Here is a 144,179-nt window from a genome sequence, read left to right as displayed (position 1 = left end):
TTCGCTCATTCATTCATTCATTCATTCATTTTCTCCCTCCTCCTCCCTCCCTCTCTCCAATACATGCTCACTGGAAAGAGCATCAGGCATATTTGAAAACAGCAGGAGAAAACTAGGAAGATGTTGTATAATCCGACTGTGGCTAGGTTCAAGGGTCCACGGAAAGTCTGAAGGGCCAGAAGCACTCTTGGCCCAGTAACTCACAAAACCAACCAGCCAACTCTTCCACAAACAAAACCCCAAAATGAGGAGAACATTTGGGAAAATAATCTACATTGTAAAGTACATAGATAATTGAGGCAAAAAAAAAACACACCAGAAATCGCAGATAAAATTGGAGGAGGCAAACAAAAACATATATGACAGAAAGCAACAGGCCATTTTTTAATGGTACACACACACACACACACACACACACACACACACACACACACACACAATGCAAGAGCTCATTGAGAGAGAGAGAGAGAGAGAGAGAGAGAGAGAGAGATCTAACCCACCTCTCCTTCCTAAAAGTTCAGGAAAACTAATTTTGCATAAAAATGAGCAACAAAAAAGAATCAACCTCATGCAAAAATATTGTAAGAAAAAAGAAACTAGAAGTTGAATAATTCTCTAGAAATAAAAAATAATAATCATGCCAGAAAAGACATGACCGTGATAACTATAACCTAATATTTCAAGATATAGTAAAGAAAATTAAGAAAATCATAGAAGATACGAAAGTAGAGCATAAATCATAATTTAAAAAACTCAGGGAAGAATTAAAAACAAAAGAAAAATATCATTTCCAAAAAGAAGACCCAAAGAACATGAAGACCAAGGAACTGAAAGAGTGAATAAGCATAAAAGATACTACCTTAAAAGAAACAGATCAAAAAAGAGAAAAAGAGATAAAGAACGCAAAAGAATAAAAATGAAAAAGAATATCAGAGAAAGTGACAAATACAGAAAATAGTGTCAAAAAAAAAAAAATCTCACAAACATATAATAGGAGTTCCTGAAGAAGAAAATCAAATCAATGGAACAGAATAAATGTGAAAAACTACAATTCCATAAAACTTCATTGAAAAAAATTACATATTGAAAGGATACATTGTATCACAGAATGACCAATATAGCTAGACATATTCTAGTAAAATACTGGATAAAGAAGAAAATATCCTTTGGCTCAATAAAGCTGGGGTGGGGGGAGGGAAGAAAATATCCTTTGGTCGTAGGCAAAAAGACCAAGTTATTTACAAGGGAAAGGAAATCAGATTTATCATCAGTTTTCAACACTTTATGCCGAGAAACAATAAAATACTATATTTAAGATACTCAAGGACAGAAAATATTTGCCAAGATTTTCATATCTGGCCAAACTGACTTTCAGGTGAACTACAGAAAAGCTGTTAGGGACACCTAAGAACTCAAGGAATATTATTCTCCTGAGTCCTTCCAGATAAACCTATTAAAGAATAAACTTTAGACCACCCAAACAACTGGTGAGACATCTATGTAAGAACTGTATTAACTATGTATGAACTATATATTTACTTAAAGAACTAAGACTAAATGATAGTTATAAGGGAGAGAATATAGCAATCAAATTCCGCATGTTCTAGCAATGTAGATCCAGTAAAACTATCAAAAAATGGGAAAGTCCGAAAAAAGGAGAATAAGCTTGCTGATTAACTGGGAATAAAAGGATATTACTTCAAATCAAATGCTGGGGAAGAAGGAATGGAATGGGGGAGAGGAATGGGGAAATGGAAAAAGTTATCTGGCTAATTTTAATACTGCTTACATTGGAAGCCAACAGACAAAAATCAAAGTACAAGTGGATTAAGATATTGTATAAAAATATCGAACTTTTAAAATTAGCTTGTTTTACTGCAGAACCATATTTTACTGAATTATAAAAGAAAAATTTTAAAGCAGCCCTTAAAAACTGAAAATCAAATGAAACAAAGCAACCTACATATGTATCCAAGTGGGGGGTTAACTACACACAGAGGAACTAGTTCAAGTGACTCTAAAGCCCAGTAATTTATTCATCTCTAATAGTCACAATTGTCAGTGGTAGTGTTGGTATTATTTTTAGACTATTATGTGTATAATGTGGGATAAAGAAAATTAGCTTTTATAACTTTCATGTAAAATTCTATTTTATCCTATCATATCCATGAGGACCAGAATTCTCAGCATAGAAAAAAATGAAAGAGAATTAGAATAACACACTATTTAAAAAACAAACAAAAAGAGGTTAAGTAAGAATCCTTTAGTACTGAATTAGAATTGGAAGTACTACTACCGTGTTTCTCTGAAAATAAGACCTAGCGGGACCATCAGCTCTAATGCGTCTTTTGGAGCAAAAATTAATATATAAGACCCGATCTTATTTTACTATAAGACTGGGTATAATATAATATAATATAATATAATATAATACTGGGTCTTATATTAATTTTTGATCCAAAAGACACATTAGAGCTGATTGGCGAAGTCTTATTTTTGGGGAAACACGGTAAGAATTCAGGACGTATTTTATCTTTTAAAAATCATATTTCCTAGTTCTATCCACTAAAATAGCCTTGAAACAAGGACCAACACAGTAGCAAAGAGCACCCTTAATGAACAGATTTCCCCACCAAGAGGAATCACGGATCCTTGGGAAAATAACACTAAAAAAAGAGAGATAATTAGATAAGATGTGATTCCTGGTAAAAGAACACAGCATTATTTATAAATAAGTCGTGGGGTGTTGGAATAACCTAGATCTCCCAACTCAACTACCGATCTACAGGAAAATCCAGACTTAGGAAAATTCTACAGGACAAATGATGTAGTTTCTTCCACAAAAAACTGCAGGGGGTAAGGGACACTTCAAATTAAAAGAGACTTTTAAAATATATCAACCAATCCAACATGATTCAAACAAAATGAAAAAAATTCAGAATATTCATAAGGAATTAGAAATTTGGTTATTTAATATTAAGCACTTTCCGTTAATTATTGTATGTGACATGGTTCTATAGGTTGCATGGTTATACTAATGTTTTTCAAAAGACCCTACCTGTTAGTGATACCTAATGGAATATTTGTGAAAATGTCCTCAAGCTCTGGACCTGTGTTGGGAAACCCCAGAAAAGCATCTGCCTACAAGTGAAATTAAATAATAACTGCAATATGGCAATATCAGGGTGTAATGATGAGCAGAGGAGGGGGGAAGAAAGGGGAGGGACACACACTAGAATGGGGCTAATTTATTTATTTAATACCTAATCAATTTATTTAGCAATGTACAATAGCAAAAGACAAAGGCAATTAATAGAATATGCTAATGTCAGAAAGTAAAGGTGGTTAAGACTAAACTATATACATTGATAACAATGTCATGTCAAATGAATATACATACATATAAGTTTAAGAGATCCCAACATATGTTTACTATTGATCAAAAATCACTTGGCTAAATATACAAATAACACCAGTAAGGAGTACCCAAAAGCAGTAACAAGCTCTACAGGATAGTGACTATTACAGTAGATGTCAAAAGCTCACCAAACTGGGGGAGAACAGCACTGGGAAAGTCATAAATCAAAACCTTGCCAAGGCTGCAGCTGAGAGAAACTCAGGCATCTCCCACACCGCTGCTTGTTAGTTCCCAAGAATGCTGCTGCTGTTGTTGTCGTTGTTAGAAGTCAAGGCGTCTTCTGATGTTGTAAGATGCAAGCTTCATACAAGTTTTCAAGATGCTAACAAGTTCTCAAGAAGGCTAACCATGGGGAACCACACTGGAGAGGCCGGGAACCAGCCAGCCCTTACCAGGTCCGCGGATGGAAGTTAGAATGATGAAAAATCACCAATGACAAATGACGAAATAATAATTACACTGCCAACTGAGGTCTGTCTTATATATTTTCTCAGATGTATCTTAGAGCCAAGTTCTTGTTCCTTCCTCCCCCTCTGGGAATGGCCAGTTCCGGGAGGGTCCGGCAGTTACTGATATGAATGCTGTCCATCCGGCCAAAGGGCCAATTTATCCAGATAAGCAACAAGGCCTGGCAACGTGCCTGTCACGTCATCCTGATATAACTTAGCTACTTCTTCACTTCATCTGCTGATGTGGGCGAAACAGACAGAAAGCAACATCGTCTGGTATCTCCCCTACTCAGGAGGATGAGACCAAAGGGGGAATTCTCTCACCCCCACCATAGAAATTTTTTAACCCTAAGCTAACTATCACCTCACAGCACAGACAGAACAGTAGCTTCATCTCACATCTCTTCTGCTCGGGAGAATGAGACCAAAGGGGGAATTTTCTCAACCCCTGATCACAGCACAGAAAAAACCTCACATGCAGGAACAGATAAAAGCTAACAGACAAAAGCTCACATCAACCAATGAAGGCAAATTATCTTCAACATCTACCCTACATAGGGGTAACCAATTAGGGTTTGAATCATCTGATCATCTGTATCTGATTTTAAAAGAGGGATTCAAATTCCCTTTAACAACTCTGACCTTCGCCGTTAGATCCCCATATCCCCAAATACATACACCAACTTTCCCTTCATTCCTTCCTTATATTCCTCCCATTATCAAAGTTCCTTTTAAGCAAAAACTATAACATCAAAGATAGAAAAAACTCAGGCCATCATGGTAATTTATTTTAAAAAAATAAAAAGTTCTCTGAGTTAATGATGAATCCTGAAGTATTTATAAGTGAAATTACATGTTGAGATTTGCTTTAAAATACTCTAGGGGAAAAAAGAGAGAGGAGGAAGATGACGGAAAAAAATTTCTCAAAATGTTGTAATTTTTTAATCTAGTTGATAGATACATAGGGGTTCGTTATATAAATCTATTTTGGGGGTCTTTTGGAAACTCTCCATAATACAAGGGTTTTTTAAAGTAAGAAACCAAAATTATGGCCTGAGAATTTTCCTTCTCCTTCTGCCTCTGGCCCAAATGTAATGACTGTAAAACAGATTAAAGGGAAGTGCTTAAATTATACACAAGGGAAACAGAATCTAAGAAAATAGTGTTCTAAATCTAGGCACTAAAATCTGGAAGAATCAGATCCAAGACATAAAGCCCCCTACAAGAGTGGGACTACCTTCCAAGAGAAACAAAGCATACAACTCTTCTCTTCTGGAGTGCTTGGATACAGATCTTTAGGCAGGGCACACATAAAATGGACAGATAGACGGATAGGCGGATGGATGGATGGATGGATGGATGGATGGATGGATGAATGGATGGATAAGATGAAAGGACGGATGGACTGATAGATGATCTAGTAACTGACAAACCCTCTTAAAAAAAAACACTACTACAGAAAGAGGGAGTAGCCATTAACAACAGCAGGGACAAAAAGGGCGCCCTGATGCTCTGGCCAGTGAAGATGTGCGCACTATCTCTGATGCCAGGGACACGACTTCTAAGATCCAATCTGAAGCAAGCCCTTATTGAAAATAAAGGGCAAACAGATCGTTAACCAATCTGGGGTCATGTAACTTCTCTGATATCATTTGTATAAATAAAGAATAGCTAAATGCCTGTTAACGGTGTGAGGCAAGAAGTCCAAGGAGACAGAAACAGACACTAAGGACCAAGCTTGGAGCACCTGAGCTGTAATCTATTGATCAATGAACACAGAAATGGAAAGGGGGCTTTCAGCCCCTGCACCAGAACTGCCTTGGCAAGAAATTACATCTTTGGGGGCAGCTGGATGATTTCACAGCTTCCCATTCTGAGATCAGTTCATAGGAGGTTAAATGCAGGTAATGAAATTATCTAACAAGGACGGCACTACAGCTGTCTGAAAACAATTTTTTCTCAATTTCCATAGAACAAACTGGAGCAAGACTTCATGTAGTATTTCAAAGACCACGTAACACTCAGCTGGGAGGCATACTTCACCAACAGCACATTTGGTGATCAAACTTACATGGATATAACTTTTTAAACTAGAACAAAATTCTTCAAAAGGACTTTTTCCCAGTCCTCTTCTCATGAAAAAAATAATTATTTAATATCAGAACTGCAAGGGACCTAAGAAATAATTTAATTCAGTCCTTACAGATGTGGAAACACATTCTTGCAGAGCCAAAGAGGAAAAGCCATAGAGCAAGTTATTGACTGAGTTAAATCTAAAGTTAGATCCTGTTCCTCCAAAATCCATTATTTTGGAGAATTGGAGTACTTTTGCATTCAGCTTCTGATTTTTCCTACTGAGATGAAGACAAGCTGAAGTGAAACCTTTAAAGTTTATCTTAGTGTTTGCAGTTAACTCTTTTTGTTATCATTTCCCCTCAGTGCATCCCTGTTCTCTCTGTAGGTGGTCATGTAGATGGCATGAGCCAAAGAAACTTTCTCGATGCCTACACCTTACTTAATATCCTAAGGGTAGGGTGACCATACAATTTATCATCCAACCTGGGACATCTTATTATCATACTTAATACTTTGTCTACAGTAAGTGCCTAATAAATATTTGCTGAAAATGAATAAAACTAATTTTTGAACAATTTTATTACATATATAACAATATTACTACTTTGAACAATAACCGAGATGTTGCCGGAGGCTCACAGGAATGTCCCTTGGAGCAGCGGTGACCAGGTTCTTGTCTCCTCACAAGAAAGAATCCAAGAGTGAGACAGGTGCAGGAAACACCTGGGAGTTTACTGAAATGAAAGTACACACTTGAGGGGGAAGTGAGGGTGAACTCAGAGACTGAGCCGCTCAGAGGAAGTCCTGACCTGGGGTATTTATACCTCGCTGGGGGCAGGATTTGGTAATGTCCCATTGACATGGCTCTTCAGTTTCCTCCCAGTAGGTAGGATCCTTGGCTCCTCCAGCAATGTCCTGGCATCAGATGCATGCTGGGAGTCGTAGTAACCACAATGTAAATAAGATTACAATGACATTAGAAGTAGCTAAAGGTCAGGGCCCCCCAAGGGGATTAGCCCTGCTGGATGAAACCGGTTCTTGTTCTTCTCCAACTGCAGGTGCCTGATACAGTCACTTGCTACTTGTGTAACCAGCGAGTTGCCTCATGACATATCCTGGAAGGGGTGGTCAATTTCCTACACTACTTATCCTGCCTCAACGATAGCTCCATTTACTAACACCTACAATGACTCAGACACTATGCTCCATACTTCATATACTACCTTGTCTTTACTAATGCCTATTTACCTAAAACCTAAGAACTAGTCTATGTATCATTAAATGTCTTATTTCATTAGCATATAAATCCCTATAGAAAAGTATTAGAAATTTCATAGTTGGGTACTTGAATAGCATGGTTATCTAGCCATAATTTTTAAAGGAACTTTGCTTCCATCCCAGGGTTTTTCACTGCACACTAATCCCTTTAATATACGTGTATGTATGTCTTAAATAACTTATTAGCCCCTTCTCTTGTCCCCTGCTCTCAGTTGAGTATTCATAGCTTCATTCAAATTATATTTATAATGCTCTTCTATGCATTCTAGAGTTTTGTTTTGTTTTTAATCTGTGTTATGTTTGTGATCTGTGCTTAGAGTATTGAAATTCCCATCACTGGCAAATAGGATAACTGCTATTAGTAACAATAGACAAGAAACAATATTGAGTTTTAGTCTATGTGTGAGTTATTAAATGAGTGACACATGTAATGATGCCTGCAAAAACTGATGACTGTAACAATTTACATTGATTATTGTAAGATTATGTACGGAGACTAGAATAGTAAATCATGGTGCTGTATTATATAAGACTCAAGTTACTGAAAGATAAAACAGAGAGGAGAAAATGGATAGTGATCGTTACCTGGTAGGTTTTTATCTAATTATAGGGAAAACGTTTAAAACAAACTTGTTGGAAATCTGCTGGGAATTCATTTATCCCCCATTCAAACCAAGATACCTCCCAAGGATGGGAGGAAAAATAGCGTAAAAACAATCATCTCCATCATTTTATGGCATTATAAAGTCCAAACACACACACACACACACACATACACACACACACACTTGCACGCACCCAAGGCTTACAGCAACGTAATTTTTAAAAAGAACATATTGTGACAAAGGGGAAAACAATTTTGCTAGGATCCTGGAAGAAAGTAAATCCTGCCTTTACACCAGTAAAATGTTTCTTTACTTCTCTTCAGATAATCTGCTGGTTTGTATTTTAAAATCATGGGTACACCAATCTAAACCTGCAAATATTATGTTTCTTTTTCCGTATTCCTGCAAAGACAAAAATCTACCTGTGGATGCCTTAATTTTTTCTATTTATTTGTTGTTGGCCCAAAAATTAAATGAAGGAAAAAGGTATTTAGCAAATAGTGTATAATGTTTTAAACAACTAACGTGAAGAGTAGATAACATTAGTGCAATGTAAATCAATTACAGAAAACAATTAGAGCACCAAAAATCAACAAAATTAAAAATAAAAAAACAATGAATTTCATTTTGTCTATCTAATTAAAAAGAGTAAAATAAACAATTAAGGCCCAGGAATATAACTAATTTTTGCCAAGGCTATCATAATTGGATACTCTCATCTATTTTTAGTAGAAGAATAAAGTGATATAATCTTTCTAGGGGCAATGTGTCAATATATATTAAATGCCTTAAAATATTGTTATTTATTAATAGAATAATTCCAATTAGGAAGTTATCTTAAGGAAATAATCCGAATGATACACAAGAATTCATGTACAAATATAAGCACAGAACTTTATAAGTTGGAAAGAACCTAAATGTCTAACAATACAATTATACTTAAATAACTCATGATGCAATGTCATGTTACAGTCTCTCCTCACAAAATGTTGTTGTTCTACCTGTGTAGGCCACAGCTCAAGGGATAAGCTAAAATAAGCTTCTGGGGAGAGAAACCAAGTGACAGAAGGCAAAAAATAACATCTTATGAAGGCCAGTTGAAGAAAGGCCTCAGGGGACTTTTTAGCTGGAAAAGGGACCCTAAAAGAGAGGCTTCACATATTGGAAAGTTTAGAAGAGGGGTCTCCGAACTTTTTGATCATATTTTAACAGATCAAATATACATTACTGATTTAGAACACTAACGCATTAACGCATTAACAATACACAAAATAGAAATCAAAACGACAGATCATCGCATTCATCCTGCTGGGATGCTTGCACCTCACTTTGAGAAAAATTAGAAAGAAACTTAAGTACTTTGTTCTATATTGCTGTGGAGAGTAGAACTAGAACCAACAGGTGAAAACCAAAGGAAAATAAGGTTTGAGCTCAGTTTAAGGAAAATCTACCAAGTAAAGCTGTTCAATAAAAATGAAATGGATGCCTTATGTGGTAATGAGCTCAGCCTGCAGGATGAAGTCATAAAAAGATAGGGGTAATGGAAGGAGGTTGGTTCTACAAGCCATTCCACCTCTGAGGGCACGTTAGACACCACCCCACCCTCCATGTTGGAAGGCATTTAGTAATAGAAATACGTAGCATTTGTGCATCCTGGTAGGTTTTGGAACAATTAGCTGACATTTTTGATAGTATAAACGCCATATGCACAATAAAATGAAATAAAAATTCTCAAATTTCTAAGAAGAGAGCAGAAACTTCAAGACGTCTATCATATACAATACAGTTTAATATGTGTGTACCTCATTTTAAGAAAAGTCGATATTTACATACCAAACTTAATAAATTAAGGACAGCAGGACTCTTCATAATACTTTGACAATGAATATGTATAAAGTAATATGCATGTCTGAAAAAAAATGTGTAAAGGTAGATATGGCTATTTCTTGGTTTACAAGTGACTTTTATATTATTCTTTATGCTTTTCGATGGTTCCAAAACATTCTACAATAAATACATATTACTTATGTTATCAAGAAAAATAATAAGTTTTAAGAAATAAAATTTAAACTATATGGTCAAAGAAGGGTAATTAGGAACTTCAAAAATGCAAATTTTTAAAAATTTATTGGGGTGACAATTGTTAGTAAAATTACATAGATTTCAGGTGTACAATTCTGTATTACATCATCTATAAATCCCATTGTGTGTTCACCACCCAGAGTCAGTTCTCCTTTCATCACCATATATTTGATCCCCCTTACCCTCATCTCCCACCCCCCACCCCCCTTACCCTCTGGTAACCATTAAACTATTGTCTGTGTCTATGAGTTTTTGTTTCTCATTTGTTCCCATCCCCTCCCCTCCATTTCCCCTCTCCCTCCCTCTCCCCCTCCCCCTCCCCCCTCTCCCTCTTCCCCTCTCCCCTTCCCCCTCCTCCTGCCCCCTCTCCCTCTCCCTCTCTCTCCCTCTCATTAACATCAAGTCTGAAGGTAGGGTGTCCAGGAATGTGGCATCACATTGTCATCAAAGTCTCAGACTCATATTTTTCTACTCCACAATTGTTAGCATTGGCATGCAGCTTCCATTCTCAAGTTTCCCTCATGTTCATAAGACAGCTGCTGGAACTCCAGCCTTCACATCTACTATCTAGACAGGAATAGGAAGATGAGACGAGTAAAAGACAACTTCCAGTTGTCATTCCTGGACGTCCCCTCCAACAACTTCCACTTACAGCTCATGGCCACTCCTAGTTGACAGGAGGCTGAGAAAATACAGCTTTTTGCTGCCTCAAATAAAATTGGGATTCTTTTTATAAGAAAGAGAAGACAATGAATATTGAGTAGGAAATTGGCATTCACCACCACAGAAGTCAACAAATCTGGGTTTAAATCCCGGCTCTACCACACTAACTATGTGACCATAGGCAAATTACTTGGACATTCTGACCTCAGTAAAAATTCTTCACCAGTAAAAATAGTTTAAAAATAACCACTTCATAAAGTTGTTTAGGGGTGTAAATGAGCTAAAGTATGTAAAAGTAGCTGTCATACAGTAGATGTTCAACAAATGAAAGGTTCCAGTCATTCCTATCTTTCCTCTACTGAAAGTACCCCGTGGGTATTCTGCAATGGGGAAAGATAGTAATAGTGAAATGTTTAAAACAGACTATGTTCTTGACACATTTTTCCCTTAAAAAAATAAGTTCCTACTTAGATTACAGACTTCAAAATACCAAAGATAACTAAATCATCAAATTCACAATTTATAAAATCATTATTTCTCTTCTAGTCACTGAGCTTGTATATATTCCTTGGATCTTCATTTGTTATCAGAAAAAAACAAAAAAAGAACAGAAATCTCATTTCAGAACACCACAGTTGCAACTGCTGTTCTTTTTGACAGATAGGACCAATTAGGAAGGGAGAAGAAATGGCTTATTTTCATGAAAATGTTGCCTTGTTGTTTACTGATACCATAGAAAGTGATAGCACATAAATGAGCTATCTAAGAGAAATGTTACAAGCAAATTACATACAGAAAGGCAGGATGATGCTGGATTTCTGGACCAAAAACATCCATTCTGGAAAAAAAAAAAAAAACAGAGGTGAAAGAATTTACAGTTCTCAATAAGAATCAAGGCTTTTATTCTTTACCTAAGGGAATACACTTAGCTAAGAGAGATTCTTAAATTGTAAATAAAACCCAGGTTCCAATTTTTTACACTAAAAGACTAGCTTTCTTTTGTCAAATACTGTAGTTCATCAGAATACTCAAGAAACCAATTTCTGAGTGGTAGATTTTGGCAAGTTCTAAATTTAATGCATGGAGGAACTTCATAAGTAAATATGAATGCCCAATATATATAAGACAGAAGCATTTAATAATCTCCAGCTTTGTCCCATATGGGGCTACCCAGGGCTGTTTTCATTATGGGAAATCAAGCTATGACAAACAAAACCCATGGGAAACAAAATGTTTTTCTCCCCCCTTGGAGACTGGCAAGTCACCAGGGGAGGCAGACTAAATAAATTCTGTATTTGCATATTGCTGTCAGGGACTACACTGAGTAAATAAAACAGACGTGACTTTCTTGAAAAATCCCATACTCTGTATATGAAAATTCACACTGGCACATATTTTAAAGTTGATGTCAGAGGAGACTCAGAGGCCCTCTCAGCATATCCTTTAGAGACTGCTCCTAGCAACCCAAAAGTGAGGCAGAGTGGGGCTGTGCAGAGAGCCTGTGACTACAATCCTAGGAGAACTGGGTTCTTGACTAGCTATGCCATTAACTGTTGTGTCACCTTGGACAAGTCTCTTAAGCTTTTTGGATCAGAAGTTCTTCAGAGTCCCTTCCAACTCCAACATGGTGAGTTTGTGTGTATCCCAGATTTATCACAAGAGAGGGTAGAGGCCTCTTGAGGCAAGAGCTCGGGGAAGTGAAATGTCTATTCAAGGGGCAGTGAACGAACCAGATCATCTGAGGAAGTATTCCGTATGGGTAGGAATGGGAGAAAATGTCCAAAAGGAAAGTTTGCCAGATCGCAAAGGCCTTGAATGCCACCACACCTTTTAAAACACTCTGACACTTACTTAACATTAGCAGTATATTAAAGCCTCAAATGTCCCCAGTTATAAAGGACCAACATGGACATTTGAGATTCATATGCATTCCCCAAATCTCAACTATCTAATAATTACTTCAACCTCTCACACCTTTCATCAGAGCAGTTAAACAATGACAAAATTTCCCCTTCCCTTTCCCAGACTTTGGGGAACAGTAAAATAGCCACAATTTGAAGTATAAAAGCAAAGAACCGCTGGCCAATTTCAGGAACACTTTCCTATCATCACTACCTACCCTGCATACGCAACGCAGCCCTCACTGTCTGCCAAGCTGTTATGGTTACTGTGGGCCCATGTTGCAAGCCAGGCAATTGTACAAATTCCAGCTCTGGATTCAAATCCAAACTCCTACATTTCATAGCTCCGTGACCTTGAATAAGACACTTGAATTCCCTGAGCCTGTTTCTTTGTCTATTAAATGAGATTTCATTCATTCACTCAACAAGTATTGATTAAATGCCTGTATATATGAGGTACAGTTCTAGATGCTGAGGGTAGAACAGTGAAAAATACAAGGTCCTTATGCTCAGACAGTTTATAGGTATTATAATGGGGAGACAGGCAATAAAAAAGTAAACAAATAAATAATTCAGGCTATAAAGTAAACAAAACAGAGTAAAATAATAGAGACTAAGAGAGGGCAACAGAGGACGGATGGTGAGAGGAGGTATTTCTTAAAGAGGGGACACTTGAATGAAGAGCTAAACGTCAAGACACAGCAATTCAAAGAACAGGGAGCAACGCATCTCAGGCAGAAAGCAGAGCAAGTGCAAAGGCTGTGGGGCAGTTACAAGCTAGGTGTGTCGGGAGGAACCAAAATAAGGCCACCGTTTTAAGATTATCAGGTCTACTCTTTTCCCTCTGTTCCAGTGGAATTATTATGCTTAGCCTTGAAGCTATGGTCCCTTAAAACTACTTGAGAAGGAAGTCTCAGAAAGACAGGACTAAAGTGTTCTCTCTTACCACACAGCTGCAATACAAGGAGGCTCTGTTCTATAACAAAAGGCTATACAGTGTGCTCTATTTGAGTAGCACTACCGTGTACTGTTAAATGTGTGAACTCTGGAGCCAGACTGCCTGGGTTCAAATGCTAACCCTACCACTTACTAGACGGGTGATTTGAGGCAGATTACTTAACCTTTCTATACCTCAATTTAACATCTGTAAAATGATGAGACTAACAGTATCTAACTCATGAGTTATTGGAATGACTAATAAGAGTTAATAAACATAAAGATATTAAAACAGTGCCTGGCACATAGTATAAGTAATATATGTTACTTGTTGTTATTTGTATAATTACTATGTTTAATAAGGTGTTACACTGAGAACATTCACAAAATATCCAACTTACTCTGCTATCTACTTTGCGGACATTTGAAAAAACATAATATTGTTCTTTTTCTGTTATTATGAAAGTGTCATTCGTAAAACCATAAAAAATAAGTTAATTGTTGCTTTGTCCAGTGAAAGTAACCTATAAGTTCTCCATTTCTGATTGTTTCATTTAATAATTTATTGCCCTTGTAATATTTGAATTATCTATTTTCTGAAAAGTATAATAATTGAGTTCTTTGTTAAACAAGAACAACTTTGGAATGTCCTTTTTCTTCCCTTTGTCATTAAAGGTTGTAATAAATCTTTAGACTTTGTTGGATTCTCTATTACCGTGTTTCCCCAAAAATAAGACCTAGCCGGACAATCAGCTCTAATGCGTCTTTTGGAGCAAAAATTAATATAAGATCCGATCTTATACTATATATGACCGGGTATTATATTATATTATATTAGACCGGGTATTATATTATATTATTATATTATATTATTATATTATACCTGGTCTTATAGTAAAATAAGACCAGATCTTATAGTAACTTTTGCTCCAAAGACACAATAGAGCTGATTGTCGGACTAGGTCTTGTTTTCAGGGAAACACAGTAAAAGAGCTTGTCTCATTTAAATCAAGACTGATAAGCAAGGAACAGGTTGTTTAAGACCTTGTAGGTCATGGTATAAAGAGTTGCCACTTTATAGAATGTATACCAGAAAGTTCTTGAAGGGTTTTAAGAATTAGAATGACATAATCTTATAGACATTTTTTTTAGAAATTCATGATGGCTACTGTGTGGAGAGAGACAAGAATCCAAGTAGGGAGATCAGCAGGTCACATAAGAAATTACTGGGCTTGGATTAGGGTAGTAACAGTATAGACACCAAGAAGTGGACTGAAATTAGACATATTTTGGAAGCAGAGCCAAGGAGACTGGTCGATGGAGTAAAGGAACAAGAGAATAACACTACTTAAACTCAGAGTTATAAGGATTAAATAAACTCACATTTTAAATGGCTTAACATTATGTTTGTCTTTGTTCAACAAATGGTGGCTGCCATTATTTTATTTTGTATCTTTACAGAGCTAAGCACTGTACTTTATATATTAAGTGTCTAATAAATGGTTGTTTAAAAATGAACCCTTAAATCACTTCATCTTTTTAAAGAAGGTTCTATTTCTACTGAAGACTACTTAACACTTGATAAACTATCTTTCTCATCTTGGTACTGACTCAAATAATACACATGCTTTCAAATAGTACTTTTAAGTGTTAACTATTAAAAACCATGATTCATTCATTTCCTCCACAATTTGAGGCCCATGGAGAAATTAAAGAATGAAAACCATATATGACACACAGAAGACAAATGGCTAAATGGCAGAAATAGGCCCTTCCTTATCAGTAATTACTTTAAATATAAAGGGATTTAACTCTTCGATTAAAAGGCAGAGATTGGCAGAATGGACTTAAAAACATGATCCATCTATATACTGTCTGTTATTGACTTATTTTAGATACAAAGACACAAAAAGTTGAAAGTAAAAGGATGGAAAACTGTATGCCATGCAAACAGTAACCAAGAGAGAGCAGGAGTGGCTGGCTATACTAACGTCAGACAAAATAGACTTTAACTGTTGTTGGAATGCAGACTGGTGCAGCCACTACGGAAGGCAGTGTGCGGGTTCCTCAAAAAATTAAGAACAGAATTACTATATGATTTAGCAATCCCTCTCCTGGGTATATGCCCCAAAAATCTGAAAACACTTATCCATATAGATACATGTGCTCCGATGTTCATTGCAGTTTTATTCATAGTGGCCAAGACATGGAAACAACCAAAGTGCCCTTCCATAGATGATTGGATAAAGAAGATGTGGTATATATACACCATGGAATACTAGTCTGCCATAAAAAAAGATGAAATAGTGCCATTTGTGACAACATGTATGGATCTTGAGATTACGCTAAGTGAAACAAGTCAGAAAAAGTCAAGAACCATATGACTTCACTGATATGTGGGATATAAAACTGAAAGCAACAAGGAACAATACAAAGAAAGAAACAAAAACTCATAGACACAGACAAATAGTTTGGCAGTTACCAGAGGGTAAGGGGGCAAGGAAGTGGCAGAAGAGAGTAAATGGAGTCAAATACTCAGTATATGGTGATAGAAGGAGAACTGACTCTGGGTGGTGAACACACAATGTGATATATAGATGACGTATTACAGAATTGTACACTTGAAACCTATGTATTTTTACTAACCATTGTCACCCCAATAAATTTTAATTTAAAAAAATAGGAAGTCAAAAAAAAAAAAAGAACAAATTTGAACAGTCTTTTCAACAAATACGTCTGAGAAAACTGAATATCCACATGCAAAAGAATGAAGTTGAATTCTTACCTATCACCATATACAAAAATCAACCCAAGACGGATCAAGAACCTAAACGTACGACTTAAAACAATAAAATTTTTGGAAGAAAACAGGATGAAAGTTTCACAGCACTGGACTTGACTGTGATTTCTGTGATATGACACCAAAGGCACAAGCAACCAAAGGAAAAAGGACAAAATGGACTTCATGATAATTTTAAAATTTTGTATGTCAAGAGATACTATCCACGGTGTAAAAAAAAAGCAACTCACAGAATGGGAGAAAATATTTGCAAATCATTTATCTGAAAAGGGATTAATATCCAAAATATATAGACAACTCCTAAAACTCAACAACAGAAAAACACAGAACCTGATTCAAAAATGGGCAAAGGACTTACAGACACATTTTTTCAAAGAAGATATATGAATGGCCAATAAGCACATGAAAAGATGCTCAACATCACCAATCAGTAAGGAAATGCAAATCAAAACTACAAAACCTACATACCCATTAGGATAGCTAATATCAAAACAAAAAACAAACAAACAAACAAAAAAAAAACAAGTGTTGGCAAGGATGTGGAGAGATTGGAACCCTTGCACACTGCTAGGGGGAATGTAAAATGGAATGGCCACTGTGGAAAACAGTATGCAGGTTCCTCAAAAAATGAAACATAGAATTACCACATGACTCAGCAATTCCATTTCTGGGTCTATACCCAGAAGAACTTAAAGCAGAGTCTCCAACAGATATTTGTGCAACTGTGTTCATAGTAGCATTATTCACAATAGCTAAAAGATGGAAGCAATCCAAGTGTGCATGGACAGATAAATGGATAAGCAAAATGTGGTTCTGCTTACAATAGAATATTATTTGCTTACAATAGAATATTATTCAGCCTTAAAAATAAAGGAAATTCTGAACTATGCTTCAACATGGATGAACGTTGAGAACATTATACTAAGTAAAATAAGCCAATCACAAAATGATAAATACTATGTGATTCCACCTATATGTGATACTTAGAGTAGTCAAAATCATCAAGACACAAAGTATAATGGTGATTTCCAGGAGCTGGGGGAAGGGAGAATGGGGAGTTATTGCTTAACAGGTATAGAGTTTCAGATTTACAAGATGAAAAGGGTTGTAGGGATGATGGTGGTGATGGCTGCACAACAACGTCAATATATTTAATACCACTGAACTGTGCACTTAAAAGTGGTAAGAGTTTACAACATTGATATTAGAATAATATAGCATACAAGGGCACAAAAGGTGGGTCAACCAATGGACTTCCCATCCTGAATTCAAAATGGTCTGATGTTTGATTCTTGTTTCTACCCTCTCTGGTTAGTAATTAGAGAATCAACGAGTGTTTGTAGCAGAAGGGACCATAGAAATCATTCTATCTCCTTGTTTTTTTCTAATGAAGATCTGAGATTCCAAGAAGAGATTTTCCCAAAATTACATGTCTAGTAAGGACTAGGGCTGGCACCACCACCAAGATCTTCAGACTCTCTGTGGGTATGTGCATTTTTTTCTTCCTGGGCTCACATCTCTTTTTTTTCTCTCTTGTTCTCACTCCCATTTAGTTATAAAAGATGATGGCCCATAGAGGGTTCCAATCTGCTGAGGAAATCACACTGTAGTGAGCCCCTCTGAGGAAAGGCTGTGCAGGTGTCCAGGCAGAGCGAGGGGAAAGCTACATCTTCCTCTCAGCCCTCAGCAAGCTCCATTCCCCTCCAGTGAACTTTAATTGAAGTTTTCATGCATGAACAAAAAGCTAGAAACAGGAGAGGGCTGACTAAATGGCTTTTGAAGGAAAAAATAAAAGGTTGTCAGGACCTATAAACCATGTTGGTTTGAAGATGTCCAAGAAAAAGAAGACTTTAGAAGGACAGAGAGAAGGGGAAAAGAGAAGAAACGGGAAAGGAGAGGAAAGGAAAGGAAAGGGGCAAGTAGCCAGACGTATCACATTGGGAATGTTTGAAAACCAGCTGGGAACTGGCTAATAACAGAGGAAGTAAACATTTGGGAAGTTTCCATCAGAAAGTATTATTTTATTCATTCATCTAACAAATATGTTCTGAATGCCTACTATGTGTATAACACTCTAGTAAACCTATGGGGAGGTACTCAAAACATTAGAATGCAGTAATGAGTCATCAGAAGCTTGTTATCTAGTTGGAGGGGGAGATACCTGATTAAACAAACACACAGGAAGTGCTTACCACATGGCTGGCACAGTGCTAGGTGTTAGGTACTACAGAGACAAACAAGAGCCCCTGCCCTCACAGAATTTGCATTCTAGAGCACTGTTGCCCAACAGAAATATGAGAACCACAAATACAAGCCAGAAATGTAATTTTAAACTCTCCAGCAATAACATTTAAAAAGGTAAAAAGAAAAAAAAAGGTAAAATTAATTTTAGCAACACATTTTATTTAGACCAATCTATCTAAAATATTGTCACTTAAACATGTAATTAATATAAAAATACATTAACTGAGACATTTTACATTTGACATTCTTTTTTTTTTCATGCTAAGCCTGAAACCCAATGTTTATTTTACACCAACAGCACATCTCAATTCATTCTAGCCACGTTTCAGGTGCTCAAAAGCCACATGTGGTTAGTAGCTACCTTCTAGAAGAATACTTCTCACATTTCTGATAAAGCTAAATCACACACATCTCTTAAGTTTCTGACATGTATCTTCCCTGCTCCCACTTCCCCCCAGTCAAGAAGGAATTCCCTCTGCATTTTCGCCTCTCCCTTTCTAGCCCCATCCACTTAGTAATCTTTACTTTGCTGGCTAGAGCAAGGACCAGAAGTTCCATGCTTTTCCAAGGAACACGTGACCTTCTTCATCTGTAAGGTCTGATAAGCAGCTACCAGTCCCCCACCCACAACTGCACACACGTACAACACCTATTTGAGAATCACCATTAAATCTAAAGGGCATAGAACTATAAAATAAGATAGTGTTATTATTATAAAAAGTAAATAGAAAAAAGGCAAAATAGGTAAGCTATTGCACAAAGCAGTGCATGATTATATAGCAAATGTTGAGCTGGTATTGAGAAATGTTGTACAGGCTACAGCAGTCAAACAAATCTTTATTGAGGGAATGGGACTTGAACTGTGCCTTGAAAGATGAATAATGAACATTAAAATAAAATTTAAAATACTTTGCCTTTGTCATATAAAACAGGAATTTGAAAACTTGGGCAAACCATAACTTAAGATGAATTTGTAAAATTCTGAGGAGACTGTGTACCCAGTCCTAGAGTAAGTTTTGGGGAAAGGGATAGGAACATTTTGTTCCTCCTATAAAAACAGGGATGGAGGTGGGGGAAGTCAATTAAGGGACATGCTCAAGCGAAAAACAACTTTTGTTTTTTTACAACTGCCAGTTTTAAAAGAAAACAGAGACACTGGAAAAGTACTTTTTAATCTTTAAACATTTAAAATTGTATATAGCCACAGAAGGATAACTGAAAAATTGGTCAAGAAAACCTAACATTAATTAGATTTTAATCAATAATATAACAATTGTGATTTTTTAAAACCCCAGCCCCAGATTATAACCAATTAGAGAAGACAGAAAGGAGAGGGAAACATGGCAGAGAAAGGCAAAATGCCTTACTCTCTCATTGCCAACCCTGGCTATCCCTGTAAGGTTCCAAGCACACCGGCCAAAAGGCTTTGCCAATATGACTGGACAAATACTTGTCTGCATCCACCGCTGATGGACAAGGCTAACTCCTTCAACTCCAAATGACGCTCCAGGTTTCTTCCTTAGTCTTCACCTCCTGGCAAACCAATTTAGAGCAAGAAATAGCCTTTCTAAGGATATTTCCCTTAGGTGAATGCAACAGTATTGTCTGATCAACGGATTGTGTTTTTAAAGTTATATCTAATAAAAGTATACCTTAACTAACAACTTTCAATACTCAAAATGGGATAGTGGTAAAGAGTACAGACTCGGGCATTATAGTGCCAGGGTCTGAATCCCCACTCTGATGATCTTGGACAAGTTACTGCTTCACCTCTCAGAGCTTCATTTCTCCAGGTATAAAATCACAGTAATAATATTACCTCATAAGCTTCCTTCCACAGGCCTTCGCCCCGAAGGCCTTAAACGACACAATAGACATAAATTCCTTATTACAGGGCCTGCACCTAGTAAATAGTCAATGTAATTTTATTATCATTATTTTCTCACTGACATGGTGACCTCCACTGTGGAGAGAGACATATCAGGCAATCTCAGCCTAATGATCTAAAACATTTGATTTGTTCTCCAACCCCCTTTGTTCTGAGTCTATACTCAGAAAACATGGCTTTCTACTTAAGTCCATCTACAAGACAATGGGTTTCATTTATATATATGATAGCTCCTGGAGTAGTCATATTTCTAATTAATTGAAGATAAATCTTCTAATTTAAAAAAAAAAGTCAAAGAAAACCCGTGCTATATTTATTACATGTTACCAACAGCACTCACAGGACAGAGCGCTAATCATTCTAACACACTGCAAGTGGGAAGGTAAACTGTAAATTAGCAGCACATTTGGAAAGCAATTTAATGAGATGTTTCAAAAGCTTTAAAAAATACACTTGGACTCAGTAATTCCACTCCTGGATTGCAAGCAAGTAATCGAAGTCCCCAAAACTCTATAAGAACAGAGATGTTTGTAATAGCATTGTTTATCTGATGAGAAAATTAAATAACCTAAATATTTATCAGTAGAAAATTAACAGTAGTAATATCCTTTACTTAAATAGCATTTACTTTGTATTAGGCAATATTCAAAGAGTTTTTGAGGTACTTAAGTTGTCCAAAGTTATACAGACAGCTAAAAGGTGGTAGAACCAGAATTACAATACAAATAACCCATAGTTTGTGTTCTTAACCATTACACGATACTGCCCTCAGCAGAACGGAATTATGGTATATCCACACAATAGACTTTCAAATAGCCATTAAATAAGGTTTATGAAGGTTTATTAAGACTTTTAAAATGTTTGATTGTCATTAGAGAAATGCAAATAAAAACCACAATGAGATACCACCTCACCCCAGTCAAAATAGCTATCATCAATAAATCAACAAACAACAAATGGTGGCGAGGATGTGGAGAAAAGGGAACTCTTGTGCACTGTTGGTGGGATTGCAGATTGGTGCAGCCACTGTGGAAAACAGTATGGAGGTTTCTCAAAATTCTGAAAATGGAACTACCTGATGACCCAGCAATTCCACTCCTAGTTATCTATCCAGAGAAATCCAAAACTCTAAAGCAAAAAAAATGTATGCATCCCTATGTTTATTGCAGCACTATACACAATAGCCAAGACATGGAAACAACTGAAATGCCCATCGGTAGACGACTGGATTAAGAAACTGTGGTACATTTATACAATGGAGTATTACGCAGCCATAAAGAAGAAGGAAATCTTACCATTTGCAACAACATGGATGGACCTAGAGACCATTATGTTAAGTGAAATAAGTCAGACAGAGAAAGACAAATACCATATGATCTCACTTATATGTGGAATATATATACATATATATATACATATATATATGGTTACAAGAAGCGGAGTACAGCATTAGGAATAGAGACAGTGGGAATGTAATGGCTGTATGCGATGTCAGAGGGGTAGTAGATGGGGGTAGGGGGTTGTCACTGTGTGAGGGATATAAATGATAAATGTCTAACTAGTACATTGTTTGGTACACCTGAAACTAATTTAAAAATGTTTAAATTGTAATGTTAAATGAAAAAAAGCAATATACAATGATATATAAGCACACTCACAGTTATTATAATTATATAAAAAAGATAAGAAAAAAATCTGGATTTTAAACATGATTTTTCTTTTCTGTATCTTCCAAATTTTTTATAATACTGTATTTAAAATTTTATTTGAAACAGGAGACAACTGGAAAGTATAGCCATACTTCTACTGACAAGAGACTGGATCCCAATGATACACTTTGTTTTCAAAACTTTATTTTTTAAAAAAAAAAAACAAAAATACTAATAAGGTAGCAAGGTGAAGCAGATAAAGATTATAGCTTTGGAACTGAAAGACTTGGGCTGAAAAACCTGAAACATGCCACTTAACCTCTTTAAGGCAAAGTGGCCTCATCTAGAATGGGAATATAAACAAATCCTACAATTAGTGACAATCAAACAAAACGATTCAGGTGAAAATCAAACGGAAAGCAATTTGGTTATTATTTCCCAGCCTTGATCAAGATACTCCTTCTTGCCCTCCAGGTAAGCTGGGCTGCAAACCTCTTTCCTCTTCCCTCACGTGAGCCTGTTGTTACTTCTCCAGCCCAGTGGCCTCAGAACCCAGGAGATATCTCTCCCATATCCAGATAATCCCCCCGCCTGCCAACCCTGAGACGTGATCCATACCTCAGCCCAGCTGGGGCTGTATCCATATTCAACAGTATCATGGCGTCTTCCTTCTCAATCCCACCCACTGGCAACACAGTGCTGAGTGAACCAGAACTTCCCCGAGCCTCCTCTGCTTCCGGGCTGACTGAGATTAAAGGTGTATTATCTCTACTAGAATCAAAATATTTACGACGATGACAACAACAAAAAAGCAACTCAAATATGGTCACTTTGAAATTTACAAAGAAGCTGTATTCATTGTTTTGTTTTAAATTCAAATACATTTTTCCTACAGAAACTCAAATGGACAGTTAAGTCCTAGTTGATCCATGTTGCTAAAATTGTATATTACTGCAAAAAAAAAAGACTCCAACAAATACAAGACAGTTTAAATCTACAGAAGGTCTTCTTCACCAGTACTTTCTGGAAACAGATCGCTAACAGTCATGGCTGAGCCAGTCTATTCAAACTCATAAATAACTGGCAGCAGATCAAACACTGGTCTAAAGTAGTGAGAGATACACTAAAAAACATTTGGCCATAGAATGGCAGGATAAGAGCAACTACAATGAAAGCACATCTTCCTCGTGGGGTCTAAAATATCCTGGACTCCAACAGATCACCTTGGGCCTACAAAGGACACAAAGAACAACCCATCATTGTCCCTTCAGCAGTTGCTTACTTTCTCTGAGCTGTTTTGCACTAGTAAAATGTCAGGCTTGCCTCACAAGATGAGTATAAAGTAAGAAAGTATATATGAAAATGTTTTGTAAGTGTTGGTGGATTACCTGGCTGTAAATACTGCAACTGTTCCTTTCTTTGATCTCTATGGTGAAAAAGTAAAACTGAGAAGAGAAAGGAGTATAGGCTTGTACCATCAAAGTTCTTAACGACTTCACAGCTTTACCTATGCCCATCCCAGGTAACTTTTAAGGATGGGAAGAATACGGGTATCGAAAAATATAGAAAAAGCCAATTTACAATCAAACCTTCCCAGGTACCATGTTCTGCTTCGTAGCCTCAAGGACTGTGAAAACATTTTTCACTCTCTCAGGCTTCTGAAACACTGGTCAGGTAAGGGACCTTAGCAAACCCTTCCTCTCCTGTAGCCTGGTGTCCTATGAAAGGGAATTTATTCCCTTCAGAAGTAAAGTTCCTTTAAAATAATGCCAACCTAGGCTGGTGAAATTAGAACCCAAAGTTGGATCCAGATGGCAGATCCAATTTAAAATGCACTGTTTCCAAGAATCCAGCATCTAAATTTCTATGGGAGAATCAGGATTTTAGGAAATGTAGGTCAACTGTGAAGGCAGATAGGAAGTGTGGTAGGGGCACATCCAGAGCTCAGAACACCAGAAAACACGGTGTACAGTATCCAAGTGCTCAGGACTGACTATCTGGAAAGTCTGAGGGAGAGGCCAGGTACAGTCTGCTAGCTAAGATGAGAGATTCAAAGGAAATTTCCCAAAAATCCACCCGCAATTATGCCTGACTAACTCCTGCTTAACCCATGGGTTACCATCTTACACAGCTCTGCCTCCAGAAAGTGCCCCAACTCTGCAAATCGAGCTTCTTTAACCTTGGCTTAAATAGCGTTTATTCCCCTAAACATGTCTCACTTATCACACTGCAGTATGGTTTGTTTAATCACTTTCTAGTTTAGGGGCCTTCAAAGACTTTTTAAAAAATACGGGCCTCTGAATACTTATGTTTCCATGTAGGGTGAAGTAGTCTGATGCAGGTAAACATTACCTTTTAACAACAATTAAAATTTGGATACATTACAAAAATTATATATGTAAAGGTATCAAAGAGCTGTGAAGGCAGTGAGGAATATCAGGAACAAAACTGCAAAAACAGAGAACGGTTCAGAGGTGATCTAAGGATTGCGGGGGCATTGGCCATTTCCAGGCTCCAGCTTGCAGCTGAGATTGGGAATTGGGCCAAGCACAAAATACTGCCGTAGGACACAGAAACGAGCCAAGTTTGACAGTTGCTTGTGTTGGAGTGACAAGGTTGACGATTTTGAGAAGCCTCAAATACAAGGCCAGTTTTCCTCCTCAAGGTATTTGCTAAATTCTGAAGATAAGCCAAAACTTCTGAAAAGCAGAGTACAATTTCCTAGAGTCTATGGATACTTAGGAGACAAGGGCTGGCTGGCGGAAAGGGCCTTGAATACAGACAGCGAGAGGTGAAAACCCTGGAGGGAATGATGGATTCATACCACCTTTTTTCCCCCTCATGACATTTGCCAATATGGGCGCAGCTAGAAGCTGAGAATCCAGTCTTGTCAGAAGGCTGCTTCCAGAAAATAAAGTGAGTCCTCTTGGCAGTTGTCTTGGCAGTAACAGTAAGCTAGTAAACCAGCAGTCTTGGCAGATCAAAATTGGAGACGTAAAAGACCTCAATCCCACAGCCAGCCTCCTTCTCAAAAGATGTGTGATATTTCAAAGCTTCAAGGGCTGGAAGTCTAAGCAGCAAATCCAAATACCTCTGCAAAGCAGAATGAAAATTTCTGCGAGTCTTGGTTCTAAACAAACATGCTCTTAATAAAAAGCCATGAAGGCCCATGTTCTAGGAACAAGGAAAACAAAGGTGGACTAGATCTAACCAAAACTGCAAACCAGTCTTGACCTAAATAAGTTTGTAACTGAACTAAGGTGATCATACCCCATTCAATGTTCTTAGAAACTTACGTCTCTGGTGAAAGACACCATCATCTGAAACCTCTAAAGTTGTTGTTGTTGTTAGTGTGCGTGTATTTAATATAAAATATCTGACATTTCAACAAAGATTACTAGGTATATGAAGACAGAACCAACCCCTTGACTGATAACCAATAAAAGTAGGCCCATAGGTGATCCAGATATTGAAGTTGGCAAACAAGGACTTTAAATAATTCATATATTCTATAAAGAAAATAAAGGAAAAGATGGGCAAAACAGATGAAAAGATACAAAATTTTGACAGAGAAGTGGAATCTATATAAAAAATTAAATGCACATTCTAAAACTAAAAGATATGAAATTAAAAACTCAATGAATATATCTAAAAATACACTGACCTAGCAAAGAGACAGAAAGTAAACTCAAAGAGAAATCAATAGGAAAATATCTAAACTGAAGCACAAAAAGAAAAAGACTGCTGGGGAGGGTAGAGGAGAGTGAGAGAACATGAAGAGAGAGAGAATAAACAGAGCAGAGAGACATGTGGGACACAGTCAAAATCTAACATACGTATCATTAGAGTTCCAAAAGAAGAAGAACAAGAAAATGGGGCAAAAGCAATACTTGATGAGATGATGGAGGGTTTTCTAACACTGATCAAAGAGCCACGGGAATAAAAAGTTTGACTCCATTTCTGGCAACTTTCAAGCCCCACCCCACCCTTTTACAGTCTTGCCCCAAATCTGGGCAAGCTGATAAGAGAGCCTGCATGCTCCCGCTTTGGCACTGGCAGGGAGTCCCACCCACACAAGCCTTAGCCCACGTGTGGCTATTCTCACCCCATCCCTGCCCTCTTCCCATGATAAAGCTAAACCCAGTCTCTCCTCCTTGCTCTCTCAAGCCATTCTTGGATGCTTGGGAGCCTGCCCTCCTCTCCTCCAGAAAGCCTCATTGTGTGAATAATAAATCCTTTTCTAGCCCCTTGTTTCATATGTGGTAAAAATTAGTCTCAACATCTAAATGAAATCTTTGGTGGAGCGGGTTGATCCTGTCCCCCACAATTAGTGCTGTGAGAGGATATTAAGACGAGGACCACTGCACTGAGGGTCTTTCTTCCCCACCACAGCCTGCTAACTGGCCCTGCTGACTGCTGGCAAATGTACACTTGGAGCTGTGCTGTTTTGTGTTGCATTTGCTGATTCCTACTAAGCTTCTGTTAGAGATTTAACCGACCTAAGTTGGGGGTTTCAGTATTGGCATTTAGAGACAAGCTATGGGAGGGGGTCCCTCCTTAAAGTGGCCCTGGGTCATATATCTTGAACAGGACCTGTGTGTCTCCTGTTGAACTATGTGTCTCAACTCCAGCATAAGCCATGACTGACACAGGACTCAGAGAAATGACGCGTACTCTGTAACCAGTGGTTGTGTGTCTCAAGCAGGTGTTGGTCCCTGTTCTATAGAACATTTAGGGGAATGACTCATACACTGAGCAATACACTGGGCCCAAGTAACCACTCATGTGGAGGAAGAGTAACCACCATGTAGCGTGCCGCAGTCCAGCCACTCTCCTAAGAGTATGTGGCTCAGGGCACCCTATGCCTTAAATACCTCTACTCTGCTGCTGCCAGCTAGGCCTTGATCCTCCCCCAAAAAAAATTCCTGACCCTCAGGTTTATAGAGAAAAACCCCCAGGCACAGCCAAGGTGTTAATTTAAACTTGAGTTAAGCACAGATTCTTAGACCCAGACTACCAGTGCCAAGGGGGAGGCCCTTAAGCCTTAGGATACAGATTTGAGAATCTCTGGAAGAAGAAAGTTATAAACATGAGCAAAGTAGATAGCACTACCGCCCAAAAAAATATATCCAGTAAACGCATACATACATGGTGACAGAGGGAAGAAACAAAAATCTTGCACAGATGTTCGTAATTTAATCCAATTAGAAACCTAAAATTTACTAAAAGAATCTATACAATAAAAATTAAAGAGTGTGAATTGGGTTTTGTGCCCCTACAACGTAAGTTCCAAATTAACGTTAAACATGTATTGAAATACACCAACTGGCAAATCTCCGCGGCCTTAATTGATATGGAGGCTCAGTTATAGCAAGCAATCCCACTAAATTTAAAAAAGAGACCCTCTATACTCCTAGGGGAACTATGAAAAATAAACTGGAGGACAAAGGGACAAACAGGTACGCCTCCATCCCTGACACTGTCAAGGAATAACTATTGAGCCTCTCAGCACTCACAACGTTAAACAAGCCCAACATCTTTTAGGCCTTTCGGGATTCTGGAAGCAACATATTTTTCATTAACAAATACTACAAAAACTCATTTATGCTGTTAATCACAGATTGCCTCACTTTGAATGGAGCTTCCTATACAACATAAGACTCTAGAATCTGTCCAAATTCCAATACAAAAGAGGCTACTTCACTGTAAAGGTGTATTAGTTTTCTATTACTGCTGTAACAAATCACCACAGACTTGTGGTTTAAAAAACACAAATTTATTGCCTTACAATTCTGTAAATCAGAAGACCAACACAGTTCTCATTAAGCTAAAATCAAGCTGTCTTTGGGGCTACGTTCCTTTCTGAGCTCTCTGGGGAAGCATCCATTTACTTGCCTTTTGCAGCTTCTGGAGGCTGCCCACATTCTTGCACCTCTTCGACCACTGTTCCTGTTAGATCTCCCCGATTACAGCCAGGAAAGGTCCTTTACTTTTAAGGACACCTGTGATTAGACTGGACCTAGCCAGATAATCCAGGATAACCTCTGCATATCGATTAAGTCTTTAACTTAATTATATCTGCAGAGTCCCTTTTTGCCATGTAAGGTCACATAGTCACAAATTCCAGGGATTAGGACGTGGACATCTTTGGGGCCATTATCCTGCCAACAAGAGGCTTCAACAACTTCCTCTCATAGGTCCTAGAGCTCTGGACCACCCATAATAACTATCAATTGCCCACAGGTTTTTGATGTAAGAAACTGCTCTCAACCTCATGCTACGCTATGAGGGAGGCAATTATTGGCTCATTATTAGGCTGTCCTGGAAGCAGAGCCTCTTACAGATCTTGACCCCATACCCAGCTACTCATTATGCCTTGGGTCATGGAAGCAGCACCCACAAACTCAGCATGGCCACTGAGGCCTCCCTGCTAAAGCGGAAATAGGACCTACAAGATAGAACCAAACCTGGGCCCTCTGACCTATGTCACTTGCAAGAGAGAGTAAACTCACCTGTCCTCAATCCCTTGACAGATGCCATGGTGCTGCAGAAGGTCACTTATCTCCCAGGTGTGTGGGGCGCCTCTTGGGATCAACTGAGTAAACAGCAAAGGGAGTTTATGTAATTTACGTGGACAGCAGTACCAATGTCACACATGATGGGGTTCAATGGAGAAACACAGACAAAGATTCCCCTTTAGATAAGGAATGAATAAGAATGTTAACTAGAAATATTCAACAGTGCAAATGCAATAAAGCTAAATTAATTAACTAGTTTAAAAAGGCAAAAAAATTAAAAAGGAAGAAATAAAGTCATAGTCACCAAATGATTGTGATATACAAGGTGTAAAAAATTTTTCAGGTAAACTGTTAGAACTAAGTGAATTGAGCAAGGTGGCTGGATACAAAGTCAATATTTTAAAAATCAATTTTATCTTTCTATGCTAGCAATAAGCAAATAGCTTATGAAATTTTAAGAAAATACATACTTTAAATAGCACCAAAAATATTAAATACATAGGAATAAGTTTTTTGTAAAGACACGCAAGGCTTTCACCCTAAAATGGAGGGATATAACATATTCACAAATTGGAATCATTACAATGTTAAATTGTCAGTTCCCCCCAAATATATAGATTTAATGCAATCCTAATTAAAATGCTAGCCAGTTTTTTTTACATAATAGACAAGCTAATTCTAAAATTTATAGGAAAATACAAAGGACCAACAATAGCCAAGGCAATCTTGAAAAAGAATAAAATTGGAGAACTACCAGATAACAAGGCCTATTATTAAACTATGGAATTAAGACAATAATGTTGCAAGGATAAATAAAAACCTAATGTAACAACACCTGCCACAATGTGTATAAAAGTAGGAAAAACTGTGCTAAGTGAAAGGAGCCAGACACAGAAAGTAACATTCTATAATTCAATTTATATGAAACATCCAGAATTAATCCATAAAGTAAATCCATAGGGACAGAAATCTGTAGGGTGGTTGTCAGGAGTGGGGGTTAAAGGGAAAATGGGGTATATATGCTTAATGGATATGGGGTTTTATTTTGGAGTGATGAAAATGTTTTGGATCTAGACATGGTTAGTGTGTGCACAATGTTATAAACGCACTAAATGTCACTGGATTGTTCACTTTAAAATGATTAATTTTATATTATGTGAATTTCCCCTTAACTTTAAAATTTATGACAAATAGTTTTTTAATTTAATTTTATTTTTTATATTAGTTTCAGGTGTACAAAACAACATAATGATTAGAAATTTACACCCCTCATAAAGTGATAAGCCCCCCAAGTCTACTACCCCTCTGACCTTGTACATAGCTGTTACAACATCACTGACTATATATATTCCCTATGTTGTACTTTACATCCTGTGACATATATATATGATTCCAAAAATATGTATACACATTTTAAGAGATGTTATCTATGCTCAAGCAGTAGTTCGCCATAATCAGAAATGTCTCAACACTGATGATAACCACTTTGAGCACCTCTTGTAATTGAAGAAGTCAAACGTGACTTGTATTCATCTTTTGTTGTCGGTATATATTGAGTATTACAATTAATACAGTTTTTTCCTGGCTTAAAGTGTGTATACATTTTTTGGCACTCCTTACACACACACACACACACACACACACACACGAGTATATATTTAATTGTAGTTGACATTCAATATAATTCTACATCAGCTTCAAGTGTACAGCACAGTGGTCAGGCATGTACACAATCTCTGAAGTGATCCCCCTGATAAGTCCAGTACCCATATAGCGCTCTACATAATCTTTAAAACATTATTGATCATATTCCCCATACTGTATTTCACATCCCCGTGACTACCAATTTATGACAAATGATTTTGAACTACAAAGAGTAGCCATGACATAATACAAAAAGTGAATTGAATGCATAAAGAGTATTAAAAATTTGTTTTCCAATACTATTGGAACAGAATAGAAAGCCCAGAAAAATGCCCACACATATGTGACCACTTAATTCACGGGGAAAAAAAAAAGATGACAGTACAATCAAGAAAGTGAATTGGATATCTGCATGGAAATAAAAGTAACTCTGACCTCTCTCTAACACCTAAAAATCAGTTCCAGATAGATTGCAGATCTTAATGTGAAAAGTAAACTAAAAAGCTTTCAGGAAAAAAAAAGAAAATATCTCCATAATAAAAACACTCAACAAATTAGGAATATAAGGGAACTTCCACACCATGATAAAAGGCATCTACATAAAACCCACAGATAAAAATATTTGATGGGGATAATCTGGAAAAGCTTCAGATTATCCCCCTAAGATCAGAAACAAGACAAAGATGTCTGCTCTCACTACTTCTATTTAACATTTTATTGGAGGCTTTAACCCAACCAAAGCAATTAGGCAGGAAAAAGAATTTTAAAATGTCCAGATTAGAAAGGAATAAGTAAAATGACTTCTATTCACAAATTACATGATCTTATATATCTAATAGAAAATCCTAAGAAATTCACTAAAAAACAATTAGAACTAATAAACAAGTTCGGCAATGTTGCAGGATACAAGATCAGCACACTGAAAATAGATTGCATTTCTATACACTTGCAATGAACACCTAAAAATGAAATAAAGAAAAATTTCCATCTACCATAGCACTAACAAGAATAAACTACTTAGAAATAAATTTAACAAAAGAAGCGCAAGACTTATACACTGAAAACTACAAAACATTGTTGAAGGAAATTGTAGAAGCCCTAAATCAGTAGAAGAACATCCCCTGTTCTGATGTTCATGGATCAAAAAACTTAACATTGTTAAATTGGCAATACTCTAAACTGATCTACAGATTCAGTGCAATCCCTATCAAAATCCCAGCTGTCTTTTTTGTATTACTTGACAAGCCAGGGACCCAGAGTGGACAAAACAACCCTGAAAAAGAATAAAGTTGGAGGGCTGACAGACATCAAAACTTACTACAAAGCTACAACAAGCAAGAGACTGTGGTGCTAGCACAAAGACAAACATATAGACCAATAAACAGAACTGAGAGTCCAAAAACAAACCCTTACAAGTGTGGTCAACTGGTCTTCAACAGTGGTACCACGACCATTCAATGGGGAAAGAATAGTCTTTTCAATAAATATTGGGACAACTGGATAGCCACATGCAAAAGAGTGATGTTGGACTCTTACCTGACCCCATATGCAAAAACTAACTCAAAATGGGTCAAATACTTAAACATAAGAGCTAAAATTATAAAACTCTTACAAGAAAACATAGGTGGAGATCTTTGTAACCTTGGATTAGGCAAGGTTTCTTAGATATGACACTAAAAGCCCAAGTGACGAAAGAAAAAAATAGATAAATCAGATTTCATCAAAATAAAAAAGTCTTGTGCTTCAAAAGTAACCATCAAGAAAGTGAAAAAAACAACCCACAGAATGGGAAAAAATACTGCAAATCATGTATCAGGTAAGGAACTTGTATCCAGGATGTATAAAGAAATCTGACAACTCAACAGTAAAAACATGGGCAACTCAATTAAAAAGTGGTCAGAGAATATGAATAGCTATTTCTCCAAGGAATATGTACAGTTAGCCAATAAATCAGTCATTAAGGAAATGCAAATCAAAACTCCAGTGAAATACCACTAGGATGACTATAATAAAAAAAGACAGACAATAACAAGTGATGATGAAAAAACTGGAACCCCCAGACATTGCTGGTGGGATTGTAAAATGATTTACCTGCTTTGGAAAACAGTTTGGCAGTTCCTCAAAATATTAAGCAGAATTACCATAGGACCCAGTAATTCCACTCCTAGGTATATACCCAAGAGAATTAAAAACGTATATCCACATAAACACATAAAAACTTGTACACAAACATCCATAGCAGGATTACTCATAATAGCCCAAACTGAAAACAATCCAAATGCACATCAATTGATGAATGGATAAACAAAATATAGTGTATCCAATACAATGGAATATTATCTGGCCATAAGAAAGGATGCAGTACTGACACATGTTACAATATGAATGAACTTTGAAAACATGCTAAGTGAAAAAGCAAGACACAAAAGATCACATATTATATGATTTCACTTATATGAAATATCCATAACAGGCAAATTCATAGAGATGGAAAGTAGATTAATGGTTGCCAGAGGCTAGGAGTATAAGAAATGGATAGTAACTATTAACACGATGCGTACGGATCACGAGAATCTTCGTTTTTTTTCTGAGCCATGCGTTAAGGACGGATAACGAGAATTCTCGTTTTTACTGTTGACTCTTTTTACTTTGCACATTTTATTGAATTATTTGTGCTTCGTTAATAACAAAGGAAGCTGCTTTCTGCAGTATCACACCAGGAGGGATTACTAACATCATAGGTGAGTAAATCCTAAAAAATTCCACAGAAAAATAATAAATGACATAGAAGCATTTACGCTTTAAAGAGAAGAGTGCATTTTAATGTAGTTTCTTTTAAAAACCTGCCGGAACAGAGGGGTATGAGGGATTTAAACCCCGCCGTACGCAACGTGTTAATGGACACGGGTTTGTTGTTGGTTGGTGTCATGCAGGGTTTCAGCTCCAGCTTTCTGCACAAGAACGCAGGATATGTTGAGGCCAAAAAGGAACACCAACAGAGCCATAGATAGGGGATTCATACCACTATATTCTCGCTGGTGGCTGGGTTGGAGACACAGGAAACAGGATCCATACGATGAGCAATCCGCCGTCCGCTTCTCTGCCAACCAACCAACCCCAGCGTAGCCACGGCAGTTATATTAGTGGCTAATGGCTAACCGGTTACAGCTGATGGCCATCTACTACCCAAGCCAGCACCTTTCCACGTGAGGCCGAGTGCCTGGAAACTGCTCTCTGGGACTCTGTCCCCACAGCTAGTTGGTTGGTTGGTTGGTTGGTTGGTTGGTTGGTTGGTTGGTTGGTTGGTTGGTTGGTTTGGGAGGAGAAGGGTGACAAAAATGCTGTGAAACTGGGTAGTACTGACAGTTACACAACTCTGTGAATATACCAATGACCACTGAATTTTATACTTTAAAAGGATGAATTTTATGGTATGTGGATTATAATCTCAAACTGTTAACTTAAAAATGAAAAAAACACTTGAACAGGCACTTTCACAATAGAGTACATCTAAATGGTCAACACCTGAAAAGATACTGAACCTCATTAGTCATCAGGGACACAGGATTTTAAAGCATAATGAGATACTACTACACATTGACTGGAATGGCTAAAATGAAAAGGACAGAAAATACCAAGTGCTGATGAGAATATAGAACAAGGATCATCAAATTAGTACCCACCACTTATTTTTGTAAATAAAATTTTATTGGAATGCAGCTATTAATTTATTATCATGGCTTCTTTCAGGCTACAATAACAGAGCTGAGTATCTGCAACAAGCCATTATGGTCTAAGCCTGAAATATTTACTATCAGGCTCTTTAACATCAAGGGCCCCCAACCCTTGATGTAGAACTTAAAAATGAAAAACTGGGAATGTAAACTAGAACTGGGAATGTAAATTGGTACAACCACTCTTGAAAACTATTAGGCAATATCTACTAAAACTGAACGTTTATACATACCATATACTCTGTGTATTAGTTTCCTATGGCTGCCGTCACAAATTACCATAGACTTGATGGCTTAAAACAACAGAAATTTATTCTCTCACAGTTCTGGAGGCCAGAAGTCCAAAATCAAGGTGTTACTTACCATGACCATAAGGCTCAGAGTATTAAAAAGTTTCTTCTAAATTAAGCTGTCATTACAATTAGTATTAGTACCCAATTGAGCAAAACAGCATAAATACAATAAATTGTATATAAATATTAAATATAAGAAATCTTTCATTGTAACTGCATTTCTTAGTAAATATGGCTTTTATTTTATGAATCTCTGCATTTACTGATAGTATTAGTCAATGTACAAAATCAATCCCTTTCCTGTATTTTTAAACATAAACTGAGAAAGCTTTTTACATAAATAAGTAGATAGGAATAGTAACCATTTTGTGATGGCAACATCACATCACTCTTCCACCTCCTCCAGAGTTATATGCCAGAAATCCCACAGTGATCTATTATTAAAAATTACTTTAAATTATCTATCAATTAACAACTACATTAGGTCCTTCTTCAATTTTGTTGAAAGAAAGAACTGGAAACCACCTAAGTTGGAAAAAGATTAGGAATGGATGAAAAGTACACAAAGCAAACCAATTATATTGAACTATAGTTATCAAAATATTTTTAAATTAGTAATACAGTATTAAATGTTCCAATGTCAACGCATTGAACAAAAGATCAAGTGACAAGTCAAGTAACTGGGTTTCACAGTTATTTCACAGTAGTGAGTAAAAATATTTCTAAATGCCACAATGTGAATGTCAATATCTGTGAGTTCTATGGTGACAAAGACACAGGTACTTTAATACTACGTGATTTCTATTGATGACATAGTCATATGTACTGCTAATACTACTATGGTTTACAATTACTTTCATAATTGAAGATGCAAAAATTTACTTAGATGTTACACAAAATAAAGGTGTGATTTTCTTTCCATCCGACTTCACGGACCACCAGAATTCTAGGGATAAGAATTCCTGGTTTAATGGGAGGAAGGAAGGAATGATGAGAAAGAGACAAAGCAAGGGGAGGAGTGACAAGTGTGAGGGGACGAAGAAAGGAAGGAGGGCCTGTGGGAGGAATGGAACGAGGGCAAGCACAAGAATAAATGTACCTATATCTCTGGACTCAGGCTAAGCAAATAAGTTCTAAGATTCACGGCCAGAGCTATAGTTATTTCTCTGGTGATTTTACAGTAATATTTTATAACTAGGTTCTTCATTTTATAACTAGGTTCTTCAGAGGAGTCCTACCCACTAATCTCCTCCTCAGTTCCATAAAGGGTCACCTAGTTGCAGCCAGTGCAAGTCCAAATACAACCAGTATTTTCTGCAGTCTCCCAGAATAGTGAGTAAAACCTGATCCCTTGAGGGCCATACCCCCAATCTTGTGCTCTCAGTCCCCACTCCCTTAATTAGTAGGGAGTCCATACTTTCTGGGGATATTCCCCTCCCCCCCCCATTAGTCCCTCTAGGAGGCCTCACAAGGGGGCGGTGCTCACCTGCCTCTGAGCTCCACCTGCTGCTCTCCGCACCCAGCCCAGGGTCGCTCAACCCAGGGTCCCTCAGCCCATGGGGCTGGTTGGCCTCCTCTGTCCACCGCCCCTGGGGCTCTTCACCATTGCTGGCCGAGGGGGGTGGAGAATGCCCTCCTGGGTCCCTCTTCTTTGGAAGTAAGCTTTCCTGCGTTTCCCGACGTGGGTTTTCCCTTTTCCCTTCCGCCCCCTGCCCCTCCGCGGGGACAGGCCCGCGCCTGGCCTGGAGTCCCCTCTCCCAACCATGCCCGCGGGGCTCGGGCCAGCTCTTCTTCACCCGCAGGGATTTTCCTGTCAGGGGCTCCTGTCAGGCGCCCCCCAGTCTTCCACAGGCTCTGTCGGTTCCAGCCCAGTGTTCTGGGCCCCACAGAAAGACAAGCGCAGAGGCGCAACACGTGCTGGAGGGTCACTGACCGTTCCGGAAAGTTCCAGAACTTCTGGTGACACCTGGGAAGTTCCCCTGCGCAAACGTTCTTGGCCGGCAGGAGGCTCCTTGATGCCGTCAGTGGTGATGAAATCTCGCGAGGTTACTGGCTGTGAGGAAGCTCCTGACTGAGAGCCGCTTTCCTGCAAAAGCACTTCCTGGGCACTTCCGCTGCCTGCGAGTTCTCTGTAGGTTGTGCTTGGAATCGCCCCCACAGAGATACAAACAGGAAAGTAACTATAGCATTCCTTCCCTAACCCCCAATAGTAGGTTTCTAAAAGCTTCCAGAATTGGAAAATACCCTATTAGGAATTTTAAATCTTCTGTTCGTTTATGTAACAAACATGTTCCTGATGCCTACTGTGTGGTATGCACTGGGGATATAATGATGCGTAAGATAATCACAGTCCCTAAAATCACAGAATCCAAATTCTTGTCAAGGAGGTCAATAAACTGGCAATTATAGTATAATGGATAAGTTATATGTCAGGGGAAGAAAAAGAACTTACAGGAATATAGGGCAGAGGCTTCTGACCCAGACTTGGGGAATCATGTAAAGCTTCTTAGAGAAACTTCAAGACTGAGCTCTGAAGGGAGGGGTTTTCCAAGCCAAGAGAGTGGACAGAGGAAATTCCAGGCGGAGGCAATAGCATGTCACAAAACCTAAAGACAAGACAAAGCATAGTTCATGAAAGATAATGAAAAAAATTCAATTTGGCTGACTGCTGGGACAATGCAAGGAAGCAATTAAGAATATTGGCTCTGGAAGTCAATTATCTGGGTTGAATTCCTAGCTCTGTCACTTACCACCATTGAGAAACAAAGTGACGAAACAGAGAGAAGGCAGCTCATGAAGGACTTTGATAAGCCATGTTAAGGGATTTGTACTTTATCCTGAAAGCAATAGAGAGTTGTTGGAAACAAGGGATTGATGTAATCAGATTTCCGTTTTATAAATATCAATCTCTTCCCAGACAAAAGCTGAGGAAATTCATCATCACTAGACCTTTCTTACAAAAATTGCTAAAGGAAGTTATTCAAGCTGAAACAAAAGGACACTAATTAGTGATCAGAAAACCTATGAAAATTTAGAATTCACTAACAAAGGTAAATATATAGTCAAATCTTCAATACTCCAATACTGTAATGATGGTGTATAAACCCTTTGAAGTCTAGTGTAAAGGCTGAAAGACAAAAGTATTAAAAATAACTGTAGCTAAATATTCTCTTAATGGATACCCAATATTTAAAAAATGTAAATTGTGACATGAGCAACATAAAATATGTGTTAGAGGGGGACAACTTAAGTATGCAGAGCTTTTTTTATGCAATTGAAGTTAAGTTGTTATCAGCTTAAAATAGACTGTCATAAGATGTATTATGAAAGCCTCAATAATAACCACTGAGCAAAACCTATAGTAGATACACTAAAGATAAAGAGAAAAGAATCAAAGCATACAACTACAAAAAAAAATCACTAATTTACAAAGGAAGACAATAAGAGGAAGAAAGGAACAAAGGAACTACGAAACAAACAGAAACCAACAAAATGGCAATAGTAAGTCCTTATCTATAAATAATTATTCTAAATGTAAATGGATTAAATTCTTCAATCAAAAGACATAATGAGGCCGAATGGATTAAAAATAAACAAGGTCCAACTATATACTGCCTTCAAGAAACTCACTTTAGCTTTAAAAACAATCATAGGCTGAAAGTGAAAATATGGAAAAAAGATATTCCCTGCAAACAGAATCCAAAAGAGAGGAAGGAGAGCTATACTTATATCAGGCAAAAGTTGAAACAAGAAACAAAGAAGATCATTATATAATAATAAAAGAGTCAATTCATCAAGAGGTATAACAATTGTAAATATATATGCACCCAACATCAGAGTAACTAAATACATTATGCAATTATTAACAGATTTGAAGGGCAAAACAGTCAGCAATACAATAGCCAAACCCATAGAATGTACACCACCAAGAGTGAACCCTAATATAAACTATGGACTTTGGGTGATTATGATGTGTCAATGTATGATGTGTTCATCAGCTGCAACAAATATAACACTCTGGTAGGGGATATTGATAATGGATATTGACTCTGGTAGGGGATATTGCATATGTGAGTTAGAGGGTTTTATGGAAAATCTCTGTACCTTCCTCTCAGTTTTTCTGAGAACCTAAAATTGCTCTGAAAAATAAAGTCAATTTTTAAAAGTGAAATTTTAACCATGATCAATCTCTGCATTGTAAAGAATGGAGAAACAAAATAAGATGGGACTCAGGGGAAATAGAGTTGAAGAAACCAAGGCCATCAGAAATGAACCAAGGACATTTCTTATGGATATGTTTTCATTTCTTCTAATAAAACGGTTAAAGTGGTTAATGTTAACATTCACGTATGTGAATAATAGTGATCTGGTGATCTGTCCAAATAATTTCAATGTATCATCCCATGCTTGCTAAAAACCTTTTAGTTTTGACAAGATGCATGGAAATTTGTTTGGCTTGATTACAGATAATCCGCAAACTAATAAAATGTTGTCCATGTTGGTTCCTGCATCCAAATATGTCTTTCTGATTTTGTAACACAGGCTTGTCACCACTTGGTCCCACAGGTTCACAGAGACTGAGTCCCTTGGATGCTCAATACAAAAGGCCTTAGACAGGTTTTGTTTAGTCTGTTTGACTTAGCTGAACAGGTATTTCTCAATCCTCTCTCCAAAATACAGGGTTATATAGGTCTTGTTTCAGCCCATGATAAATAAGTTGATGCTAAGTCACATGCTCCCAACTCCTCTTACACCAGCCCAATTCCTTGCCTCCTGGTGGTCCAGAAAGCAAGTCCTTGCCTTACTTCCTCTTAGCTTCCTTTGCCTCTCCCAAGACTATATTATAAAAAGCTCAGATCTTATTCCACCATATTTTACCTCCTGTTTTTGTTCCTGTCCCCCTTCCTAAATTGTCTCTTTTCCTCATGATCCTCAAAAGGAATGACTTAAGATCACACATCCTCAAATATGGAAGCAAATACTCATTAACTAGAATTTCTCATAAAGGAAAGTAGCGTATAACTATCTAAGTAATTAATCCACTGCCTGTCCTCTCAGCAGATGAACATCAGGCAGCCAGAAGGCCTGGCTGCTAGCTTTGTCTCTTCTGTTGACTTCTCGGACGCTGGGCAAATCACACCACTGAGATTCAAATCCTGGCCCTACCACTTCTTTGCTGATTAACCTTGGGCAAATTAAACTTAGCCTGTTTGTATTTTAGTTTCCCTACTTGTAAGGGGTAGATAGTCCTATCTCATAAGGTTGTTGTGAGGAATAAATGAGTTAACACGAGTAAAACACTGAACAGGATCAAGAATATGGTGAGAACTTAATATGTGTTAGTTATTATTTCATGAAAGGCACTAAGAATATAGGAATGAGTGAGACAGAAAAGATCCTTGTTCTCCTGGAATTTATATCTTAATAGGGGGAAAAGATAATAAACGAGTAAATAAAGATAATTACAGATTGTGAAAATGCTATAAACAGGATGATGGAGTGGGGATGGACCTTTAGGTAACATGGTTATGGAAGGAAGAAAGATGAGAGGGAATCAATAATACAAGGAGCTGGTGGAATAAACAGCAAATGCAAAGACTGTGAGGCTGGGAGATCTTGGAGCGTTCTAGAAACAGCAAGAAGGCCAGTATGGCTGAAGATTGGTGAGCTCAGGGGTGAGTGGTAGAAGCCAAGACAGGCAAAAGCCAGATTCAGCAGAATAATGCAGGCCCTGCCAAAAGGTTAAATTTATTCTTAACACCATGGGAATTCTTTGGAGGATTTTAATCAGGAGAATAACATCAGCTCTATGTTTTAAGAGAACCCTTGCTAGATCTCTGTGTAATGTATAACCCAAGGGCAACCTGCCCAGCTAACAAAATTTTAGCACTGCCCAGGAACTCAAAGGTCATCTCCAAAGTCCCTCCCACCTCCAACAATCAGTGGTTCTATGCTGAAATTGAAAGAAGAGACCTTTGATTTCTTTGATTTCTCAGCAACACAATCCAAGTATTTGAGAGTTTCATTATTCCTCTTTCCCTCTGTGCCATTGGTATTGAATGGTTGAGTTGTGTCAAATAAATGCTTTTAATTGTTTTTGCTTCTTGCCTCCAAATTTCCAACAATTTTTCACTAATGAAGTGTCCAAAACTAAAAAAAGCATCTCAGGTGCTATCTCACTAGGGCCAAACAGAAAGAGCCATTATCTCCTTGCTTTGTGACAAGAGGCCAGTGTCATATTTTTCTAGTAATATTATGCAACAGACATATATCTAATTTGCCATTTAGCATCACCCATGGGCCTCTTACAGCCATTACTACTTTCCAGGTGTTGCCCTCCCCGTGAAAAATTTTCTTTCCAATTATTTTTCCCCAGATGCCTCTACTTGAAATTTTTCCAAGTTGAGTGTCATTCTCTTTTCCATACTGCTAATGTTTTATATAATTTCTTTGGCTTTCCTGGTGTTTGCCGCATATCCTCTTTTGGGGTCATCTGCAAATTTCATTAACATGTTTGTGGACAGGATATAGCTGGACGAGAGTTGTTGAGGGATCCATCTTCTGTTCCTTTATTAGTTAGGAGCTGGTTCTAAAAATGGAGAGGGAACCCTTTCAGCAAAAGTAGAAATTACCCCTGCTTTTTTCTGACACACACACACATCCACATGTGCATGCGTGCACTCATACACACTTTAAAATGTTCTCAATTCTCTGAAACTCCTTCTTAAAAAAACAAAACCAAAACTCCTTGCCATGATATAGAACAAAACCTCTATCTCAGGGATCCCTAACATAAGGATCATGGACATGATGCCATTGGGGTTCCCACGATCCTCTGTAATTGAATTCACAAGATATTCACATTATTGTGTCCTTGAGTACATGCACAGATTTCTAGAGGAAAGGCCCACAGCTTTCATAAGAAATTCCCAAGAGTGCACAAATCCAAAAAAGATTAAGAACCGCTCTCTTATATTATTGTTTCTCAAAAAGTGAGCCAACAGTCAGCTGAATTGGAATCACAGGAGACACTTGCTAAAATGCAGATTCTTGGGTCCTATTCCAGATCCACAGAATCAAAATAGAAATAGGAATGTGCATTTTTAAATTAAATGTAAATTATTTTTAAATAGGAAATGTATGTCAATTGTACAAAATTTAAAAGATCAGAAAAGAACAGTTTTTTGGCTACCAGTTTCTCATCAGAGAGGCAAGCCCTGGTGCCAGTTTCTTATGTATTCTTCTAGAATCTGATTTTTAAAAAAAAATCAAACCTCCCTGGTGATTTTTATGCATAATAAAATTTGAGAATTATTGCTCTATGAAGAAAAAAATGAATACAGGCCTGCACTAAAGACGGTCTTACTCAGATCGATTTTCCCCCTGACCATCTGGGAACCGGATTACCCTGAAAAACAGCACTCAAGTCAAGCATATATGAATAACTTTTCATTTTTTCCATTTCCTCTCAGTAAAGAAAACATCTTCAATATTTTTTTCTGTTTGGCTGGAGGTTATCACCTCTGCTTCCAGCTCTTTGTGACCCAGTCCCGTTCCCCACACTGGTTCCGGTGTTGAATAAACTGATTAACTGGTGATCAAAGTGGGATTGACCTGACAGCCTGGGTGCTGGGGGGATTAATCATTTTTCAAAAAAACTCTTAACCTTTCTCGGGGGTAAAAAAAACCCCTCCCTGTCCTAGGCAGAAGCGTCTCTTACTAAGTGAAATACCTACATCTCAGAAATGTTCTGCACACAATTAATGGTTTATTGTAGACATTAACGCGTCCAGACTGCTTTACCCCTGCTTCCTGGGAAGCTCCCTCTCCATGCTGCTGTCTAAGCAGGGTCCAGGGCTTCAAGCAGACTAAAGCGTGGGTTAGTGTTTTCAGATATGAAGCATGGTTGAATATATGTCCCATAAAAGAGCAGATGTACTTTAAATACCAGCCCAACACTTTAGCCTCATTTCCGCCCCATCTCACACCTGAAAGGCTAACAAATATGTGAAGAGATGCTCAAAGTCCTTAGAAATCAGAGACACCCGAATGTTTAAAAATCACATAGTACTTCACCTCATCAGCTTGGCCAAATTTGGAAAGTTAATAGTAGTAATTGTAGGCTAGGATGTAAGAAAACAGGAAACTTCAAGCATTGCCGGTGGAGAGTAACCTGTCTGTACGGAGCGAAATTAAATATATGTGACCCAACAGTCCCACAGGGGGTGCATCCCAGAAGAATCTCCCTCAGGTCCAATCAGGAATGGTCAAGGACTTCAGTGTGGTTCTGTGGTAGTGGGAAGTTAATGGCAACCTAAGTGTCCATCTGTAAGGGAATGGATGAAAATAACGTTGTGGCTATCCCCCGAGGAAGACCACCAAGCATTTAGAAACATCAAACCAAGTGTACATTCATCAACATGAACAGATTTTAAAAACATAGTGTTGAGTGAAAATGAAACAGAACAAGTTTTATAGTACTTTTTATGAAAATTAAAAGCACATATGTAGACAGAAAGTATACCAGCGGTTGCTAGAAGCTGAGCCAAGGGATGGAGAGTGACTGCTAATGGGTACATTCTTTCTTTTGGGGGTGATGAAAATATTCTGGAATTAGATAGTGATGCACAATGCTATTAATATACTAAAAACCACTGAATTGTATAGTGCAAAGGGGTGAATTTTATGTTATGTGAATCATATCTCAATAAAAGAAAAAACACACACAAACCAATACTCTAGACTTTACAAGGATACTTAGACGTAAGGACATATCAAAATATTGGAGTGGCTGCCTGAATGGGGAGGGGACGGGACTGGGGATTAGGATGGGGAGGAGGCCTTTTCACAGCCCATGAACTGAGGGACATGATCAACTCAATCCTCTGTGCCTGTGGTAAAACCAACAAATAAACAACAACAAGAATAACAGAGGTGAGGAAAGGAAAATACGTTTATAGTAAATAGTTTTAATGAGGGAAAATACACTACAAGGAGGAATGAAAGGAAACAGAATATTACAATTATAGAAATGTTAGAAGGGTAACTCTGTAGAACGATGTATGGACATTGGGCAAAAGCATGACAGATAGCTATAGTGTAGGGGAGGGTAGTGGCAGTGCTTCTGCCATTGGTTGTATGACCTTGGCCACCAAGGTACTCAATCTCTCTGTAGCTTAGTTTCCTCATGTAAAATGGAAATAATAATACCTACTCCCAAATGTTCTTATAAGAATTAAATGACTTACTTTGTGCCTAATACATAATAGTAAACCTTATATAAGGTTTACCTGGTATTATTATTTTCCTAACTTTTTGAAGTGAAGACTCTGGACTTAGATTGTATATCCAACTAGGCCCCACTACCCATTCACGATGTCACTTTCACAAAGTTACCCAAGCCTCAGTTTTCTCATCTAGTCTGAGGATTAAAAGGGATAATGTACTTGGCACATAGTAAGCACTCAACAAATGTTAATGGATTATATTATTAGGAATATTATTAATACATTGGTATAGTTTTAAAAGTAGTACAAAAAAAGAATAGAAGGCACAAAATATACCATTTTACTCAAGTTATTCCTAAGGTAACAATTCTTCCATTTTCATTAAATTTCATTTTTGGATGTAGTCTTCCCAGATCTTCCTCTCTAGATGCATGCCACTATGAACATCTCCCTTATAGATGTAATTAATGAATTAGGTAGGTCCATCTCTGTCATCCTCAATAGAAACTAAGATCCATTAAGACAAGGACAGTATCTGTCTATGCCCAGTATGTAGCACAGGGCCTGGCACGTTGTTGACTAACAAATATTTGTTGAATCAATGAGCAATTAATGAAAAAAAAACATTGTAACATATATGTTCTGAAATAGCATAATCATGAGATTAGAGGCAAGTATCATTTCCTCCATCTGTTTGAGAAGTGAGGAATGGCCCATTTGGTAAACTAGGAGACAGTCAACATTCAGGTTCTGGGCATCTGTTTTTGGCAGCTCTTCCTTACGAGCATCACACTGCCTGAACGTGTTTCCAGGAATCCTTTCAGTTATTGGAGAACTCTGGAAACCCAGTACTTTTCCAGAACCTCCTGTTCAGCAAAGGAAAAGTACTCAGTCTCTCTAGATTATCTTCAGCCAGTGTACATTAGCCCTTACCCACTGACTTATGAAAAGGTAGGGACCTTAAAACTGTCTTTCATGTCACAGATGAGGAAATGGGCCCTGAAAAGTGGACTGATTTTCCTAAGCCTCATACTTGTTAATAACAGAGCTGGTACAACTGGAAATAAGATCATTCTTACAGTTCTCTCTCTCTCTCTCTCTCTCTCTCTCTCTCTCTCTCTCTCTCCCCCCCCCTCAATATTATACATATATATGTAATAGTGAAGGTCACTAAAAAATATGTTTATGAAAGAATTTTTTATTACATTAGGGAAAATGCTCTTGATATGTTAAGTGACAAAAGCCAACTATAATTATATGTATAATATGTATTTAATTATAAAATATACAAATATATGAAGACATGTGTGTGTAATTTTCAGGTATCTATCTATGTAGAAAATAAAAAAAAAATAAGTAGGCCATAATAGTAACAGTGTTTATCTCAGATTGGTGTGGTTATAGTCATTTTTACTTATGCTTTTCTGCATTAAAAATTATCTTCAATGAGCATGTAATACTTTATAATCAGAAATTTCGATTTTAAAATTCCTGATCTAATATTTTTGAAAGGTTTTATTTATTTTGGTCCTGGTCAGCACTGCAGGGTGAGTGAGCATCAACCTAGAGTCCAAAGAAATTTCACCAGTCATTTAATCTGATCTGTAAAAATGGTAATAATTATATCTACTTCACAGGGCTATTTGTGTGAATAAAATAATAAATATGAAATTCCTTTGTAACTCTAAAACTTGAGAAAGGTGTTAGGTGGTATTATAATGATGATAAAGTCCTATAGCCTGAAAGAGGTGGGAGAACCCTTAGGATAACAGGTAACTTTGTGTTAGGAAGCTTTAGATTGGGAGAGAACAGAGATCTTAAGTATCAGGGAAAAGTAAGACAGTTTTGTTTGTTTGTTTGTTTGTTTCCCAACACTTAAGAGAAACAATCACATGCCTGACCCCACTTCTCCCTTTTCCATATACTTCCAATAAATGCCTCAATGTTCCCTCTTCAGATTAAATCTTCCATCTCACTCTCTTAAGCAGTCTATGCAAGAAACAGCTTGTAATAGACAGGATCTGGTGTATTTTAAGGCAATGTCAGGTTTGTTTCACATTGTGAAAAAGCAGCCTATGTAGGAATGTGACCAGCAGCCTACTAAGGCCTGTCTAATGCCAAACCAGAAAGGGGCTATTTCCATTCTGGATGATAAGAGTATGTTATGAAAAGAAGGTAACTTTTTGCTGGGATCATTTATATTTTATCCTTTGAGCTTTATCCTTTGCAAGGCTTTCTCAGTCGATATCTTTGGGGTCTCACACATTCTATGGAAAATAATATTTTGCACACAGCAATGATTTTTTTGAATTTGTCAGAAGTGCCAAAGGCAGTATGCCAAATTATTGCTATTCTTATTTTTAAAAAGTAATGCAGACCTATGGTAAATTTACCCAAGAGAAATGAAAATGTATGCTCACACAAAAACCTGCACATGAACATTTATAGCTGCTTTATTCATAATTGCCAAGAACTGTAAATAATTCAAATGTCTTTTAACTGGTAAATAGATCAACAAGCTGTGATACATCCATATAATGGGATACCACCCAGTCATAAAAAAGAATGAACTATTGATAAACACAACATGGATGACCCTCAAATGCACTAGGCTAACTAAGTAAGGGAAGCCGGATCCAAAAGGCTATATATTGTATTGTTCCATTTCTATAACATTTTGGAAAATGAAAGCTATAGGGAAGAACAACTCAATAGCTGCCAGAGAAGAGATAAGGGAAGAGAAGAGACAGCAAGAGAGAGTATTGGGGGGTGATGACACTATTCTTGATTGTGATGGTTACATGAATATGCATTTGTCAAAACTTATAGAATAGCACTATACCAAAATGTGAATTTTAAATATATAAATTTTAAAAATAAATGCATAAAAGTAAAAATAGGCCCATGGTAAATTCAAATAATACAAGGAATTCAATAAAAAGTCTCCCTCCCAAATCTTTGTGGTGATAGAATGATAGTTCTGTATTTTGAGTGCAGTGGTGGTTACATAAATCTACACATGTGATAAAATGACATAGAACTATACACACACTTTATACCAATGTCAATTTCCTGCTTTCTGTATTGTGCTATAGTTAAGATGTAACCACTGGGGGGAAACTTGGTAAAGGGTACTGGGATCTCTATTATCTTTGCAACTTACAGTGTGTGTGTGAGTGTGAGTGTGTGTGTGTGTGTGTGTGTGTGTGTGTGTGTGTTTAAGTATCTCTCAACCAAGCTTCCAGACTCTAGTCCTGCTCTCCAGAGATGAACACTATTACAAATTTATTTCATACGCTCTGCATATGAAATTGAATATCTCATATATGTATGTGTACATATAAATTCATACATACTTTTAACATAAAAAGTAGCATATTATACACATTGTTCTGCACCTTACTGTTTTTCAACTAACTCTTACTTTGGATATTTTTCCGTATCACAAACACATGGATCCACGTCATTCTTTTTTACTGCTGCATAGTATTCCATCACAGTGGTATAATGATTTATTTCAAGTTTCTTACTGGTGGACAGTTGGGTCTTAACAAGGAATTGAATTTAAGTAATTTAGAAATTTTTAAAACATGAAAGGTCAGCTGGAGGTGAGACTAAACAAAAGTTTTCACAGGTTCAAGACTTGCCTCCAGAATGTCATTTGACCGGAAGGGGAACGCCAGAGGCTAGAGAGGCAAAACGATGGGAAATTTCCTCGGCCAATGGGGAAGCGGTGGGGCGGTCAGAGAACTACTGCCGGGTAGGAGTTCGCTGAAGGGCGCCTTACTGCTGGAGTCGGAGGTCATACTCCAAGCCGAGCTTTCCCCAGGCTGCAGCTCTGACATACCGAAGTGCGTCAGGGTTATGCACGACGCAGTGATGAGTGGCCATCTCCAGCCTCCGGCAGGGATCCACTCCCCAGGCAGATTCTGAATGCCCACCGGCTCCAGCCCGCACGCGTAGGGGGCGTACACGTGGTGACCTGCCTGGGGCCAGTTCCCTGCTCCGGCTCCTCCTCCTTCCAGCTCTTGCTCTGCTTTCTGCAGTATCACGTGCAGCCGTGCCGGGTGCAGGATGGCGGCGGCTGCAGCAGCGGTGGGCGTCAGGCTCCGGGACTGCTGCAGCAGGGGCGCTGTGCTCCTGCTCTTCTTCTCCCTGTCCCCTAGGCCACCGGCCGCTGCCGCCTGGCTGCTGGGCCTGCGGCCCGAGGACACCGCTGGAGGCCGCGTGTCCCTGGAGGGGGGCACCCTGCGCGCGGCAGAAGGCACCAGCTTCCTCCTGCGGGTGTATTTCCAGCCCGGGCCCGCGGCGCCTGAGGCGCCGGTACCTGCACCCACTCTTTCAACGGGGGTGAACGGCACCGGCGACTGGGCTCCGCGGCTTGTGTTTATCGAGGAGCCCCCAGGCGGGAGCGGCTTGGCGCCCAGCGCTGTCCCTACGCGTCCCCCAGGGCCACAGCGCTGCCGAGAGCAGAGCGACTGGGCATCCGACGTGGAGGTCCTGGGGCCCCTGCGCCCCGGAGGCGTGGCAGGCTCGGCTCTAGTCCAGGTGCGGGTGCGGGAGCTGCGCAAGGGGGAGGCAGAGCGGGGCAGCGCGGGCCGTGGCGGGAAGCTGTTCTCGCTGTGCGCCTGGGACGGGCGCGCCTGGCACCACCACGGCGCCGCCGGCGGCTTCCTGCTGCGCGTCCGCCCGCGGTTGTACGGCCCCGGTGGGGGCCTGTTACCCCCGGTGTGGCTGCGGGCGCTGGGGGCGTTTCTGTTGCTCGCCCTGTCTGCCCTGTTCAGCGGCCTGCGCCTGAGCCTGCTCTCGCTGGACCCGGTGGAGTTACGGGTGCTGCGGAACAGCGGCTCGGCCGCCGAGCAGGAGCAGGCGCGCCGCGTACAGGCCGTGCGCGGCAGGGGGACACATCTGCTCTGCACCCTGCTCCTGGGCCAAGCCGGAGCCAACGCGGCCCTGGCTGGCTGGCTGTACACCTCGCTGCCGCCGAGCGTCGGGGATCCGGGGGAAGACTACGGCGAGGCAGGGATTCACTTTCCGTGGCTGCCGGCGCTCGTGTGCACCAGCGCCGTGTTCCTGGGCGCCGAGATCTGCCCCTATTCAGTGTGTTCTCGGCACGGGCTCGCCATCGCCTCGCACAGCGTTTGCCTGACCCGGCTCCTGATGGCAGCCGCCTTCCCCCTGTGCTACCCGCTGGGCCGCCTGCTGGACTGGGCTCTGCGCCAAGAGATCAGCACCTTCTACACGCGGGAGAAGCTGCTGGAGACGCTGCGGGCGGCAGACCCCTACGGCGACCTGGTGAAAGAGGAACTCAACATCATCCAGGGCGCCCTGGAGCTGCGCACCAAAGTGGTGGAGGAGGTGCTGACCCCCCTCGGAGATTGCTTCATGCTGCGCTCTGATGCCGTGCTCGACTTCTCCACCGTCTCTGAGATCCTGCGCAGTGGCTACACTCGCATCCCCGTGTACGAGGGCGACCAGCGGCACAATATTGTGGATATTCTGTTTGTCAAGGACTTGGCCTTCGTGGACCCCGACGACTGCACCCCACTCCTCACCGTCACCCGCTTCTACAACCGGCCCCTGCACTGTGTCTTCAATGATACCCGGCTGGACACCGTGCTGGAAGAGTTTAAAAAGGGTGAGCAATGGTCTATCTCCTCCCTCAACTACCCCCTTCAAAAATATTACCCTTTCATAACATATGAGGCTTCAGGCACCCAAAGCAACTCTCTAGAATCTAGAATCTAATTTGTGTGGTTTTTATGGTACCAGTAACTCAAGGTAGACCCCACTTCTTGACTCCCTGGCTCTTTTCATTTCACTTCTCCCTACCTTCCTGACAGCTGACTGAGCCCCGGTCCTCTTTCCCTTGACTTGGCTCACAAGATGCCTCATATTCCTCATTCATTCCATTCCAGTATTTTTTCAGGGTCTACCAATGGCCAGTTATTGTGCAAGATGGAGTCTGGAGATAGTCCTTGGAAGTTATTGCGGGAGAAACCTCTCCTCACGCATTATGGGAGAAGTCTATTGGAGAAGTCGCTACAGGTTCCCATAACAAGTAGCCTTTGTTTTAAACTCCTCCCAGGGTTGGAAGCTCTCTATTTCCAGGGTAAACTCACTCCATTGCTGGACAGCTCCAGCTGCTGACAATGTCTTTCTCACATAGAGCAGAAATTTATTTCTCCGGAGCTTCTCTCTGGGTCTTAGTTCTGCGCTTTGAATCACGTAGAGTGAGCCTCAGACACCTTAGACATTCTTCCCCCCTATTTTATTTTCCATCACCTATTCACTCTACACATCAAGTACCCAGGTTGGAGATTAAAAGTTGACTAAGGCAGTGTGGTGCTTGTACTTCTGGAAACTGTGGTCCCATGAGGTAGGATAGATCTAGACCTGAGGAAATATTCTGGTAATGGAGACCACTTAGAAAACATGAATATCCAAATGCACGGGGTTTCCTTCAGAGCTGTCATCATCTCTCCCCCCACACACACACACCCTGATGTCATGCTTATAACATGTGTACTACATGCCTGGGGTTTGTCTTGGAAACTGACTTTTGGAGTTGAGTACAATACACTCAAGAAAAATCAGCCTGGGTACTTTAGGGTCAGTCCTCTTGGCATTCTGCAGTTTGACTGGTCCCCCTAGCTAACTGGAGTTGATCCAGAAGGACCCTTGGTTATTTCTGAAAATCAAATCCACCTTCAAGAGTCACCACTGAGAGCATTCAGAAGACTATCTCACAGACCCTGAAAGCAATTCCAGAAGTGATTTGAGAACAGTGACATGGTTAGAAAAAGGTAGACCCTTCCAGAATGACCATTTTGAAAGAGGCACTCATCTGCACGTAGCAGTTGGCATGTTTATTAAAAACTAAACTAAAAAACTTCATTCTCTGACTTTAGAATCAGGCTTCAAATGTACCTTCCCTGTAACTAACAGGAATCTAATTTGTGTGGTTTTTATTTTTTTCATCAAAAATTCAATCTTATTGCTTTATCATCACAGGTACTCTTAACTCTTTGCATACAGAGAGAAATCGGGGGTCTTCCTCCTGCTACCAAGGGGGAAATGTCAAAAGGTGCTTTTCGCCTTAGATTTCAGGAGAGAATAGCCCTAGACTTTGTACTGGAATCATGAGAAGGGGAGGAAATGTATATATATTGCAGCTGTTTTAGCTCAGTCTGGGCTACTGTCTCACCTTCTGTCTGTCTCCTAGTCCTTGCGTGATTCCTTCCCACTGCACTCAGGTTCATCCATCCACTCTTAGAATTATTCTTCTGTTTTGTGTACCCTACAGAAGCGATTCTTGGATCTGGGCCTAAAAGCTGTGAAAATCTGTGTTAGTTTGCTAGGGCTGCCATAACAAAATACTACAGACTGGGTGGCTTAAACAACAGAAATATATTTTCTCACAGTTCTGGAAGCTGGGAGTCTAAGATCAAGGTGTCAACAGGCTTGATTTCTTCTGAGACCTCCGTGTTTGGCTTGCAGATGAGTCCTCACTAAGTCCACATCCCTGGAGCGTTTTTTTGTATGTTCTAATCTCCTTATAAGGACACCAGGTAGATTGTACTAAGGGCCCACCCTATCAGCCTCATTTTAACTTAACCACCTCTTGCATGTGATAATTAAGACAGAGTGCAGTTAAAATAGTGTCTCACTGACATGTGCTGCCAGACGACATTTTTAATGAAACTCCTCTGAACTCACTGATTCACTCATTTAGTATTTATTGAGCATCATATGCTGTTAGGCAAGAGTAAGACTGCCTGCAGAAAGTCAACGGTCTACAGGAGCATAGAGTATTAGAATAAGGGCAGCCTTTGGAAGCAGGAATTGTCTTACTAATCTTTGTATCCCCAGCACACAGTGCCGTGTGCACAGTAGGCTGCTCAAAGAAAGTCGATATTGATCTGAAATGAATCCTGTAGCAGAATTTCTAAATCTGGTCTGAAAAAGGCTTGTTAGCGTTCTATTAGCAGTTTCTAATGAAGTAGATCACGAAAGAGAAGCTTGCCATTACAGTAAACACCTCTCTAAGGAAGCTATGTCTGCATCCCTTCAGAGCCTTGCTCCTTCCTCAAATGTGAATCATGAACCAGCAGGAGCCTCACCTGGGAGCTTTTTAGAAATGCAGAATTTCATGCCTCTAAATCCACAGAATAAAAGCCTGCATTTTAACAAACCTCCAAGTCACTTGTGTGTACATTAAAGTTTGAGAAGCATTGCCTTCAGAGAGCCCTTACTAACAGTGATTGGTAGCTTTACTTAGAATAGAATAAATAGAAGGAAGAATTATCAAGGTGGGTGTTCTCTGGCTCCAAGCCATAAAATACAGTGGTCATTTTCTATAAGAATTATGTTTGCACCATAGGTTAGGTGAGAAAAACCACTCTGGACTGGTTTTTTTCTTTACACCTTTAAAAATAACTTTATAACTAAGTCATAAAAGCCCTTCCATGTCCCTCATTCTTTGCATCTCAAGTTTCTTCACCACCTAAACAAACCCCTTAGGCCGTAGGAGAGGAAACTGATAATATTAATAGGAACTACAGTTACCATTAATTGAGCAACAACTCTGCCAGGCACCAAGCCCTTTACCTACTCAGAACCCTCCAGGGGACGTATTATTAACTCCATTTTACAGATGAAGGAACTAACGCTCAGATCAATTACATGACTTGTTCAACTTTCCATAGCTAATAACTGACTGAATCGTGATTTGAACTAGGCCTATAGGATCCCAACGCCTGTTCTATTTCCCACTATCCCAGTGTTACTCCAGCCCCCATTCCAGAACTCCTGCCACCCACTGGGTTCAAAGCTGGCCCTCTTGACTTGCTGCCCATGGCTGAGTCACTTCTAGTTTCTGCAGATTAGAAATGTAGCTTTTATAATGATAATAATTGCTAACATGCATATTGCATTTTACAAAAACATGTCTAGCTACCTGCTCCTATCTAACCCTTAAAACAATCCCACAGTTATAAGTGAGTACCCTAAGACCAGAAGTGTTACTTGGCCTGCCTAAGATCACCACTCAGCTAGTATATTCCAAGGCCCAGATTCAAATCCAGTTCACGTGACTGCACAGCTCTTGTCCATATGGGATTTTATCTCTAATCTTCCTAGAAGCTCCAGGTCTTTAGAAGTGGGGGGAAAGGAAAAAGTCTTTCCTGCTAGCATGCTAGGTTTACACAAGGGAACAATATTTCTCCCCCACTGGACAATTCCTTGAGGGCAGAGAATGAATCTTATTTACTTTATATTCTCAGGATAAGCACAGTGGCCACCATGCCTAGGGGATGAATAAACATTTATTGAATAAATGAATTTAAATAGCTAATTTCTGTTTGAGTGAGGTGAACCCTAAGTGCAGAATAATTAGTGTTGTGTGCTCCACTGGTGGTAACCGATCTCTCCTCTTCCTTTTCCTGGGTTATGTATCCCAGTTAGTGGCACCACTGCCCCTCTAATCTCCCAGGCCAGAAACCTCTCCTTTACCACCCACCCTCATCCTATTAATCACTATCTTAGTCTGCTGAGGCTGCCATAACAAAATACCATACATTGGGTGGCTTAAACAACAAAAATTTATTTTCTCACAATTCTGGAAGCTGAAAGTCCAAGATCAAGGTTCTAGCTAATTTGCTTTCTGGTGAGATCCTTTCCCTGGCTTGCAGAGGGCCACTTGGCTATGTCCTCGCATGACCTTTCCTGGGTGCATATATGGGGGGAGGGAAGGAGAGAGATAGAGAGAGAGAGAGAGAGAGAGAGAGAGAGAGAGAGAGAGAGAGAGAGAGAACCAGAACACACTGCTCTCTCCTCTTCTTATAAAGACACCTATTGGATTAGGGTCCCACCCTTATGATCTCATTTAACCTCAGTTACTTCCCCCAGAGGCCCAGTGGGGTTTAGGACTTCAACATATGAATTTGGGGAGGGGAGGGACACAAACATTCAGCCCATAAGAGTCAGCAAAGTCTGCAAAATATTTGGAACAAAGTTGGAAAAAATTTTGCCAATGTTGCATCCAAAATATTTCTTGCATCTATACATAATTTAGTCCACTATTTCTTCCACTTAGGTTATTCATTGATTTTATTCAACAAATAGTTACTGAGTACCTGTTGTGCAGGCACAGTGGAGAACACCAATCGTATGGTCCCTCTCTGCATGGAGCTTTCATTCCAATGCAAGAAACAGAAATTAAACAAATGGGATAATGATGAAGAGCGTAAGTGTTGGTGCCAGACTGCCCAGGTTGCATTCTGGCCTTGGGCAAGTTACTTAACTTTTTGTTTTGTTAGCTGTAAAGTGAGGATAACAATAGTATTTACACATCAGGTTGTTGGAAATATTAAGATAATATTGCATCATGCTTACTTAGGAACTGTCATATAATAAATGCTAAATACATGTTAGCTATGATTATTAAACAAAAACACAAATCTATTATTCACTTGTGCAAATGCCTCCTAAGTTTTGCTTCTTCCAATTTTTGTCTCCCTCAAGTTCATCCTCTCCAGTGCTACTACAGCTGCTTTAAACTCTCCTGCACTCCCCACCGCCTGCAGGATGAGGTCTAAGCTGTGACCTCATGACCTGCTCCCTGCCCACCCCCCTAGCCTGGTCACCCTAGCCTTGTCACTCACCACTCTCTGCTTCAGCTGTTTGCTCCAGCAACATTAAACTTGTGGTCACACTGTGCTATATCTTTCCTTTGTCCCGTTACTCACGCTGTTCTCTTTGTCAGAAATGTGCATCGCCTGACTAATCCCTACTCCAGTTCCTCCTTTAACACCAAGCGCACGGGCTCCCTCCTCTGGGAAGCTTCTCCTGTAAACCCCAGTTTTGGCCAACGTAATGATTCTATATCTCTATTATTGAACTAACATTATCAGTATTTGTTAATTTGTGCTGCCAACCCATATAAGGAGCAGCTGGAGGGCAAAGACTGTCTTACCTGTCTTTGTAGTGGTAGCACCCTAATGATGGATATGACACATACTAAGTTTTCAATAAATGTTTGTTGAATGACTGAATGAATGACTGAAGGAGTTAAACTTTAATGTAATGGCAGGGATCTGCAGAACTCTAGTAAATGAATCATTAATTGTCTCCAGCCCAATCATTTTGGACCATGCAGCAGGACAAAGTCAAATTTTAAATGTTACAAGGAGAGTGTGTCTTTGCTTCTTTAGCTACATCTATTTATTATAACAATCACGTTCAAAGCAGAGTACCAAGAGTTGGGTGTATGAGATGCAATCTCTGCTTCCAAAGAGTCTATAGCCTAATGGGAGAATAGTGGTCTGCTTTGTAAAGCTAGAAAGCGGCCTGGACTTACCTTTCCCCGCAATTCGAACAACATTACAATTCACAAGTCACATCTCTGCATACACATATATAGATAAAACAGACCTATACATCATTTAAACAAAGTGTTATACTAGAAATATAAAAATGCATTGAGAACAAGCAGGAAGAGAGTAACTACCCTTAGGTTATTTTGCTTTTATAAAATTTTTACTGAGGTTTATAAGTTTCTGTACTGCATATTCATGTAGAAAATTGAAATATATAGAACAGTAGAAAAAGTATGAAAACCACCTGCAGATAATTATCCCACTATCTTGAAATAATAACTCAATAATTTATCATGTTAAAAATATACTGCGCATAATAACAACCTTAATTTCTTAAACAGAAAATAAAGGGAAAACCCGGGGTCTTCTTCCACAAATCAAGTATCCCATTCTAATTCCAAGAGTGGTTTCTTAATATGATAGTATTATTTTCACTATAGTCTCCTTGGGGTGGAGTTCTGTAATTTGGGAAGACTAATTTACAAATAGGAGCCTTAGAGACATATTGAACTTAATTTTTAAAATGTACTACTCTTTTGCCGGATTGCTTTTAGAAGAAATCAACCCTGAATAGACAGCAGGGGGGAGGAATAAAGCCTTGTTCTGAAGTCAAAGGCCTCTGGGCCCCACAGCTCTGGTATTCAACTCAATGAAACAACTTAGCTGTGTTGGGTTAGTAACACCACCTTCCTAAACAAAAGACAGCGTACCCCACATCATGTGGGGCTACTCTGCCTGTAGACTAGCATAGCCACGTAAAATTAGGTAAGATGGCCTACTGCAGTCTTCATACTCAGTCTTTGCTCATTCGTGGATTCATTCATCCATTCAGTAAATATTTACTGAACTCCTGCTTTGAGCCAGGCACTGTGGTGGGCCCTAGGAATGCCGCTGTCAAAAGAGAGACATTGAGCAGCCATTGTGGAGCTGACAAGCAGCCACTTCAGTCTTTGGTCCTACTGCATGGAGTCAGTTACTGAAAGTACATCCAAATAGCGAGTAAGTGCTCAGTAACATTTTCATTGAGGAATAATCTGGTTGAAAAGTCCGTGTTTTGCTTTATCACTCCAAATTCTGTATCACTCCGAAAGCTATGGTAGCAGGAAAAGTAATCAACCCGTTGCTTAATTCTTTAAAAAGCAGCCCAGACATCAGTGCTGCATTCTTTGTCTTCCATAAAAGAAAATAAAAAGTTACTTTCACTCAAAGTTGCATTTCCCTGGTGTTAATTAGATATAATGTGCTTTAAATGTGTTAAACATTGCTGAAGAATAATTAGTAATATTTAGAATGAGATGCTTACCTTCTAAACAATAATTAGCGCAAACAGTAAACAAAGTGTACAGGGAGCAAGAACAAAAGGAAACAAGAAAAATGAAAATAATTAACTATACAAGGTGCTAAAATTGTCGGTTTATATTTCTTTCTTTAGAAATTTTTATTGTGATTGTTGTAATGCTGTTCTGCAATATTTTTTTTTCTCAGCCTGGCAAAAAGAAACACCAGGTAATAATAGAATCTAAGCTGAAAGGAACACTGAAAGACCTGACAGAGAATCTAATTCACATTTTTTTTCGAGGTAGTTATCTTTTCCAGGGCATAACAGCCTTCATTGTAAAACTATATTTTTATCTACTGTAAATCCCACAGGCTGCGGTTAAATTCTATTTTCTCCTTTTATCATCCTTTGTGAGTCTTCTTTTATTTGAAGAAGATAGTGGCTCACCTCATTCCATTTTTTAACAACAAAATACATTTGGTTGTGTTTCTGGATCCCTTAAGGCATTTGGGTGTCTCAGAGGAGGGGGGGCCTATGGTCTTTCCTAGTACTCTCTTAAACTGCTCTACCTCTAGACCTACTTTTGAGGACCCCTGGATCTTCAATAACAACTCTCAATCCTCTTTTTATTTCCTGCTGTCTGTTCCTTTCCAAATTGAGATTCTTCTCAATTCATTTTTCCTTTTTTCCTCCTTGCCCCCCCCCTCCTTCCATGTGACGTTATTCTATGTCAGGCCTGCTGTCCTCCTGGAGCTGGCAGTCAAGTAGGGACATACACACTAACCAGTAAATAATTACAAACGGTGACAAGTGATTTGAAGAAAACGTGTAGGGAGCTATGAGCACATACAATAACGAGCATTGACTTGGTCTTGTGGATCAGGATAGACTCCCCCCCTCCTCAAGTGATATTTGAGCTGAGTCCCAAAGGGTGATGAGCAGATGACAGCAGAGGAAGAGCTTTCCAGGAGAAGGGAGCAGACCTGCAAAGGCTCTGAGGAAAGAGGGCCAGTGTGGGTGCCCCGCAGGGTTCCTTGGCCATTCAACATCCATTATAGAAAGCGCCACCTCTGCTAACCAATCCTCCTTTCACCTCTAGTGATTGTCAGTGTTAGCTGGGCAATTGAGTGCATCACATTCACTGAGTGCCAGGCTGCCAGGGCTCTGGGAGATGGATGTGGATATAAATATGGAAAAGACGCTGCCCTCCAGGAACATGAAAGGAGGAAGGGCCTTGATGGAAATGATGCAGAGCAGCCTGGGGGACAGGCAAGGGCATCCAGACATCGGTGGGTGAACATGGAAGGGAAGGATAATTCCCCGTAAGGATCTGGGAAAACTTCTCCAAGAAAGTGGAAGGAGAGGACTCTGATAAGCAGTTAGGAAGGGAAAGGGCGTTCAAATGAGGCAGGAGCTTGAGCTAGAAAAATAAAGGCAGAGAGGGAACCAGTGATCCATTTGAGTGCTGGCAAAGCAATGATCATGATGTTAATTTTCTTCCAGAAAAATGGAGAACTACATAGAATGAGGCATTTGTCAAACATAATTTCTGTTCCCTCCAAATGCCAAAATGGTGTCTTCTCACCATTTTTGGTGGTGATATGTCTAAAATGTTTCATGCCTATTCCTGCCTTCCTTAACAAAGGATCCTAAAAATAACTTAATCTTTTCGTGATGACGCAGGAGCGTGGTCATGAGAATGTAGTTATATTATGTAGTATTATAAAGCAGTGCTGACTACATTTTTATTTTTCTCTGGCCTCTGGCGATAAGCTGCTATTTATTTTTGAGTCGGCCTCAGGCAAATCCCTGCCTCCACCTCACTCCTCACAAAACCATTCTATCTGTGTTTATTTCAGAGCTTCTATTTAACTGAGAAGCCAAGTAAATACACATATTGGGAATCGGGTGCCTGGTATACAATAAGCTTCAATAAATGTTTGCTGAAGAAATGATTAATTAGGCTTTGACTGGGAACCTTGGGTATGCGGTTGGTGGGACCTGGGATATTCCTTCTGGGACCAGATTCAAAGCCCTGTGAAATCAGACCTCCAGATAATGGGTTGCTACTCTGCTATTTTTACAGTGTTGCTTCGCAAGCCAAACTGCCAACCAACTGAGATCCTAGTGACTAACAACTATTTTTTCATGCCTTGGTGATGCTGGTTACCATGGTGTTCTGGGTGACATGATTGGTTTTTTTTATAATTGCCTTTTAGTGGCTCAAGCAATTTGTGCATGTGTGATAAATGCGTTGATCACTCTATTTCCGGTGAACTGGAGCAAGATAATTACTACAAAGTATAACCTCTTTTTTTTTTTTTAAACTAGCCACTAGAAAAAGGGGCTTTTGTTTTTCCAAATCAAGGTGGTTGCTGCAAGACTGGTAGGATAACATTTTTGTCTCTTTCTGATTTGATAGAAAGTGATTTGATTATATAAATTTTAAAAAATCTAGCATGTGTTAAGGTAGCTTTTTCTCATCTTATTCCAATGGAATTCTTCAATATTAAGATATAAACATTAGGAGTTCACAGCTCTTTGTAAACGTAAGAGGCAGTAACTGTTGGCATTGTTAGAATTCTGGCATATCATACATCATCACAAAGAAGCCCCCTGTAAAACTAAACTGTTTTTGCAGCCCAGGACTCTTTAGACTTATAAAAGCATAGAATTTTAGAGCTAAAAAAGTCACCTTGGAGATCACCTGGTCCCATCCTTTAATTTTAAGGTAAAGAAAACTGAGGCCCAGAAAAGACAAATAATAAAAATAGCAATCGTAAGTCCTTATAGTTGCAAAGCCTTTACATTAGCAAAGATCTTTCCAAAACAGTAACTCATTTTGTACCTGTGAAGTCAGTAGAATTTATCCCTGTTTTGTATATGAGCACCTGGGATCTGGAGACATAAGTGTCCTGCTCAATGTTAGTGACTCAGGCAGAACCAGAAGCCACATCTGACTCGCCACCTCAGACTGTGGAACCCCAGACACAGAGAGTCATAGACACCTGGACTCAGACCCCAGCTCCTGCGTTTACTAGCTGTGTGACTGGGGCAGGTCCCTCTACCACTCCGAATGAGGCTTATCTTCCTTCTTAAAATGGGAATAATAATACTGCATTGTAAGTTTACTGCAAAGGCTAAAGATAATGCCTGTACAGTGAGCACTGAAGACACCCCACCATTTGCTTCTTACCGTGTTCCCCTGAAAATAAGACCTAACCGGAAAATAAGCCCTAGTATGATTTTTCAGGATGACATCCCCTGCATATAAGCCCTAATGCATCTTTTGGAACAAAAATTAATATAAGACCCGGTCTTATTTTTGGGGAAACACAGTACATCACTAATCTAGGTAAATGACTAGTATCTAGACATTTTGTATAAGAGTTCTCTGATCCAGCCCATGTACAAGTCATTGTATATAATAAATAAAACGGAGAGCTGTTTACTTTGGATAGAGCCTAGGAAACCAGAATTGAGTTGTGGCAATTTCCTTACATGTCTTTTATCCTGTCACCACTTAGTATGAGGTTTCCTCACCCAAAACTCTGCCCTTCCTCAGGCATCCCAGGCAAATAAACAAACATGACCATGTAAACAAATATCACAGTCAGATCAATGAAACCCCTCAAAGCTCCAACCAGTCCAGGAAAATGGAATCTCAGACTAGACCTTGGAAGGACTGGACAAGAAGGCAGAGGTATGGTGGGGAGGTGGGGCTGGGACTCCTTTCTTCCCCGCTCTGTTCAAAGCCCTTCTCCTCCCTTGCTAAGCCACTAGTTAGGTGCTCAGCATTACTTCCCATTGCTCTTAACACATCCAAGATAGGAAACCTGAGATTTGGCCTCAAGTGTGGAGTCTGCAGGGTGTTTTGGGAAGAGCACAGGCTGTGGAGGCGGACAGACTGGGGTGTGTTCCTTGGCGCTGTCGCTTACTGACTCGGCCTTGGGAAAGTCACTTCATTTTTCTGAGTCTCAGTTTTCTCATCCATAGATTAGTAATAATAATCCTCATTTTCCAGAGAGGTGATGAATGTATGCACCGAGTGAACAGTAGGTATGGCAATTACTACTATGGCAAAAATTGGGAAAGGGGGTGAACGTAGACCTGTAATCTCAGGAATCAGCTCGGTTTAGATTAGAAACAGTGTGGAACATCTGGACTAGCTGTAGGCTACCGTCACCTAGAATGAGAAGCTTCAAAGTGGTGAGTTTTAAGATCAGGTGTCTGGCATATATTCAGTAACACCCCCAAGAACCACATCTCGCCCTTCTCTCAGGGACCAGCCTCATTTGATCATAGCCCCTGGGCTGGCCCAGAATTAAGTGATCTCTAGACAACTAAGGCCAGTCTATTTGCCTTTCAATGTGTCTTCCTCATATCTGAGGTGGGTTCCTGGCCTGAGAATATCAGCCAAACTTAGCCAGATCATTTTGGGTCATCATGGTGATTTTTAAGCCCGGGATCCTGGTTATGTTTAGCCTGAACCTGGAGAACAAATTGGCCCAATAGGCAGCCTCTAAGACCAGTTCTGAGTCTGAGAGGCCTGCGGTTAAAGTATACGGTTTTGTTTAGTTGTATCTTGAAGCTTTCCACAGACTGCAACTAGGGTGGGTCCTATTCCCTGAGTTCAAATATTGGCTGTACCATTTATTAGCTGAGTATCCTTAAACCAGTTATTTTTTGAATGGGGAATAAGCACAATACTTTGATAGAGTAGTGGGAAAGAAGGCAAGATATATATACCCCAAAACCACAGAGCCCTTTAATAGCAGCAAGAAGGCTTCAGAATGATTCTCCCTAGTATAACTGGTCCATGTTACTGAGATGAGGAATAACCTCATAAATGCAGTATTTCGGGGCAATCTAGTTTTGATGGATAGGATGGGTTAGAGCTGGAAAAACCAAAAGGAGGATTGGTTAGGATATTAGTGCAGTCAGCCAGGATGAGCTGCGCACATGGAAATTAAAGACGTTTGCAATTGGAAGGGGGGAATGTCTGAGATTCATTACCTCTGGATGCTCCTTCTTAATCTCCTTTACTGACTCCTGCTACATCATATTCACCGATATATCCTCAGCACTTAAAGCAGGGCCTACCTATATCAGATGCTCAAGTACTTGTCACATGAATATTGCATTTCTATGATCTCTAAATGCTGGAAAGCCCCAGGTTCAGCAATGGATCTCTTTGTCTACTCTCACTCCCTTGGTTATTTTATCCATTCTCCCAAAGATATCATCAACTCAAGACATATTTCTAACTGCTACTTGACATCTCCAATTGGAGGTCTAAAAGGCATCTCAACCTTAAGCTTGTCCAAAACTGGGCTTCTGCTCTCTTTGCCAAATCTACTCCTTGCACAATATTCCCAAACTCTGTAAATTGCAGTTCCATTCTTACAGTTGTTCAGGCCCAAAGTTCTCTTTCTCTCTTGCCCTACATCCAGTTCTTCACATAGACTGTGCTTTCAGCATATCTAGAGAATCTGACTACATCTCACCAGCTTGCTACCACCATCCCAGTCCAAGCCACTACCCATCTCTTATTTGGATGTACGCCAGAGCTTCCTATGAGGTCTGCTTCTACCTTTGCCCACTTTGTATCCATTCATAACACAATAGCTAGAGAACTCCTTTTAAAACATAAGTAGGATCATGTCACCTTTTTTGCGAAACACACACACACACACACACACACACACACAACCCTATAATGGTTTTATCTCACTCTGAGCTACAAAGTCCTTCCGAAGCTCATACAGCTGCACCTACCCCATCTCTTAGCTCCCTGACCTTGGCTCCTTCTACTGTCCTCGCCCACACCCTGCAACCACCCCACTGGCCTCCTTGCCATTCCTCAACCACATCAGTTACAGCTCAACTCAGAGCCTTTGCATCTTGTTCGACTGCAAAGATATCCCCCAGATATCCTCAGGGCTCCCTACCTCACCACCTTCAGATCTTTAGTCAGATAGCACCTTCTCAAGGAGTTCATTCCTGGCCTCTGCTACCTAAAATTGTAACACCTGCTCACTCGCTCCCACCCACTCCCTCATCACCCTTCCCTGCTTAGCTTTTCCTCTTAGCACAGTGCTTTAGATTTTACATACTTACCCATCTTATTATCTCTCACCCCCACTTGCTATAATGTAAGCTACAGGAGGAAAATTACTTTGTGTTCGTTGATGCATTTGTAGTGCCTAGAATAGTGCTTGGCACATAGTAGGTATTCAATAAACACTGTTGAAAGAATGAAGAAAGAAAAGACTAATTGGAAGAATGTGGGGATTTTTTTTTCCTTAGGAGCAAAGGAAAAGAAGGTTAAAATGAGTCTTGGGTTATGACTCTTGGTGACTAGATAGTTGACGGTGCCATTTCCTGCAAAGAGGGAGAAAGAGTGGGAATTATGGGTCCTGAGGGTCATGTGTTCCTATTTGGATAAGTGATTTTGAGGAGACAAGGGAATAACTCAGGCAAAATGTCTAAAACAGGATGAGAGTTCAAAATAGACACTGATGTTACATATAAATTTAGTTTTCAGGAAAGAGTTGATGGTGATATTTAAAGCGATGGGCTCTACTGGTATCTTTAACCAAAAGGAGAGAGAAGAGCCTCTGCCCCTCAAAGATTGGAGCAGAAGTTCTTAACTGCAACTGCTCTTTAGAGTCTCCTGAAGAAGTTGTAAACAGCCCAATGCCTGGACCACACAAATTAGATCAGCACTTCTGTGGGTGGGACACAGATATCAATAGGTTTTAAAGCTCCCCAGGGATTCCCACATGGAGACAGGGTTGAGAATCACTGAGCTAGAGTATTTGAGATACATTTATCTCTAGGTGAGGATAAAGTAAAGGAATCCACAGTAGAAACAGAATAATACGAGTCATAAGGGTGGGAAGAAAACCAGGGTGGCCTTAACCAATCTCCTCATACTCAAATGTGCATAAGAATTTCTTGGCTATCATGTAGAAATGCAGATTCTGATTCAGACTGCTGGGCTGGGGGCCAAACTTCTGCATCTGTCACTAGCTCCTAGGTGATGCCAATTCTTCTGGTCCAAGGGCTACATTTTGTGTAGCAAGAGCAGTGAGTCTCAAACTTTAACATGAATAAGAATTATCTGGGATAGCATTAAAACAGTTCTCTGGGCCCCACCTCACCACCCAAGATCCTGATTCTGTAGGTCAAGGGTGCGACCAGAGAACCTGCATTTTGAACAAAAGCCCAGGTGACGTTCAGTGCTACTGCTCTAAAGGACACATTTCAAGTGGTAGAGAGTCACCAAGACCAAGGTAAGAAAGAAGAGGCACTCAATACTGTCTACCGAATGAATAAAAGATGCTGCAGGGACATCAAGGAGAATAAGAACATGGCAAAAGCCACTATATTTTACAAGGTGAAGGTCAAGTGAGGCAGAAACCATAAAACCATAAAATGATTTCTGGTTTCCTTAATTCTGTATTTCTAAGCAATATGCTATCCTCCAAGTTTCTGTATTTTATCCTGGGAACAGTTACCTTACCAAAGTGCTGTAGCTATTTTTGAAAGAGAGAGGAAGCAAATCAATTATTTGTTCTTTTTTTTTTTTTTTCTCAAGGCATAGGAGGTATGCTAACAGGGTCCTTGGGAGCTCTTCTCTGGGAACGTGCCTAAACCATCTAGAGGCTATAGTCATTAAAGACCCTTCAGAAGATATTTCAACTTCTTCAAATACCAAAATATGGTTGTGAAGTTGCTGCCACTTTCTTACTTTCTGTCTCTTTAAAGAAAGGTTTCCAAACTCAGCACTATTGACATTCCTTGTTGTGGGGTTGTCCTGGGCATTCAGCCCCCTAACCCCCATCCCGGCTGGCAACCATCAAAATGTTCTCTGTATCTGTCAGTTTGTTTGTTTTGTTTGTTTATTTTGTTGTTTAGATTCCACTTATAAGTGAATTTTTCTTTCTCTGCCTGAGTTATTTCACTCAATGTAATACCCTCTAGGTTCATCCAAGTTATTGCAGATGACAAGATTTCATTCTTCTTTGTGGCTGATTAATGTTCCATTGTATATATGTACCACTTCTTTATCCATTCATCTATTGATAGACATTTAGATTGCTTCACTATCTTGGCTACTGTAAATAATGCTGCAATGAACATATGGATGCATGTCTTTACAAATTGGTGTTTTGGGTTTCTTCAGATAAATACCCAGAAGTGAAATTACTAGGTCTTCTTTGTCTATTGTTATAGCCTTTGTTTTAAAGTCTATTATGTCTGGTATAAGTATTGCTACCCCAGCTTTTTTTTCATATCCATTTTCATAAAATATCTTTTTCCATCGCTTTAATTTCAATCTCTAAGTGTCTTTCCATCTGATCTTGTACACAGCATATGTAAGGGTCTTGTTTTCTTATCCATTCAGCCACCCTATGTCTTTTCATTGGAGCATTTAATCCATTTACATTTAAAGTAATTGTTGATAGATATGTAGTTATTGCCATTTTATTATTCATATTTTTAATCTATTTCTTTCTTATTTTTCTTAAAGAAGTCCCTTTAACATGTCTTGTAATACGGGTTTGGTGGTGATGAACTCCTTTAGCTTTTTCTTGTCTGGGAAGCTCTTTATCTGTCCTTTGATTCTGAATGATAGCTTTGCTGGGTACAATAATCTTGGTTGCAGTCCTTTCATTTCATCACGTTGAATATTTCATGCCACTCCCTTCTGGCCTGCAAAGTTTCTGTTGAGAGATCAGCTGACAGTCTTATGGGGCTCCCTGTAAATAACTAACTGTTTTTCTTTTGGTGCTTTTAAGATTCTCTCCTTATCTTTAACCTTCGGTATTTTAATCATGATGTGTCTTGGTGTGGGCCTGTTTGGGTTCATCCTGTTTGGGACTCTGCTCTTCCTGGGCTTGTATGTCTATTTCCTTCTCCATGTTAAGGAAGTTTTCCATCATTACATCATTATTTCTTCAAACAGGTTTTCAATTCCTCGCTCTCTCTCTTCTCCTCTGGTACCCTTATGATGCAAATGTTGTTATGCTTGATGTTGTCCCAGAGGCCCCTTAAACTAACCTCATTTTTTTGGATTCCTTTTTTTTTTTTTCCTGTTCCCATTGGGTGTTTTATGCTACCTTGTCTTCCAAATTGCTGATTCAATCCTCTGCTTCATCTAATCTGCTGTTGATTCCCTGTAATGTATTCTTCATTTCAGTTATTATATTCTTAATTTCTGACTGGTTCTTTTTTATGTTTTCTACCTTCATTTTTATGTTTCTTATCTCTTTGTTGAAGTTTTCACTGAGATCATTGAGCACCTTTATAACCAGTGTTTTGAACTCTGCATCAGGTAGATTGCTTGTCTCCATTTTGTTTTGTTCTTTTCCTGTAGCTTTGTTCTGTTCTTTCATTTGGGACATGTTTCTTTGTCTCCTCATTTTGGCTGCCTCCTGTGTTTGTTTCTATGTATTAGATAGAGCTGCTATGTCTCCCAGTCTTGGTAGAATGGCCTTATGTGGTAGGTGTCCTGTGGGGACCAGTGGCACAGTCTGCCTGGTCACCTGAGCTGGATGCTCTAGGGGTGACTCTTTTGTGGATTGTCTGTGCTCTTCCATTGTAGTTGAACCTTGATTGCAGTTTGCACATCAGTGAGAGGGATTGACCCTCAGGCTGATTAGTTGTGAGGACTGGCCATGACTACAGTGGAGGAGCTGCTGTGCAGGGGCTGACCCTACAGAGCAGGGTTTGCTTTAGCAGGGCTCTGGTGCCTGACGAATTTGCCCTTTGGGTGTGTCATCTGTGGAGGTGGTTGGGTGGGGTTCTCTGGTGTGGTCTGGAGCTGGCCACCGGGGCCTCTTGGGAGGGGTTCTAGTGCAGGGAAAGGTCAGCTGCTGCCTGTGCCCTGTTGAGAACCACTTGGTATGAGTTACAAAGTGATCAGCAGATAGTTGCCACTTGTGCTGGGCTTGAAGGTTCCTGGGGGGAGGCTAAGCTGCAAACTGACACTGGCTGCCATTAGTGCTGGCCTTGGGGCTGCTAAAGCATGAGGTACAGGGCATGGTGAGGCCAAATGTTGCTTGTTCAGGATTTGTGGACCTTTGAGAGATTTTAGGAAAGTCTGCAGCCTGAGCCAAGACAGGCCATTTGTATGGAAAAGCCACTTTTTGACTGAGTTGTGTTTTCATGTGTTGTAAATTTTCTTTATATATTCTGGATACAAGCTTCCTATCAGATATATGATTTGCAATTATTTTCTCCCATTCTGTAAGTTGTCTTTCGTTTTTTTTTGTTTTGTGGTATCCCTTTTTAATTTTGATGAAGTCCAATTTGTGTATTTTTCCCCCTTGGTTGCTTGTGCTTTTAATGTCTTATCTAAAAAATCAATTCCTACTCCAAGGTCACAAAGACTTACTCCTGTGTTTTCTTCTAAGAGTTTCAGTTTTCACTCTTACATTTAGGCATTTGGTCCATTTCTAATTAACTTTTGTATATAGTGTGAGGTAGCATCCAACTTCATTCTTTTGCATCATATCTTGTGGATATCCAGTTATCACCCATTAGTTATGGAGTTCTGACTGTATGCCAGGTGCTAGTCTAGATTCTGGGGAAATGGAGATAAGTAGGACATACCTGTTTCCTCTCAGAGAGCTTACTATCATAGTGGGGAGATCACATATAAATAGAGAACAACAGCATGGTGAAATAATGTATGTATGATGTTAACACTGTGCCTGGCCCCTAGAATGTTTACAGCAAATGGTAGTTGCAATAATAATAATTATTATTATTATTATTATTATTATTATTATAAATACCAATAGAGAGGTATGTTCAAAATACTGGGGCAGAAGAGAATGACTAACTTTTCCATGTGTCAAGATTGGCTTCCCTTGGGGTCATCTCATCTCCCATCACTTCTGGTGCCCAAGAAGAGGAAGGGTACAGGAAGATGGGTCTCTCAAAGACCAACCTTTTTGAGAGAGGAAGGACCTCAAGTATGTGTGTCGCGGGAACAGCTGGTTTTCTTGTCCCTGTGAGTGTCAGCTCAGAACAGGGTTATGTGATTGCTAATTCCTGTTACAGTCTGTACCCAAGAAAGAATGACGTCTTCATTTGTTTGTAGATCTCTACAGGCATTTGAGGGAATCATAAAAGTTGATTGTGGATTATAAAATGTTTCTAAATAGATTAAGTACATTGTCTTGATATTATATAACTAGAATTTAAAATCTCTATTCCCCGGTGATCACATAGTGTGTCTTTAAATTGACCTTATAAAGTGTAGACCAATGGAAGATATTCACATGAAAGTTACAGTACTCTTTATGAAACACAATAAAATTTTGTTTCATATGAACTAATCTCTTAGTGGCAAGAAGTATGACTGTATTCTATATATTCTGGGCTCCACGTACAAAAATTATCCAATTATAGAAAATAGTTTTAAGAAATCACTTTTACAAGTTTTTCCGTTATACTTATTTTGTCATCTGCTAGCACGTGTTAGCAGAAAAATGAGAACCGGTGCCATAGTTTAAGGACACTGTGTTGGAAAAAAAAACTTTAAATTCAGCATATTCTAACAAGTAACATAATCTAATTTAAGCTACAAAACCCTTCAGTTGGGTAGGATGCAGTTGTTGCAAAGAAGGGTATTTTTAAAACCACTGAGACAGAGTTTAAATTTTAATTTAAACACATTGTATTTTATTAAAAAGTGAAGGTTTTGGTGCCTGGTTTTAAAATCATCTATTCTATCCCCTATGGATTTTTATTCAGTCTTAGTTCAGTTCTTCAGGCATTTGTTGGCGGCCTGTTACATGGAAGGTGCCCTATCTAACTCTGTGTCCTGAAGGAGATTATGATTTGAGGAAGAAACATGGGCCAGTGGAGGACACACACATTGCTAGTTATGAGAAGGAGCAAATTGTGTGATCATTGCTCTAATGGAGATATCAAGGGCTTAGAAACACAGGCAAGGAGAGGCTGGTTCAGATTCAGAATGGGGAACATCCAGGAAAGCTTTCTTGAGATGCCAGCACCTGAGCTGGAACTTGAAGGGCCAATGGAGATGGAATGGGAGAAGGAAACAGTGTGAGCAAAAACTTGGAAAGTGTACATGGAGGAAACAGAGGGAATGCGGGTAATCTGGGGTACTTGGCATACAGAATGATTGTGGGATGTAGAAAGATAGGAAAGAGCCACATTTTGCAGTCTTTATAATACTAAACTCAGGAATCTGGATTTGATTCTGTGCACAGTAGGGAGCGCTGGAGGGTTTTTGAGCAGGTCAGGGGCATGATCAAATCAGTTTAGGGGTAAGTAAAGGACAGGTTGAAGGTGGAGAAGAAATTAGAGACCACTCTTGAGAGACCACGCTAGAGACCAATCTTTCCAATTAAAAATCCCCTTTGGTAGCTTTATTGTAATTTGAAGCATTTGGTACAGAACCTCATGTGTTTAACTGTTAATGGTTAATTTTCCCTCCAGCAAACTGACTATTCCTCTTATCTGAAATTTTTTAGCAATACCCAAGCGAAAGTTTATAAAAAGTAACACTGATAAAGCATGAACTTCCTTCTCTTTTTTTGCAAGAATAACATCCTAGTCAGTACCCTAGGTTTTCTCCTTAAATGTCTCTTAGACAAGGAAAGGACCACCCAGATTTTCACTTGAGAAACGGGATCAGGAAATGTGTTTATCAGCAGATGAAAACAAACCAAGGTGAAGCAGGTAAGTTAGGTAAGACTTGGTCCCTCGGTGAGGACTGAACCCAGGTAACTGCCACTTAGGGGTGGCTGTGTAACTTTAGGCATGTACTTAACCATTCTGTGCCTCAGTTCTTTCATCTTTAAAATGAGGATAATAATAGTACTTGCCTCAGGGTTTGTTATGAGGATTAAATAAATCAATACACGTAAAGTGTTCCACAGAGTACCTGGCACATAGTTAAAGCTCAATAAATGTTAACTATTATTATTCAGTTTTTGGGCAAGAAAAATTAACTGCCTATGACACATTACAATGTACAAAGTGCTTTCACACATCCACTAGGTCATTTGAGCTCCACAATCCCCTTATGGGTACCATTTTATTTTGCTCCCAGATTCTGTGAGTCAGGAATTCAGACAAGGTACCGCAGGAATTGCTTATCTCTGCCTTGCAGTGTCTGTGCCCTCGGCTGGGTTTGGAGGACTTTAGAGGATGGGGCTGAATCAGCTGAGATTGCAGATCCACTGCCAAGATGATTTCTTTGCTAACCTGTCTGGCTCCTTGGGGGATAACTGGAAGGCCAGGCTCAACTGGAACTGTCACCTAAGCACCTATATGTGGCCATTCTACCGAGGTGGCCTCAGGGGAATCAGCAGACTTCTTAGCGTGTTTCTATTGCAGAAGCCACTCGCTTTTCATGACCTAGCTTCAGAAGCCTCATAGCAGACAGACGCTTCCCTGTCTCTGTTGGTTGAAGCACTCACAAGCCCACCCAAACTCAAGGGAAGACGATAGAGACCACACCTCCATGGGAGGCATATTGGAGAATTTGGGGGCCATACTGGTTTTATTCTCTAATTCTCGATGAGACAATTGAAACTCAGTAGAGGTTAAATGATTTGACGAGGGTCATTTGCACAGATTGTAATGGATAGTTAAGGGATAGGGGATGAGAGAAGTTTGGAGGAGGAAAAGTCTCTAACCTAGTTCTTCTGACTTCAGGTTCTTGTTCTTTCAGTTAGACTATTTATCCTCCTTCAGCTTAGATATACAGTTGACTCTTGAACAATATGGCTTTGAACTGCATGGGTCCACTTATATGTGGATTTTTTTCAATAAATACAGTCGGCCCTTTATATCCATGGATTTCACATCTGCGGATTCAACCAACCGTGGCTCAAAAACAGTATTTTTGCATTCCCACTACTGTTTTCAATCCCCATTCGCAAGAGGCTGACTGTTGAGTCAAAAGTTATATGCAGATTTTCAACTTTGTGAGGGTCAGTGCCCCTAAGCCTCACATTGTTCAAGCGTCCATTGTACTTGCTAATATGTGAAAGTTAAAAGAAAAACAGTTGAACTGGCTTTGTGTATATTAGTAACTTTCCTAAAAAGAAACAGATGGAAAAGGGTAAGTTTTGCATGTACGTGAACTTGTACACTAACTTCGTATTTTTAAGGAGGTCCTGGGACAGGTTCAGTCTTGGAATTAGCCAGAAAGCAATTTTGTATACTTTTCTCACAAGGAGAGGTCTCTGAAAATATGTCCCAGATGCCTAACTGTGACTTCATTTGTTCTCTAGGAAAATCTCACCTGGCCATTGTTCAGCGGGTGAATAATGAGGGAGAAGGGGACCCCTTCTATGAGGTGATGGGCATTGTCACACTGGAGGACATCATAGAGGAGATCATTAAGTCGGAGATCCTGGACGAAACTGACCTCTACAGTAAGTGCATGGCCTTGGCTGTTGTCTGAGGTCATCTTATTTTCCTCGGAGGCCCTCAGAGCTGGCTTAGTTTGATAGACAGTGTGAAAGGGTGTCAGGACAAGCTCCATGCATTGCTGTGTGTCAGCCCCCTAATGCAGGTACTTGTACGGCAATACACCCCACCTTGAATCGCCTCTGTGTCTCTGAGAATATCCTAATTAAATGTTTATCAGGAGGGAAGCTTCAGGAACCAAGACTATGAAAAGGACACCTCCTGGCCTTTGGATGAGAAAGGAACTAAAGGAAACGAAGTATACCTTGGGTGGCCACTCTGCCCTTGTTTCTGTCCCCTGTGTTGTTGTTGTTTTGTGTCTTTGTTGATTTAGATGCAGACCCCAGGACTCCCTGGGGTTCTATTCAACAATCTACTCACACCAGAACATCATACGTAATGGAGACTGTCATGAGATTGCCCACCGCAACCTAAGCCAAGCCTTAGAAGTCCCTTCTGAGACCCTGCTCTTCTCCCTATGCTTTTTCAGCCCTACCACCTGGTTTCCCCTTCCCCTCTCTGCCTCACTCCTGGCTCTCACCCCTGCTCCCTTCTTTCTGCTCTTCTCATACTGCTACCCACTCCTTCTCAGGAACAGTATGGACTCTTCTATGCAGATAATGACTACTTTTGGTTCCTGAGCCTTAGCAAAGCTTTTCTTGCAAACGTTGCAAAGACAGGCTTTGTCTCTGGGATGAGAATGTCATCTAAATCCATGGCGGTCCCCAGGCCGGGAAGTGTTTCCTCTGAATTTCACCTCGTGGGACAATCTCTTCTCCCTCCCTCAGATAACTCATTCCAGACCCCTGTCCTTAGTTTGCTAGAAGCAGCCAGTAGAAAATGCATTGACACTATAAGGCCGTGAGCAGCACAGAAAGAATGCCTTCCGTTTGGACTGAAAAACAGATCAAACCTAAAAGGTGAGCCAGGCCTTGACAGAACATACCAGGAGTGTCAGAGTATCTGATATTGCTGTGAGGCCCTGGCCAGATCTATCTTCTTCAAATACGGCTTGACCTCTGCCTCCCCATTCCCTTCTCCCCGTTCCGCCTCTGCCCACCAGAATTCCCAAGTGGCTTATAGATACATGGGGGAAGACATTCACACTGAAGTATTACTGGCTGACAGTAGCAGTGTAGTCTACATGAGTAAGCTCCTCCAAGGGCATTTGTTTTAACAACCTTCATGTTCCAAATGCTCACTATGAAAACAAAAGGAATGAAGAAGGAGATCAGAGTAGTGATTCTCCATGATGAAATGCTAAATGACATTCTGATGGAGGAGGGAGAGGGATATTTAAGCAAACATGTCATGCAAATCAGAAGCTTGCTCACTAGTGAGAGCAAAAGAACTGGTCTGATACAAATACTTGCTGCTGTCTTGCTGAGCAATGGATCCTCTTTCTAAAGGAGAGGGTTAGTGTTTTCTCACCCTTGTAAATAAGCTTCTGGCACGATTCCTTAAGAGTTGTGAGATAGCCGAGGAGCCAGGAACACTGTGTTGCTTCTCACTTGACCCTGACCCACAGGAAGGTTGGGACTGGATCTCATCACTGTTACAATCTGAGCAACAGGACTGTTAGAGCAGGGCCCAGAGTCCAAGGCAGGCCCAGAGAGAGCAGTGCGGTGGAGGGCACTTTCTCCCTTCTAGCAGGAAACCCAAACAGTGTGGCTGAGGTGAGCTCCAGAAGGAGAGGGAGAGTCCAAGGCAGCCAGATGTCAGCCCTGGTTCCTTGTCCCAGGGGTTCGTTCCCTTTCATTTCCACTGTGTCCACTCAGCCTGCACTGAAAGTTCCCCACAGGCCGGGTTTCTCTCCAGGCCAAGTTGGGAGAAAACCCAAACCCCTTTTCCTGCCCCCCACTTAGCACAGATGAAATAGGTTGGAAGTTTCCAAATTGTACTCAGAATTAAGGGAAAACAAAAGAGATATGACTAAAGCAAAAACTGCCCCTCCCCGCACCCCCCCCCCAAATTGTTTTAAAACAAGATTAAAAGAAGAAAGGAAAAAATGTTAAATTGGAAAAAGCAAATTTTATCGATCAATAATCGGGCTCTCTGGAGTTCCTCCAGGTCCTGCCGGGGGCCCCCACCCAGAGAACCCACCTTTGTAGCTTACAGGGCTATTCCTATTTCTTCTCCTTTCTTCTTCCCTTTATCTCCCTCAATTCTCTCCCCATGGAGGGGCCAGAGTTGAAGCAGGAGAATTGTGAGTAGAAGGAGGAGGTGCGCACCCTCTTCCTTGGGTGGCATGCTTCAGGTACTGCTCAGAGTGTGGTTTAAATCAGCAGGAAGAGACCAGGTGAACCCAGCTCTGGGGACAGGAGAGGGACCGAGACAGCAACCCTCTGGGACACCCAAACCCCTTTTGCTGAGAATGCAAGTCCCTAATGTTTGAACGCCCTTTTGTAAGCACTTCACAGATAGTTTCTGGTTGGAGTCTCATCATAGCTGCCCGAGATGAATAGGAGTTATTATTATGAACCTCATTGTGTAGATTAAAACAAACCTTCTGATGCTTAGAGCGGTGGCACAGCTTGTAAGTAGAGGAGCCAGCCCTCGAATCCTGACCTTGGGAGTCCCAGACCAGCCTTTCCCCTTTTCCACTCTGCCCCACCTGAGAGAAGACTACAGCAGCTCGCATCTTCTATCCCTTATCAACATCCTTCCACTCCCTGGGAGAGGTATTGTAATGTCACCTACAGTTGACACTTTGCAGAAATTCACGTGGTCCCAAACGATCCATCTGTCCTGTGTAACTCTGAGAAAACCTCCAAACTCCAACAGTGATTCTGAGATAGCTGCAATCTGTCCCTGTGACCCACAGCTGACAATCGGAAAAAGCAGAGGGTCCCGCACCGGGAGAGGAAGCGGCATGACTTCTCCTTGTTTAAGCTTTCCGACTCAGAGATGAGGGTGAAGATCTCGCCACAGCTGCTGCTAGCTACACACCGCTTCATGGCCACAGGTATGACTGCCCACCTGTGTCTCAACCCCAGGCGGCTAAAGCAGAATCTGGAGGGTGGGACCCAGGCACCGATCATTTTTATTACCTTGCAGCCTAATTCCAGTGTGCAGCCGGGACTGAGAACCACAGTTTCAGGAGAGGAGGTTGCATTAGGTAGGGCGACAGGACATCACCTAGTGTCATTTCCAGCCCCAGACCTGGATCTTCTAGGGAGGAAGTGACTACAACCCAACTCTGCTTGTCTCTCTTCTCCTCAGAAAAGAGCTAAAGAAACCACTGCTGCACTTTTCCCTACCTCCACTTGCTTCCTGGCGGGAGACTGAGGCCGAAAGAAGAAAATTAATAACAAAACTGACATTTCCAAAATTTCCTGTTTTCTGAGGTGCCATTTCAGGGACATACATCTCCAGAGGGCAAGGGGAAGCCCTGAGATGCCCCCACCCCCGGGAGTCACAGGAGCCCTGCCAGCTGGGTGCCTGGAGCATGAATGAAGGGGGCTCTCGACACACATGCACTGGTTGCCCTGGCTGTGCCCACCCTCTCCTCCCAGCTGCTGATTCGTCTTGCCTCCCTCTGTCCCCTAGAAGTGGAGCCCTTTAAGTCTCTGTACCTCTCAGAGAAGATCCTGCTTCGGCTCCTGAAACATCCCAACGTGATCCAGGAGCTCAAGTTTGATGACAAGAACAAGAAAGCTCCAGAACACTACCTCTACCAGCGCAACCGCCCAGTGGACTATTTTGTGCTGCTCCTCCAGGTGCGTGGGAAAGTTAGAGACCCTCTAAGGGCAAGGTGAGGGCATCCCCAGGCTGGGGAGGAATGGCCATGCCTCCCCAATGTCAGGTTCCCAGACTCGGCTGGCTGCCTTGAGAACAAGGCCATTAGGTGGGCATTTGTCCGTGACCCAAAGAAAGGGCCAAGTATGACTGGCTGGTGTCCTGGGAGTCGTGGCATCTTGATGGCATTTTTTAGTCTGACCGCTCAGTGATATTTGTGGTGGGGTGCAGCAGGTACCCCTCCAGCGGAGGAAGTCTGCTTTTGAACTCCCAAAATGGCTGCCCTGCAGAATCCCTACCAGGAGCCAGAATCCCTGGCTCCTCCATTAGCTCTGTCACTATTTCCCGTCTCTTCCCAACAGAATCTTTTGATCCCTAAATATGGTGATTGTCTTACCATCGTAGTTAAGCTCATGTGAATTTAGATGTGGCCTCTCCTTGTTCTGATCCCCCGCAGTCTGTCTGCTCTGAGACAGTAGTTGCCTCACACCCATCCTTCCACATCGCCTTGAAAAAGTAGCCTCATAGATGATGTAATACAGAATTGTACACCTGAAATCTATGTAATTTTACTAACAATTGTCACCTCAATAAATTTAATAAAAAAAAATAAATAAAATAAAATAAAATAAAATAAATAAATAAAATAAAATAAAATAATAATAAAAAAAGAAAGAAAAAGTAGCCTCCCTTCTCCAAAAATAGTCTCATACTTCACTGCTGGAAATCAAAAAGGGTCCTGTCACACTGTTTAAATAAGACCATGAACCTACATGATCTACTGTCTCATACGTAATATAAACTTAACCGTTTTCAAGTCAAAAGTTGGAGGGAGGAAAATGGAGTGGCAAGAGTATAGGTTCAGAACTTGGAAAGACCTGACTTGAAAATTCCAATATCACCACTTCCTAACTAACTTTGACCAAATTCCTAACTAAACTTGGTCAAGGTGAGTTAGGAATTTAACCTCTCTGAGCCTCAAAACTGATTCATCTGTGAACAGGGGATGAAAGAAGTACGGGCCTCATAAGGTTCTGGGACCGACTGAATGAGAATCCCGACCACAAAGCAGTGTCCGGCCCATGGATGCTCACTAACTGTCATTATTAGTGGTGATAAATTAAATAAGCTTACACAGAATCAGATTTCATCTCAACCAGACTTAGAGATGGTCTAATCTCTGACTAAACCAGTGAGGCAGTTTGCGGGGCCCTGGGCTAGCTGGTGCCTGAACCTGCCCCATGGAAGGGCCGTTAGAGTACGCAAGAAGAGCTCGGGGACTTGTGACTGGATGCTGCTTTATGAACTAAGCAATTAATTTACCACCAAGGGCTACTGAAGTGGGAGGTGCTATTTCTGAAACGTAAGTCTGGATAGAACTCACATTCCCCTGTGGCGAGAACTTAAGTCCACTAGTTATCCAGACGGCATGCTTGGGGTTCTAGTCAATAATTGAACTGGAAGTGCGAGTACACACCCTTCTTTCTCCAGGGGAAAGTGGAGGTGGAAGTTGGTAAGGAAGGCCTTCGCTTCGAGAATGGAGCCTTCACCTACTATGGTGTCCCAGCCATCATGACCACCGCGTGCTCAGGTATTCCAGTTCCCAGACCATAGCTTATTGGGGGAAGGAATGGAACGTTGTAGAAAAAAATATCTGGGGTCAAGTCTTGACTCCTGTTAGGGACCCTGGACACGCCATTGAACTTCCTGGGCTTCAGTGTCCTCTTCTGTACAGTGGGTGTAAGACTCCTTTTTCATTCAGAGAGATTGTTTACAGAAGTACATGGTAGATGGTAACATGATCAAGTGTTAGAGATGGACAGTGGTATTTTTAGGATGAAAAGATACATTTATTTTGCTTTTTACGCTACCATTTGATTGCCTGGTTTTTGCAGGGTTAATTGGTGCTGGGGGTAGGGTGGAAAAGGGAGAAGGCCCGTAAGAAAATGCACTTTCTGAATTGCCTCTGAAACCCACTGCATCCTTCTGTCCCTAGATAACGATATGCGGAAGGTGGGAAGCCTGGCTGGATCCTCTGCCTTTCGTATGTATCTCTCAAACCCCTCCCTCGTCCTCCCCATTGTAGTCCCGCCTCAGCCCACTCTGGGGACCTGGACCGAGCACTCTGAGCCTGGGCTGGGGCTAACGCAACTGCTGGCAGCCTCTCTGTAATGCTCTGCCAGGAACACTGCCTCCTGCCAGGTACCCACCGACCACAGGGGCTTAGTTTCTGTGTGTCTGGAATGTTTGCTGCTTCTCTGCTCATGTGCAAGTGATAAATGGTGGGGAGGGAGGTTGTGAGGGGAGGCACGATTTATTGTCACCTGCCAGGAAATGCAGGTGATTTGTGTGCTCTGCTAGAGGGTCAGCCTTTCCTTCTCTACTGATAATTTACCCACTGGCCTTTACTTGAAAACCTAACGTGCTGTTACTGTGTCTGTGGGGTTAGTAAGAAGTGACTGCAAGTTCTTAGGATGTAAATCCCAGGCTGGTGCAATCTGTTGCTTATCTGCTTCTCTTTCCTCGTTCGCCACATCTCAGCTGGTAGAGAGGTGTCTGCCAGTTGGCTGTGCATGCTGATGGTGGGGGCTGGCACAGGGCTGCTGGCTGGTTTGCTGTGCCCCTCCTGTGCTCTACCATCTTGCTCTTTCCTGTGTAGAATTATTGCACTTGTGTTTCGAAGGCATGGCATTTATTGTGATGTAAGTGTGATCTAGAAAGAATTATTCTCTAGATTTATTTTTTTTTTACTCACTGGTCTGAATTATGCATTGCTTTCAGCTATTAGTGTTTACAGTGGCTATTTTAATGCCAAATAAGGTGTTTTCTCTTATCATAAAAAATATTTTGCATAGTACTTTACATTGGATTTCTCAGAGGGTCCCAACGCTTAATATCACAATCGTTGGCACATGAAAGGTAGATACTGTTTTAACATAGAGAAACTAAAGAAATGACTTGCTCCCAATCACCCAGCAAGTTAGTGACTGACCCAGATGCATTCTGGTGTCCAGACTAGTTCACACAGCACAGTGAAATATAAATTTGAGATCTATCATATGCCAGAATGCAATTTCTGTATGGGAACAATTTACACTGTAAATTCACATCCTAGCCCAGCAGAGGGCTGAAAAGAAATTGGAGGAGCTGCTCAAACCTAAGGGGTCACCCAACATGAGTTGAAGGGGATCTGTAAAATAAAAAAAAAACCCTCGTACATTAGTCTCCTTCTATAAACCAACAAATCTCAAGCAAGATTGCTGGAGGAAACATCAGTACTAAGAACTCTGATGGAAAAGGGATGGGTGCCAGGACCAGGTAAACCTTGGTTCTCCAAAGGAGATTGCCATCTGTCACCTTCCTCAAGGCAGAGTCACTTCTGGAATTCCAAATCTTACCTAGACATGTTGGTCCTGTTTTGGCTCTTCCAGAAGACCAAAAAAGGTGGGAAATCTGGAGGAAAAGGGCTTCATTAGGCTCCCTCGCCCACCTAATTTAGATGGCCTTCTTTCTTAAAAAAAGAAAATCATTTTAAAAGGAAGATGTTATCTGGTTTCCTCCTTTCCTTCCTTTCTTTCCTAGTTTTATCAGAATCCTCCCATTTTATCAGGATTAAACAGAGTAAAGGAGTCAACTTGAGACAGGAGCAAACTTGCAACTCGGCTCTCTCCTTCAGTCCTGGTTGAACTAAAAAGAAGCATCCCACACTTCTGAGCATCTTTAGAAATCTTCAGGAGGGAACAAAAAAGTCGAATTTGTCTACAGGGAGTATAGAGACATTTTCCACCGTCCCCCCCAGGCTCTCCCCACTTAGTGAAGTGTGACTGCCATACCCAACAGTTGTCCCTGGTGGACTTTCAGCCGGGGTCCAGCATCCTTCACTGGCCGGGAACCTCAGCCTGTAGGTTGCGGGAGAGCTTAAGGCTGAGCCACAGGCAGTAAACTCTTGTCTAGCAAACTGCCCCCACCCTTGAAGCCAACCTGGAGCTCTGTCAGCCTTTGAGGGTGATAAATGGGATGATGAGTTGGCCAGCACACTGGCCCTGTGACCCATCCCTCAGAGTTGAACTTGAGGGTACAGGTAAGTCACTGGCTTTCCTGTGCAGCGCAAAGGGAACACAGCCAGCATTGTCTCCTTTATCTTGGTTCTGGTTGCCAGGGAACCCAGGAGGACCATGGTCAGCCTGGCTCTCTGGAGGAACTGGGCCTGAGCTCAGAGTCGCCAGAACAGAAGCCCACAGGGCTGTGCAGGCAGGGAGAGAACAAATCTCCCATCTGCTTGGCAGCGTATACATTTAACTTGCAGCCCAGAAGTGCTAGGATTCTTCATGAGACTGTGGGGTTTCTTATTCCAGTGCGTCTCACGTTAGAGACCCACTCAAGTATTCTTTGGCATCTCATGTCAGAGCAAATGACTGTGAGGTAGATATCAAGCTCGCCTTACACACACACACCCCTGCATGTGTGGGTACTTGCAGTAAAATCATCTAGTACAGACCACAGAAAGCTGCCTATTTCAGGGTGCTGTCACCTGCAGACTGGCTTTATTTAGCTCTTGGAAGGGACTCAGAAGGTACTCTGATCAGATAAGACAGATGGAGACAGATTTCCAAGCAGAAACACTGCTTGATCAGGGTTAAGATGAGAAAAGGACGGGAGTACTGCTACACACAGCACCCCACTCAGGCCCCGAGTGATAACTAGCCAGCGCCATTTCGGACCCAGTGTGTGGGGAAAGAGAGAGAAGGAAGAGGGCACAGGAAGAGGCACTCCGGAGCACTTGTACTTGCTAAGAAGGGACGGTGAGTTAATCCATCAAGTTGATTCACATTAAGGTACTGGAAGTGCTGCCCTTCCTGTACCCCGAGCTTTCAGCAATGCACAGTCCCCACACTGTGACCACAGAGGTAGACCCTGGGGACCCCAGGCAGGATACAACTTCCTCAGGGTGCCCCTAACAGGAGCATGCACTTAGCTTTCGGCCCTCGGGGAGGTGAGCAGACGCATGTGGCGGCTGGGAGAGCCTGGCGGGAACGCAGTCCTGGGCTCCCTGCAGATTTGCTGGTTCAGAGAGAATGCTGCATATGCACGCTCCCCACTGCTGGTCTCGTCATTGGCAGGTCTGATTCCCTTAAGAATTATTGTGCATCTTTTGGGAAGGCCTTCAGAAAAGTCTTTTTCCTTTTCCTCTTTCTGGAGAGTGACTTTGTAAGAGGGTGCGATTTCCATGTTTTCAGAGGCAAGATTCCCTTTTGCAGAGAAATGTGATGCTGTTAAGATCCAGGAACGGACTGTCTCACCCACGCTCTTTGTCTCTCTTCCTTTTGTGTTTATCTTCCCCTCTGCAACTCACAAATCCTTGGCCCTTGACTTTAGTGCCCGTCTCTGTGTCCCATACCTTCGCCTTCAGCAGAGGGGACTCTCTGGCAGGCTCCCCAGGTAAACATGCATGGGTGTCTTGGGTCCCCATAGATCCAGGGGGTTTGCAGGAGGCCTTTGGCCTCTGTCACTGTCCCACCCAAGAATAGTCTCTCCCAGCAGGCATTCCCATGCCTGAGGCATAGCTGTTTGCACAGATAATACTCATTTGCACGTACAGGCCAAGCTTTGCTGGTTCAATGGTGTCACTTGTGAATTTAGCTCCTGTGTCTGTGTATGGATATGGAGAAATAATGGGATGAGAGATGGTGTGACTGCTACCTCATCGTTTGTCTGACTGCAGAACGGAGGGATGAGGCGTGCAGTAGGAGCAAAACAGGAAGAAACAATGGAATATTGTGCTTTATTCCTACTTTTCCTCTTCGATGTGGTCTCTGCCTTTAGCTAACCACTAACTCATCCTCATCATTTTCCTAATAATGATCCCTTGGGGTGGCCATAGTCTCTCTGGCTCTGTTCGCACAAAGGATGCTCTATGTAAAAGTTCAAAACAACTTTTCATTAGGTTTAACCTCGCGTTACGTACAAGCTAACACTTTCTTTTTAGTTGGATATAGCGGCTCCTCATGGAGCTGCACAGTAACTCACGGATTGAGTAGAATGTAATAAATCTGAACAATCAGTTAAGTGTTTGTATTGTTTTCATCTCTAGAGGTTGATCTCTCAGGCCCAGGAAACAAGTAATCACCAGGCCAAGAACTTATTTGTTAAATTGCTCTGAAGTTAGAACACAGTCCAATTTCCCACACCCTCTACGTCTGTCTCCCTTAGCCTCAAGCCACAGCAATGATTCTGAGGCCCCGCCATATTCTCAGTCATCAAGAATCCAGTTATGTTTTGCTGTCGGCAGAGTAGACCCTCAACATTCAAAAAAGGCTATGTCCTGAGACCGCAAGCCCCTAAGTCTGCAATTTCAGAAATATTTATGTTGACTTCTTTCTCCCAAATCATTTTTCAATCAAAAATCATCTGGTTCCCATGTTTATCTGTATAAGACAAGTCAACCACATACGCGAATTCCACCAAAGTTTTCTGTCTCATTTGACGGTGATTTTCCACCAAGAAATAAAATTTTTCTCACTTTGTGAGAGCCCATGCCTTCATGATGACCACCGGACAGTACAGTCCATGTGAGACGCCAAGCTGCTGCCCTCACCAGCTGACTGGTCTACTCCTGCATGCCAGCAAAATTAGAAATGAACATTCAAGATCCTTTTTACATGTGAGGAACTTGGTGAATGAAGAATGTGCTCTGAAAGGGAAGATGCACATTTTTTTCAAGATTTTCAACCAAAAGAATCAAAGCATTTTTAAAAACGATGAAAGCAGGGGTATATTTTCCTTTTTAGTTACCCCTCAGTTAACCAGACAACCTAGTTAATTGTAACTTTCCAGTTAAACTAAAGGTTAATTCTAGTTTATGGGTATTTATTATGAAAAATTTCATGGTAACCCAGTGTCAGACAGAGATTGTGGTGACTCATTCCTGCTGTGCAGGAGGCAGAGACTTCCCATCCAACTGGCTGGTGCCACGTGCTCCTGAGAGCTCTTTTAACCATCCCCCCATTTTCCATGACTGTGGGTGTTCAACCTAACAGGAAACAGGTGAGTGAAAAAGAAATGAGAGCAAGACCAGTTTATTACAACCCTTGGTTTAATTCTGCAGAGTGGAGCAGAGCAGGAGAGAATGAGAGGCGGGGATACGTTGCTTCTCCTGTGGCTTTCCTCTCCACCTTCTTTTGTCGGTTCTCTATCTATAGCCAACACCAAGGCTTCCCAGTGGTTGGGTGACATTCCCAGGACCTATATTATGGTATTTCCACTGTCACTCTTGTTTCTGTTGCCTATCACCAGAAGAAGCTTCAGTCATACCCTGTTTCCCTGAAAATAAGATCTAGCTGGACAATCAGCTCTAATGTGTCTTTTGGAGCAAAAATTAATATAAGACCTGGTATTATATTATATTATACTATACGATACTATATTATATTATACTACATTATATTATATAAGACCCGGTCTTAGAGTAAAATAAGGCTGGGTCTTATATTATAGTAAAATAAGACCGGGTCTTATATTAATTTTTCTCCAAAAGACACGTTAGAGCTGATTGTCTGGCTAGGTCTTATTTTCCGGGAAACACAGTAGGAATTTTGTGGAAAGCAGTCCTGGGCAATTTCTGGCTCCATATTTGATTTGTATTCCTGATACATTAATTTACATACGTTGTGTCTTACCCCCATCATACACAGAGAAGAATATAAATCCTGGAAATTAATAGGGCCTTTAAGTTTGAAAAGGACCCTGCCATTTTATTTGACCCTCACAACCACTTTAGGAGATGAGCAGGGATTATTGTTGGGAAACAACAGGTGAGGAAACAGGCTCTGAGAAATTAAGCCATTGGGTCAGTGTCATAGGTGTAGTAAGAAGGTAAAGGGACGAGGACTAGAATCCAAGACTCTTGGGTCCTGTTGTCCTATAGCCGGGGACCTTACTGCCCCCGTGAATGTAGGCATTTTGTGCTCCCTAGAGGGCTGTGACTTGTTCCGACTTTGAAAGCAGCCATGCTAATGAATGTGGTGCTCACACTGGATTGAGGCCAACAGTCCCTTACACCAAATATTGCCACCATCATCTGTAGGGAGTTTCCTTCTATTTGAGCCTCAGTTTGAAATAAGGAGAGCAGAGTGGTCCAGTGTGTGGTGCAATTAGCCAGCTTTACAGGTGCTTTCATTTAAAATTGAAACTTCTGATGAACCCACTGAGAGTACACAGCCCCACGGCAGTTATCATTCCATCTCCCTAGATTCATTCCTTCTTTCTTCTCCCAACAGCAGAGATGATTTCAGAATCCTTCCAAATCCATAAAAGCAGAGAGACAGGAGAGAGGTCAGGAGCAAGGGTTCTTTTTCAATGCTTGTTTGTCTATTTATAATGTGCTTTGAGATCAATGAGGATAGAGTTTTCTCCCAGAATGTACCAGGAGTCCCTAAAAATAACCTTTTTACTTTGTGAAATGTAGTAAGTGGAAATATTCCTTTTGGTCGGCTCTTGTGTAGTAAACATTTGGGAACCATTAAAGCGCCATGTAACGTGAGCAAGCTCATCTGGGCTCCTAACTTGGGCTAATTTGCAGAGTTCACATTGTAGCTTTGACAGAGAGCTTTTGACATTTTGTTGTCTGTTGTTGAATATTACCCCAGAATGATGCATTTTAATAATCCTAGTTTGTACTCTTTTTTAAAAAAAATAAATTTTACTGGGGAGTACTGGGGGACAGTGTGTTTCTCCAGGGCCCATCAGCTCCAAGTCGTTGTCCTTCAGTCTAGTTGTGGAGGGCGCAGCTCAGCTCCAAGTCCAGTTGCCGGTTTCAATCTTTAGTTGCAGGGGGCGCAGCCCACCATCCCATGTGGGAATTGAACTGGCAACCTTCTTGTTGAGAGCTCACTCTCTAACCTCCTGAGCCATCCGGCCACCCTCCTAGTTCGCACTCTTAAAATCCATGTAATTAAACTCCTTTATGCAGTTTAGAGAGTACAGATGGTCCGTGTCTCAGTGACCGTGACCAAAGTGGGCTGTTCCCTCTTGTCCCTTTCTGATGCTCCAAAAGATATAAGCAGGTAGCCACTAGACCCTACTTTCCCTTCAATCCCCAGACTGAACAGGGGAGTGAGGATTCTTCTGTATCATGGGCCCTTCTCCCCACACAGAGTTGTGAACTTTCTCTGGATACAGAAGTCACAAGCGAAGTAAGAGTCCCAGAGCTGTGTATAGGTTGTTGCGGCCCCTGCCTATTTGTGCAGAATAATGGGAGATTCCATCCAGCCCCAAATACAGTGCAAAATCCTCTTGCACCCCCTTTCCCACCCCCAATTTTACCCCAGTGTCGTCTCCGCCCAACCTCAATAACTCCAATTTGCCGTCCAGGGCACATCTCTCCTGCAGACTGACCAGGCAAAGGCTGCAGGAACGAGGTCTGCCACATTTCACCATAGCGCTTGGAGGTCTAGAGTAGAAATCGCTACCCTATCACCCAGTCTCTCCAGAGCCAGGCTCAGAGTTTGATGAGCAGGAGTCGGCAGGGGACATGTTGGCTGCTTGGCCTGCCTCCTGTTGAGGGGTCCTGTGGTCAGTTTTACACATCACTGTTTGCTCTGTCCCCTTTCAGATGTCTTTGCCTTATACTTAGGGTTTCCCTCTTCAGTTCAGTCCCCCAAGCTGTGCCTCTGTGCTCTTAGGAAACGCCAAGGGGAATTACACAACTTGAAGTCGTTTGCCATGCTGCTGGGACACTCGTCTGTTACTGATTTCTTCTCTTCTTTTATTAAAAACATTTCCATTTCCCTCACTCAGAAACCTCTGCGTGTATGTGCACAATTACCAAAATGCCAAGTCATCAGCATCCCACCTATTGAGGAATGTCAGGCTCTGGGACATGAAAACATTGATCTTGCACAACACTCAGAGGAGCTGGGACTTTCTTTGTCATGAAATGAGGGTTCCTTTTTCTTTGAAAAATTACTTTTATAGACCTGGCCTTTGTCAGACAGTTGTATCTTTTGGCGTTGGGGTTCATTTGGGGACTTTGTGAATAAACCATCAATAGCATTGTTTTCACTTTTTTAAAAAAGCCACGTTTCTCCTCCCAGCACAACAATGATGTCGCTTGTGTGTGCCATGCAGGTCGCTGTGAGTGACAGCAGGGTGACAGGCCTGTGCTGGGTGCCAGTGAGGATGAGAGCTTTGGGGGCGCAGGGGTGTCGCTGCTGCCTCTGTTTCCAACGGGGAGAAGTGATCCAGGCAGAACGTTCTGTGGATGGAAGTTGTTGGGGAGATAAGACAGGGCTGTGTTTCCCTGTCATCCTCCTTGAATGTGTCTTGCATTGTGACATAGGGATGAGGATGTGGAGCAGCCAACAGGTGTGTGACACATGCCCTACCAGGCGGAGGGAGGATTCTCAAGGAGTGATGGTTAGTTCTCAGGGTAACCGAAGCCACAGGCCCTGCTTACTTACACTCTCCCCTCTCGTTCCCCACTGAATTGAGAACGAGACCCACCAGCTCATGGTATGGTTTCCCAGATTCCACTCTCACGCCAGAGAAGCCGCCCTCCTCCAGGACGGCCTGCGCTTCCTCGACAACTGGCCCAGAGGAAGCCCCACTGACTTACTTCGCCAGCCACCACCTTACAACAGCCACAGAGGCACCTCGCTAAGCCAGAACTCATCAGTTTGTTTTCAAGGGACCAGGCCCAGAAATGAAATACGTTATTTTTCTGCCTGATACTACTGACATTTACAATCATCTCGGTGCTTCATGCTAGTCTCCATGGCACTAGCCCTGTCCCGCTCTGGAGGAGGGTCTGGTCCTCTGTTACCCAGTGGATAAGCACACCTGACTCCAGGACTGCCAGGACAGACAGACAGGAAGGCCTCATGTTCCCTGTGGCTTTTCTCAAGCTACCAGGCTAATGCCTGAGGCTTCTTGGTGCCCGTGGATTCTCACTGCGCACAGTCTAACTCTCCAGCTGCGTTTCGGGCATGTTCTTCTACCCACCCTAGCTTCTTGGAGAAGCCAGTTTCCCCAGGATGACTTTTGGTTGCGGAGGAAAGGGTTTCTGATTCCAGGATGTTTTAAGAGCTCTGAAACCTTATTTAAGACAAAATTTAGATTTTTAAATCAAAACTCCTTGAGGGACTCTTAGGTGCTGATTCATTAATTCTACACATTTTTATTGAGCACTTACTCTAAGCCAGGCACTGTACTAGGTACCAGGTATACAATGATGACCAGAAAACGCAAGGTTTCTGCCCTCATGGAATTTAGAGTTGAATTGAGCATATATAACAAATAAGTACAAATATGTAATTAAAACTTGTGAAAAGTGCTTTGAAGGAATGAACAGAGGGCAGTGATAGAGAAAAACGGGACTCTTCTTGGGGTGGCCAGATCAGGTCTTCAGAGAAAGTGGTGTTTCAGGAGATCTAATGACTGGGAGTGAAAGTGGTTGGGGGTGGGGTACAGGGATGAGGAAGGGGGGGGTGGGATAAGAGGGGAAGAGGGAGCAGGGGAAATGGCATCTCCTGAGGTGGGGGGTGCTCGCATGATTGAGGATCTCCAAGGTGGCCAGTAGAGCAGAGCAGAGCAAGCAGGGGAAAGGGGTCCCAGGATGATATCAGACAGGAAAGCAGGGATCAGGTCATGGAGGGCTTAAGGGTCACAGCAAGGAGTGTGGATTCTATTGATATTCAATGGGAAGCTGATTTGTGTTTTTAAAATGTGCTTTTGGCACCTGAGGTAAGAACTGATTATAGGATTATAAGTGGGGAGACCAGACTGCAGTCCAGGTGAGAGTGATGATAACTCAGACTTGAGTGGAGACAGAGATGGAGGCAGATGGGCTATTATGTCGGAGGTGGACCTAAGAGGACTTGATGTGGGGCTGATGGAGTGGCAGCTGTTGGGGTGATTTGTAGGTTTCTGGTTTAACTGGCAGCATATATGTGAATGACATTTACCAAGAAGGGGAAGACTGGAAGTGGAACTCTTAGTTCTATAATCCTCTCAAGGCTGTGATTATTTATAGTTCTAATGAGAAAATGATTCAACCTATTGTTATTTTTAATCTTTCTGATACACAGTTTGCCAGACAGCAATAATGGGTTGGCAGCCAAACAGACTGTCAACCCTCCAGGACTCACTCCAACTAGATGCTAATCAAATATTTTGATGGAGGGCAATATTATCTCAAAAGATAGAATTAAATTCCCAAGGTTCTACCCTGAAAGAATAAGGAGCAGCGTCAGTCTCTTCATTGGAGCCACTGAACTAAATAAATCCGTTGATGAGGAGCTGACTGCCTCCCAGTTCTCTTTTTTGGGAAGAAATGGAGAGCGCTGTCAGTTGGGAAGCAGAGGGCTGGGAGGGGCTCTGCAGTCTTTCATGGGGTTATTCCAAGGTTGAGATAAAGCTAGGGTCACCTTCAGAACCTCTTTTCTGTTGATCCTGGGGAGAATAGTTCACAGAGTGCATGTTGAAACCAAGTGGCATGGTCTTCATTGAACTTTCCCAAGAAGTTGTTCTTGAAAATGGAAAAAGAAGCTGACTGAACATTGAGAAGGCCTTATTCCTCCCCCTGCCCCACCTTAGGCCTAGAGGGAGCCGTGCCCCAGCCCCACACTTTAGAGGACCCCACTTTGGCTCTCCTCGGTCTTGGCCCGCTGTGTGGGTTCTCGTGGCCAAAGGGAAGTGGCCCCCCACCCAGAGCCTGTGTTCTTCTAGACCACATTTCAGATACTGAAATCCCAGAATTCCCCATTCAAACAGCCTGGGGAAAGGGGGCCAGGAGCAGTTCTCCCTCATACAGCCCTGTTTTCTGGCACAAAACTCTATTAAGCAGTTGGGCCTGGCCTTCCACATTCTTACGAGTATATATGATAAGACGGGGGTTATAATGGTGGCACTAGATTTTCTATTTTGAGGTTTGGACCTCTGGTATAATTCGATTTAACAAGTGTAATTTAGCTTGGGATGTTTTGAAAGTTTTGGTTTTTGGTTTTTTTTTTCTGAAATCAGAAAACTTAAGAAGAGAAACACCAGCAGAAGAATTGCTGGCGGCAGAATCTAGAGTCGACAGTTGTAACAGGTTCCTGTTTAGCTGGAGTTTTATTCAGTATATTTGTCAAGGACAAGGATAGAACATATTTCAACAGCTTAGTAATGTGCTTTAAATATATACCCATATAATCTGTGGGCCTCGACCTGTGCTGGGCCTCGCCAGTGCTGGGGCAGAGCTGAGTTATCCCGACTACAGTGCATCACTGCGGTGCAGATTGGTCATCTGTGCAGTGACAGATGGTTTTGAGGGCAACCCTTTGTCTTCCTAAAATAAGGTTTGTGAACGGAGTTTACATAAAATAACTCACCCTGGAGAGGGTCTCATGGTCTGGGGTAGCTAACCCCAGGCACTGTCAATGGAAGAGCATCCAAACCTACAGGGAATTTTTGTGTGAGTTTATTTGAGCCAAACTGATGACATGCTGGGGAGCAAGGTCTCACAATGCTCGGAGAGTGACAGTTGTGCAGCTTCTTTTCTGCATTTGGAATTAAGGAGGGGATGCAAAGAAGATGACACGAGGGTGGGAGAAAGCAAGAGACAGGACAGTTAAGAGTATGTGCTCCCTTGGAGGAGATCTATAAATGAGGATTGCTCTGGCCTTTCACACGTGTGTTAACCTAGAGGCACAAGAACAATGGATGGGGCTTGCTTAAGGCAAAGATGAACCTTTTTGTAGGCCTGGGACGTGACTACCCACCATGACCTTGCCCCATTAGGAATTTAGGTCAGATCACCCTGTGAGGTTCCTTCCAGTCAGATTGATACAGACCCCCACCCCCTTTTTCGCCCACAGCACTTAAGCCAGAAAACAGAACCAAGTAAGGCAGTGACAACCTCGGCCCAGCTCCTGCCTGGCAGAGGTCTCGGGGCAAGAGGAGCCTGAGCAGAGTGGAGCCCGCAGTTCCTGTCCTAGGTGTTCACTCCTCTTAGGAATAAACATCAATGGAACAGCTGGGGATTTTCCTGGGCTCTGATGGGAGGCGTGAGGCTCAGCTCCACCACCCAGTGACCCCGTGTTACCATTGCCTTCAAGTCCTGTGGGGCCTCAATAAACAACCTCTCTCTCTCTCTCTCTCTCTCTCTCTCTCTCCCCCCCCACCCCTCTTTTCATTCCCCTCTCCCTTCTCCCCACCTGCCCCTTTTGCCTTTTCTGCCTCCTCTCCCCCTCACCATCTGCAGTGAACCGCTCCCCTTCTCGCTGCAGCACGCTGAACCGCTCGGAGTCGCCCAGTCGTGAGCGCAGTGACTTTGGGGGCAGCAACAGCCAGCTGTGCTGTAGCAGCAACAACCTCTACACTCCCGACTACTCGGTCCACATCCTCAGTGATGTGCAGTTTGTGAAGGTAACTCCCCCCCGGGCGGGAACCATCCCCTCCATCCTGCCGCTAGAGTCAGCTGGGGAAGTGGGACAGGCGGTGCATCCCATTCCACCATGTTCCAAAAAAATGTGACGATGAGGTGAAACCTCAGAAAACCATAGCCCATGATCCTCCTCCTGGTTGCCTCCAGCCACTCTGATTGCAGACCTTCCTCAGAAGTGGAGGGAGGAATATACCGGAGAGGAGATATTTTATGCTGACTCTGCTTGGTTTGTAGTTCTGGTCCCATGGCTTGTGGGAAAAGAAGTTGAAAGTCACAATATAAGTAAGTGGTTCAAGTATTGCCTGCTCTGTGCCTGGCATTGTACCAGCATTGACGAGTTCCTGTGGTGAACAGGACAGCAAGCTCCTGCCTTGATGTACCCTCCATGCTAATAAGGGGAGAGAGATGATAACCAAGGAACCACGTAAATAACCTAGGTTATTTCCGGTCGTGACGACGCCTATGAAGGAAATAAACAGGGGGGTGGGATAAACAGGGGCTGGGCAGAGGAGGCAAGGAGGCTGCTTTAGAAAAGGTTATCAGAGCAGGCCAAGAAAAGGACTTTTTTGCTGAGACCTGAAAGGGGACGTGGGGCAAATGTTCAAGACAGAAACAGCAGAGGCAGGAAAGAGCTTGGTGATCTTAGGGCTACTGCTTGGTTTGCAATGACAGTCTGATCTGAGATGGGACTGGAGCATTAGCGGCCAGGTAAACTGGCATCTTTAGGACACAGTAAGGCATTTGGGTTCTATTTGAAGAGCACTGGGCATTTCTGTGAGGTTTGTTTTCTCAGGTCTTCCCCTTTGTCTTAGTGTGTTCGGGCTGCTATAGCACATTACCATCAACTGGCTTAAACAACAAACACTTATTTCTCACAGTTCTGGAGGCTAGACATTCAAGTTCCAAGTGCCAACAGAGCTGGTGTCTGGTGAGAGCCCACTTCCTGGTTTGCAAATGAAAGACTCTGATTGCAATGGGTAGTTATAGCGAAGGGAACTTTGGGAGTTCAAGTGCGTTTAACATAGTGATTTATTTGGGTGTTGGTTTTCTCTCTCTTTTTTAATATACATACATATATAAGTTAAGATGATGCCTTAAAGACTAAAGTTAAAGATTTCCTCCTGATTTAATGGACTTTTAGGGCCATTATGTAGGCTGTTCTTTCATTTACCTCTCCCACTCACCCTGTTTTGTAACATGAAAAGAAGACTGTACAGAGGGGTGTGTTCACTGGCAGAAGCCCCTAAGACTGGCTGCAGGAAGATTTTGCAAGGGCTTTTCATGTCCAATGGAAGGAAGTTCCAGAGCTGTTTATTAAGTCCAGGAGTAATTTAACTTCAAGATAAGTTACAAAATTCGATACAAAGGTTTATCTAATGATTATCTGGGAAAGATATTAAAAGCTGTGATTAATAGTACTTCATAAGTTATGAAGGTACCAAAGAATCCTTATGATTTTTTTTTAAAATATGTTTTCTAGATATCATTATTAAACTAAGAATATTTGGCCAATGCCTTACAGTCCTAGCTTCTGTAACTATAACCAAGACGCCCCATCACCATCTGGTGGCAGAATCCCTAAATTGCAGGATCGTGTTTTGAGGGATGAACGTCACAAAATGATAGGAGACATCACACTGGATAAAGGTGAACTTCTGGACACGTTGGCTGCTAAGTTGAAATGTCCAAAAGGGTACCCTTACCTTTTGCTAGTTTCAAGAGAAACAGATCTCTGTTTCCTTTGTACTTTAGAGGGAACTTGAGTTCTTAACTGGCCAAAGCATAGAAGACAATTTGAACTTAAGCTACTGCTGAGAAACGGTTCTGCCTACAGTAACGAAGAGAGAATAAAAACAGGTTGTCTTTTGAACAGTGGTTTGATTCCCTCGATGCACTGATCCATAAGTATGTGTTGAGCATTAACTATGGTTCCAGGCACCAGGGGCTATACTACAGAAATAGAAATCACATCCTCTGCTTGATGAGTAGATTTAAATCTAGTTAAGGAGAAGAAACATAAGTCAAATGACAGTGACCAGTGCAGAGTAATATCTAATTGATTATAAGATTGTGTGGCACTTATTTGAAGCACTGTATTGGCTGGAGAATGTGCTGGACTTTTAAGAACTAGGAAAGAATAAGAGGGTAGTTAAGGTAATGCCATGAGGGGGACACCAATAAACAGGGGTATGGAAGGTAAATAAACATGATGTATTCAAGGAACTGTGGAGACAGAAGCTGAGGTGGACCGGTGGTTCTGTGCTGGCAAGCACTGGGGACACTTGTGGTCATGCAAGGCCGGATTATCAAAACTGGGCAAAGAAGCGTAGGTTGATCTGCTAGACTTTCACTGTCCAATGCAGTAGCCAGTAGCCACAAGCGGCTGTTGAGCACATGAAATGTGGCTCATCCAAAGTGATGTGCTGTAAATGTGAAATATACATTGGATTCCAAAGACGTAGTACAGAAGCGAATGTAAAATTCATCACTAATAATTTTGTGTTGATTCCATGTTGAAGTGAAATTATTTGGGGTAATGTTGGGTTAAATGAAATATGTTATTGAAATTCATTTCACCCACTGTTTTTACTTATTTTTTAATGTAACTACTAGAGAATTCTAGGTTACCTGTGTGACTCACACTGTATTTCTATTGGAGAAGACTGTGCTAGATGGAAAGTTCTCATAGGTTGCTGAACAAAGGGGGGGAAGTGACGAACAGTGATGCATGAATCTAGAAATACAGCTGAGAAGAGGCTGTTTCCTTAAATACAGAGTGGTGCCTTGTCAACAATTTTTTTTAAGGTGACATTGGCATGGCATTCGTTTATGATTTATTTTTTTTTTGAAAGAGGAAGCATTGTGAAAGCAAAGCTGTGAGGCACATACAGAAGGTAGCCAATGGGTAGTGCCTTTCCTTTTACACAACATTGCAGACCCTCCCCAATCTCTGTTCCTACCCCTGTACCTGGGCCAACCACTCCCCACCCCCAACACACATACACACACACACACACACACACACACACACACACACACACACACACAGACCCTCTGCCATGTTTCCTCCCACTAACGGTAGCTCCTGGCTGTAGCTGTCTGAATTTTGTCTTTAACACCATGGACAAGTGGTTATTTAACATCTGTGTGAACACCTCCAATGACAAGGAACTCAGCACCTTATGAGGAAGGAATACATTTGCTCAGTATTGTTCCCAAAAGCAATACTTTATACCCAGCTCAACCTTTCCGTCATAACAGTGCTTAACGGGAGGGTTAGAGTTCCTGGATCCTTGATTCCAGGTTACTAGAAGGGCATATCGCTGTTCCTTAAGAACAAAGAGAGAGTGGTACAGTCACTGCAAGTACACTCGGGATAGAACCTTTCCAGAAAGGAACTAGTTAAATAAAATAGAGCGCTTTGGAACATTCCCAAGAGACTTTCAGCTTGGGCACCACAGCCAATGTAGCAACTGACAGGAGCCCTAAGCCCACAAATCCATTTCAGAATCAAACCAGAATGCACCCTATTCCTTCTTCCTTCCCCCTCTCTTTACTCATTGTCTCTTTTCCTTCTCCATTTTCCTTTTCTTATTGTTCTCACTTGGAATCTCTCTCCTGCCCCTACTTTCTCTTTTGCTTTATTTTATTGGTTGAGGGTTCACTTTCCCAAGATCTAGTCTTGCCTTCACAGCGCCTCCAGTTAACACTTTGGAGGGGGGGACACTGCTTCTTCCCCCACTCCCACCTCATGGAGAGTTTAGACATAATGAGATGGTAAGTATGACCCCTGTCTTTGAAATGTATGCCAATTATAAAGTTAAATTGTGAGAAATAGATGTGGACATGTTTTAAACCAGAAGCAGTTGTGTAACATTCACTCATGCTATCTCATTATCTCTGGGCTTTTTGAAGAGGCTCAGAGAGGTTATCGATTTGATCAAGGTCGCCCAGCTTGAAAGGTGCAACACTGGGACTTGAACATTTGTCTTGAGTAGGCAGTGTGTTTCACACCATATTTTCTAGGTGAAGGGTGATTTGGCCTTCTTTGATTAGACTAGAAGCCAAATCAAAACTAATTAAAAGAACCCAAAAGAGGGGAGATCCAAGATGGCAGAGTAGATAAACACTGTGCCTGCTTCCTTCCGTGAACAAATTGAAATCACAACTGAATTACAGAACAATCAAGCTGAACAGAAGTTTAACTAAGGATATAAAGAAGCCACGGCGAGACTAGTAGGAGGGGCGGAGATGCAGAACTGGCTAACCCCAAACCTCCGTGTGGTGGTTGAGAACCCAGAGGGATAGCTCAGCTCCTGAGGTTCTGTGCAGAGGAGCAAGGGACCCCAACCCCACACCAGCCTCCCCAGCCCAGAGTACTGATGGCAGGAAGAGGAGCCCCCACAACATCTGGCTGTGAAAAACAGTGGGAATTCTGACCATCCAGGTGGGATGGAAGGCGGCGGGAAACCCAGGCGTCCTCTTAAAGGGCCCGAGCACAGACTTTCTCACTCCCAAGCACTCACCTTAGGCTCCAGCGGAGGAATAGTAACTCAGAGGGTGTTGGAGACATACGGGGAAGCAGACTGAGTTGTGTGGCTTCGAGAAGAGGGCTGGAGAACTGTTGGCATTTTCCCATGGAGGTCTTTCTCCCATGCAGCCGGCAGGCTGGCACCATCTTTCCTGTGTTGAGCCCGCCCCCTACGCTTACAGCCAAATCTGAATCTGATTGGTCTGGTGAGCTCCACAGCTCCTCCCTGCTGACTCACTGGGACCCAGACCCACCCAACTCCCCCAACGCTAAAGGCACTTTCTCCAAGAGCAACCAGACCCACCGCATTGCACTCTTTCTTGGAAAACTATCAGTCTGACAGACCCCAGGCAGGCAGCGACCAGCTTCAGTGTGCTCTGAGACCTTTGCTGAGGAGCTTCAGGCTCAGCACTGGTGCCAAACCAGAATCTACATTAACCTGGTGACCACAACTCTTCCCATTTTAGTGACTCCTGAGATCCTTCCTCACCCAACTTGCATACCATATAAGGCTTTATCAACTTAAGGCTTTGCCACCTTAAGGGAGCTGACAGGTGGCAGCAGGCCTCAGGGTGTCCTGGCATTTTGTGGAGCTACCCCAGGCCAGGTACTGGTGGGAGCATGTCCTCTCCCACATGACTCCAGGGTTAGCATAGGCAGTGAACAACCGCAGATCACTTTGTACCTCTAACCAGGCAATGAGTGACCTGGGCCTGCACCAGAGCCCCTCCCAAGAGACCCCCGAACCAACATATTTGGAGGTTGACTTCAGACCACAACAGAGCACCGCCCAATTAGCCCCACAAGTGGCATACCCAAAAGGCGGTCTCAACAGGCACCAGAGCCCACTGGGGTGAATCCCACTCACTGGGGTAAGCCCCACACACAGCAACCTGTAAGCTGTTGACAAGGCAAAACCCACAATCAATCAGCCTGAGGGTCAATCCCACCCACTGAAGTGCCAATAGCAACCAAGCCTCAACTATAACAGGAGGACATGTACAACACACACAAGGGACACTCCTGGAGCACCGGGTACAGGTGACCAGGAAGACTGAGCCACTGGGCCCCATAGGACACCTACTACATAAGGCCACCTGGCCAAGACTGGGGGACATAGCAGATCTACCTAATACATAAAACCAAACAGAGAGGCAGCCAAAATGAGGAAAGAAAGAAATGCATCCCAAATGAAAGAACAGGAGAAAACTCCAGAAGAAGAACTAAACAAAATGGAGGCAAGCAACCTACCAGCTAGAGTTCAAAACAATGGTTATAAGGATGCTGAAGGAACTTAGTGAGAACTTCAACAAAGAGATAGGAAACCTAAATAGGACATAGAAACCATAAAAAAAGAACCAGTCAGAAGTGAAGAATATAACAATGGAAGTGAACAATACACTAGAAGGAATCACCAGCAGACTATATGAAGCAGAGGATTGAATCAGCAATTTGGAAGAAGGTTGCAGAAAACACCCAATTGGACGGCAAAAAGAAAAAAGAATTTTAAAAAATGAGGATACTTTAAGTGACCTCTGGGACATCAAGTGTAACAACATTCCCATCATAGGGTTACCAGAAGGAGAAGAGAGAAAGCAAGAGACTGAGAACTTATTTGAAGAAATAATGATTAAAACTTTCTTAACCTGGCAAAGGAAATAGACATACAAGTCCAGGAAGTGCAGAGAGTCCCAAACAAGATGAACCCAAACAGACCCACACCAAGACACATTGTAATTAGAATTGCAAAGCTTAAAGACAAAGAGAGAATCCTAAAAGCAGCAAGAGAAAGGCAATTAGTAACTTATAAGGGAGCTCCCATAAGATTGTCATCTGATTTCTCAACAGAAACTTTGCAGGCCAGAAGGGATTGGCACAAAATATTCAACATGATGAAAAGCAAGGACCTACAACCATGATTACTCTACCCAGCAAATCTATTATTTATCAAAGGACAGATAAAGAACTTCCCAGACAAGGAAAAGCTAAAGGAGTTTATCATCACCAAACCAGCATTATAAGGAATGTTAGAGGGACTGCTTTTAGATGGAAACAAAAAAGATCAAAATTATGAATAATAAAATGACAATAGCTACATATCTATCAACAATTACTTTCAATGTGACTGAATTAAATGCTCCACTCAAAAGACATAGGAGGGCTGAATGGATAAGAAAACAAGATCCTTACATATGCTGCCTACAAGAGACTCACTTTAGATTGAAAGACACACACAGATGTTGTGTAAAGGGATGGAAAAAGATATTTCATGAAAATGGAAATGAAAACAAAAAGCTAGGGTAGCAGTACTTATACCAGACAAAATAGACTTTAAAACAAAGGCTATAACAAGAGACAAAGAAGGACCCAGTAATGCCACTTCAGGGTATTTATTTATCTGAAGAAACCCAAACATTACAACAAGGGGACGTGTGCATCCATATGTTCATTGCAGCATTGTTTATAATAGCCAAGATGTGGAGGCAGCCTGGGTGTCTGTCAACAGAAGAATGGATAAAGAGGAGGTAGTACATATATATAATGGAATATTACTTGGCCAGAGAAGGGAAGGAGTTCTTGCCATCTGTGGCAGCATGGATGGACCTGAAGGGAATTGTGCTGAGTGGAGTGTCAGACAGAAAAACAGATGCAAAGAACAAAATAAACAAACAAAACAGAAACAAATTCATAGATACAGAGAACATTTTAATGGTCACTAGATGGGAGGGGGTTTGGGGATGAGTGAGAAAGGGGATGGGATTAAGAAGTATAAATTGGTTATTACACAGTAGTCATGGAGATGTAGGGTATAGCATAAGGAATATAGTCAATAATATCGTAATAGCTATGTATGGTGTCAGATGGGTACTAGATTTGTTGGGGTGATAGATGGGAGGGTGTTGGGGGGCAGGGTAGAAAAGGTGAAGGGAGTAAGAAGTACAAACTGATAGTTACAAAATAGTAACAGGGATGTAAAGTAAAGCATTGGTTATATAGTCAATAATATGTAACTATGTACAGTGCCAGGTGAGTACTAGGGGGATCATTTCTTAAATTACATAAATGTCTAACCACCATGCTGCACACCTGGAATTAATATAAAATAATAGCAAATGGTAACTGTAATTGAAAAATTTAAAAAGGGGGGAAAGGTGAAGGGGAATAAGAGGTTCCAGCCTCTAAGTATAGAACAAATAAGTCATTAGGGATGTAATATATAGCATAGGGAATATAATTAATATCGTGATAGCATGGTACGGTGTCAGATGGTTGCTGGACTTATCATGGTGATCACTTCTTTAGGTATATAAGTTTGAGTAAGTATGGTGTACACCTAAAACTAATGTAATATTGTATGTTAGCTATATTTTAATAAAAATCTTAAAAACATCTCAAATAAATTGAGAAAAAAAAGACCTAAGTAAATGACAAAAGAGCCGAAACAACTAGAAAATAGTTACCAGTGCAATGCAATTTTTAATTTACGTGAAAAATCGTTTAGAAAAAATCCACCCTAACATTTCTCTCAATCTAAACATGTTCCTAATTGAAAAGGCTTTGGGAGCAGAGTTAGCTTAAGATTTACTATTGAAACAAGACGTCTTGCCCCTTCAGGAGCGTGAGGAGGCACCTGGCAGCGGCTGTGGGGACGGTAGCCTCCTCTGTCTTCCAGGTTCTGGGTTCTGCCATGGGTTCTTCCCCTCTGAGCCGAGTAGCTGGCACCCCAAACCCTCAGAACCTGGAAACAGCATCAACCCAGAGAGGAACACAACCAAAAGTTTGTCACATTAACATTTTTAGGAAAATTTAAGAGATGCCTAAGGGCCTGATAAATTGCAGACATTAAAACATAGAGAGAAATTAAAAAAAAAAAAAAAAAAGAACCATAAACAGAGTGATACCAGGTGCTTTGTTGGGCTTACCAAGTGTCACTTAGGAAATTTTCCTGTCTTTTAAGCCAGGAGAACCTGCAAGCCTCCAAAGAAAGCTTCACCTTCAAAAAACCTGTGGGCACATTAGAAAACTGGGTTTTTATGATTGGGTTTTGGTTCAGGCCCTATGCCAGCTTCTTGTCAGTCATCTAGGTACCTATATACCCCAAAACCAAAGTAGTTATTGGAGCACCTCCCTTGAAGGACTGTGAAAAGCAACCTGACCGGGCATGTGAAAGGGAGCCTAATGCAGCCAGGTATGTTTGCAGTGTACAGAGCCTGGGCTCAGATAATTTTCCCCCAGAGAGCAAGAGCAAAGGCCCTTTAAGCTAAAATGCCTATATTGCCAGGGGTGCCCTTATTAGACCGTGGGATTTCCCCTTGGAGAACTTGGACTTCCACATTCTCACTTCACCTTCCATCTCCCAGGCTCCAAAGAGTGAATAGCGGTCTCCCAGGCAAAGCCCAAACCGTCTGAGACAGTGCACTGGCTAGGACTCTGAGAGCTTGCAAACTGTTAAACCTTCAGCAGGTCTCTCAACCTTTCCGGACCTCATTTTCTTATTTGTAAAATGGGGCGTACAAGACCTCTCGTGCCTACCCCATACAGTCATTATGACAGCAACGGTGATAACATGTACCTAAGTGCTCTGTGTGCCGTAATACACTATATAGATGGAAGGTTCCATCCTCATATCCCAACCTCTACTTGCAAAAGCAAGCTCTTCTGGGTCACACTACCACTAAAGCTTTCACCAATGTCTGAAGACCTAATTCTCAGTTTCATCTCTTTAAGATAGTTATAGCACTTCCAGTAATATCTATGATTTCCAAAAATAAATAATCCAGTGATGTTTTAAATTAAAAACTGAAAAGCAATTGTAAAGCAATTTGGTGGCAAAGCTATCAGGAATGAGTTTGATACTGCCAAGTAAATAGTACCTTTATCTGTGAATTTCCTGGTCATAAAAGCAAAAGAGGGAGACACAGTGGATCTTTGGGTTCTTCTTTACTATCAGGAAGTGTATAATTCATCTAGAGAGAGGAGCTTCTTCCTGGCAGTACTATCCTGAAGGATTTATCAGATGGATTCCTAGCTGACTATGGACGGCATCGGGAAGAAATCATACACCTTGGCTTCATCTGTGGTTTTTGCCAGAGTTTACACTCTTCATGTGGAGGTTTTTTTAGTTCCGTTGTCTATACAAGAAGCCAGGGGTCTCATTCTTGCCAAGTCCCCACTGACTGACCCTTAGGAAGCGAGCCATCGGCAATAGTACAAGCCTGTGTTCTCAGTGGGCAACCACCCTGCTAACAGAAGATGCCCTCCTTCCCCTCCAGGCTCTCAGGGGAAGACTTGGCTCTTCCAGGTGCATTTTAAGGGTCCAGATCCAAGAAAAATGACAGTGGGCACTCTGGTGGCAAACAAGCAAAGGGTTGCCTCTGCCCCTCCACCCCTGGCCTGGTATAGCTTGAGTAAGGTCATGGATCTGGGCCGCAGAGGCCTGGGTTCCAAAGCATCCTGGTGGGGCTGCGTCTGAGCTCGGGAAGGTGGGCCACATCTACGGAGGGCTCCATCCAGCTCCTCGAGCTTCTGTCCCTCTTTGCCTCGTCCCTGCAGATCACACGGCAGCAGTACCAGAATGCACTGACCGCCTGCCACATGGACAACTCACCCCAGTCCCCCGACATGGAGGCCTTCACTGACGGAGACTCCACCAAGGCCCCCACAACCCGGGGCACTCCCCAGACGCCCAAGGATGACCCTGCTGTCACTCTCCTGAACAATAGGAACAGCCTGACGTGTAAGTCGTTCAGGCGGATGGCCGGGCTGCCTCGGAGTGAGGGCAGCCCTGCGTGCCTTCTCAGCGCTGTCCAGAGCTACCAGCGTGTCCTCATGGAGCCCCAGGCTTTCTCCAAATCAGAGAGGTGACGCACTCGCTGTCCTCCCCAGGCAGCCGCTCAGATGGGCTGAGAAGCCCCGGCGAGGTCGTGTACCTGAGGATGGAGGAGATGGCCTTCACCCAGGAGGATATGACAGACTTGGAGCAGCACAGCACACAGCAGCTCTCACTGTCTCCTGCAGCTGTTCCCACGAGAGCAGGTCAGGGAGGGAAATGGGCCCAGAGGGACAAGGGGGCGGGGGGTCATCACCATCAGGCACTGGGTGACGGGAGCCTGGGACCCCAACCATGTAAAATTTCCCTCCTCCTTATGCCACCAGGGAAGAAAACTGACATCGATCAGGCCCATCTGAATTCATTCTCCCAGAAGGCAGTGTGAGGAGCTAGGTTTCCACCTGGGTTCAGAGCTTGGTTCCTTCACTTAAGAGCTATGCAATTTTAGGCAAGTTACTTTAACCAAAGATTCCGTTTCCTTACGTCAGTAGATACAAGCCATAGTGACTAGCTCATCAAGTAGCTTTGAGCAAAGATAAGATAATATACAGAGGGCACATCCCGGTGCCTGGAACCGTGTTCTCTAAATAGCAGGCATTCGTAGACCTCCTTTATAGAACAGGACGTTAATGTCAGCCTCACTCTCACTGGCAGGGCGTTTCCCTTCCTTCGGGGTCCAGAGACCAGACGTAATCTGTAGGCCTTGTCCTGAGGTCTGAGATCACACCACCCCCCTCCGCGACACTGAACGCCTCTGTCTTGACAGCGGTGGTGCCCTGAGCTCCCAGGGTCCCAGCAGTCCTGAGATCCTTCTGTGCTTGCCTCAGATAGAATTCCCCAAGCTCTCAGCAGTCCCAGGTTAGCAGTTACCCCACCCAACCTTCTAGACCTGCCAGGCCCTGGTTGGAGACCCCTCAAGTCCAGAGTCATGACCCAACAAGTGCTCATGGTTTCAAAGTCAGTGAGACGACACATTTGAGCTTGTAGCTAACGCAGATTATCTGAGGCATCCATAATTACAGTTCCAGGACCTGAATGATGTTCTTTTTCTCCTGCACATACTGAATTTAGTAGCTAAAGCATGTAGCAAGAAATTGTATCAAAGTAATAAGAATGGAGAAGAGGGGATAGTCTTTGGAGGTGATCTAGTTCACCCTCCTTTTGTGACACATGAGGACCCTGAGACCTGGAGAGGTGAAATGACTTTCTCAGTCCATATAGTGCATCAGAAGAGGGCTCAGCCTCGTGGCTCTGGGTGCAATGCAGTTTCCTCTGCATCATTTTGCCTCACAGGTCATGTTCTTACATTACTGGTAAGAGCCTGGGCACCTTCCTGGCTCTGAGATTCTATGGCTTTCTGAATTCCCACTGTGTTTAGTAGGAAATATGGGGCATGTGCTTAATTGTTATTGAGCCCTGTGATTTTCCAGGGTCTGTGCAAGTAGAGGAAGGAGACATCCCTACCCGTCCTCAGATGTGCTTTTTGTCTGGCAAAGATGCTGAGTGGAGGACACCTTGTTTCCTTCTTCTCTCCTGCCAAACAGTGTTTGGAGAGTTGGATTCCTGCTCCTTTGTTCTTTCTTTCTTCCTTTTGTGGCACTAAAGTGCCTCTTGCTAACTAATTAGAGCCAATGCCTTCCTGGGCATCCTTCCCTTGTTAGGGCCACCGCTGCCTTGGCTCTAGTTTTGAACTTTCACCTGCTGAGGAACGTCAACCAGAATCACCTCACCTAGTTCGCTGGCTGTGTAGGTTGGAAACACTTGAGTTGTTTCTCCTTTCCTTTCTCTCAGCATCAGATAGTGAATGTTGTAACATCAACCTGGACACAGAAACCAGCAGTAGCGACTTTGAGGAAACCATGGGCAAGAAGCTGCTGAGAACCTTCAGTGAGTAGCTCTTCACCCAGACAAAAGCTGCCAACCAGATGGTTCATAGAAAAAGCATGTTAAGATCTTATTCCTGGAGGAGGAGCCATTGACTCCTTTTGGGAACCCCAATGAAGTAGTCATGGGAACTCATCATAGGGTTTGGGCCGGTACTGCACCCTTGACCGTTTGGGGATTTGTCCCATTCAGCTGGTGGTCATCTAGGACAGGAGTCTGTCACTGGCCAATCCTGACCCCTGGCCCCACCTGTTCATGAAAATAAAGACTTCTTAGATCATAAATAGACCCATTGGATCATAAATAGGCCACAGTGGAGAGTTCAGTAATTGCAACAGGGACCATGTAGCCTGAAAAACCTATAATATTTATTATCTGGTCCTTTAAAGAAATAATTTATGTCTCGGAGACTCAATAGAAAAGCAGTATCCTCCCATGGAAGGAAATCAACGACAGAGAAAACAAGGTGAAAAATACTCCTTCCTAAAAACAGAGCTGGGAACAATTGCCCTTCCGTCCTTGAGGATAATTATGTAATTACCCCCACATGCCCAGTGCCGATGATGGCCCCTGAGAATGGCACCCAGCGACACTCACCCCCTCTGGTTCATGTGAGACCAGTCCTCTCTCGAGGGTGTCTGGCCGTGAGTTGGGCCAGGGCCTTCAGGGGATGGGAAAGGCACCATCCTTCGGCATTACGTGAGCTTTTACTAAATCCTCTCCAGGAAATCATTCCATGGGCACCGCCCTGGGTTTGTGGCTTTTTAGACCTGTCATCTCAGATGGAAGGTGCAGCCCAGTCCTTGAAGATGTAAATACGCTGATATCAGCACCAGGATACAAGGCAGATTACTTCCCGCCAAACTATCAAGAGCTTTGTCTAAATTTTTGCTTCTATTTTAAAGAGACCTTGGACCACCAAGAGAGTATGAATGTCCCCCCAGCCTTGATTGATCCTTGCCAATTTTGTTTTTCAGGTGGTCGAAAAAGAAAGAAGTCACCTGACGGAGACAGAACCTCTGAGGAGCACTCGAATCTAACGCCTCTGATCACATGACAGGGCAGATACCCTTTGTTGGGTGCGTGAGATTCCAGAGCTTTGTGGGAGAACCCACCCTCCCATCCTCTGCTGCTCCCCAAGGCCTCTCACAGGTGACAGAGTGTTCTGCTTTCCTTACCACCTCTTCACCCCTGTCAGTTGGGCAGATTTTCCCTCGTTGCCTCGTTTGACTCAAAGCCCTGCCGTGGCCATGAAAGGAGGTGCCTCCAGTGGGACATGGTAGAAATGATCTTGTCCACAAGACAGTCTGTGACTGGAGAAGAAATGACCCCAAGCGGACGCCACTCTGGGACCCCTGATGCCCTTTTCGTTCTTTGAGATCCCTGATGCCATAGTTCATGCTTAGCGTAGCTCAGAAGTTGCCACTGGCAAACAGGCACGTAGGAAGCTGGTGTAGCAGGTATGAAGGTTAGCTCAGGAGATGCACCAAGAATTCCTCCCGAACTTGAGGGCCGTGGGACTCACCCATGTTGGCATGTGAAGGTACAGTACAGAAAACTGTCGGTGACCGGTTTCCTGTTAGAGAAAGGTTCCAGCAGCCTGGGAAGAGTGTCTCAGCTGGCATGGAAAGAATGTGAGATGGAACCTCAAGTCACTGTTTTCCCAGGGACACATCTGCTTTGGCTCCCGATCAGCAGTTATTGATCCATCCACACATCTGCACTGGAGGAGGAGCAGGGAGCAGAAAGACCCAATCGGGAGCCAGGGATGGAACTTCAGGTTTTCAGTTCAAATCAAAGCAAAAAAGAAAAAAGAAATGTGGACAAATTCTAAGCTGTTAAAGGGAGTTTAGCCATGACAAACCAAAGAGTGCCCAGGTCAGCCAAGAAGGATGCAAGTTCTCATGGGACTTTCATGTGCATTACACAGGAACATTGAAGAATCATTCTTCTTTTTCATCCGTCCCTCCACCCCCACCCTTTGCTGCACCCCAGCAGTTCAGCTAAGTGTACTATATTCCAAGAACGTATAAGATCTCTGGTTTTTCACCTGGATGTGGGCGCAGATGCAATTCCAAACATAACCACCAGATGGCAGGATGACTGTACATACCTACTTGAAGAATAATTCTGATCGGAACACGTAGCCAGCCTTAGGGAAAATGTGGCAGTAAGTGAAGCTTGTCTCTGGGACACCCGGGTTCCTTTCTGATCTGTCTCCCACCCCTGAGTTCCCTGGATCAGGGATCCAGTGATCCAGTGCCGTCTGCTGAATCTCCAAACCATTTCCAACCTTTTCCCTGGGGTATAGCATCGGGCTTACCTCCCCTTCCTGCACAACCATTACTCCCAAGTCCCCTCACCCACTGAATCAATAATCACATAGAGAGAGGGACACTGATATAATAATTCCTCTGGGTTATTTGCAGCTCAAAGGAAAATGCTTTCCCACAGGAATCTTTAACTCAGGGGTTCTTAACTAGGGGTCTGTCACCCCAGGGAGTCCATTTTTGGACTTCAGAGGGTCTATGAAACCCATAACACTGTAGGAATTTAGTGTATGTGTTCTTATGCGTATTTTCCCTGAGGGCTAAAGCTTTCATGAGATTCTCAAAGGTCTCAGACCCACAAAGGGTTAAAAACCACTGTTTTAACTGAAAGTAGAACTTTCAGCCTAAAGTTTCTGCAATGCAGAGTGACCACTGGGCAGTCTGAGACAGATTTTTAGTTGTAAGTGGTGTTCACAAGTGTCCATGAAATAGATGGGGAAAGCTGGCACCCACCAAGAAGTGGAAATCCTCAGAAATTCATGTCACACCCTAGGCTATTGTATAATCTACACCCCACATTACTTTGTCCTCTCTTCCCCTCCAAACCAGAGCGGGTGTTGCAGACAGGGGGGCCTCAGCATGTGGAAATGAAGACTTTCCAGCTGGTGATGCCTTTTCCAGCAGTCTTATTGACGTCACACCCCTTGCCTGGCTCTCCCTGAGGCTCAGCCGTGCATGACTTCTCATAGATAGCTCTGCAGCTACCACCCACCCCTACACGTACTCTTGCCTGGTAGGAATAGGCAAAGTGCCCCACACACACACACAACCCCCATCCTGCGTGCCTCAGACCTAAACCAGCAAACAGTAAGTATCAAGAACTGCCATCATGCAATCTTCTTGGCCAGCTGGCCACTGGCCCAAGGGGGCCTGCCTGGCTGGTGTTCCTTACATTACGAAGGCCCCAGGGCTCAGGCCCCTGCTGTTGCATTACATCCATCCCTTTGCCGAATCCCTAAGGAGCCTGTCACCACCACTCCCTTCCCTGTTCCCCACCCCCAAGATTTTCTTCAGGTTAAAAAAAAAATCTAAAAACAAAAAGAGGATTTTAATTTTAAAATAAAGCATTTATGAAGGCTTAATGAATTGTACATAATTTTTAAATAAAATGAAAATGCTTTTCCTGGAATGTGGCTGGTTTCCTTGCCCTTGAAATCTCCAAGTTCTGAAGTGGTTTCATTTGAGAAGCAGGTTGGGTGGACCACACGTGTAATTCTCTCACCTGGGGCCCACCTGCCTGAAGAGGCTAAGGCTGTCAAAGCTAGATGTGAGGCGGCAGGGGAGGTTACAGAAAAGCACTGGTGCTCTACTTTGGGAAGACAGATGGGTAAGATTTTGCAGGAGCAAATGCCAGAAATGGAAAGTAAAACCCGAATGAGGAGCCAGAGTGGGAATGAGGACAAAGGGCACTAATACAATTATTTGTTGAATACGTGTGATGTGCAAGGCATTGGTGGGCACATTCCAAGTTCAAGGTCTGGGGGGCTAGACTGAGGCTAAGCCCTTGAGATGTGTCAGCCACACTGGCTCGCTTCTGCAGACCCTTTGGAGAGGAGCCACAGGGGTTCAAATCCAACCAAAGGCTGGGAAAAGGAACGGGGTGGGCCAGGATTATTGGTCAGTTTTAAATCAATGCAGACAGGTGGAAAGGTGTGTTTGGGCATTTAACGTCTGTGTATGTAAGGAAGTTCGGAATCTGACACCTGCCACCAGCCTCAAACCAGCACCCAGGATGATTAGTGGCCGGTGCCAGGATGACAAGATTCTTCCCAAGAGCCTACACAGACGATCTTAACTTCCTAAGAGTAATAAGAAATGATAGTAACAACTATTTTGTCGAGGGCTCTATGTGCTAAGTATACAATCACTTATTTCTTCCTCAAAACCACCCAGTGAAGGTTTTATAGTCTGTCCGTTTTACTGTCACGAGATGGGCTCTGAGCAGTTAGGTGACCTGCTCACAAGGTCACACAGCCTGGAAGTGGCAGCACCCAGAAATGGGAGCAGACATTTATGAAACCATCCTACCTGTGAAAGTCAGAGAGCACACCTGCGCGTGAGAGGCCCTGAGAAGTCCTGCAGCAAAGAGACCAACCTAACTCATTAAGCCCAGCTTTTCCCAACTTTCCCAGAGCCCGTTTTTCATGGGAACATACTGGGGGCAAACACTGACCAACATGTATATAAGACTAGAATGAAGAAGGCTAACTTCCATTGAGATTGGGGCTTTTTTTAAATGCTAAAAACATTTTAGCACTTTGGTAGGGGCACTTTGATTTAAAGTGTTTTTGACCAGTTTTTCATTTGCCCCACCCCTGCCCGCCACGCAGAGAAAAATTAAATTTAAATTCTCCTAACAAGAGAAACTAAATACCAAGAAATCAGATTTTGTCGGGTAGAACTGTGCTTTGGAGGGCCACAAACCGTTTTAATATCTTAGACTTTTTTGCCCCCAAGCACTAATTTTTGCCCCCTTGTAGGTACTGTCACCTAGTTGAGAGTTCATGGTTTAAAGCCATGCTTGGAGAGAATGAGAAACGATGGACAGAAGGCAGAATCCTTTGACTCCTATTCTGCCTGTCTTCCCTCACTAATGACAAGCATCTTTAAGTAGGAAGGAGAACAAATACTGCTAGAAAGGAAATGGAGTGGAAGGTAATGAAGAGGTGAGTGTGAGTTCATGTCATCATTTTAGAATCGTTTGCACGGCCAGGCCCAATTGCACACGTATACAGGGTTCTCTGAAGGATGCTGGAGATCCAGCCAGATGATTAGGGGACCTGGAATCCATACCCCGTGTGGAAACACAGAAGAATGGGGGTGGGGGGACGAGTCTCCCATGGAAAAGCAAGGCGAGTAACAACAACTGCTACTTTCAAATCTTTGATAGATCATCACTTAAGACGTGCCAGTGGGTTTAGTGGTTGTAGTTTAAAGGGAGGGAGGAGGGGACCAGGGGAGTAGGACAGATGGAGAGCAAATTCTGGACCAAAGGAAAAGATCTTTTTAGTTAAGGGGCTCTATCAATAGAATAGCATGCTTCACCAAGTACTGAAAGAATCCACTCTCCCCTCCCCAAGTTGAAAATGACAAGTCAGGGACAATATGGGGGAAACCATTGCATTACGGAGACAGGCTAGAGTTAATGACTTCTAAAACCCCAATCATCCCTCAAGATTGTAGAATTTTATAACTCAAAGACATCCTTGAAAGGGGCAGATCCTGTTAAAATAACATTTCAATATTTTAAAACTCCAAATAGTAGCCCTCTTGTTGTATCAGATTCTACAAAACCGTCATGGAAAGAGTCCCTTGGACTTGGACTCTCTGGAAAATATGACCTATGTTCAAGCGGCTCTAATTGTTTCAAAGAGGAGGAGGAGGAGGCACTCGACTGCAGTGGCAGGGGCTGTGTTCCAGAACCACCCTGCGTGATGTCAACCCTTCCATGAATCCATGAAGTCCAGGGTCTTAATGCTATAAGAAGACAGCTGGCCTCTGAAGGACAAGCCCAGGCAACTGACAAGGAGCTGTGGAGCGGCCCGCTCACTAGAGGGAGGCATGCTGCAAGAACATGCTAGTTTTCTCTTTAGCAACTAGTAAGTCCCGCTACAGCATTCGTTTTAAACCATGGGTTCCAACCCATTAGTGGATCACAAAGTCAATTCCATAGGACTCAAGCAGCACTTTTATTTCTTTAGTGAAATAGCACACAGTAGAATAGTCGACTAGAAAATATCAGAAAGCACTACATATAGCAAGGGTAAATACTGTCCTGTGAAACTTCTGTTTCAGAGAGAGAGAGAGAGAGAGAGAGAGAGTGTGTGTGTGTGTGTGTGATGTAAATATATTTATTTTCTTGGTCACCCTAAAGAACGAAAGCTTAGGGCTAGGGACACAACCATGCAGAAGAGCAGGGAGACAGGACACTGGATGGAGACACAGCCAAAACCCACAATCACACGTGACTCTTCAGACAACCTGATCTTTGGGACTAGACTTTGTACAGAGTCAAGGAACACAAGAATCACACAAGCGACACAGGCAACACTCCTGCTTCTAACGAGGGGCCAAGATATCTACGGCTTATGATCAAAGTACCTTTTTATTCTTCTTAAATAGAAACCGTAATTTGCTCTGGCCTCCAAAAGGGCTCTCATCCCAGGCCCACATTTCTTCTCAGGGGATATTCTTTCACGTGGGGCCAGTTGGAACAGCAGCCACGCCTCCTCACCAGAGCAGCCTTTTTCAGTCCTTCAATAGTCTCTAACCGGTGACATGTACACGTAGGTTTGTGCAGGCAGAGGACACACACGACAGGGCCGCTTTGGTGGTGCTGTTGGGGTGGTGCTTCTTCACTGGATTTTGGTGACTGCTTCATGGATGGAAGTGGCCACATAATCTAGATTTTTGGTGGTTAAGCCACACATGTTGATCCGACCACTTGGCAGCAGATAGATGTGCTTTTCATTGATCAGATATTCAACCTGCTTGGCTGTTAAACACCGAAAGAGATACGATCAGTAGCAGAAACCCTTTAAGCCATGGAGGTTTGGCAATTCTGTGACAATTCCATTTTTCCCTCTTTTCCCGTAACACAGAGAAACAAAAGGAGTTATTTTGTCCAGTTGGCACACAGGGAAACACGCTCAGTAGACTCTGGGAACTAGTCTTACTAGCCAATTTTCTAATCCTCAGAAAGTTGAATATCACTCCTCCCATGGGGATTTTCGTCTGGGACTAGCTCCCAGCTAAACCCTGCATGTGACAGTCCTCAGGGCACCCTGTCAACTGAAACAACCCTCAGACTTAAGAACATTCCACTCACATGAAACACTGGTTGAGGTGCTTCCTTTATCTCTTTCTTAACCTGGTGCTTATCCCTGAGCACCTACCAGCAGCTTCCCTCTGACATTTCACCTCCACAGGACACTGTACAAGGGCCTAAGCATGAGACGTGCTGGGTAAATGCTGTGTGTATGAACCAATGGGCAGAAAAACTGCAGGCATCTCTCTGACTTGGCACTTCTCAGCTCTCCTTCAAACACGTGCAGGAGGGCTTCCCCACGTCTGCAGAAATGCTCGTGGGTGAAACAGGAAGGAACTGCCTGGACTTCCTCTATGCCACAATCTCTAGAGCTTTTTCACTTTGCTGAAAAGTCACCAGAACATTTTAGCTGATTTTTTTGCCTAACTAATTTGTACCCTTAAGACAGCACCAGTTTGAGGGAATGGGATAATAGTAATTGTTATGGACTGAATGTTCGTGTCCCTCCCAAGTTCTCATGTTGAAACCCTAACTCCCAATAGATGGGATTGGGCGATGGGGCCCTTTGGCAGGTCATTAGGCTTAGATGAGGTCCTGAGGGTGGGGCCTCCATGATGGGAGTGGTGCCCTTGTAAGAGGAGACCAGAGAGCTAGCTCGTGGGCTGGCATGTTCTCTCTTTCTCTCCCCCTTCCCCTCCACAATGTGAGAGTGCAACAAGAAGACAGCCACCTTCAAGCTGGAAAGATGGGCCCCATGAGCACCTGACCAGCTGGCATCCTGACTTCTTTCCAAGCTATAAATCCTGTTACTTCCCAGCTGGCTCTGAGCTACTTCCCAGCCCACAAAAATGGTGGGAGTCACTTACGGTTCAACCCAGTGAAGCTGAACATTCCAATTTGCTCAGTGATGTGGTTCCAGGTTCCAGGGGTCTTGAGGGCTTCCAGTCGTGCCCTGAGTTGAGCTCTCATGGTCAGAATCCGGTCGGCCATCGTCTTCACATTACCTGTCCTGAGTGGACAGCAAATATAAATACCAGTCCAGACAGGAGAGATGGTACATGGAAACATGGAGGTTTAAAAACCCTAATTTAATCTATAAGCTGAAAATGGGATCCCGACCTGCCTAGGATACGTGTGTGGATGCCTGCATGGGTGGCTAAGCAGACCAGAGTTAGCGGGCAGGAGAGGATTGTATCTACTGACAGAGCTCAGTGCTAGTCTTGGCTGTACTGGCTGTAACACCACTTCTATTTTAACTCAGACTTCACCTAAGTACTGATCTAGACAGAATACTCTATCTTATCATGCCTAATTAAGCAGAGGTTGCAGAACTGAACTACTATGTAAAAGTTACTCTGTTTCAAAATAAGATAAAATATATGTAAAGTAGTTAAGAATGAAGGGCCCCCAAAATGTCACACTGACTTGAAGTTGGATATTCCGTTCTATCAGGAATTCCTTCCTGTTTCCCAACGTTAAGGGGAAGAAGCCTCAGTGCTGGGAAAGTGGGGGAAATTCCCACTTGTCGAGTGCCTCTTCCTAAATTCCATGTGTGGTGTTATGCACACGGAAGAAGTAGGTGGCAGCCCAATTTTACAGAAGTATCTGAGACTCAGAGAGGTGAAAGGAATTTTGTCCTGCCTCAGCCAAAATAAGAGGAAGAGGCAGTGCAGTGAAATGGCACAGTTACCATTCTGCATTCCCACCCCTCGCCTCAGGCTGTGAGCCCCTTACCATTCCTTAAAGAGCTCAGGGTTAGAGAGCGTAGTGGCCACGATTCGTGCTCCCTGAGCAGGGGGATTGGACCAAGTGATTCGCACAATCTTCTCCATCTGGGAAAGGACCCGCAGGATGCTATCCGGTTCTCTTGCAACCACGGTCAGGTTCCCCACTCGCTCATCTAGAGAAAGGTTCGAGAATCAGCCCTGGAGGCCCTTAAGAGGGTCAGGGGGTGCGGTGGGTGGGGCTGTAACTCAGGAGAGCACTCACTGTAGAGCCCGAAGTTCTTGGAGAAGGACTGAGCACAGAAGAGCTCGAATCCTTCAGACACAAAATAACGAACGGCCCAGGCGTCTTTCTCTAGGTCTCCAGAGGCGAAGCCCTGATAGGCTGAGTCAAAGAAGGGGAACAGAAACCGGCGCTGCGAGGAAGGAAAGCGAGTCAGGGCAGGAAATCCTTCTAGAACCAACCTCCGAAACCGGCTTTCCTTCCCCAACCGGGGCCTGGAAGGAACTTCTAACACTGTCCATTTCACCTATTATATCTCCCTTCTTTCTCCGTCCAGCCACTACTTTATATCTGTTTCTCTATTCAGCTAAATACCAAACAACAAATCTAACAATTTCAGTAAACCTCACCTTTTTAAGTATATTGTCCTAGAGTGTCATGATGCTGCTTTGCTAGCAAGGCTTATTGGGGGCACGGAAGTAGTTTCTGTCCTATGTTGGTGGTATTCTTCCCTATGAATTCCTGGTGTGACAAGCTTAGTCAAGTGTCAGCTTGGTATCCCCAGGGCCTCCTCACAACCACAGGGCTAGTCTACTGGGTACTCAAGACATGGTCTCTATTCTTATCACTACGGTCTCCTCAAAGAGCTCCCCACACTGAACTGGCTCTTCTTACTGGGCTCACTTTCTATGTGGATTCCGCTTCTCTGCCCCCAGCTGTCCAGGCCAGGGGCCTGGGTGCATCCTCCACCCCTACCTCTGCAGCTCCCCTCACATCCAATCACACTCCAAGTCCTATAACTCCTGTCTCCTGCAAGCTCTGGAATCCTTTCATGTCTGCCACTGCCACCTACCTCATTCAGGTCCCCATCAACTCCTACCTGGATACAGCAATAGCACCTAACTGCCCTCCGAGCCTGTCTGATCGCTTCCCTGCTACGCGGCCAGGGTGGCTTGAAGACAGTGTACATTCAATCATGTCACATGACATCACTGATTTCCAGGGGCTACTGGCTGCCCTCGGAATGAAGGCAGTGCCTCAGCACAGGATGTGGCCCCCATGTACCTCTCTCACCTCATCACTCACACTCCTCCAATTCCCTCGGAATCCAGGCCATCCCAAGAACTACTTTCACTTCCTCAAATGGGCCATGACCTCTGCCTTGGGCTTCTGGACATGGTCTTCCCCCTGCAGGGAACATTCCTTCCCCACCAGCCCCCACCTGTCCTCATCCATCAAGTCACAACCTGAAAACCACTTCTTCCAGGAAAGCTGCTTCTGCCACTACCACTCCTCTCGACACATACACACTCCCCAGAGTCTCCCTATAACCCCACACACAGCTGTGTCACAGGACTTGGCTGTGTCCCCAGACAGTCTGCATGCTCTTTGAGGACAGGCCCCATCTCCACTTTGCTCACTAGCGCATTCCCACGTGGCCTGGCACATAACAGTTTCTCAGTAAGTACTCTTTACACACGGTAATAAAGAATAGATATACACTTGAAGCTGGAAATTCCAATCTAGAAAGTTATTCCCCAAAAAATAATTAAAAAGTTTTATTAAAAAATTATTCATATGAGCAAGAAACCTGAGATCTTAATGGCCGCCAACTGATTTAGTCAATCCCTAACGTGACATATCCACGTGTGGGAAACAATTCTGCAAAACATTTAATGACATGGAAAGGAGCTCAAATGAAAAGACAAAGTATGTTATAAAACAGTATAGCCAAAAAATAAAAATAAATAAATAAATAAATAAATAAATAAATAAAATAGTACAGACAAATGATCCTATCTTTATAAAATAGATTTATTTATATGTATAACTACACTAAGAAAAAAAAACTACACCTGACATTCTGTACAAAATATTAACAGTGGCTTTCTTTGGGTAACAGGATTTACAGTTAATATTTATTTTCTTCAGGTTTTTCTCCATTTTCCAAATTCTTCAGTAAATAAGTATTGCTTTTGAATTCACTAAATGTTAATACTCGCTATCTTTTAAGAGGTGCTCTGACAAGGCACTTACCTTCATGACAGATGCGATCTGCTTCCACTGCTCCTGAGTTGGGTCAGTCCCAGTTGGGTTGTGTGCACAGGCATGGAGGACAAAGATGGAAAACTCTGGAGCACTCTGAGGAGAAGGAAGCTATGTCAGCTTTGACACCAACAGGAATACGGGGGGACAGAGTGGAGGCACATGGGTCTAGGGGCTGCGTGTTACCTCCTTATGTGCCATTTCACAAACCACCGTCTGGCTTGTGTAGAATCGCTCAGACTCTCTCACTTATCACCTGATGCAAAGACTTTTCCCTGATCCTCCTGATACCAGAGGGTTCTGTTTACTTTTTCATCTCATCACCTACCTCCAGATCATTCAGGAAACCCTGGAGATCAAGTCCTCTCTTCGCTGCATCCCAATAGTGATAGGACCGAATGTCTTTAAATCCAGCGGCAGAAAATACACCATTATGATTCTCTGCAAGCAAAGGGGTAAAACATTAAACGCTTTTACAAACACAAAGAGGCATAATTGGAAAGGATACAAGTCAGCTCCCAGGACCCTGGAATGTCCACTGGGCGGCATCTAGTTGAGGGGTTAAGATTTAGAAGAATCAGTGCAACCAAGAACAAGTTCAACCAGTCTCAGCAGGCTAAACACCTCCTATTACCGACTGCCCGCATCTACGTTTTAAGCTCTTCTGGGAAGTTGCCACGTACATGAAAATACAAGTCTACCAAGAGTCCTGGGAAAAAGTCTCCCTACTGTGAATCTGAGCATTGGGTTACTCACGCCCTGCCATAAGCCCATGCTCAAGCCATTCCCAAATGTCAGCTGATCCAAGGCTGGGTTACAGTTTCTGTAAAAGCAGTGAGAGTCACAATTGCCCCCTGGCTGTTTCTCCTCCCTACACAGCTAAAGGACTCACCCCAGGTTGGTGAGGATACGTAGACAGGTGTGTCCTTATTGTTTGTCCCGTTGTACCATCGCGCCAAGAACTCAGCTCCGATCCGAAGTGCACCTGTTCCCCCCAAAGCCTGCACACCTCCTACCTGAAAGAGAAGCAGTGTCACTGGTTGATAATGGTGAGGTCAGATAATACCAGGAAAAATACAGTAATAATGAGCACTTACTTTGCGCCTGCTCTGTGCTAAGCCCTATAACTGTACTATTGTATGAAACCTCACAACTGCATGAAGAAGACACTGGTATTTGCCCATGTTTACAAATGAGGAAACTGAGGCTGAGACATGAACTACCTTGCTGAGAGTTACCAGCTACAAGCAGTAGTGCCTGGTCTTTACCCCAGGACGTGTGACTCTTAGAGGAGCATCCCTTCTGATACAGAGGCAGAGGACCTAGACCACCTCACTGTGTGGCCTGGAAGGCACACCCTTCCCTTGGCACCCATCCCAAGATCAAAACTGCCCTCCTGCAGGAGCCTGGAAAATAATGTTTCCAGCTTGCCATCAACATCAATTTGTCATACTCCTTTCCCCTTCTATAATACAGGCGTACTAATCCTTAGAAATATGTCCTAACAAAACAAAGGTGACCTGCAAATACTACTTCCCTCTCCTTGAGCTTCCTCTCATCTCAAAATGACCTCACATGGACAATAATAAAAATCCTGTGTTTCACCTTTTTCAAAATACCTTCACCCACATTTTTATGTGATCCTCACACAACCCTGTAAAGTAAGTTCTAGATCCCCAATTTACACGAGGAAATTGATTCAGAGAAGTGGTTTGCCAAGGCATACAGAGCGGGTAAGTGGCAGGCCGGATGTCATTCTGGGTCTTGTCACTTAGACCTGGTCACTGTGCCCGCTCATGCTGTTTGCCTACATAGCTTTGATTTTGCCCTTTCACAGTTCTAACAAGATTTCAGCATAACTCCTTCAGTAGCAAAATGTCATAAATTACATGTTGCTTAGTGTGTCTATAGGACTAAGGAGAAGAAAGGAAAAGATCACATGAGAAAGCCTATCTAAATAAAAGGAATCCAGTTATAGTGGCAACCTCTGGACAGGGGCCTAAGATGTGGGAATAGTGGCCAAAGGGACTTTGGCCTAACCTGGAAACTGTCTTTTAAAAATAAAGAGAATGTATTCATGTATTATTTGTAAAATTTTTAGATAATTTTAAAAATATATTGAGATGTCTGGGATTTGCTGTAAAACAATATGACTTTGGCGGGGGGTAAGGGGTATACAAGATTGACCACATACATGTCATTGTTGAAGCTGGATGATAAGACTGTTCGTTACAGTTTATCTGCTGTTGTGTATATTTGAAATTTTCTACAATAAAAACATAAAAAAAAAAATCTTCCTGGATAAAGAAAAGCTTTCAAAATCTTTTTTTAAAAAACTAACTTAAAAAAAAAAAACAGGAAAAAGCTCTTTCATTAATATTAATACTAACCTTCTCAAATAAACATTAATGAACAGTCTGAATCCAACATTGCATTTAAAAATACCTCCTTGATCAAGTGTGAGTCATTCCATGAATGCATGATTATTAAGAAATATATTATAAAATTTGTCACGCTGCCAGATGGAGAATATCCAAATGAGCATCATAACATAAGAAAAGCAGTATAGCCATTTCTGATATAAATGCTCAGTAAGACAGCAAACAATGGATACATCCTGAAAATAACTGAAAGACAAATTCATTCAGCCATGATGAATAAGTCAGCCTCATGATGAACAATGAATCGTTAGCAGAAATTCCCTCTAACCCAGGAACAAGGCAATGATACCAATTACAACCATTATCATTCCCCACTGTTCTATTTGTATCCAGAGATCTGAGCATCTGTGAAAAAATACCATCTGAAACATGAAACAGAAACGAAGTTGACATTCAAGGGAATGAGGAAGCGAGCGTGGCTGTCCATTGTAGAGAGAAGCACAAGCAGTGGACTGGGGGGAAAACGGCTGGTGCACGTCTGATTGGCACAATGAATTCCCTGCTCCTCAGTGATCCCCACTGAGCACCAGTCTCTGCCCATTACTTTAAAGGTTTTACCTTCACACTGTGATCTACCTGGATTCTTTAATGCAAATCTCTATCAAGGTAATGTAACCCAAATGTGCATTTATTTTTCATGCATTTGTCACCAGCTAAGTTGAATGTCGACTTTACTATTTCACATTTCAAACACCTAAGCAATTCTGGAATGTTGATACTTCCTATACAAATTAAATTAGCAAGGTTTCCCTTAAACAAGGTTTTAAGTTATCATGGATATGGGACAGGGGCATGTGGAGATCAGAGAAAACATTCCCAGGAATGATTTTTTATTTTCAGTGCTCAACTTTTAATGCCATCGTTTCTCTCCCACTCCAGAAAGCAGAGCCATTAATTCAAAGAAGTCAAAAAAAATCAATAGATGAGACTGAAAATGTGTTTGGAAGAGAAAAATCCACTTCACTAACATTAACTGATCCTTGAGAGTCATGATGTGTATGACACTTGACACATCAAACTCTCAAGAAACTAGCACGCCCTAAAAATACATTCAACACTGGATGGCTTCAGTGAAACACAAATTGTGAAACACAAATTGCTTTAAACTCTATCAGCAATTAACAGAAACAAATTTTTGGTGAATTTGGTCATTCTGTGAACTGACCTTTGGCAAATTGCTGTAGAGCCCAATAAAATCCTATATTTGGGAAGAAGGAAAATCATAATATCAAAGGATCAAAATCATAATATCAAAGTACAGACTTCTCAAGGAGCCAAGCAACTGGATGTGGGTGTCTAAACAGGGATACCCAGCACGAGGGAAATCCAGTAAGACTTGGTATGAAGTGTGTCAGTAGATCACCTGTACACCCGACTGAGCCATGCTCCCTGAAGAAACCCCTGCTACGCTCTACAATGTTTGTCTGGGTCACAGTTTACTGATGTGATGACTTCACTGTGAGGAGCTGCTTGTAGGCGAGGCCATGTTACACTGACCTGGGCGCCCACAGCCATGCACACAGTCTCTGGCACCTGGTGCTAGGTAAACATGGGCTCAACGAGCTAGAGAAAAAGGCAGTGATGAAAAGAGGAGAGCCACAGCCAAAGCCCCAAGAGGCAATGGTCAAAGCGAGAAACTGGGACGTCATCACATGGCACACAAGCCCTCCTCCTACCAAGAGGGGCTCAGTAACTTCAGAAGCTGAAACAGTCCCACGCAGGAGATATTTGGTCTGGATCCTAAGGTCTAGAGACGGAAAAGCAGTAAGAGGCAGTGAAGAGTCTAGAAAATGGGTCTCCTCCAAATGGTTGAAGGACCTGGAAATGTTAAATGCTGCGAAGAAAACCTAAGGGAAAACATGATTACTGTTTGTTCTCAGGTTCATTCCCTCTTCCTTTCATGCTTCATCTCCTTCACGTTTTGGCCCAAATGTCATTTCCATCCTACCATGACCACCCTCGTTAAAACTGTATCCAGCCTCACTCTCATCCTCAGGGCTCCTACTATGCCTTCCCTGCTCTATTTTTATAGCATGTATCACCTTTTAATATGCTGTATCGTGGTTTACTTATTCTGTTTATAGTTTTCTCTCCACAAAACTGTAAGCCAGGGCAGAGGAAATGTGGGTGTTTTGGTCACCTCTGTGTGCAACATGAGGAACAGCACCAACCCCTAGTGGTGAGCACTCATCTACTGACTGGATGCATGTGTGAATTCAAACAGCTGACAATCTCTGGGGTGCCAGGCTAGGAGCTAAGCACGGAAGATTTGCAAGATAAGTAAGTAAGCCATCATCCCTGCCATGGGGGTAAGTTACGGTCTTGTGGGAGAGACAGGTTTATAAAGTATACAATTATACAACTTAATTATACAATGAATTACACTTATCAAGTTGGTAAGTACAGTAAGCACTGTTATTCCCAAGCTGTGAGCAAAGTCCTGCGTAACTGAGAGGACCCCAATGAGCGCTGCCTGCGACCGCCGAGGATTCAGCACGGAGGTGACCCTTGATGGGACCTTGAAGGACGTACAGGTGGCAACTGGGGAGTTAGAGCAGTGAGGGGGGCACTCCCAGCAGAGGAACAGTTGAGGCAAATGCTCTGTCTAATTCACGACAGCGCCTGCCGGGTCTAATAAACAACAGGGTCTCAGAACGGCAGGACTTCAGCAGGGAAGCGGGGAGGGTTTGAGTAACTGCAAGACTAGGAGGAGGCCAGCTTCAAATATGCCGCCCGTCCAGTTCAAAGTCTAGCTTTTACCCTGTAGAGATAATGGAGGACCTGTTGTGTGTGTGAAGAGAGGAGCAGGTGACATGATTCGCTTTTTTTGCTCAAGAAGATCATTCTAACTGCACTGTGCAGAATGTACTGGAATGGGCAAGAGGCTGTCACAAGAATCCAAATGAGACGATGGTGAGCTGAACTGAGACAGGAGCCTGGGGATGGTGCAGACATGCAGAGAGAGAGGAGAGGTCCAGCGCTCAGTATCCACCGGTATCTGTGGTGGTGTAAATGCCACGAGAGACTCCTAAACCATTCAGAAAAAACGACTTCAAACATTTACAGACCGCCATGAAGACCACCATTTAAATGTGTTCTATGATCAAAACACAACACGGGATGAACTGGATTAAGAGGAAGGGCTACGTGGCACAAGCAACAGCCCCAAGTCTTCCAGCAGTAAGTGACCCAGACTGGGAGCGCTGGGCCGAGGAACAAGCGCCTGTGCACTGGTTAATAAGCCTGTAAGGATGCACAGCCTTAGAGGAGAAGCTCCCAGACACAGAATGTGTTCTTATTTGTCAACAACAGAATGTCAGCTAATTTATCAACAGCATCTCAGAGGATATCCCCCAGTTGCCAAAGTTCCCCACTTTCAAACTTCATCAAGACTCTCCTCTCCCTCTGTGGGAACATGATTTTCAGAGCAACTTCCCAATGTTGCCCCTAATCTCTACACTCTACCTTTTCTACCTGTATTCCTTTGGTTCCTTCAGGCAAGTAAGTCACAGTCTCTCCAGACAAAAGCTAATTACTTAACCTAAGCACCGACCTGAGTTCCAAGACCTTCATGGGAGCGTCCCTGCCTCCTAATATATGTAAGCATGTGCCCGTGTGCAACCTTCATTGTACCGTGCCGTTCTGTTTAGCAGGGCATCTGGGTAACAGCGTGGAGGACTAAATCAGATGACTCCAAGATGTGGTCGCTTTCACGCAGGAAGCCTGCACTACAACACTAGCCCAGGGGAACAATAAGGGCCGCTGGTTTAAGTTACACAATACCTGGCTGGACTATTGCAAAAAGTTGAGCTCTTCCCCCTCTTACCATCCAGCCAGGTTTATCAACTTCCAACACTTTCATTGGGCAACTCCTCTGCCCAAACCAGCAGGTGGCCCCCGCCCCGCCCTGGGCTGCCCAAACCAGCCGCCGGATCTACCCACCGTGTTCCAGCTCTAATCAGGGAGGTCTCTTTTACAAACTTGACCTGCTCACCTTACTTCTGGCCTTGGACTCCTACTACTCCAGACAAATCCCCCTCCTTTCTCTTTCCTGTGTACTTCATGGTTCCCAATCCTGGCTGTACTTTTGAATCACCTGGGGGGCTATTAAAAATATGCCTGTGGGAGGCAAGGAATTAGGGGGGAAAGGTAGCACAAGGGTGTAGGGTGGTACCCTCCAAGATCCTGATTTAACTGGTCTGGTAGAGTCCAACCACCAGTATGTTTTTAAAAACTGCCCAGGTGATACCAACGTACAGCCAGCATTGAGAACCAGTGTCCTGGCCTCATTCCCCAAGGTTCAGCTGAAGTCTCATCTCAGGCCCTTCCAGCTGCCCTCTTCTCTGAATCCCAACAACACTGAGAATCCCCACCACACCACTTCCTGCCACATAGGGTCGCCCTCACGGTGTCTGCTTCCAAACGTGTTCCACTTCCACGAGTCTCTGGTTTCGTGCATAGACGACATTGTACCAGGAAGCACTTAAATGAGAGGCTGAGATGAGGGCTAGCAGAATGAAAGGATATGAGAAGCGGCAGGAACTTCAGAACTAGAGAGCATCTAGCCAGGTGACTCTCGAACTTTGGGGGGCCCCAGCCTCCTTTAGAAAATCTAATAAAAGCAATGAACCTCCTCCCCAAAAATACACATATACATAGAATTTTGCATAAAATTTCAGGGGGTTCAGAGGCCCCTTAAAGTATCCGCTATACAAATGCTCCTCATGGGAACGTGAATCAAAAACTAGTCTTTTTCTAACATGTAGATGAGACAGAGGGGCTAGAGGGGTACATGACTTACCTAATGGTCAAAGGCAGTGGCAGGGCTGAGTCCAGACCCTGGTCTCTGGACCATTCCATTAAATTCCCTTGGCTTTGTATTTCCTGACTGCTTCAAACCCAGCACCTGAAATCTGATTATCTACTGGGCAAACATGAACATCGAAGACTCTGTGCTTTATACAAAAGCACATTATTTGCACTGTCAGGTTCCTGAGGTTACGCTACTTAAACCCTTATTCATACCCTTATTCACTGACAGTTCAAAACACCTAACACCTAACACTTGAACACAACTTGAATTTTCCATCTCTTTTACCTTCAGTTTCTAAGAAGATCCATCCTCACCCAAAACTCACCCGCTTCTCCCGGAGAGCTGGGCTGTCATCCCCCAGGGCAACGCGGGACGCATGGGTCCGGAACTCCGCTAGGCCCAGGATTGGCAGGTACTCGTGGTTAAGGCTGTTGTCGTTAGCGAGCTTCTGCTCCACCTTCTTCACTACAGGCAAAACCCAGGGCTGGCAGTCATCCGTGCGATACGCTGGAATGTGGGAAAGAGTTGTGTAAGGGAAATGTCTAAGGCTTCGTCCAAGGAAGACTTTAGAACTGAACAGTCCCATCAAACCAGAGCTGCAAGGGAAACTAAAATTAAGTTCCGTCCCTTACTGACTGCCTGCTTTAGGCCAGGCAGTGGGCTAGGAGCTGGGCAAGCAGGACAGACATGGTTCCTATCCTTAGAGTTCTTAAATATATGACTGCCAGACAGTAGAACGTGAAAATAAAGCCAGGACATCACAGAGCCGGATCGAGTGTGTGCATGGGAAAGCACTGCGCGAACTAAAACGTGTAGCTCACAAACACTACGTCTGTACTACTAGTGCACTCAGGTCTCTGCAGCCATTGGCCCACTCGTCTTCTTCCTTCTGCATCTCCCCGAGATTTCCAGAAAAGGGCTAGCTAGCTGCTACTTCAGACGAACACTGTCCCTTTAAACATAAACATGGAAGGAATGGGGGTGAGAGAACTACCTCCTCCTCTTGTCCTATAAGAACAGAAATAAGGTAAGCAAACGCCATGGGGCTGGAGATTCCGACAACTGGTTTCGCAATCACCCAACCCATTGAAACATATCTGTGTCCTCTCTGTGTTCTGACATCATTCAGTGTTTGCCATTTTAACAGTTCCTCCCACTTCATCGGCGTCACACTTTTGTTGATTTAAATTTATCTATTTTGTAACATTTAATCCTGCTTACAGCAAATTTCTAGGAACTGCTTGAACTACACGAAAAGTATTTTTAAGCCACTTTGAGTGACCCTATCACTAATTTTTCCCACTATATGCCCTCTGATTATTTGGGGATTCGAGCTTTAGAGGGCAGCTGGTCTGCTCATATCCAAGCCAATGATCTGAGTAGGATTCCTGACAGGGGTCATTTGCCTCTCTGCTTGAACATTTAGGTCCCCAACAATCCTATACCTTTGCAACTGATTTTCAAACTGAATATTTTAGAGTAATTCTGATTAGGTTTTAGCTTGTTGATTTCTGCCCAACTTTTCTGCCCTTTTCTTTTTAAATCACTTTTTAGGGTGGTTGACATTGTTTATTGAACAACACATGTCCATTGTAGAAAATTTAGAAAAGCCCAAAAGTAAATAATAAACATTACGATTAACATGTAATCTCAGCACTTAGAGATAAGGAGTATGAAGATTTTGGTGTACAACCTTCTAAGCTTTATTTTACATGAGTATGTTCTTTTATAAAATATGCGTCAGACTGTATATAGAATTTTCAACATGCTTTTTTCTACTTTTTAAATATATGAGTATCTTTCATCACCATTAACTCTTCTTCTGAAAGGTGATATATTTGCATGTCCCCATCCCATCCTTATTTTCCATCTTCCTAGTTCCAAATCCTCTTCCTCCATAGATATCAACTGTTCTTAATTTGTGTAGCCTTCCAGAATTTCCCTATGCATACACAAGCAAACACAGCTTCTTATGCCCCTCTATTTACATAAAAGATAACATATAGCACACTAGATACTGTTTTGTTCCTTGCTTTTTCCACTTGAAGATCTGTTGATATCTGTGCATACAGTGTCTTTGTTCTGTTTTTATACCTGCAAAACTGATGAATGTAGCATAATTTGTTTTGCCAGTCTCTTGTTGATGGACATCTGAGTTGTTTCCAACCTTTGGCTATTACAAAACTTCAGTGAACACCGTGTACAGACATCATCTTACATGTGTGCAAATATATCTGTAAGATGCAGGGTTGACAATGAAAGAGTGGGCTGAGAAGTATGTGTATTTGTAGTTTTTGACAGATATATGCAAATTGGCCTCCATCAGGATTTTATTAGTTTAACATTCCTACCATCAAAGTATGAGTGTCTACTTCTCTAGTCTCACCCACTGAGTGATTTTTTTGCCAATACGAAAATACAAATTTGCATTTCTCTTATGATGAATGCAATTGGAGATTTTTCATATATATAAGCCATTTACAATATGGTTTTAGTGGCTACACAATATTCCTTTCTATGCATAATGTATCAGATATTTGTGTTGCGTTTGATTATTTGCTATTATAAACACTGTGATGAATGTTCTTATATCTTTACACATATTCTTGAGTGTTTCCTTTGGAAAAAAATTGAGTATTAGGTTAAAAGTTAAACAGCAAATGAGACTTTGTAAGATTATCTTGATTTTGCATCTGTCTCCTATTAATTCATTCTACCCTCCAGGAATGTGTCATCTGCAAATCTGTTAAGTATATTAGTAATAAAAATGTAGATCAGGGGTGTCCAAACTTTTTTCAATGGTTTTCACCAAGAGCCACATGCGGTAAAATACACAAACAGCCGGGCCACTCACTCGAGGTGAAGTACGTATTGCCTCACCTGGTTTATTTAAGTAAACTAAATGTATTTTTGGAATTTGCTGCGGATCAATTAACAATGGATCGCGGGCCGCAGTTTGGATACCCCTGATGTAGACAGAGCTCCAGCCTGACACAGCCACTAAACAACCACCAGTCTCTGGGTAGATAGATCTAACTCACAATACTACCCCCCAAGTCACTTTATACCGCCTGGCCCACCAAACTAATTCCCTGTCGACAAGTTCAAAAAGCCTACTTCATTAGGGAGGATTTTGTCTGTTTTTTTAAGGAGATATAAAAATAATTACTTCCAAGTAACAGTTGTCCCTTTTGGAATTATTTTTAGAGGCGACATCTCATTATTTTGAATATCCTCGATGGTGCCAAATCTTTGTTTCTTTGGAAGTTTTCAGAAATGATACTTGTAGCACATCCAGCAAGAGAGGTGGGTGAATAAACTGGATAATATTAATGGAGCAATTATAAAGAGGTAGTCTCTTGTGTGAGTCTAAGTAGGCATTTCAAAAGAGGGTTTCTAGAAATCTTTAAGCAGCAGCAGTATATATGTACTAAACTACACAGACAGGCTACTATTTAGATATACAAGAGTTTGGGTATTCATAGAAAAACCAGTTGTAGTATTCCTTACATCTGTGTTTGGGGGTTATATATCTAATTATGTTATCTATATTATATTTATGATAACGTTATTTGTAAATCATGTATTCTAAATAAATATAAAAAGACAAAGAAAAGCCAAAGCACTGCTGCTCTTACCAATACTGTATACTCTACGCATCTCTAAGAAATACTGTAATACAACGGGTGACAGAGAGGCATGCGTCTATATTGTGACAAAAGAGAAATTGGCCAATTATACTTCCCCTTCCTTCTTCACTGCCCAGTTTCACCAGGTTCAGTTTCAGAGGTCTTCCAAATGCCTCGCCTACCTGCCCTAACGAAGCAGAACTAAGTGATTGGAGCAACAAGGCCAAGCGTTAACAACCACCACTGTGCCTGCTCTCCCAGGGGATTTCATTCCCATCTGCTGATCCCATGCGTTTCTCATACAGTCTTTCATTTGCTCATTCATTTAACAAGGACTTGCTGACTCGACCATGAATGAGGCACTAGCTAGAAGTAGGTACACAGGGATGGGAAAGATAAAATAAGAAACTGTCTACCCTCCAGGAAACAGAGAATACAACCCTCATTTCTTCTGTGAAGGATCAGAGGAGGTTTTACAGAGAATGAAGTGCGGAAAATTTTTAAGATAAACAAGAAAAAAATGACATTCCAGACAGAGGGAACACCTGTGCAAGGTCCTGGAGGCTTGGAGAGATGAGGCTGGGATGTAGGCTCCATGGAGGAATAGCCAGGAGTAGCTCAAAGAGTCTTGGAGTCTCTTCTAGAAGGAACTTCATTTCACTGGGGAAACCACTGAAAGTATTTCAGCAAGAGAGTGACAGGGACAGCTGTACATTTTAATAGGATCATTTGATTGACACGATAGAAAATAAACTGGAGAGGAGGAAAGAGGCAGATAGTTAAGAGGTTGCTGCAATAATCCCAAGGGAACATAATGAGGTCTTGAATGAGGGCCATGGCAACAGGGATAAAGAAAAGGGGAGATATTCAAAACAGATTTATGAGGTAGAAAAGACAGAAGCTGGTGACCAAATAAATAGATGTGGGATCCAAGGGGTCACTGATGACTCCAAGGTCTCTTTTTAGTCCGGATGAATAGTGACTGGTGGTAGGGTTCTGACCAAGACATAGAACGTAAGGGGAAGGAAGAAAGTAAAGATTGAGGGGAAGGTGGAGACGACGAGTTGTGTTTCAGACACGCTGAATTTGAGGCGGTTACAGGATGTGTCCAGCAAACTGTAGTAAGTATTGGTCTGGCATTCAGGGAAGAAATACAGGATGGAAAGAAAGACTTCCTAACTATAGACATCGACAGTAGCTGAAGCCACCATAATGCTAAGGGCTTACTGAATACTTTGTGTACTTTGTACTTCACTTATTGAATGTACTGTTCTTTACTATTTCATTAGGTCAAGTTTACTAATCATAGAGGTTGATCTTTGTATATCCTTGCTAAATTTTATAGTACATACAAGGCACTGTGCTCAACGCTTTACATTTATTTTACTCTCAATTCTCATAACAAACTCACAAAACAGATATTGTGATTCCTACTCTAGGGATCTGGAAACTGAGGCCAGTCAAATTAAATAGTTTGCCCAAGATCACAAGGATTGTAAGAGCTAGGCTGTCTTACTGTTAAGTTCATGGATCAATGCGCTTATTTATAAGAGCAAGAGATGTCTAGGGAAAGCCGCAGCTAGCAGGCCCCAGAGGACTGTGCGAGCAGCCTTTTTATCAGCCTGCTCCAGGCTCCATGCACCAATGCCCTTCTCCCCAGGTACAAGCTCTTGAAGAGGAGTCATGCAGGTTTCAGGTGAGTTCAGCAGTCTTGCTTTCCAGAAGAAAAGGAAAAACAAAGAGAATTAAAAGATGAAACCATCACCTTCCTCCTCCTCCTCCTCCTCCTGAGATTTCCATTTCCCTCACCCATCCCCACTCAAGAGCCCATGCAGGTATACCTCAAAGGCCCTTCTCCAACTAGGGTCCTGGGGAGAGGGCCAGAGGGGGACTCAGAAACACCTGACACAACACACCTCTCCAACAATTTTATTTGAAGATGTCAGAACCCACCTTAAAAACAACAACAAATATTAAAGTAAGCGCAGTTTGTCTGGAACAAAAGGACGCAAAGTCTACGTGATAAACGGACTGAATGAAGTCTATGAAGAAATGTCTTGCTTAGGGCTGCATCAAGCTGGACTCATGTCTCCCTTGCCCTTAAAGCCATTTGTCTGAAACTTTGAGAAGCACTGAAATAAGTCAACTCAGAGTGTGTCATACTTAACAGTGGAAAATGTGATACTCTCCTCTAACTACAAGGAAATTATGGACATAGTCACAGCAAGAAGAATCTCTCGGGAAACGATCTGCAAGCAGCAACTAACTAATGAGATTATGGTTGCAGTTTATTCTAATTATGTCCAACATCAGTAGAACTTGAGCTGGATAGCCACATGGGGCTTTATCTTACCACAGAGAAACAAAGAGCATCTTTCCCAAAGTCAGTGATTAATTACATTTCCTTCACAAAGAATGTATTTGGGATGTGTATGAAGCTAGGACATACAAAAGCTGGAATGAAACCTCTTATTCTTCTGTACTTTAATTAGACCTTTATCCAAGCACCTGCCATCCACAGAAAAAGATTTGTCACAGGTATCATCAAAAATAACATTTGTATAACACTTTTCACTTACATATCATATTTCACATATAATTTAATCCTCAGTCAACTGATAAGGCCAGTAACATTATTATCCTACACTATACTCATGTAATGTGCTAAATGAATCTTAGAATTTTAGAGAGAGGACATGCTGTTTAGCTAGTTGAGTCTGGTAGATAACCTTCTCAAGGTCACATCACTGGACCTGTACCCAGGTCTCCTGGTTCTTCCTACTACAGTGCACTGGCTGCCTCTGAAGCACGTAAAGGTACCCAACAGAGAGGAAGGGGCAGAGACCCAGGTGTGAGAAACCTGGCCTGGAACCCTAGTTCCACTATGGATGGCCTAGTTCCACTATGGATGACCTGGGGCCAACTATTTCATTAATCTGGGCTTCAGCTTCCTTACCTTTAAAGCAGTAATGGTAATATACAACCCTCCAGAATCGTTGTGAGCATTAAATGAGATTAAAAGCACAAATCATTTGCTCACAGTAAGGAGTTGGAGTTCCTGGGTTTCTGGAAAACATGACAAAGACACTGTCACAGTTGAGGTGACCATCTGAGATGCAGAATACGTGTCTGGGCTAATCATTTCTGGCCTGAGCTAGCAGGGCGCTTTTACTCTGCATGAACAGTTTATTTCTGAACCAACGCCGGAAATTATTTCATTTTGCTCTTCTTGAGCCAACCATTTTTATTCAACAACTTTTATATGCCCCACCCAAAGAAATGCCAAAACAACAATAATAGTAATAGCTAACACTTACATAACTCCTAGTTAAGTGCCAGAAACTGTTCTGAGCACTTTAAATGTATTTAATCCTCACAAAAGCCCTGTAAGACAATTCAAAGGTAACTAATCCAATGAAATCTGAAGTTTTAAAAAGCTATATTTTAGATCAATATCAGTATTAGTTCTTCACTATATACCTGGCCCTAAAGAAATATTTGGAGGTTCTGGATTGGATTTAAATAAAAGCTGGAATGGTAACCACTGAAATTCAATTCAAGGCAGTCTTTCCATTTTTCTCCCATTCTGATGCCTGCTAAAAACATCACTTTCCCTCCACGGGTGAAACTATGTAGTACCGACTTTTTTAAAAAAAATGTTTTATTACGGAAAATTTCAAATATATACAAAAGTTGCAAGAATAATATAATGGATGTCCATGTACTCAATTCCCAGCTTCAACAAATTACCAGCTTCAACAAACCATCATTTTTTTAATGGCTTTTTTCTCACCCCTCCCCCATTTTCCTTGGTGAAGACTTGTTTGTAACAGGTCCTATGTACAGACACAGTCACTGTGGAAAGTCTGAATCTCCTTCTCCACACCCTCTGCTCCAAAACAGTTCGACTTTCTCTTTTCAAAATTTTTAGTCCTTTACTCTAAGTCTGTTCCCTAGCATAGAATATCATCCTGCTCATTTTCTTCTCCCTGGCTGGTCTTTGTATGTGATCGATGAAGTGTCTGTGGAATTTCAAACATCCAAATGAGAGTGACAGAAACAACAAATTCACCAGAGAAGATGAGAGTTAAAGGAATTTCAGAGGAACGTCAATCCAAATCTTTTCCTTGGCAGAAGGGGAAACTGAGGCCCATGCTCTGAGCTGTCCCAGGTCCACGAAGTACAAGCAAGACATGAAGACAAGAGTGTGCAGAAAGTGAGTTTCTAATTTCCACACTCTTTCAGCTCCTTTCCACCATCTCTACCATTCCTACCACATCTGGGAGGGCCAGAACATTCTTCCCAGGTCCCCCGCTCCCCCACCCAGGAAGCATTAACCTGTCGCAGAAGCATTTTCAACCTTTATTATCTCACTTAACACCTGTTGATTTTAAACCTCTTGAAGCCAAAACCACGCCTCGGTCTTGCCCCAGAAGGCCTGGCAAACTACCTGGTTTATATCTGGTAGTCTCTCAAATTTTTACCCACTGAGATCAGAGCTCCCTAGGGTTGAGTTCTCCTTTACCCATTTCGCATCAACCGGGACTCCAAGTCTATCCTATCTCCCTCGCATTCCTTACAATCCCTAGCTGCCCCATTTCTTACGAAGCAAAAGGATGTAGTATGAAGAACACAGAATAGGGAACTGAAAAACTTGAGCTTGTGTCCTGGCTGCTATACCTGTTCAGTGTGACCTTGGACACACCTCCATTGTCCAGGGACTCAATATACCCATCTGTAAAATGGGCAGGGTGAACTAAGTAAGCCTCGTAGATCTTGCCTCCTCTCCGGGGCCCCACTATCCCGCCAGCGTCAAGGTGGGCCTCGGCCTCTCCCACAGTCCCCACCGCACAGGTTAGGTCGGCTCGGCTCCCCAGGCTGCTTACACTCCTGGGCACAGCATCTTTACCTCCCACTCCCAGGTTGACCTTGCGGGGGTCCGGATCCTCGCGGAAGTCAGCAGTGAGCTTAAACACGAGGACCGGCTGGGCCTGCGGAACCTCGGCAAAGATTGACGGAGGCGCCATAGCGAGAGAGCTCGAGTCGACGAAGAACTTCCACCGTGGGCCTTGAGCCGCTGGGTTCCGTCTAGTCGCGCGGGCTGGAGGAGACTCTCACCTTCACCTAGCCGGCGGGGGACGGGCCGGCGGTCTCCAATGGTCGAGCCGCGTCCGGAGCTTGGCAACGAGGCTAACCAATCGCGAGCTTCTGACGCACAAGCTACACTAGGGAGGAGATGCTATTAGCCAATCCAAAAAGAGAATCTTATCGGAGGCCGGTAATAATACAACCAATGCAATGTACGCCGGCTGAGATGGAGGCCGGGGCTAGGGTTGATTGGCAGAGCATGCTCCAATCGCTGAGGCCACTGTTCCTGGGGTGTACCGGGGCTGACGGGAGGAGCCGAGCGGCCAGTGTTTCCTGGAGGTTGCCTCCTCGACCTTCAAGGGCCAAGAAACGAAAGAGGGGTGGCCGGCGGGAATTTCGGGGGACTGGTTTCCGGTAGCAGCGGAACAGGTGTTGCTGCCAGACCCGGCAGCGCGCACGTTCCTGACCCGGCCTGGCCCGGCCTGGCAGGCAAGTCCCCGGCGTCTGCGTTTGGGGCGCCAGTCGTCGGCCAGGACGTGCAGCTTCGGAACCCGCGCTGACGACCTTGACCATCTCGGCCGGCTGTGTCCCGCGAGGGAAATATGGGTGGGCCGCCCGCCTTGCTGTCAGACGGGACAATCTACCAAAAATGAGGGAGAAATCAGGAGTTCCTTTCTGCCACTCTTACAGTTTGAGATTGTTGCTCCCCTTTCCTCGCAGAGAGGGCCTGGTTCACCAGGACCTTCAAGATCTGGGCGCCGTCTCCCTCCCACACAAGTACTCAACCTGATCTTGCTGTCCGCAGCTGGCTGATACCCAGACTGCCTCTTCTTTGGTCAGGCTGTTCCTTCCCGCTGAGTATTCCTTCCTCCTCAGCCCCACCTGCTTCAAGACCCAAAGGAAGATGCCTCCTCCATTAAGTCTTCCCTTAACCCTCACTCTGGTCAAAATCCGTCTCTCTTTCCTTTGCTTCTGTACCTTGTTAGTAATATTATCATTTTAGGAAACCCACTAGTTGGGAATCTTGGCCCTAATTTAGATTCTGGCTCTGCCCCTTACTAACTAGGGCAGGTTTAGGCAAGTTACTTAACCTTTCTGTTCCTGCTTTGTAAGGTGGAGATAATATATTTTCCTCAGGGTTGTTGTGGGGATTATGTGAGTTAATACATAGAAAGTGTTTTGTTGCATATAGTAAGCACTCTGTAAATGTTAGCTTTTGTGATCATTACACATCTGCCACACCCCTTGTAGATGGTCAGCTTCTTTTGGCTGGAGATCTTACCCTCTGTAAGTCTCCCTGGGTTTCTTGCACTTATTAGTAAGTATTCAATAAATGGTGGAAGGAGGAGTCAATTCTCTTGGTGTTCCAGAAGAACACAATACCTCAGCCTCTATTCGTTGAATAATAAAACAAATCTCCAAATGAATTTTCCATTCAAGGTAATAAACACAAGCCAAACGAACTTTGTGCAACACCTGCCAACCTTTGATCGCCTGCTTTTTTTTTCTTAGAAACGTTGCCTCTGGTTTAAAAGGTAACTGCCCAAAAATAATAATAATAAAATAAAATAAAATAAAAGGTAACTGCCCACAGTGTTACATGAACAACATTTTCCTCTAAGATTGCAAGTTCAACACTGAAGGTGAAATAACAATGAACTTTCAGTGCTTCCAAAAGCACTGGCAGAGGGCAACTGCTGAGAGGGGTGTTCTATAGCCCAGCCTTCCCAGAGTTTGATTTAAAAGTATCATCTTAACAGCATTGGCCAACAATGTCATGGTCACACTTTACGTCATTCCCTGGGGAACAACAACCCTAGGTTAGCTAAACACTATCAACTTAGCTAAATCTAGATAAATATTTATTGACAACCTCAGCAGCTCCACAACCAAATCAATGCTGACAGGCAAAAAGTGCCATTTGCATACAGTTTTCCTTCATGTCTCCGTGATATCCGTTCTGAATTTTAGAAAGGCAGTTTCTGGGGAGTGGGGGGAATACATATTATGTGGGATCCAAGTCTCAACCTTTTTTTCCTTGGGAATACGAGGTTCTTGGAGGTTAAGTTCAGTGCCCTTCTGTCTTCAGCCTTGCAGGCTGCCCCTCTTAAGCAAAATGCCAATCTTAAAATAAACAAAATGCTTTCCAGGCCATGGCTAATTTTAACACTTTGACTTAAAATTGATTCAACACTGCCTCCCTGCTGAATGAGTAAGTCAAGCAAAAGACTCTTGAGAGGCGAACATTGCCCAGACAAGTATGCAGCCAGGTAAAGTGAGTGCCCAGGGGAAGGGCAATAAGGGTCAAAAGAAAGATGGGCTGGTCTTCTCCCTGCCTCCTGACTTTGCTACATCTATCTATTCAAGCGTCCTCCCTACCGTTGCCCTTCTGCCTTTTTTTTTCCCCCCTCTTCTCAAAAGAATTGGAAGGGAGGAACTGGGAATCCACACAGCACCAGCTTCATCTGGAATAAATCCCTTTGGAATCTACTCTCTTGGAAATCTGAAGCTTTCAGGGCTGGGCAGCACTGCCCCATAGCAGAAGAGGGAAGCCAGGTCCTCAGCAGTGGGCACTGCATGGACCTCTAAGCACACCTACACCAGCTGATAGTACTCAATCTTGCCCCTGACACCCAGAAAGTCTATAAACTTAGGAACAAGTCAGGGGAAGGAGGCGTTTTTCACACTGCGTTCAAGTGCAAAGTGTTTTGCAATGGTTATATTTGGGTGTGTGCTTCACTAAGGGTCAGCTATTGTTTAGCAGCTGAGTTGTGTGCCAAACAAATGTGACTTTAAAAACCAAAGCTGTGAGAGGAGATCTGTTGCAGATCACCATGTGGCCAAACGGTGAGTGATAAGATAAGCAGAGAGCCCCTAAGGTGGTGCTGTTGCCTCACTGCATTGAGCTGACTCTTGCTGAGGAAAGAGATCACTTATCAACCCTGCCCCTCCAATTAACTGGCTTGTTTCCCGGTTGTGTTTTGGTGCAACCATCTCCCCCTGCCTCTTTTCCCCCCAACCCTCCTCCTCTCTTCCCTCAAGTATGACTCCTTGCCCCACCCACACACATGGATTGGATCAAGTGAGGCTCTCTGCTTCCTGTCTCAGAAGGGCATGTCCAATGAGACCCTGAGAGGACGAGGTCTAACGTTGGTTCCTGAACCAGGTACCCACATGGGCAGAACTTTTTTTAAGTGGCTAAGACCTTTGTATAACAGAGATATCAACAGGAAAACAATTATTGATGGTTTTACCTACTTGTTGAATATAATTAAATTCCAGAGTACTATTTCAAAATTGTTTTGCTATATAGTCTTTGTACTTAAGAAGCAGTATGCGTAATGGTTTAAAGCACGGCCTCTGGAACTAGATTTCCTCTGTATGCCTCAGTTTCCTCATCTATAACATAGGGATAATAATAGTTCTACCTCGTGGGGTTGCCGTGAGGATTACATGAGTTAATGTAATTAAATAACAATGTAAAATACTTTGAATTTTACCACTTAGTAAGTACTTAGTATGTTAGCTGTCACCACCGCTACCACGACCACCATCACCACCACCATCATCATCATCACAGATGTTGTTTACAAGCACTTGCCTTTGAGATTTATTTACTTTGTTCATTCAATGATGAGCTGCATAGCAGAACAATGCATAGGCTTTGCATATTCTAGTTTTGCCTATTACTATTTGAAACTTTGAGTAAATGTGTCTGAGTTTTAGTATTCTTATTGTAAATTGGGACAAAATGATTTTTCCTTAATATTGATATACACACGGTTTTAACACAATTGTAGAAATTATTATTATTGTCATAGACATTAAACTTTAATCCCTGAGTAGCTGTAGGGTAATGGTTAGGCTAACTCTCTTTGAAGTCTTTCTGCCCTGGTCTCTTGCAGGTATATACTCTCAAATTTTTAAAAAATGGAAAAGAAAGCTGAGAACATAATTGTTTTAATATTTAGAGTTTTTCGAGAAGTCTTCATAGTGATCTGTAAAATCTCAAGGCAATTTAAAGGTAACAAGACAACATATTTAATAATTAAAATGAAGCTATGTTAATAATAGCCTTTTGTATTTCTATATTATCTTTCTTGAAGAGTAGAAAGTGTTTTAGAACGACTATTCCACTACTTTCTCAACTCCCCAAATCACTGTCATCATCTCCAGGGGAAGAAACACAAAGGAACTGCATTGACTTAACAAAAAGCAAATGAAGGCACTTGAATGACAGAAGAATGGCAAAGGCTACAGACCTTAATTAAGTCAGAAGAAAATTTTCTCTCCTTACTCTTTCTCCCTAAACGCATCGCAAATACAGCTTCCTACTTTTCATCTATTTCACATAGCTTGCAGGGAAGTGTAGTCCTGACATTTCAACATCCAGCAGTAGAGGGCAGCACTGCCCTTCTTTGCAAAACGTTGACTGCTAGAGAAAGAAAATAAAAGCAAAGCTCTTGACCACTGTGTCTCTATGTTTTCCTAATACTTTAAAAAACAGACTATTTTTTTTTATTGTTTAAGTGATTATGTAGAAAGAACGTCACAGCCTGTATTGCCTTGAAGTAACCGGTGAAAAACGCAGAAGGTTTTAGGTCCTCTGCTCAGGATATGGGTTCTGTCTGGCAAAGATAAACAGAAGCTTGACCCTGGTCAATCAGATAGGGTTATTGTATGAACAGACCTAATGCTCCTGTGCTTTCTGGGTAGCAGTCAATCTACTGAACTAGCAGGATGTGGTTTTAAAAATGTGTGTAACTCATATGGTCTTAGCTCAGATAACTGCTTTTCAATTCTAATTCACTAACTTTATTCTGCTGCCTGTGGTAGTTTTCCTCTCTAGCACACCTGAGGCAGATCAGACCTATCGCAACTATATCACCTGTATTATGACTCTAAAGAATGAAGTGTAGGAATGATGGGTAGGAATGTCTTTCATGGGACTTCAGTTGGCTAAACGGCTGTGTCTGTATAGCAGTGAAATTGAAACCTTTGTAGGTCAGTCCTCATTCTGTGTCAATACGATTTCTCTATCCAGTGAGCAGCAAAGAAAAAAAAATCTGTTATTTTGTACTAAAAGTTACATGATGCTCTTGGGCAGGATGACAGAGAGGAGAAAATAGTCCTAATTCTAGCAAATATATAACCACAGTATTCCTAGTACATTTGGATTCTGCTCTAACCCTCAAAACTCTTTTTGGCAGCAAATCTTCAGTGTCAATTTAAATTAATCCCACCAGGAGTAAGAGCTGGAAGGCACTGAGTCTAGTTCCCAGCTCTGCCTTGTGAACCTGGCAAAATTACAACCTCTGAGCCTTTGTTTTCTCATCTGTTAAACACAGATAATGCCTCCTAGGTCTAGTAAAAGGGTCAATTTGGAAAAAATATATATAAAGTGCTTCAAAGCCATTTAAGTCCACCTAACACATATTTCTATCACTGTAGCCTAAAGAAATGCCTGCCTTTTCTAAACTATCAGATATAAAACTTGTGTCTCTCCTCCTCATTTAGTATCATTATATTGCCTGAGATTGCTCATTTCCACGTGTACTTAACTTTTCCCTCCAATTTGATTGTTTGTTCCTTGAGAACTGAAATCATCAATTATACTTCCTCGTATCCTCCACAGAAGCAAGATATTTCATACAGAATAGGTACTCAAATATTCATTGATTGATTAAAAACATAAATCACAAGGCGGAATTAACTCTTAAATATAGATTTTAAAAGTGTGATAAAAAACAAGTAACAAAATTTACCATCATAACCGTTATAAAGTGTCTAACAGTAGTGTTAACTATATGCAGGTTGTTGTGCAACAGATCTCTAGAACTTTTTCATCCAGAATTCATTCTTAATAACTATCTTCCATATCACCTGGTTTCGAAAGTGCTTCTTTATTGATCGGGCAAAAACAGGAAAAAGACATAGGACTTTCACTCTGCAGCTAGAGCTATCTGGAACAAGGTAATTCTGTTTTAAATTCTTCCTCCTTTCCTAGAGGTTCCACCCTAGTCTCTCTCTAACCTGTAAATCAGCCATTTTCTATAAACCTGGGAATATATGCCAGAAAAGGAGGCATCTCTATAAAGTGCTTTCACGAGTCATTTACGTCTAGCATATAATTAAACATTTATATGAAGGAAACTATCACTTGAAAATATAAACTCACTTGCCAATTATTTGACTTTCAGAATATCTGACTTTTTTTAATTGCTGAAGATAAGTACTCTTTTTAATCATTATTGCTATTACAACAGCATTTTTATTTAGCTGGTATGTGTGAGGGCTGGAGTCCTGCTTTGGCTATTGATATATGTGCTTCCTGAACTCTCTCAGGATAGTATGATCATATTTAACTCTCAATATATGTTTTTAGAAACAATGCACCTTTTCAAGCATAGATCTTCATATAACGTTGTGATTGGCAATTATCATGTCAAATTCATTTGGGATTTAAAAAAACTTGGTTTTCTCCTTTGCATCAAGCACAAAAATAAACTCTAGACAGATTTAAGATTTAAACATTTTAAACTACAAACAAAATATGGAAACTAACGGAGACTTTTGAAACAGTAGAATAGATTCCAATCATGACACAATTTCGGAAGCCATAAAAAAATTTGATTTTGGTGTTAGACACCATAAATAAAAATACAATGACTTGGAAAAAATATTTGCAGTATGTTTATCAGTCACATCTGTTATATACTCAGAGCTTCATTGTATTGATTTTTTAAAATGAACTAAAGATATAAAGAAATCAGTCAGGAAAGAATAAATACAAACGGCCAATAAAAATACCAAAATTATTATTTGGTAATTTATTAAATTATCAATTATTAATTATTATTAATTGAAACCAATTTATTCACTTTTTCTTATCAGACTGACAAAAATTAAAAATATTGATAAAATAGTGTTGTTGAAAGTGCAGGCAGAAAAACATTTTCATGCACTACTGATGAGAGTATCGAGTGATAAAACCTGCTCTTGGAGTGCATTTTGGCAATAGCAGTCGAAATTACAACGTACATAGCATTTTACCAAGCAATTTCTCCTCTAGGAATCTACCCTAAAGAAATTTTTACAAGTTTGCAGAGATAGACAGGTATAGAGTTATACAGTTATGCATACAGCATTGCTTTGATAGAAAAATAGTAAACAATGATATACTTTCCAACAAATGTGTTATTACCTAAAAAAAAAAAATCAAGTTTTTATTTGAAAGAGACTTCACAAGAATATAAAATTAAGATCATCTCCAACAATGATAATTAAGTAGATCAGAGAAAAAAAAGTAATTCTTCAAAGCACTACAGATGTGGTAATTTAAAACTTCAGAAGTTATGAAAAACTATTTTTTGATAGAGAATAATATGGTGTGCTACAGTTAAGAGCAGATCTGAAAATCGAGGGAGTTATTGAAAAGCAGTTGTTAATAAAATAGTGACTTTTTTAAAAATATAAACTCCAAGACATGTATCCCAGGACCTAAAACAGCTCCTGACATCTAGTAGACACTCAACAAATACTGGCTGAAGGAATGAATGAGGATAATGTCTCCATCAGGGGATAAAAATTTTCATAAAAATTGATACAAAACTGCCTAAAGATTAGTGCTTGATACATAGCAAGTATTCAGTAGATACTAGTTCACTACTTTCCTGGGGGCCTGTTGGTGCTTAATACCTGCCTACCACATTACAGGAGTTTGTTTATTTAAAACCATGTATCTAGTGCTGACTTAATGCTAGGTACTGTTCTAAGTGCTTTACAAACACTAAATCGTTAGTATTACAATAGCAACTGATGTGTCTTCTTATCCCATTTAACAGATAAGGCAATTGAGGCAAAAAGCAATTGAGCAATTTACGGAAGATGGCACAGCTGGACAATGGTGGGGATATAAACCCAGAGGGTCTAGCTTCAGGGTCTCTATCCATGTGGCCTCTAGTGTGATAAAAACTTACTGAATGAAAGAATGAAATTATATTGTGTTTTTATTCCAGAGAGCTCAGAATATTTTATATCAAATCATACCTGAAAATCAACCCCACAGCTTCCTTTTGAGGTAGAGCATATTTTAAAAACATTTTGAATATATTACTGGTTCATTGATTATGTGTTTAAAAGACCATGGGAGATCCTTGTTCCTGTGATGAAGTCACTGTATTTGCTTTCTGACATCATATTAATTTCCATACCACAGTTCCAAGTTCTGAACTCATAAACATCCTGCTCTAGAAATGGAAAAGACATAAGGGCTTAAGGGAATTACATAACAATGTCAAAATTATTTAGAGGGGTAAGGTGTGTGTGAGTTTTAGTCTTCTACATGACTAAAGCAACGGATTTCCAACTTTTCTAATCAGGAATATTTCTTCTGTAAGCTAAGTTTTGTAGACTTCATGAGAATTTGTTCATTTCATTTTGTTTTGTTTTAGTTTTAGTTTTGGTTTTGGTTTTAACTTTAGTTTAAGTTCATCTCATAATACCAGTGTTTCTTTCTCTTTTTTTTGTAATTTATTCATTTATTTATTCATTCGATTAATATTTATTGACCATCTACTATGTGCCAGGCATTGCACTAGGAGTTAAGGATGACGTGGTGAACAAAAAAAAACAGTCCTCGTCCTCACAGATTTTCTAGTGGGGAAGACAATTAATAAGAGCATTGAATAAATAAAATTACTAAAATTGCAGCCATGGTAAGTGCTATGTACCTTCATAAAAAAGGCACATGAAAGCATATAAAAGGGGGATTAATCTAGTTGAGGCCAGTTCTTTCCCCCTCAGAATGTTCCCTCCAGCATGGATAGCATTCCACTTCTAATTCCCACCCCAGCAGCACCTCTTAGATCCTACACTTTGCACATAGTAATCTTCAATTTCTGGAATCCATTCTGGCAGTCAATGTTTTAAAGAAAAAATGGCACATTAAAAATAATGCCTTTATTATTGTTTCTAGCACAAAAGATAAATATACAAAAACATCATTTTAAAAATCTAATTTCCATTAGTAAGATGCAAATGTTTTTATCTTTGTGATTCAGTTGAGAAACGTGAAGCAAGTAAGAAATTTACTCTAATAAGAGTAACATAGAGTTTTATTAAGTTAAAGAAAGAAACAAGTATCAAGAGAAAGGAGAATCAAAAACATTTATTTCTGTTTATTATTTTTATCCTACAGAGGATAAGAATCTCTAAAAGCTGAGAGGAAAACTGAGGACAGGACTGCCCAAAGGGGACAGCCCAGTCACAGACGGTGAATGGACATCGCCAAGAGACTACAGCGTCTCCTTCGCCTGATGGACATGAGAGCCAGTGCTGGGCTGTAGTCTCCTCTGGAAAACCAGTGACCCAAGACAATAAATGGTGGGCAGAGACACCTCAAGTTCAATGTTGTCCTTTGGTTCCCCATGGGAGGGCTGGGCTGTAAATCAGACATAAAAGGTAATGGAATGAACACTGAAGACCCCAGAGGCTCCCATCAGGAATCCCCAGAAGAGAAGATTATAATCAAAGACAAGAAATAGTATTAGGCAAGCTCGGAGATTATAGATGGTATGACAACCAAAAGGCTTGGAATCCTTTTAGGGCCATATGAAGGATGTACCCCTATGATACCCAACCCAGTTCCTTCTATTAGATTGGATTCTTCATTGTATAAAAGGTAGCTCACTACCTTTTACCCAGGTGCTTACTAACCAGAATGTGGTCTTCAGACCAGCAACCCCAGCGTCACCTACATGCTTGTTAGAAATACAAAATCTCAGGCCCCACCCCAGGCCTACTAAGTTGGAACCTGCATTTTAAGAAGATTTTTCCTAACCACATTAAAACTGAGAAGGATCATTTTACCCCATCAGCTTCCGAGACTGTAAAATGGACAAGGTCATTCCAGGCCCACCTTGCTCACAGCTTTGAATTGAAGATGCTGTGAGCTTTAAAAAATAATCGTAATAAGTAAAAAGGAAAGCATTTTCCAGATTTAAAAATGCTATACAACTATTAAACCTCAAATTTATCCACCTGGACAACTTGATTTACTGAAGCTGCTTTTGAAGGAAACAAAGATTAATCAGTTATTATTTGACTGACTGTTTCTATAATTGGTTATATGATCATAAAATGCGTTAGAGTTCTGTTTTATTTTGTTCAATGTATAGATCAATGATTCTCAATCCCCGCTGCATATTATAATTTTCAATTTTTTTCTGACAATCCAAAGCCTGAGCCCTCCTCCCAAAGATTCTGATTCAAGGGATCTGAGGTACATCACGGGCATAAGTAATTTTCAAAAGTTCCTTGAGTGAATCTAAGGTACTTGCCGGTATTGAGAACCACTGATAGGGACAAATCGATGGATGAGCAGAGTTAGACATATGTTGTAATAAACAAATGTAGAAATGGTAATAAAACAAAAAAAATGGCTTGAGCTTTGCCATTGATCCTGCAATTCTGCTTCCAGGAATCCATCCTACAAGAATATGTGTGCAAAGGTGCATATGCTCAGAGGCTAATTGCAGCATTATTTATAATAGCAAACATATTGGAAGCAATTTTAATGTCCACCAATTAGTGAGTGATTACATAAGTAGGGCACATCCACACAATCCAGTACAGTGCTAATGTTAAAATGTATGAGGACGACATATCTACTGCCATGAAAATATCTCCGAGATCTATACTAGTAAGTTTTAAAAAGTTACATAACAACATGCCATATATACTCTCATTTCTGTAGAAAGGTAAGTATGTGTATGTATATGTACATATCAGCGTTTAAAAAGATAACTGAAGGGTATTCACCAAACTGTTGACAGTGGTTACCTCTGGAAAGAGGAATGGGAGGGAAAGGGACTTTTTGCCTTGTAAACTTCTAAATATTTTGCAGCAAGAATGTATCCACGCACTGCTTGTGTAACTATCCGAAACACATTCCAGAGCTGTTGGCTGTCATACCATCTGTAATCCTGGATTACAGACCATTTAAACCAATTATCATTTTAATATCATAATCTTGAATGCATAATTTTATAATAAAGAGTACAGTGGCTGACAAAAATAAAACAAATCTATAATACATACACAAAACAAAAACTGCTAGGGCACCCAGGGTTTTCATTATTAAACCTGTAGCTTCTCGACTCTGGGATTGTGTTGCTCTGATTTCTCTAGATACCCTCCCATCCAATGTTACACTTGGCACCGCATCAATAAGCTCTCTGGTTCTTTCGATAATTCACCCATACATGCACACCCCACTTCTAAAAGGATCTGTTCAGTAGCACTTGCAATTTCTCCCCTGTCCCAGCCTTAAAAATCACTGGGGACAGAAGACTACCTACAACTCAGCCTTACTGAAAGCCAGGCCTCCCCCACTTGAAGCCCCTGAGAAAAGCACACTGATTAAACTGTAGGATGAGGGACTTGCCTCCCATCTAAGGCAAAATTCTCAAAGTCCGCTGTGATGGCTCTTCCTCTTTGAAATGGCAATTAAGCCCTGGAAGTGTATAATGAGAGAAATTACTTATGATTCTGTGTCTCTCAGCCCCGGGCCACTTCTCTTTCTCTGAGAAACTCAAGGATTTTACCCTAATAGCACTGGAACAAAGTCAGGGCTGAGGCAGGCCGACAAAGAGGGAGGCTTCCAGGCCGTGGCGGGGCCTTGCTGACAGCACGTTAGAAACTGTCCCTCTCTTGCTCCTGCTTTCATTTCTTCAAGTTACAAAACCTGACAGAGTTTGACGGGAAAACCAAAGCGGTAACGTCCCCTGCGGCAACCAAGTCCCTGCTTATCTATCTTTGTTTGACAGATAGGGAGAGTAGATGTCACCTACAAAACGCTTCACTCACCTGAGCCAAGTGTGCCAGGACAGCCCTGTAGCCCTTAGGACCCTACAGGAGGAATCCAGACCAGACTCACCGACCACAATTGAGATTTCTCTCAAAACAAAATCATTTTAACCAGACAACTCCTGAAAACCAAATGCCCATGCTTTCTGAGTTGTCCTCAGAAAAGTACATAACACCTAATAACTCAAAGAGAGTTATGCTCGAATTTACGAAAGTATTTTCTGGGTTACACCCTCTACCTGGCCTATGAGGGCTGGTGACCATCTAAGACCTGAGAAGTCAGCCTGAGGTTCCACACAGGATATCTGGGCCTCCAACTTGGCCAGATTGCCAGGAAGGGGAGCGTGACAAAACAAAACAACACCTCTCCACCCCAGAAGGCAGAGACTGGAACTAACTGTATCTCAAGGTCTCTTCAACTCAGCCTTCTGTCAGTGGTTCTCTGATTTTAGCACGCCACAGAAAAATCGAGGAAGCTGGCTTAAAGTGCACATCTCAGTTCAGTAGGTCTGGAGTAAGACCAAGGAATATGCCTTTTACCAAACTCTCTAGGTGGTTCTGGAGGCAGGTGATGGGGCCCCACTTTGAGAAGCACTGCTGCTACCTGGGGCAGCACCTCCAGCAAGGGCTCCTCAGGGCACATCCAGGTTAATTTATTTGCCAAAAGTTGCATAACTGTTAAGAAGTAGAGCTAAAATTTGAACCCAGAGCCCAATTCTTAACCATTATATCACCTCACTCATATTAATAACAATAGTGCTTTATTCAACAAATATAAGACTATTATAAGACTATTACATGCTAGTATTGGGGGTTATGTTCTACGCATACAGTGACAAACAAGACAGATATGGTCCCTGCTCTCATGGAGCTCATGATCTAGTGAGCCATCCAAATGTGTAAAGAAGACATTCAGCGCCGTAAGGAGCACAGTACTGGGAAATCGCTGGGTTAGGTGCTAAGCCACGTAGCTCAGACCAGGAGGAGCAAAGAGGGTTTCTCAGAAAATGTGAGGTGTAAGATGAAACGAAAAGACAGTAGGAATGAACTAAGAGAATGGAAGAGAAGGAAAAAGGAGGCTCGGGGGTAAGGATACAGTAGTTGTAAAGGTCCAGAGTTCAGAGAGCACATAACAGTTAGCCAAGGAAATGAAAAGTAGTCCAGTATGATCGGAGCATAGAGGGAAGAGGAAATGCATGAGTAATGCTATGGGGAAAATAAACTGGAACCAGGTTTTGAAAGACCATGTAAAGCATGTGAAAGTTTTAGCGTGTGGGAAATGGGGATGCATGAAAAGGCATTAGGCAGAGCATGTAGCTAAGGAGAGGGGCTGGCCTGCTCCGTTGACTTGTATGTCATGGCATGTGGTGGTAACTGAAGCCATGAGAAGATAACATTACCCAACGAAAGGAGAAGAGGGCCTCAGACAACAGCCTTGGGAGCACCAGCATTTCAGGGCTAGAAAGAGAAAGAGGAGCCCCCAAAAGAGACTCAGAAGAGGTAGGAGAAAAACAAGGGGAGGTGACTTACAGAATGTCCTCACTTAATGCCCTCAAAGGGTTCTACGACTTTAAGTGAAATGACATATGGCACAATAAATTTTACCAGTGGCTAATTGATATAAATGAGATATAAGTTCCTAGGCATCTTATCAACTTGATAACTGAACAACGTTGAATGAAACCACATTATTCAAGGACTTGTTGTTAATTTGCACAAGATCATAAAGCTAGTAAGTGGCAAACTTAGAACTCAGAATGTCTCTATCATTCCAAAACCACGTTATTGACTTCAACATCTCTTAAATATTGTTTTCCCTTCCTGCCTAAAATTATAGTTGATATAAAAAATTTATATACATTTTTCCAGTAGTTCATTTATACAACTAATAAATTTGCCAAGGAATTTCTTCAGTGCATCCTTCAGTTGCATTAAGGAAGCAAACTCATGAAACAGCTTCTAGCTGCTCATCTCTCTCCTTCTGTGTCCTGCCATATCTTTGATTTGGATATGCTTTCATTCGACCTAAGAGTGTCTCCTAGGGTAGGGCCATGCACAGTCCATTGGCAAATGCTTAGGATTTCTCTTCAGAGGTCATCCCATGTGGCCCACAGGCACCTATACACATCCAGGAACAACTCTGAGTATCCATAATTCTCCAAGACACAAACCAAACATAAGAAACGATCCCGTTCCCTACAACATGTATCTTCACCAAAAGATAGCTTAGTGAAAACTCCGACTGCTTTTGTTAGCTGTTTATTGGGTTATTAAAGCAATAATTGCTCATTTTAAATGTGTGTGTGTGTGTGTGTGTGTGTGTGTGTGTGTGTGTGTGTAAAGTGCAGGATATACAGCCATTCAGAAATTATAAAGTAAAAATAAATCATTAAATTCCCCTGCCTATCTGCTTCCCCCACCCCATTGCACATATAACACCATTCCCAGAAATACCCTTATTAACAATTTGGTATATATCCTCACATGCATTTTTCTACACATACATAAATATAGTTTTTTAATAAAAACAAATCATATTATCATATTGCTCTGAGACTTGCTTCTTAAACTATGTAGTGGCCATCTCTTTATATCAGTGTATACAGCTTTACCAACATTATTCTTTCCACACACTTGTCCACTTTCAGAAGGCACCATTATTTCTTACCCAGTCCTCTAAACAGTCCATTGGTATTGTTTCTGGGGTTTCTTGTAGGTGGGGGCACTTCTAGTCTACAGAGTGTAAAGGACCCAAAAGAATGTTGTTTGGACTCAGTTTCAGACTGTGCATTTTTCTGAATTTGCCATTGTCTGTCAGTCCTTCCCTCCCTTTTTTAGCTTGTTGGATGTTTCCTCTTGTTGTCCCCTCTAATCTTGCCACTACTCAGTTTAAAGTATGTTTGTTGCTTTAAAGATCTCCTTACAGAATCTAGGGCTCTTTGGAGGAGGTAAATTCAGCAAATAAACAAACTATTGTCCTAACTTTACATTCTTATTCTAGAGGATTTTGAAGGCACTGGAAGAAATTTTCTTGTTATCTGGGAATCGGCTTAAAAACCTACTCATGTTTGAACAGTGCTTTTCATTTCCTTTTAAAGAGCATCCTAAATAGAGATTGACTGAATATATTTAAATAGAGAGCATATCCTCTACCTTCAAAGACTTCACCCTCTCCTACAGTCAGCTGGGAGGCAAAATTAGCACTAGGGAAACAACTGGAGAGCTGTTGGGTGTTATACTCCCCTGGGTCCCAGGAGTTCAGGGAAGGGAGAGCTTGGAGGCGTTTTATGCTTCTAAGGGGAAGGTGGAACTTGAGCTGAGTTAAAAAGCAGGAGGTAACAGTCTGAAAAGTCTAGGCAGAAAGTAAAAGGCTTTTCAAGTCCTGGTAACTTTTCATACATTTTTATTATCTGTGACTTTTTTTTTTTTTTTTTCAGTTTTTGTTTAGGATCTGCCTACCCCCATGAGAACATAAGCTTGAGGAGGGCAGGGACATGTCTTCTTCATTACTGACTCCCCAGTTCCTGGAACAGTGCCTGGCACAGAGTGGATGGCCAATAGCTATATGAATGAATGAATGAACAAATGCACCAATGACAATGGGGTGTGTAAGGAACAGTGAGAAGACTGGGCTGTTTAGAAAGAAAGAAGTATCTCTCCTTGAAAATCAGGGGACTCTCCAATAGACTGCCAGAGGGACAGCCAAGTGGGCCTGTGTGAGACTCAAAATAGAGGAGCAAGTGGAACCAGATGAACAGGATATGGAAGCCCCTGATGATTGCCAAGGCGATTACCTAGTATGGACTGCAACAGGGGACTTGAATTTGAAATTAGAGCACCAACAAATAAGGCAAAATTGTTCTGTATAGCCTCCTGGACTCTGCGTGGTCAGCTGACAGTCATACTAAAATAAAGTTAAATAGATGTGTTCCGTCCTACCCCTCCTTTGTTAAGAACACAGTAAAGTGTTAAGGTGATCAGAATACTTTGATTAATACCTACTATGATTGTACAGTAGGTATTTAAATAGATAGGTTCATCAATGTCTCATATTGATCTGAAAAATGTTTTGTTTGGTTTGTCGTTTCCACATAAACTGTTGTTTCGTAGGTCTTTCCATCCTACACTTCTACCATTGATTACTGGACCTAAATGCAGGGCTTCACATTCCTGGCGCATCCTGCCTTATTGATTTTAGACCATCTTTCACCTATTGGAATTCTTTTTAAACACGGACCCTATCATCCATCACAGTGATTCCTCTTAGCTTGGTGTCATCCATATGTAGGGTCTGCAGTCCCCCAGGGATTTGGCTG

The 144,179-nt window shown here is 41.9% G+C and overlaps 2 protein-coding genes and 1 long non-coding RNA gene across 8 annotated transcripts; 1 reads left to right on the top strand and 2 right to left on the bottom strand.

Moving 5' to 3' along the window:
• Positions 1–47,156: 47,156 nt before the first annotated feature.
• On the top strand, positions 47,157–104,392 carry CNNM1 (cyclin and CBS domain divalent metal cation transport mediator 1). 5 transcript variants are annotated; one of them, XM_019724862.2, is made up of 12 exons: positions 47,158–49,043; positions 70,351–70,494; positions 73,353–73,493; positions 74,078–74,247; positions 75,758–75,857; positions 76,263–76,310; positions 79,643–79,705; positions 88,506–88,669; positions 98,773–98,956; positions 99,106–99,255; positions 100,847–100,936; positions 101,911–104,392. In XM_019724862.2, exons 1-12 carry the CDS (start codon positions 47,480–47,482, stop codon positions 101,988–101,990), a joined length of 2,898 nt encoding a protein of 965 aa, XP_019580421.2. In that variant the 5' UTR covers positions 47,158–47,479; the 3' UTR covers positions 101,991–104,392. The 5 variants fall into 5 exon arrangements, with proteins under 5 accessions (XP_074195331.1, XP_019580421.2, XP_019580423.2 ...); XM_019724861.2 differs by having other exon boundaries at positions 47,160–49,043; positions 100,841–100,936; XM_019724864.2 differs by lacking the exon at positions 100,847–100,936.
• A 2,541-nt stretch (positions 104,393–106,933) lies between these two features.
• Positions 106,934–129,634, bottom strand: GOT1 (glutamic-oxaloacetic transaminase 1). Its single transcript, XM_074339231.1, has 11 exons — positions 129,581–129,634; positions 129,278–129,534; positions 127,817–128,115; positions 119,604–119,785; positions 112,917–113,040; positions 112,353–112,465; positions 112,016–112,120; positions 110,021–110,171; positions 109,766–109,931; positions 108,898–109,040; positions 106,934–107,758 (listed from the first exon to the last, which is right to left on the bottom strand). The coding sequence occupies exons 3-11, from the start codon at positions 127,932–127,934 to the stop codon at positions 107,619–107,621; spliced, it is 1,242 nt and encodes a 413-aa protein (XP_074195332.1). The 5' UTR covers positions 127,935–128,115; positions 129,278–129,534; positions 129,581–129,634; the 3' UTR covers positions 106,934–107,618.
• Positions 124,267–127,810, bottom strand: LOC141572915 (uncharacterized). 2 transcript variants are annotated; one of them, XR_012498471.1, is made up of 2 exons: positions 124,749–127,810; positions 124,267–124,621 (listed from the first exon to the last, which is right to left on the bottom strand). It is a non-coding gene; the product is annotated as an uncharacterized LOC141572915 (long non-coding RNA). The 2 variants fall into 2 exon arrangements; XR_012498472.1 differs by having other exon boundaries at positions 124,267–124,617.
• Positions 129,635–144,179: the final 14,545 nt, after the last annotated feature.

The sequence above is a fragment of the Rhinolophus sinicus genome, linkage group LG07, assembly GCF_036562045.2.
Source record: "Rhinolophus sinicus isolate RSC01 linkage group LG07, ASM3656204v1, whole genome shotgun sequence".
NCBI lineage: Eukaryota > Metazoa > Chordata > Mammalia > Chiroptera > Rhinolophidae > Rhinolophus > Rhinolophus sinicus.
This window is presented reverse-complemented; position numbering and strand designations above follow the sequence as displayed.

Coding starts and splice junctions, on each gene's coding strand:
- CNNM1 (XM_019724861.2), top strand. CDS start 47,480: ATGGCGGCGGCTGCAGCAGCGGTGGGCGTCAGGCTCCGGGACTGCTGC. Junction 88,670..98,772: donor GTGATGTGCAGTTTGTGAAG/GTAACTCCCCCC, acceptor TCGTCCCTGCAG/ATCACACGGCAGCAGTACCA. Junction 100,937..101,910: donor GAAGCTGCTGAGAACCTTCA/GTGAGTAGCTCT, acceptor TTTGTTTTTCAG/GTGGTCGAAAAAGAAAGAAG.
- GOT1 (XM_074339231.1), bottom strand. CDS start 127,934: ATGGCGCCTCCGTCAATCTTTGCCGAGGTTCCGCAGGCCCAGCCGGTC. Junction 119,786..127,816: donor GGTCAACCTGGGAGTGGGAG/GTAAAGATGCTG, acceptor CCCACATTCCAG/CGTATCGCACGGATGACTGC. Junction 109,932..110,020: donor CAAGAACTTCGGGCTCTACA/GTGAGTGCTCTC, acceptor ACCTTTCTCTAG/ATGAGCGAGTGGGGAACCTG.